Raw genomic sequence first — 144,179 nt, 5'->3', positions numbered from 1 at the left:
ACAGAAATAAGGCTAGCAAAGAGAACCAGGAAGTACAGATTTAACACTGTGAGATGAATTAAGAGAACACTTAGCAGTTTCTCAGAAAGCTTCTTTCCAGATTTCATCTGAGGATATTTCCTTTTTCACGATAGCCCTCTATGGGCTTCCAAATATCACTTTGCCAATTCCACAAGAACTGTCTTAGCGAAAGGCTTCTTGAGGGGAAAGCTGTAACTCTGTGAGATGATTTCAAAGAACACAAATAAGTTTCTCAGAAAGCTTCTTTCTCTTTGTTATTGGAGGATATTTCCTTTGGCCCTATAGTCTTCCAAGGGATCCGAAATATCTGTTCTCAGATTCCACAGAATTAAGGCTAGCAAAGAGATCCACGAAATACAGATGTAACTCTGTGAGGTGAATTAGCAGAAAACTAAGCAGTTTCTCAGAAAGCTTCTTTCCGGATTTCATCTGAGTATATCTCCTTTTTCACCCTAGCCCTCTATGGGCTTCCAAATATCACTTTGCCAATTCCACAAGAACTGTCTTGGCGAAAGAGTTCTTGAGGGGAAAGCTGTAACTGTGTGAGATGATTTCACAGAACACAAAGAAGTTTCTCAGAAAGCTTCTTTCTCTTTGTTATCGGAGGATATTTCCTTTGGCCCAATAGTCTTCCAAGGGATCCGAAATATCTGTTCTCAGATTCCACAGAAATAAGGCTAGCAAAGAGATCCACGAAATACAGATGTAACTCTGTGAGATGAATTAACAGAACACTAAGCAGTTTCTCAGAAAGCTTGTTTCCAGACTTCATCGGAGGATATTTCCTTTTTCACGATAGCCCTCTATGGGCTTCCAAATATCACTTTGCCAATTCCACAAGAACTGTCTTAGCGAAAGGCTTATTGAGGGGAAAGCTGTAACTCTGTGAGATGATTTCAAAGAACACAAAGAAGTTTCTCAGAAAGCTTCTTTCTCTTTTTTATCGGAGGATATTTCCTTTTGACCTATAGTCTTCCAAGGGATCCGAAATATCTGTTGTCAGATTCCACAGAAATAAGGCTAGCAAAGAGATCGACGAAATACAGATGTAACTCTGTGAGATGAATTAACAGAACACTAAGCAGTTTCTCAGAAAGCTTCTTTCCAGATTTCATCTGAGGATATTTCCTTTTTCACCATAGCCCTCTATGGGCTTCCAAATATCACTTTGCCAATTCCACAAGAACTGTCTTAGCGAAAGGCTTCTTGAGGGGAAAGCTGTAACTCTGTGAGATGATTTCAAAGAACACAAAGAAGTTTCTCAGAAACCTTCTTTCTCTTTGTTATTGGAGGATATTTCCTTTGGACCTATAGTCTTCCAAGGGATCCGAAATATCTGTTATCAGATTCCACAGAAATAAGGCTAGCAAAGAGATCCACGAAATACAGATTTAACTCTGTGAGATGAACTAACAGAACACTAAGCAGTTTCTCAGAAAGCTTCTTTCCAGATTTCATCGGAGGATATTTCCTTTTTCACGATAGCCCTCTATGGGCTTCCAAATATCACTTTGCCAATTCCACAAGAACTGTCTTAGCGAAAGGCTTCTTGAGGGGAAAGCTGTAACTCTGTGAGATGATTTCACAGAACACAAAGAAGTTTCTCAGAAAGCTTCTTTCTCTCTGTTATCGGAGGATATTTCCTTTGGCCCTATAGTCTTCCAAGGGATGCGAAATATCTGTTTTCTGATTCCACAGAAATAAGGCTAGCAAGAGATCGACGAAATACAGATGTAACTCTGTGAGATGAATTAACAAAACACTAAGCAGTTTCTCAGAAAGCTTCTTTCCAGATTTCATCTGAGGATATTTCCTTTTTCACCATAGCCCTCTATGGGCTTCCAAATATCACTTTGCCAATTCCACAAGAACTGTCTTAGCGAAAGGCTTCTTGAGGGGAAAGCTGTAACTCTGTGAGATGATTTCAAAGAACACAAAGAAGTTTCTCAGAAACCTTCTTTCTCTTTGTTATTGGAGGATATTTCCTTTGGACCTATAGTCTTCCAAGGGATCCGAAATATCTGTTTTCAGATTCCACAGAAATAAGGCTAGCAAAGAGATCCACGAAATACAGATTTAACTCTGTGTGATGAATTAACAGAACAGTAAGCAGTTTCTCAGAAAGCTTCTTTCCAGATTTCATCTGAGGATATTTCCTTTTTCACCATAGCCCTCTATGGGCTTCCAAATATCACTTTGCCAATTCCACAAGAACTGTCTTGGCGAAAGTCTTCTTGAGGGGAAAGCTGTAACTCTGTGAGTTGATTTCACAGAACACAAAGAAGTTTCTCAGAAAGCTTCTTTCCCTTTGTTTTCGGAGGTTATTTCCTTTGGCCCTAGAGTCTTCCAAGGGATCCGAAATATCTGTTCTCAGATTCCACAGAAATAAGGCTAGCAAAGAGATCCACGAAATACAGATGTAACTCTGTGAGTGGAAGTCATACATCACAGAGCAGTTTCTCAGAAAGCTTCCTTTCAGATTTCTTCTGAGGATATTTCCTTTTTCACCATAGCCCTCTATGGGCTTCCAAATATCACTTTGCCAATTCCACAAGAACTGTCTTAGCGAAAGGCTTCTTGAGGGGAAAGCTGTAACTCTGTGAGATGATTTCAAAGAACACAAATAAGTTTCTCAGAAAGCTTCTTTCTCTTTTTTATTGGAGGATATTTCCTTTGGCCCTATAGTCTTCCAAGGGATCCGAAATATCTGTTCTAAGATTCCACAGAATTAAGGCTAGCAAAGAGATCCACGAAATACAGATGTAACTCTGTGAGGTGAATTAGCAGAAAACTAAGCAGTTTCTCAGAAAGCTTCTTTCCGGATTTCATCTGAGGATATTTCCGTTTACACCATAGCACTCTATGGGCTTCCAAATATCACTTTGCCATTTCCACAAGAACTGTCTTGGCGAAAGAGTTCTTGAGGGGAAAGCTGTAACTGTGTGAGATGATTTCACAGAACACAAAGAAGTTTCTCAGAAAGTTTCTTTCTCTTTGTTATCAGAGGATATTTCCTTTGGCCCTATAGTCTTCAAAGGCACCCGAAATATCTGTTCTCAGATTCCACAGAAATAAGGCTAGCAAAGACATCCACGAAATACAGATGTAACTCTGTGAGATGAATTAACAGAACACTAAGCAGTTTCTCAGAAAGCCTCTTTCCAGATTTCATCTGAGGATATTTCCTTTTTCACAATATCCCTCTATGGGCTTTCAAATATCACTCTGTCAATTCCAGAAGAACTGTCTTGGCGAAAGGCTTCTTGAAGGGAAAGCTGTAACTCTGTGAGATGGTTTCACAGAACACAAAGAAGTTTCTCAGAAAGCTTCTTTCTGTCTGTTATCGGAGGATATTTCCTTTGGCCCTATAGTCTTCCAAGGGATCTGAAATATCTGTTCTCAGATTCCACAGAAATAAGGCTAGCAAAGAGATCCACGAAATACAGATGTAACTCTGTGAGATGAATTAACAGAACACTAAGCAGTTTCTCAGAAACTTCTTTCCAGATTTCATCTGAGGATATTTCCTTTTTCACCATAGCCCTCTATGGGCTTCCAAATATCACTTTGCCAATTCCACAAGAACTGTCTTGGCGAAAGTCTTCTTGAGGGGAAAGCTGTAACTCTGTGAGATGATTTCAAAGAACACAAATAAGTTTCTCAGAAAGCTTCTTTCTCTTTGTTATTGGAGGATATTTCCTTTGGCCCTATAGTCTTCCAAGGGATCCGAAATATCTGTTCTCAGATCGCACAGAATTAAGGCTAGCAAAGAGATCCACGAAATACAGATGTAACTCTGTGAGGTGAATTAGCAGAAAACTAAGCAGTTTCTCAGAAAGCTTCTTTCCGGATTTCATCTGAGTATATTTCCTTTTTCACCCTAGCCCTCTATGGGCTTCCAAATATCACTTTGCCCATTCCACAAGAGCTGTCTTGGCGAAAGAGTTCTTGAGGGGAAAGCTGTAACTGTGTGAGATGATTTCACAGAACACAAAGAAGTTTCTCAGAAAGCTTCTTTCTCTTTGTTATCGGAGGATATTTCCTTTGGCCTAATAGTCTTCCAAGGGATCCGAAATATCTGTTCTCAGATTCCACAGAAATAAGGCTAGCAAAGAGATCGACGAAATACAGATGTAACTCTGTGAGATGAATTAACAGAACACTAAGCAGTTTCTCAGAAAGCTTCTTTCCAGATTTCATCGGAGGATATTTCCTTTTTCATGATAGCCCTCTATGGGCTTCCAAATATCACTTTGCCAATTCCACAAGAACTGTCTTAGCGAAAGGCTTATTGAGGGGAAAGCTGTAACTCTGGGAGATGATTTCAAAGAACACAAAGAAGTTTCTCAGAAAGCTTCTTTCTCTTTTTTATCGGAGGATATTTCCTTTGGACCTATAGTCTTCCAAGGGATCCGAAATATCTGTTCTCAGATTCCACAGAAATAAGGCTAGCAAAGAGATCGACGAAATACAGATGTAACTCTGTGAGATGAATTAACAGAACACTAAGCAGTTTCTCAGAAAGCTTCTTTCCAGATTTCATCTGAGGATATTTCCTTTTTCACCATAGCCCTCTATGGGCTTCCAAATATCACTTTGCCAATTCCACAAGAACTGTCTTAGCGAAAGGCTTCTCGAGGGGAAAGCTGTAACTCTGTGAGATGATTTCAAAGAACACAAAGAAGTTTCTCAGAAACCTTCTTTCTCTTTGTTATTGGAGGATATTTCCTTTGGACCTATAGTCTTCCAAGGGATCCGAAATATCTGTTATCAGATTCCACAGAAATAAGGCTAGCAAAGAGATCCACGAAATACAGATGTAACTCTGTGAGATGAATTAACAGAACACTAAGCAGTTTCTCAGAAAGCTTCTTTCCAGATTTCATCGGAGGATATTTCCTTTTTCACCATAGCCCTCTATGGGTTTCCAAATATCACTTTGCCAATTCCACAAGAACTGTCTTGGCGAAACTCTTCTTGAGGGGAAAGCTTTAACTCTGTGAGTTGATTTCACAGAACACAAAGAAGTTTCTCAGAAAGCTTCTTTCTCTTTGTTATCGGAGGATATTTTCTTTGGCCCTATAGTCTTCCAAGGGATCCGAAATATCTGTTCTGAGATTCCACAGAAATAAGGCTAGCAAAGAGACCCACGAAATACAGATGTAACTCTGTGAGATGAATTAACAGAACACTAAGCAGTTTCTCAAAAGCTTCTTTCCAGATTTCATCTGAGGATATTTCCTTTTTCACCATAGCCCTCTATGGGCTTCCAAATATCTATTGCCAATTCCACAAGAACTGTCTTAGCGAAAGGCTTCTTGAGGGGAAAGCTGTAACTCTGTGAATTGATTTCAAAGAACACAAAGAAGTTTCTCAGAAAGCTTCTTTCTCTTTGTTATCGGAGGATATTTCCTTTGGACCTATAGTCTTCCAAGGGATCCGAAATATCTGTTCTGATATTCCACAGAAATAAGGCTAGCAAAGAGATCGACGAAATACAGATGTAACTCTGTGAGATGAATTAACAGAACACTAAGCAGTTTCTCAGAAAGCTTCTTTCCAGATTTCATCTGAGGATATTTCCTTTTTCACCATAGCCCTCTATGGGCTTCCAAATATCACTTTGCCAATTCCACAAGAACTGTCTTAACGAAAGGCTTCTTGAGGGGAAAGCTGTAACTCTGTGAGATGATTTCACAGAACACAAAGAAGTTTCTCAGAAAGCTTCTTTCTCTTTGTTATCAGAGGATATTTCCTTTGGCCCTATAGTCTTCAAAGGGACCCGAAATATCTGTTCTCAGATTCCACAGAAATAAGGCTAGCAAAGAGATCGATGAAATACAGATGTAACTCTGTGAGATGAATTAACAGAACACTAAGCAGTTTCTCAGAAAGCTTCTTTCCAGATTTCATCTGAGGATATTTCCTTTTTCACCATAGCCCTCTATGGGCTTCCAATTATCACTTTGCCAATTCCACAAGAACTGTCTTAACGAAAGGCTCCTTGAGGGGAAGGCTGTAACTCTGTGAGATGATTTAACAGAACACAAAGAAGTTTCTCAGAAAGCTTCTTTCTCTTTGTTATCGGAGGATATTTCCTTTGGCCCTAAAGTCTTCCAAGAGATCTGAAATATCTGTTCTCAGATTCCACAGAAATAAGGCTAGCAAAGAGATCGACGAAATACAGATGTAACTCTGTGAGATGAATTAACAGAACACTAAGCAGTTTCTCAGAAAGCTTCTTTCCAGATTTCATCTGAGGATATTTCCCTTTTCACCATAGCCCTCTATGGGCCTCCAAATATCACTTTGCCAATTCCACAAGAACTGTCTTAGCGAAAGTCTTCTTGAGGGGAAAGCTGTAACTCTGTGAGATGATTTCAAAGAACACAAATAAGTTTCTCAGAAAGCTTCTTTCTCTTTGTTATTGGAGGATATTTCCTTTGGCCCTATAGTCTTCCAAGGGATCCGAAATATCTGTTCTCAGATTCCACAGAATTAAGGCTAGCAAAGAGATCCACGAAATACAGATGTAAATCTGTGAGGTGAATTAGCAGAAAACTACGCAGTTTCTCAGAAAGCTTCTTTCCGGATTTCATCTGAGGATATTTCCTTTAACACCATAGCCCTCTATGGGCTTCCAAATATCACTTTTCCAATTCCACAAGAACTGTCTTGGCGAAAGTCTTCTTGAGGGGAAAGCTGTAACTCTGTGAGTTGATTTCACAGAACACAAAGAAGTTTCTCAGAAAGCTTCTTTCCCTTTGTTTTCGGAGGTTATTTCCTTTGGCCCTAGAGACTTCCAAGGAATCCGAAATATCTGTTCTCAGATTCCACAGAAATAAGGCTAGCAAAGAGACCCACGAAATACAGATGTAACTCTGTGAGTGGAAGTCACACATCACAGAGCAGTTTCTCAGAAAGCTTCCTTTCAGATTTCATCTGAGGATATTTCCTTTTTCACCATAGCCGTCCATGGGCTTCCAAATATCACTTTGCCAATTCCACAAGAACTGTCTTAGCGAAAGGCTTCTTAAGGGGAAAGCTGTAATTCTGTGAGATGATTTCAAAGAACAAAAAGAAGTTTCTCAGAAAGCTTCTTTCTCTTTGTTATCGGAGGATATTTCCTTTGGCCCTATAGTCTTCCAAGGGATCCGAAATATATGTTCTCAGATTCCACAGAAATAAGGCTAGCAAAGAGATCGACGAAATACAGATGTAACTCTGTGAGATGAATTAACAGAACACTAAGCAGTTTCTCAGAAAGCTTGTTTCCAGATTTCATCGGAGGATATTTCCTTTTTCACGATAGCCCTCTATGGGCTTCCAAATATCACTTTGCCAATTCCACAAGAACTGTCTTAGCGAAAGGCTTATTGAGGGGAAAGCTGTAACTCTGTGAGATGATTTCAAAGAACACAAAGAAGTTTCTCAGAAAGCTTCTTTCTCTTTTTTATCGGAGGATATTTCCTTTTGACCTATAGTCTTCCAAGGGATCCGAAATATCTGTTGTCAGATTCCACAGAAATAAGGCTAGCAAAGAGATCGACGAAATACAGATGTAACTCTGTGAGATGAATTAACAGAACACTAAGCAGTTTCTCAGAAAGCTTCTTTCCAGATTTCATCTGAGGATATTTCCTTTTTCACCATAGCCCTCTATGGGCTTCCAAATATCACTTTGCCAATTCCACAAGAACTGTCTTAGCGAAAGGCTTCTTGAGGGGAAAGCTGTAACTCTGTGAGATGATTTCAAAGAACACAAAGAAGTTTCTCAGAAACCTTCTTTCTCTTTGTTATTGGAGGATATTTCCTTTGGACCTATAGTCTTCCAAGGGATCCGAAATATCTGTTATCAGATTCCACAGAAATAAGGCTAGCAAAGAGATCCACGAAATACAGATTTAACTCTGTGAGATGAACTAACAGAACACTAAGCAGTTTCTCAGAAAGCTTCTTTCCAGATTTCATCGGAGGATATTTCCTTTTTCACGATAGCCCTCTATGGGCTTCCAAATATCACTTTGCCAATTCCACAAGAACTGTCTTAGCGAAAGGCTTCTTGAGGGGAAAGCTGTAACTCTGTGAGATGATTTCACAGAACACAAAGAAGTTTCTCAGAAAGCTTCTTTCTCTCTGTTATCGGAGGATATTTCCTTTGGCCCTATAGTCTTCCAAGGGATGCGAAATATCTGTTCTCTGATTCCACAGAAATAAGGCTAGCAAGAGATCGACGAAATACAGATGTAACTCTGTGAGATGAATTAACAAAACACTAAGCAGTTTCTCAGAAAGCTTCTTTCCAGATTTCATCTGAGGATATTTCCTTTTTCACCATAGCCCTCTATGGGCTTCCAAATATCACTTTGCCAATTCCACAAGAACTGTCTTAGCGAAAGGCTTCTTGAGGGGAAAGCTGTAACTCTGTGAGATGATTTCAAAGAACACAAAGAAGTTTCTCAGAAACCTTCTTTCTCTTTGTTATTGGAGGATATTTCCTTTGGACCTATAGTCTTCCAAGGGATCCGAAATATCTGTTTTCAGATTCCACAGAAATAAGGCTAGCAAAGAGATCCACGAAATACAGATTTAACTCTGTGTGATGAATTAACAGAACAGTAAGCAGTTTCTCAGAAAGCTTCTTTCCAGATTTCATCTGAGGATATTTCCTTTTTCACCATAGCCCTCTATGGGCTTCCAAATATCACTTTGCCAATTCCACAAGAACTGTCTTGGCGAAAGTCTTCTTGAGGGGAAAGCTGTAACTCTGTGAGTTGATTTCACAGAACACAAAGAAGTTTCTCAGAAAGCTTCTTTCCCTTTGTTTTCGGAGGTTATTTCCTTTGGCCCTAGAGTCTTCCAAGGGATCCGAAATATCTGTTCTCAGATTCCACAGAAATAAGGCTAGCAAAGAGATCCACGAAATACAGATGTAACTCTGTGAGTGGAAGTCATACATCACAGAGCAGTTTCTCAGAAAGCTTCCTTTCAGATTTCTTCTGAGGATATTTCCTTTTTCACCATAGCCCTCTATGGGCTTCCAAATATCACTTTGCCAATTCCACAAGAACTGTCTTAGCGAAAGGCTTCTTGAGGGGAAAGCTGTAACTCTGTGAGATGATTTCAAAGAACACAAATAAGTTTCTCAGAAAGCTTCTTTCTCTTTTTTATTGGAGGATATTTCCTTTGGCCCTATAGTCTTCCAAGGGATCCGAAATATCTGTTCTAAGATTCCACAGAATTAAGGCTAGCAAAGAGATCCACGAAATACAGATGTAACTCTGTGAGGTGAATTAGCAGAAAACTAAGCAGTTTCTCAGAAAGCTTCTTTCCGGATTTCATCTGAGGATATTTCCGTTTACACCATAGCACTCTATGGGCTTCCAAATATCACTTTGCCATTTCCACAAGAACTGTCTTGGCGAAAGAGTTCTTGAGGGGAAAGCTGTAACTGTGTGAGATGATTTCACAGAACACAAAGAAGTTTCTCAGAAAGTTTCTTTCTCTTTGTTATCAGAGGATATTTCCTTTGGCCCTATAGTCTTCAAAGGCACCCGAAATATCTGTTCTCAGATTCCACAGAAATTAGGCTAGCAAAGACATCCACGAAATACAGATGTAACTCTGTGAGATGAATTAACAGAACACTAAGCAGTTTCTCAGAAAGCCTCTTTCCAGATTTCATCTGAGGATATTTCCTTTTTCACAATATCCCTCTATGGGCTTTCAAATATCACTCTGTCAATTCCAGAAGAACTGTCTTGGCGAAAGGCTTCTTGAAGGGAAAGCTGTAACTCTGTGAGATGGTTTCACAGAACACAAAGAAGTTTCTCAGAAAGCTTCTTTCTGTCTGTTATCGGAGGATATTTCCTTTGGCCCTATAGTCTTCCAAGGGATCTGAAATATCTGTTCTCAGATTCCACAGAAATAAGGCTAGCAAAGAGATCCACGAAATACAGATGTAACTCTGTGAGATGAATTAACAGAACACTAAGCAGTTTCTCAGAAACTTCTTTCCAGATTTCATCTGAGGATATTTCCTTTTTCACCATAGCCCTCTATGGGCTTCCAAATATCACTTTGCCAATTCCACAAGAACTGTCTTGGCGAAAGTCTTCTTGAGGGGAAAGCTGTAACTCTGTGAGATGATTTCAAAGAACACAAATAAGTTTCTCAGAAAGCTTCTTTCTCTTTGTTATTGGAGGATATTTCCTTTGGCCCTATAGTCTTCCAAGGGATCCGAAATATCTGTTCTCAGATCGCACAGAATTAAGGCTAGCAAAGAGATCCACGAAATACAGATGTAACTCTGTGAGGTGAATTAGCAGAAAACTAAGCAGTTTCTCAGAAAGCTTCTTTCCGGATTTCATCTGAGTATATTTCCTTTTTCACCCTAGCCCTCTATGGGCTTCCAAATATCACTTTGCCCATTCCACAAGAGCTGTCTTGGCGAAAGAGTTCTTGAGGGGAAAGCTGTAACTGTGTGAGATGATTTCACAGAACACAAAGAAGTTTCTCAGAAAGCTTCTTATTCTTTGTTATCGGAGGATATTTCCTTTGGCCCAATAGTCTTCCAAGGGATCCGAAATATCTGTTCTCAGATTCCACAGAAATAAGGCTAGCAAAGATATCCACGAAATACAGATGTAACTCTGTGAGATGAATTAACAGAACACTAAGCAGTTTCTCAGAAAGCTTCTTTCCAGATTTCATCGGAGGATATTTCCTTTTTCATGATAGCCCTCTATGGGCTTCCAAATATCACTTTGCCAATTCCACAAGAACTGTCTTAGCGAAAGGCTTATTGAGGGGAAAGCTGTAACTCTGGGAGATGATTTCAAAGAACACAAAGAAGTTTCTCAGAAAGCTTCTTTCTCTTTTTTATCGGAGGATATTTCCTTTGGACCTATAGTCTTCCAAGGGATCCGAAATATCTGTTCTCAGATTCCACAGAAATAAGGCTAGCAAAGAGATCGACGAAATACAGATGTAACTCTGTGAGATGAATTAACAGAACACTAAGCAGTTTCTCAGAAAGCTTCTTTCCAGATTTCATCTGAGGATATTTCCTTTTTCACCATAGCCCTCTATGGGCTTCCAAATATCACTTTGCCAATTCCACAAGAACTGTCTTAGCGAAAGGCTTCTTGAGGGGAAAGCTGTAACTCTGTGAGATGATTTCAAAGAACACAAAGAAGTTTCTCAGAAACCTTCTTTCTCTTTGTTATTGGAGCATATTTCCTTTGGACCTATAGTCTTCCAAGGGATCCGAAATATCTGTTATCAGATTCCACAGAAATAAGGCTAGCAAAGAGATCCACGAAATACAGATGTAACTCTGTGAGATGAATTAACCGAACACTAAGCAGTTTCTCAGAAAGCTTCTTTCCAGATTTCATCGGAGGATATTTCCTTTTTCACCATAGCCCTCTATGGGTTTCCAAATATCACTTTGCCAATTCCACAAGAACTGTCTTGGCGAAACTCTTCTTGAGGGGAAAGCTTTAACTCTGTGAGTTGATTTCACAGAACACAAAGAAGTTTCTCAGAAAGCTTCTTTCTCTTTGTTATCGGAGGATATTTTCTTTGGCCCTATAGTCTTCCAAGGGATCCGAAATATCTGTTCTGAGATTCCACAGAAATAAGGCTAGCAAAGAGACCCACGAAATACAGATGTAACTCTGTGAGATGAATTAACAGAACACTAAGCAGTTTCTCAAAAGCTTCTTTCCAGATTTCATCTGAGGATATTTCCTTTTTCACCATAGCCCTCTATGGGCTTCCAAATATCTATTGCCAATTCCACAAGAACTGTCTTAGCGAAAGGCTTCTTGAGGGGAAAGCTGTAACTCTGTGAATTGATTTCAAAGAACACAAAGAAGTTTCTCAGAAAGCTTCTTTCTCTTTGTTATCGGAGGATATTTCCTTTGGACCTATAGTCTTCCAAGGGATCCGAAATATCTGTTCTGATATTCCACAGAAATAAGGCTAGCAAAGAGATCGACGAAATACAGATGTAACTCTGTGAGATGAATTAACAGAACACTAAGCAGTTTCTCAGAAAGCTTCTTTCCAGATTTCATCTGAGGATATTTCCTTTTTCACCATAGCCCTCTATGGGCTTCCAAATATCACTTTGCCAATTCCACAAGAACTGTCTTAACGAAAGGCTTCTTGAGGGGAAAGCTGTAACTCTGTGAGATGATTTCACAGAACACAAAGAAGTTTCTCAGAAAGCTTCTTTCTCTTTGTTATCAGAGGATATTTCCTTTGGCCCTATAGTCTTCAAAGGGACCCGAAATATCTGTTCTCAGATTCCACAGAAATAAGGCTAGCAAAGAGATCGATGAAATACAGATGTAACTCTGTGAGATGAATTAACAGAACACTAAGCAGTTTCTCAGAAAGCTTCTTTCCAGATTTCATCTGAGGATATTTCCTTTTTCACCATAGCCCTCTATGGGCTTCCAATTATCACTTTGCCAATTCCACAAGAACTGTCTTAACGAAAGGCTCCTTGAGGGGAAGGCTGTAACTCTGTGAGATGATTTAACAGAACACAAAGAAGTTTCTCAGAAAGCTTCTTTCTCTTTGTTATCGGAGGATATTTCCTTTGGCCCTAAAGTCTTCCAAGAGATCTGAAATATCTGTTCTCAGATTCCACAGAAATAAGGCTAGCAAAGAGATCGACGAAATACAGATGTAACTCTGTGAGATGAATTAACAGAACACTAAGCAGTTTCTCAGAAAGCTTCTTTCCAGATTTCATCTGAGGATATTTCCCTTTTCACCATAGCCCTCTATGGGCCTCCAAATATCACTTTGCCAATTCCACAAGAACTGTCTTAGCGAAAGTCTTCTTGAGGGGAAAGCTGTAACTCTGTGAGATGATTTCAAAGAACACAAATAAGTTTCTCAGAAAGCTTCTTTCTCTTTGTTATTGGAGGATATTTCCTTTGGCCCTATAGTCTTCCAAGGGATCCGAAATATCTGTTCTCAGATTCCACAGAATTAAGGCTAGCAAAGAGATCCACGAAATACAGATGTAAATCTGTGAGGTGAATTAGCAGAAAACTACGCAGTTTCTCAGAAAGCTTCTTTCCGGATTTCATCTGAGGATATTTCCTTTTACACCATAGCCCTCTATGGGCTTCCAAATATCACTTTTCCAATTCCACAAGAACTGTCCTGGCGAAAGTCTTCTTGAGGGGAAAGCTGTAACTCTGTGAGTTGATTTCACAGAACACAAAGAAGTTTCTCAGAAAGCTTCTTTCCCTTTGTTTTCGGAGGTTATTTCCTTTGGCCCTAGAGACTTCCAAGGAATCCGAAATATCTGTTCTCAGATTCCACAGAAATAAGGCTAGCAAAGAGACCCACGAAATACAGATGTAACTCTGTGAGTGGAAGTCACACATCACAGAGCAGTTTCTCAGAAAGCTTCCTTTCAGATTTCATCTGAGGATATTTCCTTTTTCACCATAGCCGTCTATGGGCTTCCAAATATCACTTTGCCAATTCCACAAGAACTGTCTTAGCGAAAGGCTTCTTAAGGGGAAAGCTGTAATTCTGTGAGATGATTTCAAAGAACAAAAAGAAGTTTCTCAGAAAGCTTCTTTCTCTTTGTTATCGGAGGATATTTCCTTTGGCCCTATAGTCTTCCAAGGGATCCGAAATATATGTTCTCAGATTCCACAGAAATAAGGCTAGCAAAGAGATCGACGAAATACAGATGTAACTCTGTGAGATGAATTAACAGGACACTAAGCAGTTTCTCAGAAAGCTTCTTTCCAGATTTCATCGGAGGATATTTCCTTTTTCACCATAGCCCTCTAGGGGTTCCAAATATCACTTAGCCAATTCCACAAGAACTGTCTTGGCCAAAGGCTTCTTGAGGGGAAAGCTGTAACTCTGTGAGATGATTTCAAAGAACACAAAGAAGTTTCTCAGAAAGCTTCTTTCTCTTTGTTATCGGAGGATATTTCCTTTGGCCCTATAGTCTTCCAAGGGATCTGAAATATCTGTTCTCAGATTCCACAGAAATAAGGCTAGCAAAGAGATCCACGAAATACAGATGTAACTCTGTGAGATGAATTAACAGAACACTAAGCAGTTTCTCAGAAAGCTTCTTTCCAGATTTCATCTGAGGATATTTCCTTTTTCACCATAGCCCTCTATGGGCTTCCAAATATCACTTTGCCAATTCCACAAGAAATGTCTTAGCGAAAGTCTTCCTGAGGGGAAAGCTGTAATTCTGTGAGATGATTTCACAGAACACAAAGAAGTTTCTCAGAAAGCTTCCTTCTCTTTGTTATCGGAGGATATTTCCTTTGGCTCAATAGTCTTCCAAGGGATCCGAAATGTCTGTTCTCAGATTCCACAAAAATAAGGCTAGCAAAGATATCCACGAAATACAGATGTAACTCTGTGAGATGAATTAACAGAACACTAAGCAGTTTCTCAGAAAGCTTCTTTCCAGATTTCATCGGAGTATATTTCTTTTTTCACCATAGCCCTCTATGGGCTTCCAAATATCACATTGCCAATTCCACAAGAACTATCTTGGCGAAAGGCTTCTTGAGGGGAAAGCTGTAACTCTGTGAGATGATTTCACAGAACACAAAAAAGTTTCTCAGAAAGCTTCTTTCTCTCGGTTATCGGAGGATATTTCCTTTGGCCCTATAGTCTTCCAAGGGATGCGAAATTTCTGTTCTCAGATTCCACAGAAATAAGGCTAGCAAAGAGATCGACGAAATACAGATGTAACTCTGTGAGATGAATTAACAGAACACTAAGCAGTTTTTCAGAAAGCTTCTTTCCAGATTTCATCGGAGGATATTTCCTTTTTCACCATAGCCCTCTAGGGGTTCCAAATATCACTTAGCCAATTCCACAAGAACTGTCTTGGCGAAAGGCTTCTTGAGGGGAAAGCTGTAACTCTGTGAGATGATTTCAAAGAACACAAAGAAGTTTCTCAGAAACCTTCTTTCTCTTTGTTATCGGAGGATATTCCCTTTGGCCCTATAGTCTTCCAAGGGATCCGAAATATCTGTTCTCAGATTCCACAGAAATAAGGCTAGCAAAGAGATCGATGAAATACAGATGTAACTCTGTGAGATGAATTAACAGAACACTAAGCAGTTTCTCAGAAAGCTTCTTTCCAGATTTCATCTGAGGATATTTCCTTTTTCACCATAGCCCTCTATGGGCTTCCAATTATCACTTTGCCAATTCCACAAGAACTGTCTTAACGAAAGGCTCCTTAAGGGGAAAGCTGTAACTCTGTGAGATGATTTAACAGAACACAAAGAAGTTTCTCAGAAAGCTTCTTTCTCTTTGTTATCGGAGGATATTTCCTTTGGCCCTAAAGTCTTCCAAGAGATCTGAAATATCTGTTCTCAGATTCCACAGAAATAAGGCTAGCAAAGAGATCGACGAAATACAGATGTAACTCTGTGAGATGAATTAACAGAACACTAAGCAGTTTCTCAGAAAGCTTCTTTCCAGATTTCATCTGAGGATATTTCCCTTTTCACCATAGCCCTCTATGGGCCTCCAAATATCACTTTGCCAATTCCACAAGAACTGTCTTAGCGAAAGTCTTCTTGAGGGGAAAGCTGTAACTCTGTGAGATGATTTCAAAGAACACAAATAAGTTTCTCAGAAAGCTTCTTTCTCTTTGTTATTGAAGGATATTTCCTTTGGCCCTATAGTCTTCCAAGGGATCCGAAATATCTGTTCTCAGATTCCACAGAATTAAGGCTAGCAAAGAGATCCACGAAATACAGATGTAAATCTGTGAGGTGAATTAGCAGAAAACTACGCAGTTTCTCAGAAAGTTTCTTTCCGGATTTCATCTGAGGATATTTCCTTTTAAACCATAGCCCTCTATGGGCTTCCAAATATCACTTTTCCAATTCCACAAGAACTGTCTTGGCGAAAGTCTTCTTGAGGGGAAAGCTGTAACTCTGTGAGTTGATTTCACAGAACACAAAGAAGTTTCTCAGAAAGCTTCTTTCCCTTTGTTTTCGGAGGTTATTTCCTTTGGCCCTAGAGTCTTCCAAGGAATCCGAAATATCTGTTCTCAGATTCCACAGAAATAAGGCTAGCAAAGAGACCCACGAAATACAGATGTAACTCTGTGAGTGGAAGTCACACATCACAGAGCAGTTTCTCAGAAAGCTTCCTTTCAGATTTCATCTGAGGATATTTCCTTTTTCACCATAGCCGTCTATGGGCTTCCAAATATCACTTTGCCAATTCCACAAGAACTGTCTTAGCGAAAGGCTTCTTAAGGGGAAAGCTGTAATTCTGTGAGATGATTTCAAAGAACACAAAGAAGTTTCTCAGAAAGCTTCTTTCTCTTTGTTATCGGAGGATATTTCCTTTGGCCCTATAGTCTTCCAAGGGATCCGAAATATATGTTCTCAGATTCCACAGAAATAAGGCTAGCAAAGAGATCGACGAAATACAGATGTAACTCTGTGAGATGAATTAACAGAACACTAAGCAGTTTCTCAGAAAGCTTCTTTCCAGATTTCATCGGAGGATATTTCCTTTTTCACCATAGCCCTCTAGGGGTTCCAAATATCACTTAGCCAATTCCACAAGAACTGTCTTGGCCAAAGGCTTCTTGAGGGGAAAGCTGTAACTCTGTGAGATGATTTCAAAGAACACAAAGTAGTTTCTCAGAAAGCTTCTTTCTCTTTGTTATCGGAGGATATTTCCTTTGGCCCTATAGTCTTCCAAGGGATCTGAAATATCTGTTCTCAGATTCCACAGAAATAAGGCTAGCAAAGAGATCCACGAAATACAGATGTAACTCTGTGAGATGAATTAACAGAGCACTAAGCAGTTTCTCAGAAAGCTTCTTTCCAGATTTCATCTGAGGATATTTCCTTTTTCACCATAGCCCTCTGTGGGCTTCCAATTATCACTTTGCCAATTCCACAAGAACTGTCTTGGCGAAAGGCTTCTTGAGGGGAAAGCTGTAACTCTGTGAGATGATTTCAAAGAACACAAAGAAGTTTCTCAGAAAGCTTCTTTCTCTTTGTTATCAGAGGATATTTCCTTTGGCCCTATAGTCTTCCAAGGGATCCGAAATATCTGTTCTCAGATTCCACAGAAATAAGGCTAGCAAAGAGATCCACGAAATACAGATGTAACTCTGTGAGATGAATTAACAGAACACTAAGCAGTTTCTCAGAAAGCTTCTTTCCAGATTTCATCGGAGGATATTTCCTTTTTCACCATAGCCCTCTATGGGCTTCCAAATATCACTTTGCCAATTCCACAAGAACTGTCTTAGCGAAAGGCTTCTTGAGGGGAAAGCTGTACCTCTGTGAAATGATTTCAAAGAACACAAAGAAGTTTCTCAGAAAGCTTCTTTCTCTTTGTTATCGGAGGATATTTCCTTTGGCCCTATAGTCTTCCAAGGGATCCGAAATATCTGTTCTCAGATTCCACAGAAATAAGGCTAGCAAAGAGATCCACGAAATACAGATGTAACTCTGTGAGATGAATTAACAGAACACTAAGCAGTTTCTCAGAAAGCTTCTTTCCAGATTTCATCTGAGGATATTTCCTTTTTCACCATAGCCCTCTATGGGCTTCCAAATATCACTTTGCCAATTCCACAAGAAATGTCTTAGCGAAAGTCTTCCTGAGGGGAAAGCTGTAATTCTGTGAGATGATTTCACAGAACACAAAGAAGTTTCTCAGAAAGCTTCCTTCTCTTTGTTATCGGAGGATATTTCCTTTGGCTCAATAGTCTTCCAAGGGATCCGAAATGTCTGTTCTCAGATTCCACAAAAATAAGGCTAGCAAAGATATCCACGAAATACAGATGTAACTCTGTGAGATGAATTAACCGAACACTAAGCAGTTTCTCAGAAAGCTTCTTTCCAGATTTCATCGGAGGATATTTCTTTTTTCACCATAGCCCTCTATGGGCTTCCAAATATCACATTTCCAATTCCACAAGAACTATCTTGGCGAAAGGCTTCTTGAGGGGAAAGCTGTAACTCTGTGAGATGATTTCACAGAACACAAAGAAGTTTCTCAGAAAGCTTCTTTCTCTTTGTTATCGGAGGATATTTCCTTTGGCCCTATAGTCTTCCAAGGGATCCGAAATATATGTTCTCAGATTCCACAGAAATAAGGCTAGCAAAGAGATCGACGAAATACAGATGTAACTCTGTGAGATGAATTAACAGAACACTAAGCAGTTTCTCAGAAAGCTTCTTTCCAGATTTCATCGGAGGATATTTCCTTTTTCACCATAGCCCTCTAGGGGTTCCAAATATCACTTAGCCAATTCCACAAGAACTGTCTTGGCCAAAGGCTTCTTGAGGGGAAAGCTGTAACTCTGTGAGATGATTTCAAAGAACACAAAGTAGTTTCTCAGAAAGCTTCTTTCTCTTTGTTATCGGAGGATATTTCCTTTGGCCCTATAGTCTTCCAAGGGATCTGAAATATCTGTTCTCAGATTCCACAGAAATAAGGCTAGCAAAGAGATCCACGAAATACAGATGTAACTCTGTGAGATGAATTAACAGAGCACTAAGCAGTTTCTCAGAAAGCTTCTTTCCAGATTTCATCTGAGGATATTTCCTTTTTCACCATAGCCCTCTGTGGGCTTCCAATTATCACTTTGCCAATTCCACAAGAACTGTCTTGGCGAAAGGCTTCTTGAGGGGAAAGCTGTAACTCTGTGAGATGATTTCAAAGAACACAAAGAAGTTTCTCAGAAAGCTTCTTTCTCTTTGTTATCAGAGGATATTTCCTTTGGCCCTATAGTCTTCCAAGGGATCCGAAATATCTGTTCTCAGATTCCACAGAAATAAGGCTAGCAAAGAGATCCACGAAATACAGATGTAACTCTGTGAGATGAATTAACAGAACACTAAGCAGTTTCTCAGAAAGCTTCTTTCCAGATTTCATCGGAGGATATTTCCTTTTTCACCATAGCCCTCTATGGGCTTCCAAATATCACTTTGCCAATTCCACAAGAACTGTCTTAGCGAAAGGCTTCTTGAGGGGAAAGCTGTACCTCTGTGAAATGATTTCAAAGAACACAAAGAAGTTTATCAGAAAGCTTCTTTCTCTTTGTTATCGGAGGATATTTCCTTTGGCCCTATAGTCTTCCAAGGGATCCGAAATATCTGTTCTCAGATTCCACAGAAATAAGGCTAGCAAAGAGATCCACGAAATACAGATGTAACTCTGTGAGATGAATTAACAGAACACTAAGCAGTTTCTCAGAAAGCTTCTTTCCAGATTTCATCTGAGGATATTTCCTTTTTCACCATAGCCCTCTATGGGCTTCCAAATATCACTTTGCCAATTCCACAAGAAATGTCTTAGCGAAAGTCTTCCTGAGGGGAAAGCTGTAATTCTGTGAGATGATTTCACAGAACACAAAGAAGTTTCTCAGAAAGCTTCCTTCTCTTTGTTATCGGAGGATATTTCCTTTGGCTCAATAGTCTTCCAAGGGATCCGAAATGTCTGTTCTCAGATTCCACAAAAATAAGGCTAGCAAAGATATCCACGAAATACAGATGTAACTCTGTGAGATGAATTAACCGAACACTAAGCAGTTTCTCAGAAAGCTTCTTTCCAGATTTCATCGGAGGATATTTCTTTTTTCACCATAGCCCTCTATGGGCTTCCAAATATCACATTTCCAATTCCACAAGAACTATCTTGGCGAAAGGCTTCTTGAGGGGAAAGCTGTAACTCTGTGAGATGATTTCACAGAACACAAAGAAGTTTCTCAGAAAGCTTCTTTCTCTCTGTTATCGGAGGATATTTCCTTTGGCCCTATAGTCTTCCAAGGTTTGCGAAATTTCTGTTCTCAGATTCCACAGAAATAAGGCTAGCAAAGAGATCGACGAAATACAGATGTAACTCTGTGAGATGAATTAACAGAACACTAAGCAGTTTTTCAGAAAGCTTCTTTCCAGATTTCATCGGAGGATATTTCCTTTTTCACCATAGCCCTCTAGGGGTTCCAAATATCACTTAGCCAATTCCACAAGAACTGTCTTGGCGAAAGGCTTCTTGAGGGGAAAGCTGTAACTCTGTGAGATGATTTCAAAGAACACAAAGAAGTTTCTCAGAAACCTTCTTTCTCTTTGTTATCGGAGGATATTCCCTTTGGCCCTATAGTCTTCCAAGGGATCCGAAATATCTGTTCTCAGATTCCACAGAAATAAGGCTAGCAAAGAGATCGATGAAATACAGATGTAACTCTGTGAGATGAATTAACAGAACACTAAGCAGTTTCTCAGAAAGCTTCTTTCCAGATTTCATCTGAGGATATTTCCTTTTTCACCATAGCCCTCTATGGGCTTCCAATTATCACTTTGCCAATTCCACAAGAACTGTCTTAACGAAAGGCTCCTTGAGGGGAAAGCTGTAACTCTGTGAGATGATTTAACAGAACACAAAGAAGTTTCTCAGAAAGCTTCTTTCTCTTTGTTATCAGAGGATATTTCCTTTGGCCCTATAGTCTTCCAAGGGATCCGAAATATCTGTTCTCAGGTTCCACAGAAATGAGGCTAGCAAAGAGATCCACGAAATACAGATGTAACTCTGTGAGATGAATTAACAGAACACTAAGCAGTTTCTCAGAAAGCTTCTTTCCAGATTTCATCTGAGGATATTTCCTTTTTCACCATAGCCCTCTATGGGCTTCCAAATATCACTTTTCCAATTCTACAAGAACTGTCTTAGCGAAAGGCTTCTTGAGGGGAAAGCTGTAACTCTGTGAGATGATTTCAAAGAACACAAAGAAGTTTCTCAGCAAGCATCTTTCTCTTTGTTATCGGAGGATATTTCCTTTGGCCCTATAGTCTTCCAAGGGATCCGAAATATCTGTTCTCAGATTCCACAGAAATAAGGCTAGCAAAGAGATCCACGAAATACAGATGTAACTCTGTGAGATGAATTAACAGAACACTAAGCAGTTTCTCAGAAAGCTTCTTTCCAGATTTCATCTGAGGATATTTCCTTTTTCACCATAGCCCTCTATGGGCTTCCAAATATCACTTTGCCAATTCCACAAGAACTGTCTTGGCGAAAGGCTTCTTGAGGGGAAAGCTGTAACTCTGTGAGATGATTTCAAAGAACAGAAAGAAGTTTCTCAGAAAGTTTCTTTCTCTTTGTTATCGGAGGATATTTCCTTTGGCCCTTTAGTCTTCCAAGGGATCCGAAATATCGGTTCTCAGATTCCACAGAAATAAGGCTAGCAAAGAGATCGACGAAATACAGATGTAACTCTGTGAGATGAATTAACAGAACACTAAGCAGTTTTTCAGAAAGCTTCTTTCCAGATTTCATCGGAGGATATTTCCTTTTTCACCATAGCCCTCTAGGGGTTCCAAATATCACTTAGCCAATTCCACAAGAACTGTCTTGGCCAAAGGCTTCTTGAGGGGAAAGCTGTAACTCTGTGAGATGATTTCAAAGAACACAAAGAAGTTTCTCAGAAAGCTTCTTTCTCTTTGTTATCGGAGGATATTTCCTTTGGCCCTATAGTCTTCCAAGGGATCTGAAATATCTGTTCTCAGATTCCACAGAAATAAGGCTAGCAAAGAGATCCACGAAATACAGATGTAACTCTGTGAGATGAATTAACAGAACACTAAGCAGTTTCTCAGAAAGCTTCTTTCCAGATTTCATCTGAGGATATTTCCTTTTTCACCATAGCCCTCTATGGGCTTCCAATTATCACTTTGCCAATTCCACAAGAACTGTCTTGGCGAAAGGCTTCTTGAGGGGAAAGCTGTAACTCTGTGAAATGATTTAACAGAACACAAAGAAGTTTCTCAGAAAGCTTCTTTCTCTTTGTTATCAGAGGATATTTCCTTTGGCCCTATAGTCTTCCAAGGGATCCGAAATATCTGTTCTCAGATTCCACAGAAATAAGGCTAGCAAAGAGATCCACGAAATACAGATGTAACTCTGTGAGATGAATTAACAGAACACTAAGCAGTTTCTCAGAAAGCTTCTTTCCAGATTTCATCGGAGGATATTTCCTTTTTCACCATAGCCCTCTATGGGCTTCCAAATATCACTTTGCCAATTCCACAAGAACTGTCTTAGCGAAAGGCTTCTTGAGGGGAAAGCTGTACCTCTGTGAGATGATTTCAAAGAACACAAAGAAGTTTATCAGCAAGCTTCTTTCTCTTTGTTATCGGAGGATATTTCCTTTGGCCCTATAGTCTTCCAAGGGATCCGAAATATCTGTTCTCAGATTCCACAGAAATAAGGCTAGCAAAGAGTTCCACGAAATACAGATGTAACTCTGTGAGATGAATTAACAGAACACTAAGCAGTTTCTCAGAAAGCTTCTTTCCAGATTTCATCTGAGGATATTTCCTTTTTCACCATAGCCCTCTATGGGCTTCCAAATATCACTTTGCCAATTCCACAAGAAATGTCTTAGCGAAAGTCTTCCTGAGGGGAAAGCTGTAATTCTGTGAGATGATTTCACAGAACACAAAGAAGTTTCTCAGAAAGCTTCCTTCTCTTTGTTATCGGAGGATATTTCCTTTGGCTCAATAGTCTTCCAAGGGATCCGAAATGTCTGTTCTCAGATTCCACAAAAATAAGGCTAGCAAAGATATCCACGAAATACAGATGTAACTCTGTGAGATGAATTAACAGAACACTAAGCAGTTTCTCAGAAAGCTTCTTTCCAGATTTCATCGGAGGATATTTCTTTTTTCACCATAGCCCTCTATGGGCTTCCAAATATCACATTGCCAATTCCACAAGAACTATCTTGGCGAAAGGCTTCTTGAGGGGAAAGCTGTAACTCTGTGAGATGATTTCACAGAACACAGAGAAGTTTCTCAGAAAGCTTCTTTCTCTCTGTTATCGGAGGATATTTCCTTTGGCCCTATAGTCTTCCAAGGGATGCGAAATTTCTGTTCTCAGTTTCCACAGAAATAAGGCTAGCAAAGAGATCGACGAAATACAGATGTAACTCTGTGAGATGGATTAACAGAACACTAAGCAGTTTTTCAGAAAGCTTCTTTCCAGATTTCATCGGAGGATATTTCCTTTTTCACCATAGCCCTCTAGGGGTTCCAAATATCACTTAGCCAATTCCACAAGAACTGTCTTGGCGAAAGGCTTCTAGAGGGGAAAGCTGTAACTCTGTGAGATGATTTCAAAGAACACAAAGAAGTTTCTCAGAAACCTTCTTTCTCTTTGTTATCGGAGGATATTCCCTTTGGCCCTATAGTCTTCCAAGGGATCCGAAATATCTTTTCTCAGATTCCACAGAAATAAGGCTAGCAAAGAGATCGATGAAATACAGATGTAACTCTGTGAGATGAATTAACAGAACACTAAGCAGTTTCTCAGAAAGCTTCTTTCCAGATTTCATCTGAGGATATTTCCTTTTTCACCATAGCCCTCTATGGGCTTCCAATTATCACTTTGCCAATTCCACAAGAACTGTCTTAACGAAAGGCTCCTTGAGGGGAAAGCTGTAACTCTGTGAGATGATTTAACAGAACACAAAGAAGTTTCTCAGAAAGCTTCTTTCCAGATTTCATCTGAGGATATTTCCTTTTTCACCATAGCCCTCTATGGGCTTCCAAATATCACTTTGCCAATTCGACAAGAACTGTCTTGGCGAAAGGCTTCTTGAGGGGAAAGCTGTAACTCTGTGAGATGATTTCAAAGAACACAAAGAAGTTTCTCAGAAAGTTTCTTTCTCTTTGTTATCGGAGGATATTTCCTTTGCCCCTATAGTCTTCCAAGGGATCTGAAATATCGGTTCTCAGATTCCACAGAAATAAGGCTAGCAAAGAGATCGACGAAATACAGATGTAACTGTGTGAGATGAATTAACAGAAGACTAAGCAGTTTCTCAGAAAGCTTCTTTCCAGATTTCATACAAGGATATTTCCTTTTTCACCATAGCCCTCTATGGGCTTCCAAATATAACTTTGCCAATTCCACAAGAACTGTCTTAGCGAAAGGCTTCTTGAGGGGAAAGCTGTAACTCTGTGAGATGATTTCACAGAACACAAAGAAGTTTCTCAGAAAACTTCTTTCTCTTTGTTATCGGAGGATATTTCCTTTGGCCCTATAGTCTTCCAAGGGATCCGAAATATCTGTTCTCAGATTCCACAGAAATAAGGCTAGCAAAGAGATCCACGAAATACAGATGTAACTCTGTGAGATGAATTAACAGAACACTAAGCAGTTTCTCAGAAAGCTTCTTTCCAGATTTCATCTGAGGATATTTCCTTTTTCACCATAGCCCTCTATGGGCTTCCAAATATCACTTTGCCAATTCCACAAGAAATGTCTTAGCGAAAGTCTTCCTGAGGGGAAAGCTGTAATTCTGTGAGATGATTTCACAGAACACAAAGAAGTTTCTCAGAAAGCTTCCTTCTCTTTGTTATCGGAGGATATTTCCTTTGGCTCAATAGTCTTCCAAGGGATCCGAAATGTCTGTTCTCAGATTCCACAAAAATAAGGCTAGCAAAGATATCCACGAAATACAGATGTAACTCTGTGAGATGAATTAACAGAACACTAAGCAGTTTCTCAGAAAGCTTCTTTCCAGATTTCATCGGAGGATATTTCTTTTTTCACCATAGCCCTCTATGGGCTTCCAAATATCACATTGCCAATTCCACAAGAACTATCTTGGCGAAAGGCTTCTTGAGGGGAAAGCTGTAACTCTGTGAGATGATTTCACAGAACACAAAGAAGTTTCTCAGAAAGCTTCTTTCTCTCTGTTATCGGAGGATATTTCCTTTGGCCCTATAGTCTTCCAAGGGATGCGAAATTTCTGTTCTCAGTTTCCACAGAAATAAGGCTAGCAAAGAGATCGACGAAATACAGATGTAACTCTGTGAGATGAATTAACAGAACACTAAGCAGTTTTTCAGAAAGCTTCTTTCCAGATTTCATCGGAGGATATTTCCTTTTTCACCATAGCCCTCTAGGGGTTCCAAATATCACTTAGCCAATTCCACAAGAACTGTCTTGGCGAAAGGCTTCTTGAGGGGAAAGCTGTAACTCTGTGAGATGATTTCAAAGAACACAAAGAAGTTTCTCAGAAACCTTCTTTCTCTTTGTTATCGGAGGATATTCCCTTTGGCCCTATAGTCTTCCAAGGGATCCGAAATATCTGTTCTCAGATTCCACAGAAATAAGGCTAGCAAAGAGATCGATGAAATACAGATGTAACTCTGTGAGATGAATTAACAGAACACTAAGCAGTTTCTCAGAAAGCTTCTTTCCAGATTTCATCTGAGGATATTTCCTTTTTCACCATAGCCCTCTATGGGCTTCCAATTATCACTTTGCCAATTCCACAAGAACTGTCTTAACGAAAGGCTCCTTGAGGGGAAAGCTGTAACTCTGTGAGATGATTTAACAGAACACAAAGAAGTTTCTCAGAAAGCTTCTTTCCAGATTTCATCTGAGGATATTTCCTTTTTCACCATAGCCCTCTATGGGCTTCCAAATATCACTTTGCCAATTCGACAAGAACTGTCGTGGCGAAAGGCTTCTTGAGGGGAAAGCTGTAACTCTGTGAGATGATTTCAAAGAACACAAAGAAGTTTCTCAGAAAGTTTCTTTCTCTTTGTTATCGGAGGATATTTCCTTTGGCCCTATAGTCTTCCAAGGGATCTGAAATATCGGTTCTCAGATTCCACAGAAATAAGGCTAGCAAAGAGATCGACGAAATACAGATGTAACTGTGTGAGATGAATTAACAGAAGACTAAGCAGTTTCTCAGAAAGCTTCTTTCCAGATTTCATACAAGGATATTTCCTTTTTCACCATAGCCCTCTATGGGCTTCCAAATATAACTTTGCCAATTCCACAAGAACTGTCTTAGCGAAAGGCTTCTTGAGGGGAAAGCTGTAACTCTGTGAGATGATTTCACAGAACACAAAGAAGTTTCTCAGAAAACTTCTTTCTCTTTGTTATCGGAGGATATTTCCTTTGGCCCTATAGTCTTCCAAGGGATCCGAAATATCTGTTCTCAGATTCCACAGAAATAAGGCTAGCAAAGAGATCCACGAAATACAGATGTAACTCTGTGAGATGAATTAACAGAACACTAAGCAGTTTCTCAGAAAGCTTCTTTCCAGATTTCATCTGAGGATATTTCCTTTTTCACCATAGCCCTCTATGGGCTTCCAAATATCACTTTGCCAATTCCACAAGAAATGTCTTAGCGAAAGTCTTCCTGAGGGGAAAGCTGTAATTCTGTGAGATGATTTCACAGAACACAAAGAAGTTTCTCAGAAAGCTTCCTTCTCTTTGTTATCGGAGGATATTTCCTTTGGCTCAATAGTCTTCCAAGGGATCCGAAATGTCTGTTCTCAGATTCCACAAAAATAAGGCTAGCAAAGATATCCACGAAATACAGATGTAACTCTGTGAGATGAATTAACAGAACACTAAGCAGTTTCTCAGAAAGCTTCTTTCCAGATTTCATCGGAGGATATTTCTTTTTTCACCATAGCCCTCTATGGGCTTCCAAATATCACATTGCCAATTCCACAAGAACTATCTTGGCGAAAGGCTTCTTGAGGGGAAAGCTGTAACTCTGTGAGATGATTTCACAGAACACAAAGAAGTTTCTCAGAAAGCTTCTTTCTCTCTGTTATCGGAGGATATTTCCTTTGGCCCTATAGTCTTCCAAGGGATGCGAAATTTCTGTTCTCAGTTTCCACAGAAATAAGGCTAGCAAAGAGATCGACGAAATACAGATGTAACTCTGTGAGATGAATTAACAGAACACTAAGCAGTTTTTCAGAAAGCTTCTTTCCAGATTTCATCGGAGGATATTTCCTTTTTCACCATAGCCCTCTAGGGGTTCCAAATATCACTTAGCCAATTCCACAAGAACTGTCTTGGCGAAAGGCTTCTTGAGGGGAAAGCTGTAACTCTGTGAGATGATTTCAAAGAACACAAAGAAGTTTCTCAGAAACCTTCTTTCTCTTTGTTATCGGAGGATATTCCCTTTGGCCCTATAGTCTTCCAAGGGATCCGAAATATCTGTTCTCAGATTCCACAGAAATAAGGCTAGCAAAGAGATCGATGAAATACAGATGTAACTCTGTGAGATGAATTAACAGAACACTAAGCAGTTTCTCAGAAAGCTTCTTTCCAGATTTCATCTGAGGATATTTCCTTTTTCACCATAGCCCTCTATGGGCTTCCAATTATCACTTTGCCAATTCCACAAGAACTGTCTTAACGAAAGGCTCCTTGAGGGGAAAGCTGTAACTCTGTGAGATGATTTAACAGAACACAAAGAAGTTTCTCAGAAAGCTTCTTTCCAGATTTCATCTGAGGATATTTCCTTTTTCACCATAGCCCTCTATGGGCTTCCAAATATCACTTTGCCAATTCGACAAGAACTGTCTTGGCGAAAGGCTTCTTGAGGGGAAAGCTGTAACTCTGTGAGATGATTTCAAAGAACACAAAGAAGTTTCTCAGAAAGTTTCTTTCTCTTTGTTATCGGAGGATATTTCCTTTGGCCCTATAGTCTTCCAAGGGATCTGAAATATCGGTTCTCAGATTCCACAGAAATAAGGCTAGCAAAGAGATCGACGAAATACAGATGTAACTGTGTGAGATGAATTAACAGAAGACTAAGCAGTTTCTCAGAAAGCTTCTTTCCAGATTTCATACAAGGATATTTCCTTTTTCACCATAGCCCTCTATGTGCTTCCAAATATAACTTTGCCAATTCCACAAGAACTGTCTTAGCGAAAGGCTTCTTGAGGGGAAAGCTGTAACTCTGTGAGATGATTTCACAGAACACAAAGAAGTTTCTCAGAAAACTTCTTTCTCTTTGTTATCGGAGGATATTTCCTTTGGCCCTATAGTCTTCCAAGGGATCCGAAATATCTGTTCTCAGATTCCACAGAAATAAGGCTAGCAAAGAGATCCACGAAATACAGATGTAACTCTGTTAGATGAATTAACAGAACACTAAGCAGTGTCTCAGAAAGCTTCTTTCCAGATTTCATCTGAGGATATTTCCTTTTTCACCATAGCCCTCTATGGCCTTCCAAATATCACTCTGCCAATTCCAGAAGAACTGTCTTGGCGAAAGGCTTCTTGAGGGGAAAGCTGTAACTCTGTGAGATGATTTCACAGAACACAAAGAAGTTTCTCAGGAAGCTTCTTTCTCTCTGTTATCGGAGGATATTTCCTTTGGCCCTACAGTCTTCCAAGGGATGCGAAATATCTGTTCTCAGATTCCACAGAAATAAGGCTAGCAAAGAGATCGACGAAATACAGATGTAACTCTGTGAGATGAATTAACAGAACACTAAGCAATTTCTCAGAAAGCTTCTTTCCAGATTTCATCTGAGGATATTTTCTTTTTCACCATAGCCCTCTATATGCTTCCAAATATCACTTTGCCAATTCCACAAGAACTGTCTTAGCGAAAGTCTTCCTGAGGGGAAAGCTAAACTCTGTGAGATGATTTCACAGAACACAAAGAAGTTTCTCAGAAAGCTTCTTTCTCTTTGTTATCGGAGGATATTTCCTTTGGCCCAAGAGTCTTCCAAGGGATCCGAAATATCTGTTCTCAGATTCCACAGAAATAAGGCTAGCAAAGATATCCACGAAATACAGATGTAACACTGTGAGATGAATTAACAGAACACTAAGCAGTTTCTCAGAAAGCTTCTTTCCAGATTTCATCGGAGGATATTTCTTTTTTCACCATAGGCCTCTATGGGCTTCCAAATATCACATTGGCAATTCCACAAGAACTATCTTGGCGAAAGGCTTCTTGAGGTAAAAGCTGTAACTCTGTGAGATGATTTCACAGAACACAAAGAAGTTTCTCAGAAAGCTTCTTTCTCTTTGTTATCGGAGGATATTTCCTTTGGCCCTACAGTCTTCCAAGGGATCCGAAATATCTCTTCTCAGATTCCACAGAAATAAGGCTAGCAAGGAGATCCACGAAATACAGATGTAACTCTGTGAGATGAATTAACAGAACACTAAGCAGTTTCTCAGAAAGCTTCTTTCCAGATTTCATCGGAGGATATTTCCTTTTTCACGATAGCCCTCTATGGGCTTCCAAATATCACTTTGCCAATTCCACAAGAACTGTCTTAGCGAAAGTCTTCTTGAGGGGAAAGCTGTAACTCTGTGAGATGATTTCACAGAACACAAAGAAGTTTCTCAGAAAGCTTCTTTCTCTCTCTTATCGGAGGATATTTCCTTTGGCCCTATAGTCTTCCAAGGGATCTGAAATATCTGTTCTCAGATTCCACAGAAATAAGGCTAGCAAAGAGATCGACGAAATACAGATGTAACTCTGTGAGATGAATTAACAGAACACTAAGCAGTTTCTCAGAAAGCTTCTTTCCAGATTTCATCTGAGGATATTTCCTTTTTCACCATAGAACTCTATGGGCTTCCAATTATCACTTTGCCAATTCCACAAGAACTGTCTTGGCGAAAGGCTTCTTGAGGGGAAAGCTGTAACTCTGTGAGATGATTTCAAAGAACACAAAGAAGTTTCTCAGAAACCTTCTTTCTCTTTGTTATTGGAGGATATTTCCTTTGGACCTATAGTCTTCCAAGGGATCCGAAATATCTGTTATCAGATTCCACAGAAATAAGGCTAGCAAAGAGAACCACGAAATATAGATTTAACACTGTGATATGAATTAACAGAACACTTAGCAGTTTCTCAGAAAGCTTCTTTCCAGATTTCATCTGAGGATATTTCCTTTTTCACGATAGCCCTCCATGGGCTTCCAAATATCACTTTGCCAATTCCACAAGAACTGTCTTAGCGAAAGGCTTCTTGAGGGGAAAGCTGTAACTCTGTGAGATGATTTCAAAGAACACAAATAAGTTTCTCAGAAAGCTTCTTTCTCTTTGTTATTGGAGGATATTTCCTTTGGCCCTATAGTCTTCCAAGGGATCCGAAATATCTGTTCTCAGATTCCACAGAATTAAGGCTAGCAAAGAGATCCACGAAATACAGATGTAACTCTGTGAGGTGAATTAGCAGAAAACTAAGCAGTTTCTCAGAAAGCTTCTTTCCAGATTTCATCTGAGTATATCTCCTTTTTCACCCTAGCCCTCTATGGGCTTCCAATATCACTTTGCCAATTCCACAAGAACTGTCTTGGCGAAAGAGTTCTTGAGGGGAAAGCTGTAACTGTGTGAGATGATTTCACAGAACACAAAGAAGTTTCTCAGAAAGCTTCTTTCTCTTTGTTATCGGAGGATATTTCCTTTGGCCCAATAGTCTTCCAAGGGATCCGAAATATCTGTTCTCAGATTCCACAGAAATAAGGCTAGCAAAGATATCCACGAAATACAGATGTAACTCTGTGAGATGAATTAACAGAACACTAAGCAGTTTCTCAGAAAGCTTGTTTCCAGATTTCATCGGAGGATATTTCCTTTTTCACGATAGCCCTCTATGGGCTTCCAAATATCACTTTCCCAATTCCACAAGAACTGTCTTAGCGAAAGGCTTATTGAGGGGAAAGCTGTAACTCTGTGAGATGATTTCAAAGAACACAAAGAAGTTTCTCAGAAAGCTTCTTTCTCTTTTTTATCGGAGGATATTTCCTTTTGACCTATAGTCTTCCAAGGGATCCGAAATATCTGTTCTCAGATTCCACAGAAATAAGGCTAGCAAAGAGATCGACGAAATACAGATGTAACTCTGTGAGATGAATTAACGGAACACTAAGCAGTTTCTCAGAAAGCTTCTTTCCAGATTTCATCTGAGGATATTTCCTTTTTCACCATAGCCCTCTATGGGCTTCCAAATATCACTTTGCCAATTCCACAAGAACTGTCTTAGCGAAAGACTTCTTGAGGGGAAAGCTGTAACTCTGTGAGATGATTTCAAAGAACACAAAGTAGTTTCTCAGAAACCTTCTTTCTCTTTGTTATTGGAGGATATTTCCTTTGGACCTATAGTCTTCTAAGGGATCCGAAATATCTGTTATCAGACTCCACAGAAATAAGGCTAGCAAAGAGATCCACGAAATACAGATTTAACTCTGTGAGATGAATTAACAGAACACTAAGCAGTTTCTCAGAAAGCTTCTTTCCAGATTTCATCGGAGGATATTTCCTTTTTCACGATAGCCCTCTAAGGGCTTCCAAATATCACTTTGCCAATTCCACAAGAACTGTCTTAGCGAAAGGCTTCTTGAGGGGAAAGCTGTAACTCTGTGAGATGATTTCACAGAACACAAAGAAGTTTCTCAGAAAGCTTCTTTCCCTCTGTTGTCGGAGGATATTTCCTTTGGCCCTATAGTCTTCCAAGGGATGCGAAATATCTGTTCTCTGATTCCACAGAAATAAGGCTAGCAAGAGATCGACGAAATACAGATGTAACTCTGTGAGATGAATTAACAAAACACTAAGCAGTTTCTCAGAAAGCTTCTTTCCAGATTTCATCTGAGGATATTTCCTTTTTCACCATAGCCCTCTATGGGCTTCCAAATATCACTTTGCCAATTCCACAAGAACTGTCTTAGCGAAAGGCTTCTTGAGGGGAAAGCTGTAACTCTGTGAGATGATTTCAAAGAACACAAAGAAGTTTCTCAGAAACCTTCTTTCTATTTGTTATTGGAGGATATTTCCTTTGGACCTATAGTCTTCCAAGGGATCCGAAATATCTGTTTTCAGATTCCACAGAAATAAGGCTAGCAAAGAGATCCACGAAATACAGATTTAACTCTGTGAGATGAATTAACAGAACACTAAGCAGTTTCTCAGAAAGCTTCTTTCCAGATTTCATCTGAGGATATTTCCTTTTTCACCATAGCCCTCTATGGGCTTCCAAATATCACTTTGCCAATTCCACAAGAACTGTCTTGGCGAAAGTCTTCTTGAGGGGAAAGCTGTAACTCTGTGAGTTGTATTCACAGAACACAAAGAAGTTTCTCAGAAAGCTTCTTTCCCTTTGTTTTCGGAGGTTATTTCCTTGGCCCTAGAGCCTTCCAAGGGATCCGAAATATCTGTTCTCAGATTCCACAGAAATAAGGCTAGCAAAGAGAACCACGAAATACAGATGTAACTCTGTGAGTGGAAGTCACACATCACAGAGCAGTTTCTCAGAAAGCTTCCTTTCAGATTTCATCTGAGGATATTTCCTTTTTCACCATAGCTCTCTATGGGCTTCCAAATATCACTTTGCCAATTCCACAAGAACTGTATTAGCGAAAGGCTTCTTGAGGGGAAAGCTGTAACTCTGTGAGATGATTTCAAAGAACACAAATAAGTTTCTCAGAAAGCTTCTTTCTCTTTGTTATCGGAGGATATTTCCTTTGGCCCAATAGTCTTCCAAGGGATCCGAAATATCTGTTCTCAGATTCCACAGAAATAAGGCTAGCAAAGATATCCACGAAATACAGATGTAACTCTGTGAGATGAATTAACAGAACACTAAGCAGTTTCTCAGAAAGCTTGTTTCCAGATTTCATCGGAGGATATTTCCTTTTTCACGATAGCCCTCTATGGGCTTCCAAATATCACTTTCCCAATTCCACAAGAACTGTCTTAGCGAAAGGCTTATTGAGGGGAAAGCTGTAACTCTGTGAGATGATTTCAAAGAACACAAAGAAGTTTCTCAGAAAGCTTCTTTCTCTTTTTTATCGGAGGATATTTCCTTTTGACCTATAGTCTTCCAAGGGATCCGAAATATCTGTTCTCAGATTCCACAGAAATAAGGCTAGCAAAGAGATCGACGAAATACAGATGTAACTCTGTGAGATGAATTAACGGAACACTAAGCAGTTTCTCAGAAAGCTTCTTTCCAGATTTCATCTGAGGATATTTCCTTTTTCACCATAGCCCTCTATGGGCTTCCAAATATCACTTTGCCAATTCCACAAGAACTGTCTTAGCGAAAGACTTCTTGAGGGGAAAGCTGTAACTCTGTGAGATGATTTCAAAGAACACAAAGTAGTTTCTCAGAAACCTTCTTTCTCTTTGTTATTGGAGGATATTTCCTTTGGACCTATAGTCTTCTAAGGGATCCGAAATATCTGTTATCAGACTCCACAGAAATAAGGCTAGCAAAGAGATCCACGAAATACAGATTTAACTCTGTGAGATGAATTAACAGAACACTAAGCAGTTTCTCAGAAAGCTTCTTTCCAGATTTCATCGGAGGATATTTCCTTTTTCACGATAGCCCTCTAAGGGCTTCCAAATATCACTTTGCCAATTCCACAAGAACTGTCTTAGCGAAAGGCTTCTTGAGGGGAAAGCTGTAACTCTGTGAGATGATTTCACAGAACACAAAGAAGTTTCTCAGAAAGCTTCTTTCCCTCTGTTGTCGGAGGATATTTCCTTTGGCCCTATAGTCTTCCAAGGGATGCGAAATATCTGTTCTCTGATTCCACAGAAATAAGGCTAGCAAGAGATCGACGAAATACAGATGTAACTCTGTGAGATGAATTAACAAAACACTAAGCAGTTTCTCAGAAAGCTTCTTTCCAGATTTCATCTGAGGATATTTCCTTTTTCACCATAGCCCTCTATGGGCTTCCAAATATCACTTTGCCAATTCCACAAGAACTGTCTTAGCGAAAGGCTTCTTGAGGGGAAAGCTGTAACTCTGTGAGATGATTTCAAAGAACACAAAGAAGTTTCTCAGAAACCTTCTTTCTATTTGTTATTGGAGGATATTTCCTTTGGACCTATAGTCTTCCAAGGGATCCGAAATATCTGTTTTCAGATTCCACAGAAATAAGGCTAGCAAAGAGATCCACGAAATACAGATTTAACTCTGTGAGATGAATTAACAGAACACTAAGCAGTTTCTCAGAAAGCTTCTTTCCAGATTTCATCTGAGGATATTTCCTTTTTCACCATAGCCCTCTATGGGCTTCCAAATATCACTTTGCCAATTCCACAAGAACTGTCTTGGCGAAAGTCTTCTTGAGGGGAAAGCTGTAACTCTGTGAGTTGTATTCACAGAACACAAAGAAGTTTCTCAGAAAGCTTCTTTCCCTTTGTTTTCGGAGGTTATTTCCTTGGCCCTAGAGCCTTCCAAGGGATCCGAAATATCTGTTCTCAGATTCCACAGAAATAAGGCTAGCAAAGAGAACCACGAAATACAGATGTAACTCTGTGAGTGGAAGTCACACATCACAGAGCAGTTTCTCAGAAAGCTTCCTTTCAGATTTCATCTGAGGATATTTCCTTTTTCACCATAGCTCTCTATGGGCTTCCAAATATCACTTTGCCAATTCCACAAGAACTGTATTAGCGAAAGGCTTCTTGAGGGGAAAGCTGTAACTCTGTGAGATGATTTCAAAGAACACAAATAAGTTTCTCAGAAAGCTTCTTTCTCTTTTTTATTGGAGGATATTTCCTTTGGCCCTATAGTCTTCCAAGGGATCCGAAATATCAGTTCTCAGATTCCACAGAATTAAGGCTAGCAAAGAGATCCACGAAATACAGATGTAACTCTGTGAGGTGAATTAGCAGAAAACTAAGCAGTTTCTCAGAAAGCTTCTTTCCGGATTTCATCTGAGGATATTTCCTTTTACACCATAGCACTCTATGGGCTTCCAAATATCACTTTGCCATTCCACAAGAACTGTCTTGGCGAAAGAGTTCTTGAGGGGAAAGCTGTAACTGTGTGAGATGATTTCACAGAACACAAAGAAGTTTCTCAGAAAGCTTCTTTCTCTTTGTTATTGGAGGATATTTCCTTTGGACCTATAGTCTTCCAAGGGATCCGAAATATCTGTTATCAGACTCCACAGAAATAAGGCTAGCAAAGAGATCCACGAAATACAGATTTAACTCTGTGAGATGAATTAACAGAACACTAAGCAGTTTCTCAGAAAGCTTCTTTCCAGATTTCATCGGAGGATATTTCCTTTTTCACGATAGCCCTCTAAGGGCTTCCAAATATCACTTTGCCAATTCCACAAGAACTGTCTTAGCGAAAGGCTTCTTGAGGGGAAAGCTTTAACTCTGTGAGATGATTTCACAGAACACAAAGAAGTTTCTCAGAAAGCTTCTTTCCCTCTGTTGTCGGAGGATATTTCCTTTGGCCCTATAGTCTTCCAAGGGATGCGAAATATCTGTTCTCTGATTCCACAGAAATAAGGCTAGCAAGAGATCGACGAAATACAGATGTAACTCTGTGAGATGAATTAACAAAACACTAAGCAGTTTCTCAGAAAGCTTCTTTCCAGATTTCATCTGAGGATATTTCCTTTTTCACCATAGCCCTCTATGGGCTTCCAAATATCACTTTGCCAATTCCACAAGAACTGTCTTAGCGAAAGGCTTCTTGAGGGGAAAGCTGTAACTCTGTGAGATGATTTCAAAGAACACAAAGAAGTTTCTCAGAAACCTTCTTTCTATTTGTTATTGGAGGATATTTCCTTTGGACCTATAGTCTTCCAAGGGATCCGAAATATCTGTTTTCAGATTCCACAGAAATAAGGCTAGCAAAGAGATACACGAAATACAGATTTAACTCTGTGAGATGAATTAACAGAACACTAAGCAGTTTCTCAGAAAGCTTCTTTCCAGATTTCATCTGAGGATATTTCCTTTTTCACCATAGCCCTCTATGGGCTTCCAAATATCACTTTGCCAATTCCACAAGAACTGTCTTGGCGAAAGTCTTCTTGAGGGGAAAGCTGTAACTCTGTGAGTTGTATTCACAGAACACAAAGAAGTTTCTCAGAAAGCTTCTTTCCCTTTGTTTTCGGAGGTTATTTCCTTGGCCCTAGAGCCTTCCAAGGGATCCGAAATATCTGTTCTCAGATTCCACAGAAATAAGGCTAGCAAAGAGAACCACGAAATACAGATGTAACTCTGTGAGTGGAAGTCACACATCACAGAGCAGTTTCTCAGAAAGCTTCCTTTCAGATTTCATCTGAGGATATTTCCTTTTTCACCATAGCTCTCTATGGGCTTCCAAATATCACTTTGCCAATTCCACAAGAACTGTATTAGCGAAAGGCTTCTTGAGGGGAAAGCTGTAACTCTGTGAGATGATTTCAAAGAACACAAATAAGTTTCTCAGAAAGCTTCTTTCTCTTTTTTATTGGAGGATATTTCCTTTGGCCCTATAGTCTTCCAAGGGATCCGAAATATCAGTTCTCAGATTCCACAGAATTAAGGCTAGCAAAGAGATCCACGAAATACAGATGTAACTCTGTGAGGTGAATTAGCAGAAAACTAAGCAGTTTCTCAGAAAGCTTCTTTCCGGATTTCATCTGAGGATATTTCCTTTTACACCATAGCACTCTATGGGCTTCCAAATATCACTTTGCCATTCCACAAGAACTGTCTTGGCGAAAGAGTTCTTGAGGGGAAAGCTGTAACTGTGTGAGATGATTTCACAGAACACAAAGAAGTTTCTCAGAAAGCTTCTTTCTCTTTGTTATTGGAGGATATTTCCTTTGGACCTATAGTCTTCCAAGGGATCCGAAATATCTGTTATCAGACTCCACAGAAATAAGGCTAGCAAAGAGATCCACGAAATACAGATTTAACTCTGTGAGATGAATTAACAGAACACTAAGCAGTTTCTCAGAAAGCTTCTTTCCAGATTTCATCGGAGGATATTTCCTTTTTCACGATAGCCCTCTAAGGGCTTCCAAATATCACTTTGCCAATTCCACAAGAACTGTCTTAGCGAAAGGCTTCTTGAGGGGAAAGCTTTAACTCTGTGAGATGATTTCACAGAACACAAAGAAGTTTCTCAGAAAGCTTCTTTCCCTCTGTTGTCGGAGGATATTTCCTTTGGCCCTATAGTCTTCCAAGGGATGCGAAATATCTGTTCTCTGATTCCACAGAAATAAGGCTAGCAAGAGATCGACGAAATACAGATGTAACTCTGTGAGATGAATTAACAAAACACTAAGCAGTTTCTCAGAAAGCTTCTTTCCAGATTTCATCTGAGGATATTTCCTTTTTCACCATAGCCCTCTATGGGCTTCCAAATATCACTTTGCCAATTCCACAAGAACTGTCTTAGCGAAAGGCTTCTTGAGGGGAAAGCTGTAACTCTGTGAGATGATTTCAAAGAACACAAAGAAGTTTCTCAGAAACCTTCTTTCTATTTGTTATTGGAGGATATTTCCTTTGGACCTATAGTCTTCCAAGGGATCCGAAATATCTGTTTTCAGATTCCACAGAAATAAGGCTAGCAAAGAGATCCACGAAATACAGATTTAACTCTGTGAGATGAATTAACAGAACACTAAGCAGTTTCTCAGAAAGCTTCTTTCCAGATTTCATCTGAGGATATTTCCTTTTTCACCATAGCCCTCTATGGGCTTCCAAATATCACTTTGCCAATTCCACAAGAACTGTCTTGGCGAAAGTCTTCTTGAGGGGAAAGCTGTAACTCTGTGAGTTGTATTCACAGAACACAAAGAAGTTTCTCAGAAAGCTTCTTTCCCTTTGTTTTCGGAGGTTATTTCCTTGGCCCTAGAGTCTTCCAAGGGATCCGAAATATCTGTTCTCAGATTCCACAGAAATAAGGCTAGCAAAGAGAACCACGAAATACAGATGTAACTCTGTGAGTGGAAGTCACACATCACAGAGCAGTTTCTGAGAAAGCTTCCTTTCAGATTTCATCTGAGGATATTTCCTTTTTCACCATAGCTCTCTATGGGCTTCCAAATATCACTTTGCCAATTCCACAAGAACTGTATTAGCGAAAGGCTTCTTGAGGGGAAAGCTGTAACTCTGTGAGATGATTTCAAAGAACACAAATAAGTTTCTCAGAAAGCTTCTTTCTCTTTTTTATTGGAGGATATTTCCTTTGGCCCTATAGTCTTCCAAGGGATCCGAAATATCAGTTCTCAGATTCCACAGAATTAAGGCTAGCAAAGAGATCCACGAAATACAGATGTAACTCTGTGAGGTGAATTAGCAGAAAACTAAGCAGTTTCTCAGAAAGCTTCTTTCCGGATTTCATCTGAGGATATTTCCTTTTACACCATAGCACTCTATGGGCTTCCAAATATCACTTTGCCATTCCACAAGAACTGTCTTGGCGAAAGAGTTCTTGAGGGGAAAGCTGTAACTGTGTGAGATGATTTCACAGAACACAAAGAAGTTTCTCAGAAAGCTTCTTTCTCTTTGTTATCAGAGGATATTTCCTTTGGCCCTATAGTCTTCAAAGGCACCCGAAATATCTGTTCTCAGATTCCACAGAAATAAGGCTAGCAAAGACATCCACGAAATACAGATGTAACTCTGTGAGATGAATTAACAGAACACTAAGCAGTTTCTCAGAAAGCCTGTTTCCAGATTTCATCTGAGGATATTTCCTTTTTCACCATAGCCCTCTATGGGCTTCCAAATATCACTTTACCAATTCCACAAGAACTGTTTTAGCGAAAAGCTTCTTGAGGGAAAAGCTGTATCTCAGTGAGATGATTTCACAGAACACAAAGAAGTTTCTCAGAAAGCTTCTTTCTCTTTGTTATCGGAGGATATTTCCTTTGGCCCTATAGTCTTCCAAGGAATCCGAAATATCTGTTCTCAGATTCCACAGAAATAAGGCTAGCAAAGAGATCCACGAAATACAGATGTAACTCTGTGAGATGAATTAACAGAACACAAAGCAGTTTCTCAGAAAGCTTCTTTCCAGATTTCATCTGAGGATATTTCCTTTATCACCATAGCCCTCTATGGGCTTCCAAATATCACTCTGTCAATTCCAAAAGAACTGTCTTGGCGAAAGGCTTCTTGAAGGGAAAGCTGTAACTCTGTGAGATGGTTTCACAGAACACAAAGAAGTTTCTCAGAAAGCTTCTTTCTCTCTGTTATCGGAGAATATTTCCTTTGGCCCTATAGTCTTCCAAGGGATCCGAAATATCTGTTCTCAGATTCCACAGAAATAAGGCTAGCAAAGAGATCCACGAAATACAGATGTAACTCTGTGAGATGAATTAACAGAACACTAAGCAGTTTCTCAGAAACTTCTTTCCAGATTTCATCTGAGGATAATTCCTTTTTCACCATAGCCCTCTATGGGCTTCCAAATATCACTTTGCCAATTCCACAAGAACTGTCTTGGCGAAAGTCTTCTTGAGGGGAAAGCTGTAACTCTGTGAGATGATTTCAAAGAACACAAAGAAGTTTCTCAGAAACCTTCTTTCTCTTTGTTATTGGAGGATATTTCCTTTGGCCCTATAGTCTTCCAAGGGATCCGAAATATCTGTTATCAGATTCCACAGAAATAAGGCTAGCAAAGAGATCCACGAAATACAGATTTTACTCTGTGAGATGAATTAACAGAACACTAAGCAGTTTCTCAGAAAGCTTCTTTCCAGATTTCATCTGAGGATATTTCCTCTTTCACCATAGCCCTCTACGGGCTTCCAAATATCACTTTGCCAATTCCACAAGAACTGTCTTGGCGAAAGTCTTCTTGAGGGGAAAGCTGTAACTCTGTGAGTTGATTTCACAGAACACAAAGAAGTTTCTCAGAAAGCTTCTTTCTCTTTGTTATCGGAGGATATTTCCTTTGGCCCTATAGTCTTCCAAGGGATCCGAAATATCTGTTCTCAGATTCCACAGAAATAACGCTAGCAAAGAGATCCACGAAATACAGATGTAACTCTGTGAGATGAATTAACAGAACACTAAGCAGTTTCTCAGAAAGCTTCTTTCCAGATTTCATCTGAGTATATTTCCTTTTTCACCCTAGCCCTCTATGGGCTTCCAAATATCACTTTGCCCATTCCACAAGAGCTGTCTTGGCGAAAGAGTTCTTGAGGGGAAAGCTGTAACTGTGTGAGATGATTTCACAGAACACAAAGAAGTTTCTCAGAAAGCTTCTTTCTCTTTGTTATCGGAGGATATTTCCTTTGGCCCTATAGTCTTCCAAGGGATCCGAAATATCTGTTCTCAGATTCCACAGAAATAAGGCTAGCAAAGATATCCACGAAATACAGATGTAACTCGGTGAGATGAATTAACAGAACACTAAGCAGTTTCTCAGAAAGCTTGTTTCCAGATTTCATCGGAGGATATTTCCTTTTTCATGATAGCCCTCTATGGGCTACCAAATATCACTTTGCCAATTCCACAAGAACTGTCTTAGCGAAAGGCTTATTGAGGGGAAAGCTGTAACTCTGTGAGATGATTTCAAAGAACACAAAGAAGTTTCTCAGAAAGCTTCTTTCTCTTTTTTATCGGAGGATATTTCCTTTGGACCTATAGTCTTCCAAGGAATCCGAAATATCTGTTCTGAGATTCCACAGAAATAAGGCTAGCAAAGAGATCGACGAAATACAGATGTAACTCTGTGAGATGAATTAACAGAACACTAAGCAGTTTCTCAGAAAGCTTGTTTCCAGATTTCATCTGAGGATATTTCCTTTTTCACCATAGGCCTCTATGGGCTTCCAAATATCACTTTGCCAATTCCACAAGAACTGTCTTAGCGAAAGGCTTCTTGAGGGGAAAGCTGTAACTCTGTGAGATGATTTCAAAGAACACAAAGAAGTTTCTCAGAAAGCTTCTTTCTCTTTCTTATCGGAGGATATTTCCTTTGGCCCTATAGTCTTCCAAGGGATCCGAAATATCTGTTCTGAGATTCCACAGAAATAAGGCTAGCAAAGAGATCCACGAAATACAGATGTAACTCTGTGAGATGAATTAACAGAACACTAAGCAGTGTCTCAGAAAGCTTCTTTCCAGATTTCATCTGAGGATATTTCCTTTTTCACCATAGCCCTCTATGGGATTCCAAATATCACTCTGTCAATTCCAGAAGAACTGTCTTGGCGAAAGGCTTCTTGAAGGGAAAGCTGTAACTCTGTGAGATGGTTTCACAGAACACAAAGAAGTTTCTCAGAAAGCTTCTTTCTCTCTGTTATCGGAGGATATTTCCTTTGGCCCTATAGTCTTCCAAGGGATCCGAAATATCTGTTCTCAGATTCCACAGAAATAAGGCTAGCAAAGAGATCCACGAAATACAGATGTAACTCTGTGAGATGAATTAACAGAACACTAAGCAGTTTCTCAGAAACTTCTTTCCAGATTTCATCTGAGGATATTTCCTTTTTCACCATAGGCCTCTATGGGCTTCCAAATATCACTTTGCCATTTCCACAAGAACTGTCTTAGCGAAAGGCTTCTTGAGGGGAAAGCTGTAACTCTGTGAGATGATTTCACAGAACACAAAGAAGTTTCTCAGAAAGCTTCTTTCTCTCTCTTATCGGAGGACATTTCCTTTGGCCCTATAGTCTTCCAAGGGATGCGAAATATCTTTTCTCAGATTCCACAGAAATAAGGCTAGCAAAGAGATCGACGAAATACAGATGTAACTCTGTGCGATGAATTAACAGAACACTAAGCAGTTTCTCAGAAAGCTTCTTTCCAGATTTCATTTGAGGATATTTCCTTTTTCACCATAGCCCTCTATGGGCTTCCAATTATCACTTTGCCAATTCCACAAGAACTGTCTTGGCGACAGGCTTCTTGAGGGGAAAGCTGTAACTCTGTGAGATGATTTGAAAGAACACAATGAAGTTTCTCAGAAACCTTCTTTCTCTTTGTTATTGGAGGATATTTCCTTTGGCCCTATAGTCTTCCAAGGGATCCGAAATATCTGTTCTCAGATTCCACAGAATTAAGGCTAGCAAAGAGATCCACGAAATACAGATGTAACTCTGTGAGGTGAATTAGCAGAAAACTAAGCAGTTTCTCAGAAAGCTTCTTTCCGGATTTCATCTGAGGATATTTCCTTTTACACCATAGCACTCTATGGGCTTCCAAATATCACTTTGCCATTTCCACAAGAACTGTCTTGGCGAAAGAGTTCTTGAGGGGAAAGCTGTAACTGTGTGAGATGATTTCACAGAACACAAAGAAGTTTCTCAGAAAGCTTCTTTCTCTTTGTTATCAGAGGATATTTCCTTTGGCCCTTTAGTCTTCAAAGGCACCCGAAATATCTGTTCTCAGATTCCACAGAAATAAGGCTAGCAAAGACATCCACGAAATACAGATGTAACTCTGTGAGATGAATTAACAGAACACTAAGCAGTTTCTCAGAAAGCCTGTTTCCAGATTTCATCTGAGGATATTTCCTTTTTCACCATAGCCCTCTATGGGCTTCCAAATATCACTTTACCAATTCCACAAGAACTGTTTTAGCGAAAAGCTTCTTGAGGGGAAAGCTGTATCTCAGTGAGATGATTTCACAGAACACAAAGAAGTTTCTCAGAAAGCTTCTTTCTCTTTGTTATCGGAGGATATTTCCTTTGGCCCTATAGTCTTCCAAGGAATCCGAAATATCTGTTCTCAGATTCCACAGAAATAAGGCTAGCAAAGAGATCCACGAAATACAGATGTAACTCTGTGAGATGAATTAACAGAACACAAAGCAGTTTCTCAGAAAGCTTCTTTCCAGATTTCATCTGAGGATATTTCCTTTTTCACCGTAGCCCTCTATGGGCTTCCAAATATCACTTTTCCAATTCCACAAGAACTGTCTTAGCGAAAGGCTTCTTGAGGGGAAAGCTGTAACTCTGTGAGATGATTTCAAAGAACACAAAGAAGTTTCTCAGAAAGCTTCTTTCTCTTTCTTATCGGAGGATATTTCCTTTGGCCCTATAGTCTTCCAAGGGATCCGAAATATCTGTTCTGAGATTCCACAGAAATAAGGCTAGCAAAGAGATCCACGAAATACAGATGTAACTCTGTGAGATGAATTAACAGAACACTAAGCAGTGTCTCAGAAAGCTTCTTTCCAGATTTCATCTGAGGATATTTCCTTTATCACCATAGCCCTCTATGGGCTTCCAAATATCACTCTGTCAATTCCAGAAGAACTGTCTTGGCGAAAGGCTTCTTGAAGGGAAAGCTGTAACTCTGTGAGATGGTTTCACGGAACACAAAGAAGTTTCTCAGAAAGCTTCTTTCTCTCTGTTATCGGAGGATATTTCCTTTGGCCCTATAGTCTTCCAAGGGATCCGAAATATCTGTTCTCAGATTCCACAGAAATAAGGCTAGCAAAGAGATCCACGAAATACAGATGTAACTCTGTGAGATGAATTAACATAACACTAAGCAGTTTCTCAGAAACTTCTTTCCAGATTTCATCTGAGGATAATTCCTTTTTCACCATAGCCCTCTAGGGGTTCCAAATATCACTCTGCCAATTCCACAAGAACTGTCTTGGCGAAAGTCTTCTTGAGGGGAAAGCTGTAACTCTGTGAGATGATTTCAAAGAACACAAAGAAGTTTCTCAGAAAGCTTCTTTCTCTTTGTTATTGGAGGATATTTCCTTTGGCCCTATAGTCTTCCAAGGGATCCGAAATATCTGTTATCAGATTCCACAGAAATAAGGCTAGCAAAGAGATCCACGAAATACAGATTTTACTCTGTGAGATGAATTAACAGAACACTAAGCAGTTTCTCAGAAAGCTTCTTTCCAGATTTCATCTGAGGATATTTCCTCTTTCACCATAGCCCTCTACGGGCTTCCAAATATCACTTTGCCAATTCCACAAGAACTGTCTTGGCGAAAGTCTTCTTGAGGGGAAAGCTGTAACTCTGTGAGTTGATTTCACAGAACACAAAGAAGTTTCTCAGAAAGCTTCTTTCTCTTTGTTATCGGAGGATATTTCCTTTGGCCCTATAGTCTTCCAAGGGATCCGAAATATCTGTTCTCAGATTCCACAGAAATAACGCTAGCAAAGAGATCCACGAAATACAGATGTAACTCTGTGAGATGAATTAACAGAACACTAAGCAGTTTCTCAGAAAGCTTCTTTCCAGATTTCATCTGAGTATATTTCCTTTTTCACCCTAGCCCTCTATGGGCTTCCAAATATCACTTTCCCATTCCACAAGAGCTGTCTTGGCGAAAGAGTTCTTGAGGGGAAAGCTGTAACTGTGTGAGATGATTTCACAGAACACAAAGAAGTTTCTCAGAAAGCTTCTTTCTCTTTGTTATCGGAGGATATTTCCTTTGGCCCTATAGTCTTCCAAGGGATCCGAAATATCTGTTCTCAGATTCCACAGAAATAAGGCTAGCAAAGATATCCACGAAATACAGATGTAACTCGGTGAGATGAATTAACAGAACACTAAGCAATTTCTCAGAAAGCTTGTTTCCAGATTTCATCGGAGGATATTTCCTTTTTCATGATAGCCCTCTATGGGCTACCAAATATCACTTTGCCAATTCCACAAGAACTGTCTTAGCGAAAGGCTTATTGAGGGGAAAGCTGTAACTCTGTGAGATGATTTCAAAGAACACAAAGAAGTTTCTCAGAAAGCTTCTTTCTCTTTTTTATCGGAGGATATTTCCTTTGGACCTATAGTCTTCCAAGGAATCCGAAATATCTGTTCTCAGATTCCACAGAAATAAGGCTAGCAAAGAGATCGACGAAATACAGATGTAACTCTGTGAGATGAATTAACAGAACACTAAGCAGTTTCTCAGAAAGCTTCCTTCCAGATTTCATCTGAGGATATTTCCTTTTTCACCGTAGCCCTCTACGGGCTTCCAAATATCACTTTGCCAATTCCACAAGAACTGTCTTAGCGAAAAGCTTCTTGAGGGGAAAGCTGTAACTCTGTGAGATGATTTCAAAGAACACAAAGAAGTTTCTCAGAAAGCTTCTTTCTCTTTCTTATCGGAGGATATTTCCTTTGGCCCTATAGTCTTCCAAGGGATCCGAAATATCTGTTCTGAGATTCCACAGAAATAAGGCTAGCAAAGAGATCCACGAAATACAGATGTAACCCTGTGAGATGAATTAACAGAACACTAAGCAGTGTCTCAGAAAGCTTCTTTCCAGATTTCATCTGAGGATATTTCCTTTATCACCATAGCCCTCTATGGGCTTCCAAATATCACTCTGTCAATTCCAGAAGAACTGTCTTGGCGAAAGGCTTCTTGAAGGGAAAGCTGTAACTCTGTGAGATGGTTTCACAGAACACAAAGAAGTTTCTCAGAAAGCTTCTTTCTCTCTGTTATCGGAGGATATTTCCTTTGGCCCTATAGTCTTCCAAGGGATCCGAAATATCTGTTCTCAGATTCCACAGAAATAAGGCTAGCAAAGAGATCCACGAAATACAGATGTAACTCTGTGAGATGAATTAACATAACACTAAGCAGTTTCTCAGAAACTTCTTTCCAGATTTCATCTGAGGATAATTCCTTTTTCACCATAGCCCTCTAGGGGTTCCAAATATCACTCTGCCAATTCCACAAGAACTGTCTTGGCGAAAGTCTTCTTGAGGGGAAAGCTGTAACTCTGTGAGATGATTTCACAGAACACAAAGAAGTTTCTCAGAAAGCTTCTTTCTCTTTGTTATTGGAGGATATTTCCTTTGGCCCTATAGTCTTCCAAGGGATCCGAAATATCTGTTATCAGATTCCACAGAAATAAGGCTAGCAAAGAGATCCACGAAATACAGATTTTACTCTGTGAGATGAATTAACAGAACACTAAGCAGTTTCTCAGAAAGCTTCTTTCCAGATTTCATCTGAGGATATTTCCTCTTTCACCATAGCCCTCTACGGGCTTCCAAATATCACTTTGCCAATTCCACAAGAACTGTCTTGGCGAAAGTCTTCTTGAGGGGAAAGCTGTAACTCTGTGAGTTGATTTCACAGAACACAAAGAAGTTCCTCAGAAAGCTTCTTTCTCTTTGTTATCGGAGGATATTTCCTTTGGCCCTATAGTCTTCCAAGGGATCCGAAATATCTGTTCTCAGATTCCACAGAAATAACGCTAGCAAAGAGATCCACGAAATACAGATGTAACTCTGTGAGATGAATTAACAGAACACTAAGCAGTTTCTCAGAAAGCTTCTTTCCAGATTTCATCTGAGTATATTTCCTTTTTCACCCTAGCCCTCTATGGGCTTCCAAATATCACTTTGCCCATTCCACAAGAGCTGTCTTGGCGAAAGAGTTCTTGAGGGGAAAGCTGTAACTGTGTGAGATGATTTCACAGAACACAAAGAAGTTTCTCAGAAAGCTTCTTTCTCTTTGTTATCGGAGGATATTTCCTTTGGCCCTATAGTCTTCCAAGGGATCCGAAATATCTGTTCTCAGATTCCACAGAAATAAGGCTAGCAAAGATATCCACGAAATACAGATGTAACTCGGTGAGATGAATTAACAGAACACTAAGCAATTTCTCAGAAAGCTTGTTTCCAGATTTCATCGGAGGATATTTCCTTTTTCATGATAGCCCTCTATGGGCTACCAAATATCACTTTGCCAATTCCACAAGAACTGTCTTAGCGAAAGGCTTATTGAGGGGAAAGCTGTAACTCTGTGAGATGATTTCAAAGAACACAAAGAAGTTTCTCAGAAAGCTTCTTTCTCTTTTTTATCGGAGGATATTTCCTTTGGACCTATATTCTTCCAAGGAATCCGAAATATCTGTTCTCAGATTCCACAGAAATAAGGCTAGCAAAGAGATCGACGAAATACAGATGTAACTCTGTGAGATGAATTAACAGAACACTAAGCAGTTTCTCAGAAAGCTTCCTTCCAGATTTCATCTGAGGATATTTCCTTTTTCACCGTAGCCCTCTACGGGCTTCCAAATATCACTTTGCCAATTCCACAAGAACTGTCTTAGCGAAAAGCTTCTTGAGGGGAAAGCTGTAACTCTGTGAGATGATTTCAAAGAACACAAAGAAGTTTCTCAGAAAGCTTCTTTCTCTTTCTTATCGGAGGATATTTCCTTTGGCCCTATAGTCTTCCAAGGGATCCGAAATATCTGTTCTGAGATTCCACAGAAATAAGGCTAGCAAAGAGATCCACGAAATACAGATGTAACCCTGTGAGATGAATTAACAGAACACTAAGCAGTGTCTCAGAAAGCTTCTTTCCAGATTTCATCTGAGGATATTTCCTTTTTCACCATAGCCCTCTATGGGTTTCCAAATATCACTCTGTCAATTCCAGAAGAACTGTCTTGGCGAAAGGCTTCTTGAAGGGAAAGCTGTAACTCTGTGAGATGGTTTCACAGAACACAAAGAAGTTTCTCAGAAAGCTTCTTTCTCTCTGTTATCGGAGGATATTTCCTTTGGCCCTATAGTCTTCCAAGGGATCCGAAATATCTGTTCTCAGATTCCACAGAAATAAGGCTAGCAAAGAGATCCACGAAATACAGATGTAACTCTGTGAGATGAATTAACAGAACACTAAGCAGTTTCTCAGAAACTTCTTTCCAGATTTCATCTGAGGATATTTCCTTTTTCACCATAGGCCTCTATGGGCTTCCAAATATCACTTTGCCATTTCCACAAGAACTGTCTTAGCGAAAGTCTTCTTGAGGGGAAAGCTGTAACTCTGTGAGATGATTTCAAACAACACAAATAAGTTTCTCAGAAAGCTTCTTTCTCTTTGTTATTGGAGGATATTTCCTTTGGCCCTATAGTCTTCCAAGGGATCCGAAATATCTGTTCTCAGATTCCACAGAATTAAGGCTAGCAAAGAGATCCACGAAATACAGATGTAACTCTGTGAGGTGAATTAGCAGAAAACTAAGCAGTTTCTCAGAAAGCTTCTTTCCGGATTTCATCTGAGGATATTTCCTTTTACACCATAGCACTCTATGGGCTTCCAAATATCACTTTGCCATTTCCACAAGAACTGTCTTGGCGAAAGAGTTCTTGAGGGGAAAGCTGTAACTGTGTGAGATGATTTCACAGAACACAAAGAAGTTTCTCAGAAAGCTTCTTTCTCTTTGTTATCAGAGGATATTTCCTTTGGCCCTTTAGTCTTCAAAGGCACCCGAAATATCTGTTCTCAGATTCCACAGAAATAAGGCTAGCAAAGACAACCACGAAATACAGATGTAACTCTGTGAGATGAATTAACAGAACACTAAGCAGTTTCTCAGAAAGCCTGTTTCCAGATTTCATGTGAGGATATTTCCTTTTTCACCGTAGCCCTCTATGGGCTTCCAAATATCACTTTACCAATTCCACAAGAACTGTTTTAGCGAAAAGCTTCTTGAGGGGAAAGCTGTATCTCAGTGAGATGATTTCACAGAACACAAAGAAGTTTCTCAGAAAGCTTCTTTCTCTTTGTTATCGGAGGATATTTCCTTTGGCCCTATAGTCTTCCAAGGAATCCGAAATATCTGTTCTCAGATTCCACAGAAATAAGGCTAGCAAAGAGATCCACGAAATACAGATGTAACTCTGTGAGATGAATTAACAGAACACAAAGCAGTTTCTCAGAAAGCTTCTTTCCAGATTTCATCTGAGGATATTTCCTTTTTCACCGTAGCCCTCTATGGGCTTCCAAATATCACTTTTCCTATTCCACAAGAACTGTCTTAGCGAAAGGCTTCTTGAGGGGAAAGCTGTAACTCTGTGAGATGATTTCAAAGAACACAAAGAAGTTTCTCAGAAAGCTTCTTTCTCTTTCTTATCGGAGGATATTTCCTTTGGCCCTATAGTCTTCCAAGGGATCCGAAATATCTGTTCTGAGATTCCACAGAAATAAGGCTAGCAAAGAGATCCACGAAATACAGATGTAACTCTGTGAGATGAATTAACAGATCACTAAGCAGTGTCTCAGAAAGCTTCTTTCCCGATTTCATCTGAGGATATTTCCTTTATCACCATAGCCCTCTATGGGCTTCCAAATATCACTCTGTCAATTCCAGAAGAACTGTCTTGGCGAAAGGCTTCTTGAAGGGAAAGCTGTAACTCTGTGAGATGGTTTCACAGAACACAAAGAGGTTTCTCAGAAAGCTTCTTTCTCTCTGTTATCGGAGGATATTTCCTTTGGCCCTATAGTCTTCCAAGGGATCCGAAATATCTGTTCTCAGATTCCACAGAAATAAGGCTAGCAAAGAGATCCACGAAATACAGATGTAACTCTGTGAGATGAATTAACAGAACACTAAGCAGTTTCTCAGAAACTTCTTTCCAGATTTCATCTGAGGATAATTCCTTTTTCACCATAGCCCTCTAGGGGTTCCAAATATCACTCTGCCAATTCCACAAGAACTGTCTTGGCGAAAGTCTTCTTGAGGGGAAAGCTGTAACTCTGTGAGATGATTTCAAAGAACACAAAGAAGTTTCTCAGAAAGCTTCTTTCTCTTTGTTATTGGAGGATATTTCCTTTGGCCCTATAGTCTTCCAAGGGATCCGAAATATCTGTTATCAGATTCCACAGAAATAAGGCTAGCAAAGAGATCCACGAAATACAGATTTTACTCTGTGAGATGAATTAACAGAACACTAAGCAGTTTCTCAGAAAGCTTCTTTCCAGATTTCATCTGAGGATATTTCCTCTTTCACCATAGCCCTCTACGGGCTTCCAAATATCACTTTGCCAATTCCACAAGAACTGTCTTGGCGAAAGTCTTCTTGAGGGGAAAGCTGTAACTCTGTGAGTTGATTTCACAGAACACAAAGAAGTTTCTCAGAAAGCTTCTTTCTCTTTGTTATCGGAGGATATTTCCTTTGGCCCTATAGTCTTCCAAGGGATCCGAAATATCTGTTCTCAGATTCCACAGAAATAACGCTAGCAAAGAGATCCACGAAATACAGATGTAACTCTGTGAGATGAATTAACAGAACACTAAGCAGTTTCTCAGAAAGCTTCTTTCCAGATTTCATCTGAGTATATTTCCTTTTTCACCCTAGCCCTCTATGGGCTTCCAAATATCACATTGCCCATTCCACAAGAGCTGTCTTGGCGAAAGAGTTCTTGAGGGGAAAGCTGTAACTGTGTGAGATGATTTCACAGAACACAAAGAAGTTTCTCAGAAAGCTTCTTTCTCTTTGTTATCGGAGGATATTTCCTTTGGCCCTATAGTCTTCCAAGGGATCCGAAATATCTGTTCTCAGATTCCACAGAAATAAGGCTAGCAAAGATATCCACGAAATACAGATGTAACTCGGTGAGATGAATTAACAGAACACTAAGCAATTTCTCAGAAAGCTTGTTTCCAGATTTCATCGGAGGATATTTCCTTTTTCATGATAGCCCTCTATGGGCTACCAAATATCACTTTGCCAATTCCACAAGAACTGTCTTAGCGAAAGGCTTATTGAGGGGAAAGCTGTAACTCTGTGAGATGATTTCAAAGAACACAAAGAAGTTTCTCAGAAAGCTTCTTTCTCTTTTTTATCGGAGGATATTTCCTTTGGACCTATAGTCTTCCAAGGAATCCGAAATATCTGTTCTCAGATTCCACAGAAATAAGGCTAGCAAAGAGATCGACGAAATACAGATGTAACTCTGTGAGATGAATTAACAGAACACTAAGCAGTTTCTCAGAAAGCTTCTTTCCAGATTTCATCTGAGGATATTTCCTTTTTCACCGTAGCCCTCTATGGGCTTCCAAATATCACTTTGCCAATTCCACAAGAACTGTCTTAGCGAAAGGCTTCTTGAGGGGAAAGCTGTAACTCTGTGAGATGATTTCAAAGAACACAAAGAAGTTTCTCAGAAAGCTTCTTTCTCTTTCTTATCGGAGGATATTTCCTTTGGCCCTATAGTCTTCCAAGGGATCCGAAATATCTGTTCTGAGATTCCACAGAAATAAGGCTAGCAAAGAGATCCACGAAATACAGATGTAACTCTGTGAGATGAATTAACAGAACACTAAGCAGTGTCTCAGAAAGCTTCTTTCCAGATTTCATCTGAGGATATTTCCTTTTTCACCATAGCCCTCTATGGGTTTCCAAATATCACTCTGTCAATTCCAGAAGAACTGTCTTGGCGAAAGGCTTCTTGAAGGGAAAGCTGTAACTCTGTGAGATGGTTTCACAGAACACAAAGAAGTTTCTCAGAAAGCTTCTTTCTCTCTGTTATCGGAGGATATTTCCTTTGGCCCTATAGTCTTCCAAGGGATCCGAAATATCTGTTCTCAGATTCCACAGAAATAAGGCTAGCAAAGAGATCCACGAAATACAGATGTAACTCTGTGAGATGAATTAACAGAACACTAAGCAGTTTCTCAGAAACTTCTTTCCAGATTTCATCTGAGGATATTTCCTTTTTCACCATAGCCCTCTATGGGCTTCCAAATATCACTTTGCCAATTCCACAAGAACTGTCTTGGCGAAAGTCTTCTTGAGGGGAAAGCTGTAACTCTGTGAGATGATTTCAAAGAACACAAAGAAGTTTCTCAGAAACCTTCTTTCTCTTTGTTATTGGAGGATATTTCCTTTGGACCTATAGTCTTCCAAGGGATCCGAAATATCTGTTATCAGATTCCACAGAAATAACGCTAGCAAAGAGATCCACGAAATACAGATTTTACTCTGTGAGATGAATTAACAGAACACTAAGCAGTTTCTCAGAAAGCTTCTTTCCAGATTTCATCTGAGGATATTTCCTCTTTCACCATAGCCCTCTACGGGCTTCCAAATATCACTTTGCCAATTCCACAAGAACTGTCTTGGCGAAAGTCTTCTTGAGGGGAAAGCTGTAACTCTGTGAGATGATTTCTCAGAACACAAAGAAGTTTCTCAGAAAGCTTCTTTCTCTTTGTTATCGGAGGATATTTCCTTTGGCCCTATAGTCTTCCAAGGGATCCGAAATATCTGTTCTCAGATTCCACAGAAATAACGCTAGCAAAGATATCCACGAAATACAGATGTAACTCTGTGAGATGAATTAACAGAACACTAAGCAGTTTCTCAGAAAGCTTCTTTCCAGATTTCATCTGAGGATATTTCCTTTTTCACCATAGCCTTCTATGGGCTTCCAAATATCACTTTGCCAATTCCACAAGAACTGTCTTAGCGAAAGGCTTCTTGAGGGGAAAGCTGTAACTCTGTGAGATGATTTCAAAGAACACAAATAAGTTTCTCAGAAAGCTTCTTTCTCTTTGTTATTGGAGGATATTTCCTTTGGCCCTATAGTCTTCCAAGGGATCCGAAATATCTGTTCTCAGATTCCACAGAATTAAGGCTAGCAAAGAGATCCACGAAATAAAGATGTAACTCTGTGAGGTGAATTAGCAGAAAACTAAGCAGTTTCTCAGAAATCTTCTTTCCGGATTTCATCTGAGTATATTTCCTTTTTCACCCTAGCCCTCTATGGGCTTCCAAATATCACTTTGCCCATTCCACAAGAGCTGTCTTGGCGAAAGAATTCTTGAGGGGAAAGCTGTAACTGTGTGAGATGATTTCACAGAACACAAAGAAGTTTCTCAGAAAGCTTCTTTCTCTTTGTTATCGGAGGATATTTCCTTTGGCCCAATAGTCTTCCAAGGGATCCGAAATATCTGTTCTCAGATTCCACAGAAATAAGGCTAGCAAAGATATCCACGAAATACAGATGTAACTCTGTGAGATGAATTAACAGAACACTAAGCAGTTTCTCAGAAAGCTTGTTTCCAGATTTCATCGGAGGATATTTCCTTTTTCATGATAGCCCTCTATGGGCTACCAAATATCACTTTGCCAATTCCACAAGAACTGTCTTAGCGAAAGGCTTATTGACGGGAAAGCTGTAACTCTGTGAGATGATTTCAAAGAACACAAAGAAGTTTCTCAGAAAGCTTCTTTCTCTTTTTTATCGGAGGATATTTCCTTTGGACCTGTAGTCTTCCAAGGAATCCGAAATATCTGTTCTCAGATTCCACAGAAATAAGGCTAGCAAAGAGATCGACGAAATACAGATGTAACTCTGTGAGATGAATTAACAGAACATTAAGCAGTTTCTCAGAAAGCTTCTTTCCAGATTTCATCTGAGGATATTTCCTTTTTCACCATAGCCCTCTATGGGCTTCCAAATATCACTTTGCCAATTCCACAAGAACTGTCTTAGCGAAAGGCTTCTTGAGGGGAAAGCTGTAACTCTGTGAGATGATTTCAAAGAACACAAAGAAGTTTCTCAGAAAGCTTCTTTCTCTTTGTTATCGGAGGATATTTCCTTTGGCCCTATAGTCTTCCAAGGGATCCGAAATATCTGTTCTCAGATTCCACAGAAATAAGGCTAGCAAAGAGATCCACGAAATACAGATGTAACTCTGTGAGATGAATTAACAGAACACTAAGCAGTTTCTCAAAAGCTTCTTTCCAGATTTCATCTGAGGATATTTCCTTTTTCACCATAGCCCTCTATGGGCTTCCAAATATCTATTGCCAATTCCACAAGAACTGTCTTAGCGAAAGGCTTCTTGAGGGGAAAGCTGTAACTCTGTGAATTGATTTCAAAGAACACAAAGAAGTTTCTCAGAAAGCTTCTTTCTCTTTGTTATCGGAGGATATTTCCTTTGGACCTATAGTCTTCCAAGGGATCCGAAATATCTGTTCTGATATTCCACAGAAATAAGGCTAGGAAAGAGATCCACGAAATACAGATGTAACTCTGTGAGATGAATTAACAGAACACTAAGCAGTTTCTCAGAAAGCTTCTTTCCAGATTTCATCTGAGGATATTTCCTTTTTCACCATAGCCCTCTATGGGCTTCCAAATATCACATTGCCAATTCCACAAGAACTGTCTTGGCGAAAGAGTTCTTGAGGGGAAAGCTGTAACTGTGTGAGATGATTTCACAGAACACAAAGAAGTTTCTCACAAAGCTTCTTTCTCTTTGTTATCAGAGGATATTTCCTTTGGCCCTATAGTCTTCAAAGGGACCCGAAATATCTGTTCTCAGATTCCACAGAAATAAGGCTAGCAAAGAGATCGACGAAATACAGATGTAACTCTGTGAGATGAATTAACAGAACACTAAGCAGTTTCTCAGAAAGCCTCTTTCCAGATTTCATCTGAGGATATTTCCTTTTTCACCGTAGCCCTCTATGGGCTTCCAAATATCACTTTGGCAATTCCACAAGAACTGTTTTAGCGAAAGGCTTCTTGAGGGGAACGCTGTAACTCTGTGAGATGATTTCACAGAACACAAAGAAGTTTCTCAGAAAGCTTCTTTCTCTTTGTTATCGGAGGATATTTCCTTTGGCCCTAAAGTCTTCCAAGAGATCTGAAATATCTGTTCTCAGATTCCACAGAAATAAGGCTAGCAAAGAGATCGACGAAATACAGATGTAACTCTGTGAGATGAATTAACAGAACACTAAGCAGTTTCTCAGAAAGCTTCTTTCCAGATTTCATCTGTGGATATTTCCCTTTTCACCATAGCCCTCTATGGGCCTCCAAATATCACTTTGCCAATTTCACAAGAACTGTCTTAGCGAAAGTCTTCTTGAGGGGAAAGCTGTAACTCTGTGAGATGATTTCAAAGAACACAAATAAGTTTCTCAGAAAGCTTCTTTCTCTTTGTTATTGGAGGATATTTCCTGTGGCTCTATAGTCTTCCAAGGGATCCGAAATATCTGTTCTCAGATTCCACAGAATTAAGGCTAGCAAAAAGATCCACGAAATACAGATGTAAATCTGTGAGGTGAATTAGCAGAAAACTACGCAGTTTCTCAGAAAGCTTCTTTCCGGATTTCATCTGAGGATATTTCCTTTTACACCATAGCCCTCTATGGGCTTCCAAATATCACTTTGCCAATTCCACAAGAACTGTCTTGGCGAAAGTCTTCTTGAGGGGAAAGCTGTAACTCTGTGAGATGATTTCACAGAACACAAAGAAGTTTCTCAGAAAGCTTCTTTCCCTTTGTTTTCGGAGGTTATTTCCTTTGGCCCTATAGTCTTCCAAGGGATCCGAAATATCTGTTCTCAGATTCCACAGAAATAAGGCTAGCAAAGAGATCCAGAAATACAGATGTAACTCTGTGAGTGGAAGTCACACATCACAGAGCAGTTTCTCAGAAAGCTTCCTTTCAGATTTCATCTGAGGATATTTCCTTTTTCACCATAGCCCTCTATGGGCTTCCAAATATCACTTTGCCAATTCCACAAGAACTGTCTTAGCGAAAGGCTTCTTGAGGGGAAAGCTGTAACTCTGTGAGATGATTTCAAAGAACACAAATAAGTTTCTCAGAAAGCTTCTTTCTCTTTGTTATTGGAGGATATTTCCTTTGGCCCTATAGTCTTCCAAGGGATCCGAAATATCTGTTCTCAGATTCCACAGAATTAAGGCTAGCAAAGAGATCCACGAAATACAGATGTAACTCTGTGAGGTGAATTAGCAGAAAACTAAGCAGTTTCTCAGAAAGCTTCTTTCCGGATTTCATCTGAGGATATTTCCTTTTACACCATAGCACTCTATGGGCTTCCAAATATCACTTTGCCATTTCCACAAGAACTGTCTTGGCGAAAGAGTTCTTGAGGGGAAAGCTGTATCTCAGTGAGATGATTTCACAGAACACAAAGAAGTTTCTCAGAAAGCTTCTTTCTCTTTGTTATCGGAGGATATTTCCTTTGGCCCTATAGTCTTCCAAGGAATCCGAAATATCTGTTCTCAGATTCCACAGAAATAAGGCTAGCAAAGAGATCCACGAAATACAGATGTAACTCTGTGAGATGAATTAACAGAACACAAAGCAGTTTCTCAGAAAGCTTCTTTCCAGATTTCATCTGAGGATATTTCCTTTTTCACCGTAGCCCTCTATGGGCTTCCAAATATCACTTTTCCAATTCCACAAGAACTGTCTTAGCGAAAGGCTTCTTGAGGGGAAAGCTGTAACTCTGTGAGATGATTTCAAAGAACACAAAGAAGTTTCTCAGAAAGCTTCTTTCTCTTTCTTATCGGAGGATATTTCCTTTGGCCCTATAGTCTTCCAAGGGATCCGAAATATCTGTTCTGAGATTCCACAGAAATAAGGCTAGCAAAGAGATCCACGAAATACAGATGTAACTCTGGGAGATGAATTAACAGAACACTAAGCAGTGTCTCAGAAAGCTTCTTTCCAGATTTCATCTGAGGATATTTCCTTTATCACCATAGCCCTCTATGGGCTTCCAAATATCACTCTGTCAATTCCAGAAGAACTGTCTTGGTGAAAGGCTTCTTGAAGGGAAAGCTGTAACTCTGTGAGATGGTTTCACAGAACACAAAGAAGTTTCTCAGAAAGCTTCTTTCTCTCTGTTATCGGAGGATATTTCCTTTGGCCCTATAGTCTTCCAAGGGATCCGAAATATCTGTTCTCAGATTCCACAGAAATAAGGCTAGCAAAGAGATCCACGAAATACAGATGTAACACTGTGAGATGAATTAACAGAACACTAAGCAGTTTCTCAGAAACTTCTTTCCAGATTTCATCTGAGGATAATTCCTTTTTCACCATAGCCCTCTAGGGGTTCCAAATATCACTCTGCCAATTCCACAAGAACTGTCTTGGCCAAAGTCTTCTTGAGGGGAAAGCTGTAACTCTGTGAGATGATTTCAAAGAACACAAAGAAGTTTCTCAGAAAGCTTCTTTCTCTTTGTTATTGGAGGATATTTCCTTTGGCCCTATAGTCTTCCAAGGGATCCGAAATATCTGTTATCAGATTCCACAGAAATAAGGCTAGCAAAGAGATCCACGAAATACAGATTTTACTCTGTGAGATGAATTAACAGAACACTAAGCAGTTTCTCAGAAAGCTTCTTTCCAGATTTCATCTGAGGATATTTCCTCTTTCACCATAGCCCTCTACGGGCTTCCAAATATCACTTTGCCAATTCCACAAGAACTGTCTTGGCGAAAGTCTTCTTGAGGGGAAAGCTGTAACTCTGTGAGATGATTTCACAGAACACAAAGAAGTTTCTCAGAAAGCTTCTTTCTCTTTGTTATCGGAGGATATTTCCTTTGGCCCTATAGTCTTCCAAGGGATCCGAAATATCTGTTCTCAGATTCCACAGAAATAACGCTAGCAAAGAGATCCACGAAATACAGATGTAACTCTGTGAGATGAATTAACAGAACACTAAGCAGTTTCTCAGAAAGCTTCTTTCCAGATTTCATCTGAGTATATTTCCTTTTTCACCCTAGCCCTCTATGGGCTTCCAAATATCACTTTGCCCATTCCACAAGAGCTGTCTTGGCGAAAGAGTTCTTGAGGGGAAAGCTGTAACTGTGTGAGATGATTTCACAGAACACAAAGAAGTTTCTCAGAAAGCTTCTTTCTCTTTGTTATCGGAGGATATTTCCTTTGCCCCTATAGTCTTCCAAGGGATCCGAAATATCTGTTCTCAGATTCCACAGAAATAAGGCTAGCAAAGATATCCACGAAATACAGATGTAACTCGGTGAGATGAATTAACAGAACACTAAGCAATTTCTCAGAAAGCTTGTTTCCAGATTTCATCGGAGGATATTTCCTTTTTCATGATAGCCCTCTATGGGCTACCAAATATCACTTTGCCAATTCCACAAGAACTGTCTTAGCGAAAGGCTTATTGAGGGGAAAGCTGTAACTCTGTGAGATGATTTCAAAGAACACAAAGAAGTTTCTCAGAAAGCTTCTTTCTCTTTTTTATCGGAGGATATTTCCTTTGGACCTATAGTCTTCCAAGGAATCCGAAATATCTGTTCTCAGATTCCACAGAAATAAGGCTAGCAAAGAGATCGACGAAATACAGATGTAACTCTGTGAGATGAATTAACAGAACACTAAGCAGTTTCTCAGAAAGCTTCTTTCCAGATTTCATCTGAGGATATTTCCTTTTTCACCGTAGCCCTCTATGGGCTTCCAAATATCACTTTGCCAATTCCACAAGAACTGTCTTAGCGAAAAGCTTCTTGAGGGGAAAGCTGTAACTCTGTGAGATGATTTCAAAGAACACAAAGAAGTTTCTCAGAAAGCTTCTTTCTCTTTCTTATCGGAGGATATTTCCTTTGGCCCTATAGTCTTCCAAGGGATCCGAAATATCTGTTCTGAGATTCCACAGAAATAAGGCTAGCAAAGAGATCCACGAAATACAGATGTAACCCTGTGAGATGAATTAACAGAACACTAAGCAGTGTCTCAGAAAGCTTCTTTCCAGATTTCATCTGAGGATATTTCCTTTTTCACCATAGCCCTCTATGGGTTTCCAAATATCACTCTGTCAATTCCAGAAGAACTGTCTTGGCGAAAGGCTTCTTGAAGGGAAAGCTGTAACTCTGTGAGATGGTTTCACAGAACACAAAGAAGTTTCTCAGAAAGCTTCTTTCTCTCTGTTATCGGAGGATATTTCCTTTGGCCCTATAGTCTTCCAAGGGATCCGAAATATCTGTTCTCAGATTCCACAGAAATAAGGCTAGCAAAGAGATCCACGAAATACAGATGTAACTCTGTGAGATGAATTAACAGAACACTAAGCAGTTTCTCAGAAACTTCTTTCCAGATTTCATCTGAGGATATTTCCTTTTTCACCATAGCCCTCTATGGGCTTCCAAATATCACTTTGCCAATTCCACAAGAACTGTCTTGGCGAAAGTCTTCTTGAGGGGAAAGCTGTAACTCTGTGAGATGATTTCAAAGAACACAAAGAAGTTTCTCAGAAACCTTCTTTCTCTTTGTTATTGGAGGATATTTCCTTTGGACCTATAGTCTTCCAAGGGATCCGAAATATCTGTTATCAGATTCCACAGAAATAACGCTAGCAAAGAGATCCACGAAATACAGATTTTACTCTGTGAGATGAATTAACAGAACACTAAGCAGTTTCTCAGAAAGCTTCTTTCCAGATTTCATCTGAGGATATTTCCTCTTTCACCATAGCCCTCTACGGGCTTCCAAATATCACTTTGCCAATTCCACAAGAACTGTCTTGGCGAAAGTCTTCTTGAGGTGAAAGCTGTAACTCTGTGAGATGATTTCACAGAACACAAAGAAGTTTCTCAGAAAGCTTCTTTCTCTTTGTTATCGGAGGATATTTCCTTTGGCCCTATAGTCTTCCAAGGGATCCGAAATATCTGTTCTCAGATTCCACAGAAATAACGCTAGCAAAGATATCCACGAAATACAGATGTAACTCTGTGAGATGAATTAACAGAACACTAAGCAGTTTCTCAGAAAGCTTCTTTCCAGATTTCATCTGAGGATATTTCCTTTTTCACAATAGCCTTCTATGGGCTTCCAAATATCACTTTGCCAATTCCACAAGAACTGTCTTAGCGAAAGGCTTCTTGAGGGGAAAGCTGTAACTCTGTGAGATGATTTCAAAGAACACAAATAAGTTTCTCAGAAAGCTTCTTTCTCTTTGTTATTGGAGGATATTTCCTTTGGCCCTATAGTCTTCCAAGGGATCCGAAATATCTGTTCTCAGATTCCACAGAATTAAGGCTAGCAAAGAGATCCACGAAATAAAGATGTAACTCTGTGAGGTGAATTAGCAGAAAACTAAGCAGTTTCTCAGAAATCTTCTTTCCGGATTTCATCTGAGTATATTTCCTTTTTCACCCTAGCCCTCTATGGGCTTCCAAATATCACTTTGCCCATTCCACAAGAGCTGTCTTGGCGAAAGAATTCTTGAGGGGAAAGCTGTAACTGTGTGAGATGATTTCACAGAACACAAAGAAGTTTCTCAGAAAGCTTCTTTCTCTTTGTTATCGGAGGATATTTCCTTTGGCCCAATAGTCTTCCAAGGGATCCGAAATATCTGTTCTCAGATTCCACAGAAATAAGGCTAGCAAAGATATCCACGAAATACAGATGTAACTCTGTGAGATGAATTAACAGAACACTAAGCAGTTTCTCAGAAAGCTTGTTTCCAGATTTCATCGGAGGATATTTCCTTTTTCATGATAGCCCTCTATGGGCTACCAAATATCACTTTGCCAATTCCACAAGAACTGTCTTAGCGAAAGGCTTATTGACGGGAAAGCTGTAACTCTGTGAGATGATTTCAAAGAACACAAAGAAGTTTCTCAGAAAGCTTCTTTCTCTTTTTTATCGGAGGATATTTCCTTTGGACCTGTAGTCTTCCAAGGAATCCGAAATATCTGTTCTCAGATTCCACAGAAATAAGGCTAGCAAAGAGATCGACGAAATACAGATGTAACTCTGTGAGATGAATTAACAGAACATTAAGCAGTTTCTCAGAAAGCTTCTTTCCAGATTTCATCTGAGGATATTTCCTTTTTCACCATAGCCCTCTATGGGCTTCCAAATATCACTTTGCCAATTCCACAAGAACTGTCTTAGCGAAAGGCTTCTTGAGGGGAAAGCTGTAACTCTGTGAGATGATTTCAAAGAACACAAAGAAGTTTCTCAGAAAGCTTCTTTCTCTTTGTTATCGGAGGATATTTCCTTTGGCCCTATAGTCTTCCAAGGGATCCGAAATATCTGTTCTCAGATTCCACAGAAATAAGGCTAGCAAAGAGATCCACGAAATACAGATGTAACTCTGTGAGATGAATTAACAGAACACTAAGCAGTTTCTCAGAAAGCTTCTTTCCAGATTTCATCTGAGGATATTTCCTTTTTCACCATAGCCCTCTATGGGCTTCCAAATATCACATTGCCAATTCCACAAGAACTGTCTTGGCGAAAGAGTTCTTGAGGGGAAAGCTGTAACTGTGTGAGATGATTTCACAGAACACAAAGAAGTTTCTCAGAAAGCTTCTTTCTCTTTGTTATCAAGGATATTTCCTTTGGCCCTATAGTCTTCAAAGGGACCCGAAATATCTGTTCTCAGATTCCACAGAAATAAGGCTAGCAAAGAGATCGACGAAATACAGATGTAACTCTGTGAGATGAATTAACAGAACACTAAGCAGTTTCTCAGAAAGCCTCTTTCCAGATTTCATCTGAGGATATTTCCTTTTTCACCGTAGCCCTCTATGGGCTTCCAAATATCACTTTGGCAATTCCACAAGAACTGTTTTAGCGAAAGGCTTCTTGAGGGGAACGCTGTAACTCTGTGAGATGATTTCACAGAACACAAAGAAGTTTCTCAGAAAGCTTCTTTCTCTTTGTTATCGGAGGATATTTCCTTTGGCCCTAAAGTCTTCCAAGAGATCTGAAATATCTGTTCTCAGATTCCACAGAAATAAGGCTAGCAAAGAGATCGACGAAATACAGATGTAACTCTGTGAGATGAATTAACAGAACACTAAGCAGTTTCTCAGAAAGCTTCTTTCCAGATTTCATCTGTGGATATTTCCCTTTTCACCATAGCCCTCTATGGGCCTCCAAATATCACTTTGCCAATTTCACAAGAACTGTCTTAGCGAAAGTCTTCTTGAGGGGAAAGCTGTAACTCTGTGAGATGATTTCAAAGAACACAAATAAGTTTCTCAGAAAGCTTCTTTCTCTTTGTTATTGGAGGATATTTCCTGTGGCTCTATAGTCTTCCAAGGGATCCGAAATATCTGTTCTCAGATTCCACAGAATTAAGGCTAGCAAAAAGATCCACGAAATACAGATGTAAATCTGTGAGGTGAATTAGCAGAAAACTACGCAGTTTCTCAGAAAGCTTCTTTCCGGATTTCATCTGAGGATATTTCCTTTTACACCATAGCCCTCTATGGGCTTCCAAATATCACTTTGCCAATTCCACAAGAACTGTCTTGGCGAAAGTCTTCTTGAGGGGAAAGCTGTAACTCTGTGAGATGATTTCACAGAACACAAAGAAGTTTCTCAGAAAGCTTCTTTCCCTTTGTTTTCGGAGGTTATTTCCTTTGGCCCTATAGTCTTCCAAGGGATCCGAAATATCTGTTCTCAGATTCCACAGAAATAAGGCTAGCAAAGAGATCCACGAAATACAGATGTAACTCTGTGAGTGGAAGTCACACATCACAGAGCAGTTTCTCAGAAAGCTTCCTTTCAGATTTCATCTGAGGATATTTCCTTTTTCACCATAGCCCTCTATGGGCTTCCAAATATCACTTTGCCAATTCCACAAGAACTGTCTTAGCGAAAGGCTTCTTGAGGGGAAAGCTGTAACTCTGTGAGATGATTTCAAAGAACACAAATAAGTTTCTCAGAAAGCTTCTTTCTCTTTGTTATTGGAGGATATTTCCTTTGGACCTATAGTCTTCCAAGGGATCCGAAATATCTGTTATCAGATTCCACAGAAATAAGGCTAGCAAAGAGAACCACGAAATACAGATTTAACACTGTGAGATGAGTTAACAGAACACTTAGCAGTTTCTCAGAAAGCTTCTTTCCAGATTTCATCTGAGGATATTTCCTTTTTCACGATAGCCCTCTATGGGCTTCCAAATATCACTTTGCCAATTCCACAAGAACTGTCTTAGCGAAAGGCTTCTTGAGGGGAAAGCTGTAACTCTGTGAGATGATTTCAAACAACACAAATAAGTTTCTCAGAAAGCTTCTTTCTCTTTGTTATTGGAGGATATTTCCTTTGGCCCTATAGTCTTCCAAGGGATCCGAAATATCTGTTCTCAGATTCCACAGAATTAAGGCTAGCAAAGAGATCCACGAAATACAGATGTAACTCTGTGAGGTGAATTAGCAGAAAACTAAGCAGTTTCTCAGAAAGCTTCTTTCCGGATTTCATCTGAGGATATTTCCTTTTACACCATAGCACTCTATGGGCTTCCAAATATCACTTTGCCATTTCCACAAGAACTGTCTTGGCGAAAGAGTTCTTGAGGGGAAAGCTGTAACTGTGTGAGATGATTTCACAGAACACAAAGAAGTTTCTCAGAAAGCTTCTTTCTCTTTGTTATCAGAGGATATTTCCTTTGGCCCTTTAGTCTTCAAAGGCACCCGAAATATCTGTTCTCAGATTCCACAGAAATAAGGCTAGCAAAGACAACCACGAAATACAGATGTAACTCTGTGAGATGAATTAACAGAACACTAAGCAGTTTCTCAGAAAGCCTGTTTCCAGATTTCATCTGAGGATATTTCCTTTTTCACCATAGCCCTCTATGGGCTTCCAAATATCACTTTACCAATTCCACAAGAACTGTTTTAGCGAAAAGCTTCTTGAGGGGAAAGCTGTATCTCAGTGAGATGATTTCACAGAACACAAAGAAGTTTCTCAGAAAGATTCTTTCTCTTTGTTATCGGAGGATATTTCCTTTGGCCCTATAGTCTTCCAAGGAATCCGAAATATCTGTTCTCAGATTCCACAGAAATAAGGCTAGCAAAGAGATCCACGAAATACAGATGTAACTCTGTGAGATGAATTAACAGAACACAAAGCAGTTTCTCAGAAAGCTTCTTTCCAGATTTCATCTGAGGATATTTCCTTTTTCACCGTAGCCCTCTATGGGCTTCCAAATATCACTTTTCCAATTCCACAAGAACTGTCTTAGCGAAAGGCTTCTTGAGGGGAAAGCTGTAACTCTGTGAGATGATTTCAAAGAACACAAAGAAGTTTCTCAGAAAGCTTCTTTCTCTTTCTTATCGGAGGATATTTCCTTTGGCCCTATAGTCTTCCAAGGGATCCGAAATATCTGTTCTGAGATTCCACAGAAATAAGGCTAGCAAAGAGATCCCCGAAATACAGATGTAACTCTGTGAGATGAATTAACAGAACACTAAGCAGTGTCTCAGAAAGCTTCTTTCCAGATTTCATCTGAGGATATTTCCTTTATCACCATAGCCCTCTATGGGCTTCCAAATATCACTCTGTCAATTCCAGAAGAACTGTCTTGGCGAAAGGCTTCTTGAAGGGAAAGCTGTAACTCTGTGAGATGGTTTCACAGAACACAAAGAAGTTTCTCAGAAAGCTTCTTTCTCTCTGTTATCGGAGGATATTTCCTTTGGCCCTATAGTCTTCCAAGGGATCCGAAATATCTGTTCTCAGATTCCACAGAAATAAGGCTAGCAAAGAGATCCACGAAATACAGATGTAACTCTGTGAGATGAATTAACAGAACACTAAGCAGTTTCTCAGAAACTTCTTTCCAGATTTCATCTGAGGATAATTCCTTTTTCACCATAGCCCTCTAGGGGTTCCAAATATCACTCTGCCAATTCCACAAGAACTGTCTTGGCGAAAGTCTTCTTGAGGGGAAAGCTGTAACTCTGTGAGATGATTTCAAAGAACACAAAGAAGTTTCTCAGAAAGCTTCTTTCTCTTTGTTATTGGAGGATATTTCCTTTGGCCCTATAGTCTTCCAAGGGATCCGAAATATCTGTTATCAGATTCCACAGAAATAAGGCTAGCAAAGAGATCCACGAAATACAGATTTTACTCTGTGAGATGAATTAACAGAACACTAAGCAGTTTCTCAGAAAGCTTCTTTCCAGATTTCATCTGAGGATATTTCCTCTTTCACCATAGCCCTCTACGGGCTTCCAAATATCACTTTGCCAATTCCACAAGAACTGTCTTGGCGAAAGTCTTCTTGAGGGGAAAGCTGTAACTCTGTGAGTTGATTTCACAGAACACAAAGAAGTTTCTCAGAAAGCTTCTTTCTCTTTGTTATCGGAGGATATTTCCTTTGACCCTATAGTCTTCCAAGGGATCCGAAATATCTGTTCTCAGATTCCACAGAAATAACGCTAGCAAAGAGATCCACGAAATACAGATGTAACTCTGTGAGATGAATTAACAGAACACTAAGCAGTTTCTCAGAAAGCTTCTTTCCAGATTTCATCTGAGTATATTTCCTTTTTCACCCTAGCCCTCTATGGGCTTCCAAATATCACTTTGCCCATTCCACAAGAGCTGTCTTGGCGAAAGAGTTCTTGAGGGGAAAGCTGTAACTGTGTGAGATGATTTCACAGAACACAAAGAAGTTTCTCAGAAAGCTTCTTTCTCTTTGTTATCGGAGGATATTTCCTTTGCCCCTATAGTCTTCCAAGGGATCCGAAATATCTGTTCTCAGATTCCACAGAAATAAGGCTAGCAAAGATATCCACGAAATACAGATGTAACTCGGTGAGATGAATTAACAGAACACTAAGCAATTTCTCAGAAAGCTTGTTTCCAGATTTCATCGGAGGATATTTCCTTTTTCATGATAGCCCTCTATGGGCTACCAAATATCACTTTGCCAATTCCACAAGAACTGTCTTAGCGAAAGGCTTATTGAGGGGAAAGCTGTAACTCTGTGAGATGATTTCAAAGAACACAAAGAAGTTTCTCAGAAAGCTTCTTTCTCTTTTTTATCGGAGGATATTTCCTTTGGACCTATAGTCTTCCAAGGAATCCGAAATATCTGTTCTCAGATTCCACAGAAATAAGGCTAGCAAAGACATCGACGAAATACAGATGTAACTCTGTGAGATGAATTAACAGAACACTAAGCAGTTTCTCAGAAAGCTTCTTTCCAGATTTCATCTGAGGATATTTCCTTTTTCACCGTAGCCCTCTATGGGCTTCCAAATATCACTTTGCCAATTCCACAAGAACTGTCTTAGCGAAAGGCTTCTTGAGGGGAAAGCTGTAACTCTGTGAGATGATTTCAAAGAACACAAAGAAGTTTCTCAGAAAGCTTCTTTCTCTTTCTTATCGGAGGATATTTCCTTTGGCCCTATAGTCTTCCAAGGGATCCGAAATATCTGTTCTGAGATTCCACAGAAATAAGGCTAGCAAAGAGATCCACGAAATACAGATGTAACTCTGTGAGATGAATTAACAGAACACTAAGCAGTGTCTCAGAAAGCTTCTTTCCAGATTTCATCTGAGGATATTTCCTTTTTCACCATAGCCCTCTATGGGTTTCCAAATATCACTCTGTCAATTCCAGAAGAACTGTCTTGGCGAAAGGCTTCTTGAAGGGAAAGCTGTAACTCTGTGAGATGGTTTCACAGAACACAAAGAAGTTTCTCAGAAAGCTTCTTTCTCTCTGTTATCGGAGGATATTTCCTTTGGCCCTATAGTCTTCCAAGGGATCCGAAATATCTGTTCTCAGATTCCACAGAAATAAGGCTAGCAAAGAGATCCACGAAATACAGATGTAACTCTGTGAGATGAATTAACAGAACACTAAGCAGTTTCTCAGAAACTTCTTTCCAGATTTCATCTGAGGATATTTCCTTTTTCACCATAGCCCTCTATGGGCTTCCAAATATCACTTTGCCAATTCCACAAGAACTGTCTTGGCGAAAGTCTTCTTGAGGGGAAAGCTGTAACTCTGTGAGATGATTTCAAAGAACACAAAGAAGTTTCTCAGAAACCTTCTTTCTCTTTGTTATTGGAGGATATTTCCTTTGGACCTATAGTCTTCCAAGGGATCCGAAATATCTGTTATCAGATTCCACAGAAATAACGCTAGCAAAGAGATCCACGAAATACAGATTTTACTTTGTGAGATGAATTAACAGAACACTAAGCAGTTTCTCAGAAAGCTTCTTTCCAGATTTCATCTGAGGATATTTCCTCTTTCACCATAGCCCTCTACGGGCTTCCAAATATCACTTTGCCAATTCCACAAGAACTGTCTTGGCGAAAGTCTTCTTGAGGGGAAAGCTGTAACTCTGTGAGATGATTTCACAGAACACAAAGAAGTTTCTCAGAAAGCTTCTTTCTCTTTGTTATCGGAGGATATTTCCTTTGGCCCTATAGTCTTCCAAGGGATCCGAAATATCTGTTCTCAGATTCCACAGAAATAACGCTAGCAAAGATATCCACGAAATACAGATGTAACTCTGTGAGATGAATTAACAGAACACTAAGCAGTTTCTCAGAAAGCTTCTTTCCAGATTTCATCTGAGGATACTTCCTTTTTCACCATAGCCTTCTATGGGCTTCCAAATATCACTTTGCCAATTCCACAAGAACTGTCTTAGCGAAAGGCTTCTTGAGGGGAAAGCTGTAACTCTGTGAGATGATTTCAAAGAACACAAATAAGTTTCTCAGAAAGCTTCTTTCTCTTTGTTATTGGAGGATATTTCCTTTGGCCCTATAGTCTTCCAAGGGATCCGAAATATCTGTTCTCAGATTCCACAGAATTAAGGCTAGCAAAGAGATCCACGAAATAAAGATGTAACTCTGTGAGGTGAATTAGCAGAAAACTAAGCAGTTTCTCAGAAATCTTCTTTCCGGATTTCATCTGAGTATATTTCCTTTTTCACCCTAGCCCTCTATGGGCTTCCAAATATCACTTTGCCCATTCCACAAGAGCTGTCTTGGCGAAAGAATTCTTGAGGGGAAAGCTGTAACTGTGTGAGATGATTTCACAGAACACAAAGAAGTTTCTCAGAAAGCTTCTTTCTCTTTGTTATCGGAGGATATTTCCTTTGGCCCAATAGTCTTCCAAGGGATCCGAAATATCTGTTCTCAGATTCCACAGAAATAAGGCTAGCAAAGATATCCACGAAATACAGATGTAACTCTGTGAGATGAATTAACAGAACACTAAGCAGTTTCTCAGAAAGCTTGTTTCCAGATTTCATCGGAGGATATTTCCTTTTTCATGATAGCCCTCTATGGGCTACCAAATATCACTTTGCCAATTCCACAAGAACTGTCTTAGCGAAAGGCTTATTGACGGGAAAGCTGTAACTCTGTGAGATGATTTCAAAGAACACAAAGAAGTTTCTCAGAAAGCTTCTTTCTCTTTTTTATCGGAGGATATTTCCTTTGGACCTGTAGTCTTCCAAGGAATCCGAAATATCTGTTCTCAGATTCCACAGAAATAAGGCTAGCAAAGAGATCGACGAAATACAGATGTAACTCTGTGAGATGAATTAACAGAACATTAAGCAGTTTCTCAGAAAGCTTCTTTCCAGATTTCATCTGAGGATATTTCCTTTTACACCATAGCCCTCTATGGGCTTCCAAATATCACTTTGCCAATTCCACAAGAACTGTCTTAGCGAAAGGCTTCTTGAGGGGAAAGCTGTAACTCTGTGAGATGATTTCAAAGAACACAAAGAAGTTTCTCAGAAAGCTTCTTTCTCTTTGTTATCGGAGGATATTTCCTTTGGCCCTATAGTCTTCCAAGGGATCCGAAATATCTGTTCTCAGATTCCACAGAAATAAGGCTAGCAAAGAGATCCACGAAATACAGATGTAACTCTGTGAGATGAATTAACAGAACACTAAGCAGTTTCTCAAAAGCTTCTTTCCAGATTTCATCTGAGGATATTTCCTTTTTCACCATAGCCCTCTATGGGCTTCCAAATATCTATTGCCAATTCCACAAGAACTGTCTTAGCGAAAGGCTTCTTGAGGGGAAAGCTGTAACTCTGTGAATTGATTTCAAAGAACACAAAGAAGTTTCTCAGAAAGCTTCTTTCTCTTTGTTATCGGAGGATATTTCCTTTGGACCTATAGTCTTCCAAGGGATCCGAAATATCTGTTCTGATATTCCACAGAAATAAGGCTAGGAAAGAGATCCACGAAATACAGATGTAACTCTGTGAGATGAATTAACAGAACACTAAGCAGTTTCTCAGAAAGCTTCTTTCCAGATTTCATCTGAGGATATTTCCTTTTTCACCATAGCCCTCTATGGGCTTCCAAATATCACATTGCCAATTCCACAAGAACTGTCTTGGCGAAAGAGTTCTTGAGGGGAAAGCTGTAACTGTGTGAGATGATTTCACAGAACACAAAGAAGTTTCTCAGAAAGCTTCTTTCCCTTTGTTATCAGAGGATATTTCCTTTGGCCCTATAGTCTTCAAAGGGACCCGAAATATCTGTTCTCAGATTCCACAGAAATAAGGCTAGCAAAGAGATCGACGAAATACAGATGTAACTCTGTGAGATGAATTAACAGAACACTAAGCAGTTTCTCAGAAAGCCTCTTTCCAGATTTCATCTGAGGATATTTCCTTTTTCACCGTAGCCCTCTATGGGCTTCCAAATATCACTTTGGCAATTCCACAAGAACTGTTTTAGCGAAAGGCTTCTTGAGGGGAACGCTGTAACTCTGTGAGATGATTTCACAGAACACAAAGAAGTTTCTCAGAAAGCTTCTTTCTCTTTGTTATCGGAGGATATTTCCTTTGGCCCTAAAGTCTTCCAAGAGATCTGAAATATCTGTTCTCAGATTCCACAGAAATAAGGCTAGCAAAGAGATCGACGAAATACAGATGTAACACTGTGAGATGAATTAACAGAACACTAAGCAGTTTCTCAGAAAGCTTCTTTCCAGATTTCATCTGTGGATATTTCCCTTTTCACCATAGCCCTCTATGGGCCTCCAAATATCACTTTGCCAATTTCACAAGAACTGTCTTAGCGAAAGTCTTCTTGAGGGGAAAGCTGTAACTCTGTGAGATGATTTCAAAGAACACAAATAAGTTTCTCAGAAAGCTTCTTTCTCTTTGTTATTGGAGGATATTTCCTGTGGCTCTACAGTCTTCCAAGGGATCCGAAATATCTGTTCTCAGATTCCACAGAATTAAGGCTAGCAAAAAGATCCACGAAATACAGATGTAAATCTGTGAGGTGAATTAGCAGAAAACTACGCAGTTTCTCAGAAAGCTTCTTTCCGGATTTCATCTGAGGATATTTCCTTTTACACCATAGCCCTCTATGGGCTTCCAAATATCACTTTGCCAATTCCACAAGAACTGTCTTGGCGAAAGTCTTCTTGAGGGGAAAGCTGTAACTCTGTGAGATGATTTCACAGAACACAAAGAAGTTTCTCAGAAAGCTTCTTTCCCTTTGTTTTCGGAGGTTATTTCCTTTGGCCCTAGAGTCTTCCAAGGGATCCGAAATATCTGTTCTCAGATTCCACAGAAATAAGGCTAGCAAAGAGATCCACGAAATACAGATGTAACTCTGTGAGTGGAAGTCACACATCACAGAGCAGTTTCTCAGAAAGCTTCCTTTCAGATTTCATCTGAGGATATTTCCTTTTTCACCATAGCCCTCTATGGGCTTCCAAATATCACTTTGCGAATTCCACAAGAACTGTCTTGGCGAAAGTCTTCTTGAGGGGAAAGCTGTAACTCTGTGAGTTGATTTCACAGAACACAAAGAAGTTTCTCAGAAAGCTTCTTTCTCTTTGTTATCGGAGGATATTTCCTTTGGCCCTATAGTCTTCCAAGGGATCCGAAATATCTGTTCTCAGATTCCACAGAAATAACGCTAGCAAAGAGATCCACGAAATAGAGATGTAACTCTGTGAGATGAATTAACAGAACACTAAGCAGTTTCTCAGAAAGCTTCTTTCCAGATTTCATCTGAGGATATTTCCTTTTTCACCATAGCCCTCTAAGGGCTTCCAAATATCACTTTGCCAATTCCACAAGAACTGTCTTAACGAAAGGCTTCTTGAGGGGAAAGCTGTAACTCTGTGAGATGATTTCAAAGAACACAAAGAAGTTTCTCAGAAACCTTCTTTCTCTTTGTTATTGGAGGATATTTCCTTTGGACCTATAGTCTTCCAAGGGATCCGAAATATCTGTTATCAGATTCCACAGAAATAACGCTAGCAAAGAGATCCACGAAATACAGATTTTACTTTGTGAGATGAATTAACAGAACACTAAGCAGTTTCTCAGAAAGCTTCTTTCCAGATTTCATCTGAGGATATTTCCTCTTTCACCATAGCCCTCTACGGGCTTCCAAATATCACTTTGCCAATTCCACAAGAACTGTCTTGGCGAAAGTCTTCTTGAGGGGAAAGCTGTAACTCTGTGAGATGATTTCACAGAACACAAAGAAGTTTCTCAGAAAGCTTCTTTCTCTTTGTTATCGGAGGATATTTCCTTTGGCCCTATAGTCTTCCAAGGGATCCGAAATATCTGTTCTCAGATTCCACAGAAATAACGCTAGCAAAGATATCCACGAAATACAGATGTAACTCTGTGAGATGAATTAACAGAACACTAAGCAGTTTCTCAGAAAGCTTCTTTCCAGATTTCATCTGAGGATACTTCCTTTTTCACCATAGCCTTCTATGGGCTTCCAAATATCACTTTGCCAATTCCACAAGAACTGTCTTAGCGAAAGGCTTCTTGAGGGGAAAGCTGTAACTCTGTGAGATGATTTCAAAGAACACAAATAAGTTTCTCAGAAAGCTTCTTTCTCTTTGTTATTGGAGGATATTTCCTTTGGCCCTATAGTCTTCCAAGGGATCCGAAATATCTGTTCTCAGATTCCACAGAATTAAGGCTAGCAAAGAGATCCACGAAATAAAGATGTAACTCTGTGAGGTGAATTAGCAGAAAACTAAGCAGTTTCTCAGAAATCTTCTTTCCGGATTTCATCTGAGTATATTTCCTTTTTCACCCTAGCCCTCTATGGGCTTCCAAATATCACTTTGCCCATTCCACAAGAGCTGTCTTGGCGAAAGAATTCTTGAGGGGAAAGCTGTAACTGTGTGAGATGATTTCACAGAACACAAAGAAGTTTCTCAGAAAGCTTCTTTCTCTTTGTTATCGGAGGATATTTCCTTTGGCCCAATAGTCTTCCAAGGGATCCGAAATATCTGTTCTCAGATTCCACAGAAATAAGGCTAGCAAAGATATCCACGAAATACAGATGTAACTCTGTGAGATGAATTAACAGAACACTAAGCAGTTTCTCAGAAAGCTTGTTTCCAGATTTCATCGGAGGATATTTCCTTTTTCATGATAGCCCTCTATGGGCTACCAAATATCACTTTGCCAATTACACAAGAACTGTCTTAGCGAAAGGCTTATTGACGGGAAAGCTGTAACTCTGTGAGATGATTTCAAAGAACACAAAGAAGTTTCTCAGAAAGCTTCTTTCTCTTTTTTATCGGAGGATATTTCCTTTGGACCTGTAGTCTTCCAAGGAATCCGAAATATCTGTTCTCAGATTCCACAGAAATAAGGCTAGCAAAGAGATCGACGAAATACAGATGTAACTCTGTGAGATGAATTAACAGAACATTAAGCAGTTTCTCAGAAAGCTTCTTTCCAGATTTCATCTGAGGATATTTCCTTTTACACCATAGCCCTCTATGGGCTTCCAAATATCACTTTGCCAATTCCACAAGAACTGTCTTAGCGAAAGGCTTCTTGAGGGGAAAGCTGTAACTCTGTGAGATGATTTCAAAGAACACAAAGTAGTTTCTCAGAAAGCTTCTTTCTCTTTGTTATCGGAGGATATTTCCTTTGGCCCTATAGTCTTCCAAGGGATCCGAAATATCTGTTCTCAGATTCCACAGAAATAAGGCTAGCAAAGAGATCCACGAAATACAGATGTAACTCTGTGAGATGAATTAACAGAACACTAAGCAGTTTCTCAAAAGCTTCTTTCCAGATTTCATCTGAGGATATTTCCTTTTTCACCATAGCCCTCTATGGGCTTCCAAATATCTATTGCCAATTCCACAAGAACTGTCTTAGCGAAAGGCTTCTTGAGGGGAAAGCTGTAACTCTGTGAATTGATTTCAAAGAACACAAAGAAGTTTCTCAGAAAGCTTCTTTCTCTTTGTTATCGGAGGATATTTCCTTTGGACCTATAGTCTTCCAAGGGATCCGAAATATCTGTTCTGATATTCCACAGAAATAAGGCTAGGAAAGAGATCCACGAAATACAGATGTAACTCTGTGAGATGAATTAACAGAACACTAAGCAGTTTCTCAGAAAGCTTCTTTCCAGATTTCATCTGAGGATATTTCCTTTTTCACCATAGCCCTCTATGGGCTTCCAAATATCACATTGCCAATTCCACAAGAACTGTCTTGGCGAAAGAGTTCTTGAGGGGAAAGCTGTAACTGTGTGAGATGATTTCACAGAACACAAAGAAGTTTCTCAGAAAGCTTCTTTCCCTTTGTTATCAGAGGATATTTCCTTTGGCCCTATAGTCTTCAAAGGGACCCGAAATATCTGTTCTCAGATTCCACAGAAATAAGGCTAGCAAAGAGATCGACGAAATACAGATGTAACTCTGTGAGATGAATTAACAGAACACTAAGCAGTTTCTCAGAAAGCCTCTTTCCAGATTTCATCTGAGGATATTTCCTTTTTCACCGTAGCCCTCTATGGGCTTCCAAATATCACTTTGGCAATTCCACAAGAACTGTTTTAGCGAAAGGCTTCTTGAGGGGAACGCTGTAACTCTGTGAGATGATTTCACAGAACACAAAGAAGTTTCTCAGAAAGCTTCTTTCTCTTTGTTATCGGAGGATATTTCCTTTGGCCCTAAAGTCTTCCAAGAGATCTGAAATATCTGTTCTCAGATTCCACAGAAATAAGGCTAGCAAAGAGATCGACGAAATACAGATGTAACACTGTGAGATGAATTAACAGAACACTAAGCAGTTTCTCAGAAAGCTTCTTTCCAGATTTCATCTGTGGATATTTCCCTTTTCACCATAGCCCTCTATGGGCCTCCAAATATCACTTTGCCAATTTCACAAGAACTGTCTTAGCGAAAGTCTTCTTGAGGGGAAAGCTGTAACTCTGTGAGATGATTTCAAAGAACACAAATAAGTTTCTCAGAAAGCTTCTTTCTCTTTGTTATTGGAGGATATTTCCTGTGGCTCTATAGTCTTCCAAGGGATCCGAAATATCTGTTCTCAGATTCCACAGAATTAAGGCTAGCAAAAAGATCCACGAAATACAGATGTAAATCTGTGAGGTGAATTAGCAGAAAACTACGCAGTTTCTCAGAAAGCTTCTTTCCGGATTTCATCTGAGGATATTTCCTTTTACACCATAGCCCTCTATGGGCTTCCAAATATCACTTTGCCAATTCCACAAGAACTGTCTTGGCGAAAGTCTTCTTGAGGGGAAAGCTGTAACTCTGTGAGATGATTTCACAGAACACAAAGAAGTTTCTCAGAAAGCTTCTTTCCCTTTGTTTTCGGAGGTTATTTCCTTTGGCCCTAGAGTCTTCCAAGGGATCCGAAATATCTGTTCTCAGATTCCACAGAAATAAGGCTAGCAAAGAGATCCACGAAATACAGATGTAACTCTGTGAGTGGAAGTCACACATCACAGAGCAGTTTCTCAGAAAGCTTCCTTTCAGATTTCATCTGAGGATATTTCCTTTTTCACCATAGCCCTCTATGGGCTTCCAAATATCACTTTGCCAATTCCACAAGAACTGTCTTGGCGAAAGTCTTCTTGAGGGGAAAGCTGTAACTCTGTGAGTTGATTTCACAGAACACAAAGAAGTTTCTCAGAAAGCTTCTTTCTCTTTGTTATCGGAGGATATTTCCTTTGGCCCTATAGTCTTCCAAGGGATCCGAAATATCTGTTCTCAGATTCCACAGAAATAACGCTAGCAAAGAGATCCACGAAATAGAGATGTAACTCTGTGAGATGAATTAACAGAACACTAAGCAGTTTCTCAGAAAGCTTCTTTCCAGATTTCATCTGAGGATATTTCCTTTTTCACCATAGCCCTCTAAGGGCTTCCAAATATCACTTTGCTAATTCCACAAGAACTGTCTTAACGAAAGGCTTCTTGAGGGGAAAGCTGTAACTCTGTGAGATGATTTCACAGAACACAAAGAAGTTTCTCAGAAAGCTTCTTTCTCTTTGTTATCGGAGGATATTTCCTTTGGCCCTAGAGTCTTCCAAGGGATCCGAAATATCTCTTCTCAGATTCCACAGAAGTAAGGCTAGCAAAGAGATCGACGAAATACAGATGTAACTCTGTGAGATGAATTAACAGAACACTAAGCAGTTTCTCAGAAAGCTTCTTTCCAGATTTCATCTGAGGATATTTCCTTTTTCACCATAGCCCTCTATGGGCTTCCAAATATCACTTTGCCAATTCCACAAGAACTGTCTTGGCGAAAGGCTTCTTGCGGGCAAAGCTGTAACTCTGTGAGATGATTTCAAAGAACACAAATGAGTTTCTCAGAAAGCTTCTTTCTCTTTTTTATTGGAGGATATTTCCTTTGGCCCTATAGTCTTCCAAGGGATCCGAAATATCTGTTCTCAGATTCCACAGAATTAAGGCTAGCAAAGAGATCCACGAAATACAGATGTAACACTGTGAGGTGAATTAGCAGAAAACTAAGCAGTTTCTCAGAAAGCTTCTTTCCGGATTTCATCTGAGGATATTTCCTTTTTCACCATAGCCCTCTATGGGCTTCCAAATATCACATTGCCAATTCCACAAGAACTGTCTTGGCGAAAGAGTTCTTGAGGGGAAAGCTGTAACTGTGTGAGATGATTTCACAGAACACAAAGAAGTTTCTCAGAAAGCTTCTTTCTCTTTGTTATCAGAGGATATTTCCTTTGGCCCTATAGTCTTCAAAGGGACCCGAAATATCTGTTCTCAGATTCCACAGAAATAAGGCTAGCAAAGACATCCACGAAATACAGATGTAACTCTGTGAGATGAATTAACAGAACACTATGCAGTTTCTCAGAAAGCCTCTTTCCAGATTTCATATGTGGATATTTCCTTTTTCACCGTAGCCCTCTATGGGCTTCCAAATATCACTTTGGCAATTCCACAAGAACTGTTTTAGCGAAAGGCTTCTTGAGGGGAACGCTGTAATTCTGTGAGATGATTTCACAGAACACAAAGAAGTTTCTCAGAAAGCTTCTTTCTCTTTGTTATCGGAGGATATTTCCTTTGGCCCTAAAGTCTTCCAAGAGATCTGAAATATCTGTTCTCAGATTCCACAGAAATAAGGCTAGCAAAGAGATCGACGAAATACAGATGTAACTCTGTGAGATGAATTAACAGAACACTAAGCAGTTTCTCAGAAAGCTTCTTTCCAGATTTCATCTGAGGATATTTCCTTTTTCACCATAGCCCTCTATGGGCTTCCAAATATCACTTTGCCAATTCCACAAGAACTGTCTTAGCGAAAGGCTTCTTGAGGGGAAAGATGTAACTCTGTGAGATGATTTCAAAGAACACAAATAAGTTTCTCAGAAAGCTTCTTTCTCTTTGTTATTGGAGGATATTTCCTTTGGCCCTATAGTCTTCCAAGGGATCCGAAATATCTGTTCTCAGATTCCACAGAATTAAGGCTAGCAAAAAGATCCACGAAATACAGATGTAAATCTGTGAGATGAATTAGCAGAAAACTACGCAGTTTCTCAGAAAGCTTCTTTCCGGATTTCTTCTGAGGATATTTCCTTTTACACCATAGCCCTCTATGAGCTTCCAAATATCACTTTGCCAATTCCACAAGAACAGTCTTGGCGAAAAGGTTCTTGAGGGGAAAGCTGTAACTGTGTGAGATAATTTCACAGAACACAAAGAAGTTTCTCAGAAAGCTTCTTTCTCTTTGTTATCAGAGGATATTTCCTTTGGCCCTATAGTCTTCAAAGGCACCCGAAATATCTGTTCTCAGATTCCACAGAAATAAGGCTAGCAAAGACATCCACGAAATACAGATGTAACTCTGTGAGATGAATTAACAGAACTCTAAGCAGTTTCTCAGAAAGCCTCTTTCCAGATTTCATCTGAGGATATTTCCTTTTTCACCATAGCCCTCTATGGGCTTCCAAATATCACTTTGCCAATTCCACAAGAACTGTTTTAGCGAAAAGCATCTTGAGGGGAAAGCTGTAACTCTGTGAGATGATTTCACAGAACACAAAGAAGTTTCTCAGAAAGCTTCTTTCTCTTTGTTATCGGAGGATATTTCCTTTGGCCTTATAGTCTTCCAAGGGATCCGAAATATCTGTTCTCAGATTCCACAGAAATAAGGCTAGCAAAGAGATCCACGAAATACAGATGTAACTCTGTGAGATGAATTAACAGAACACAAAGCAGTTTCTCAGAAAGCTTCTTTCCAGATTTCATCTGAGGATATTTCCTTTTTCACCATAGCCCTCTATGGGCTTCCAAATATCACTTTGCCAATTCCACAAGAACTGTCTTAGCGAAAGGCTTCTTGAGGGGAAAGCTGTAACTCTGTGAGATGATTTCAAAGAACACAAAGAAGTTTCTCAGAAAGCTTCTTTCTCTTTGTTATCAGAGGATATTTCCTTTGGCCCTATAGTCTTCCAAGGGATCCGAAATATCTGTTCTGAGATTCCACTGAAATAAGGGTAGCAAAGAGATCCACGAAATACAGATGTAACTCTGTGAGTTGAATTAACAGAACACTAAGAAGTTTCTCAGAAAGCTTCTTTCCAGATTTCATCTGAGGATATTTCCTTTTTCACCATAGCCCTCTATGGGCTTCCAAATATCACTTTGCCAATTCCACAAGAACTGTCTTGGCTAAAGGCTTCTTGAGGGGAAAGCTGTAACTCTGTGAGATGATTTCAAAGAACACAAAGAACTTTCTCAGAAAGCTTCTTTCTCTTTGTTATCGGAGGATATTTCCTTTGGCCCTATAGTCTTCCAAGGGATCCGAAATATCTGTTCTCAGATTCCACAGAAATAAGGCTAGCAAAGAGATCCACGAAATACACATGTAACTCTGTGAGATGAATTAACAGAACACTAAGCAGTTTCTCAGAAAGCTTCTTTCCAGATTTCATCTGAGGATATTTCCTTTTTCACCATAGCCCTCTATGGGCTTCCAAATATCACTCTGCCAATTCCAGAAGAACTGTCTTGGCGAAAGGCTTCTTGAGGGGAAAGCTGTAACTTTGTGAGATGATTTCACAGAACACTAACAAGTTTCTCAGAAAGCTTCTTTCTCTCTGTTATCGGAGGATATTTCCTTTGGCCCTACAGTCTTCCAAGGGATGCGAAATATCTGTTCTCAGATTCCACAGAAATAAGGCTAGCAAAGAGATCGACGAAATACAGATGTAACTCTGTGAGATGAATTAACAGAACACTAAACAGTTTCTCAGAAAGCTTCTTTCCAGATTTCATCTGAGGATATTTTCTTTTTCACCATAGCCCTCTAGGGGCTTCCAAATATCACTTTGCCAATTCCACAAGAACTGTCTTAGCGAAAGTCTTCTTGAGGGGAAAGCTGTAACTCTGTGAGATGATTTCACAGAACACAAAGAAGTTACTCAAGAAGCTTCTTTCTCTTTGTTATCGGAGGATATTTCCTTTGGCCCTATAGTCTTCCAAGGGATCCGAAATATCTGTTCTCAGATTCCACAGAAATAAGGCTAGCAAAGATATACACGAAATACAGATGTAACTCTGTGAGATGAATTAACAGAACACTAAGCAGTTTTTCAGAAAGCTTCTTTCCAGATTTCATCGGAGGATATTTCCTTTTTCATAATAGCCCTCTAAGGGCTTCCAAATATCACTTTGCCAATTCCACAAGAACTGTCTTAGCGAAAGGCTTCTTGAGGGGAAAGCTGTAACTCTGTGAGATGATTTCAAAGAACACAAAGAAGTTTCTCAGAAAGCTTCTTTCTCTTTTTTATCGGAGGATATTTCCTTTGGACCTATAGTCTTCCAAGGGATCCGAAATATCTGTTCTCAGATTCCACAGAAATAAGGCTAGCAAAGAGATCCACGAAATACAGATGTAACTCTGTGAGATGAATTAACAGAACACTAAGCAGTTGCTCAGAAAGCTTCTTTCCAGATTTCATCTGAGGATATTTCCTTTTTCACCGTAGCCCTCTATGGGCTTCCAAATATCACTTTGCCAATTCCACAAGAACTGTCTTAGCGAAAGGCTTCTTGAGGGGAAAGCTGTAACTCTGTGAGATGATTTCAAAGAACACAAAGAAGTTTCTCAGAAACCTTCTTTCTCTTTGTTATTGGAGGATAGTTCCTTTGGACCTATAGTCTTCCAAGGGATCCGAAATATCTGTTATCAGATTCCACAGAAATAAGGCTAGCAAAGAGATCCACGAAATACAGATGTAACTCTGTGAGATGAATTAACAGAACACTAAGCAGTTTCTCAGAAAGCTTCTTTCCAGATTTCATCGGAGGATATTTCCTTTTTCACCATAGCCCTCTATGGGCTTCCAAATATCACTTTGCCAATTCCACAAGAACTGTCTTGGCGAAAGTCTTCTTGAGGGGAAAGCTGTAACTCTGTGAGATGATTTCAAAGAACACAAAGAAGTTTCTCAGAAACCTTCTTTCTCTTTGTTATTGGAGGATATTTCCTTTGGACCTATAGTCTTCCAAGGGATCCGAAATATCTGTTCTCAGATTCCACAGAAATAAGGCTAGCAAAGAGATCCACGAAATACAGATGTAACTCTGTGAGATGAATTAAGAGAACACTAAGCAGTTTCTCAAAAGCTTCTTTCCAGATTTCATCTGAGGATATTTCCTTTTTCACCATAGCCCTCTATGGGCTTCCAAATATCTATTGCCAATTCCACAAGAACTGTCTTAGCGAAAGGCTTCTTGAGGGGAAAGCTGTAACTCTGTGAATTGATTTCAAAGAACACAAAGAAGTTTCTCAGAAAGCTTCTTTCTCTTTGTTATCGGAGGATATTTCCTTTGGACCTATAGTCTTCCAAGGGATCCGAAATATCTGTTCTGATATTCCACAGAAACAAGGCTAGCAAAGAGATCCACAGAAATACAGATGTAACTCTGTGAGATGAATTAACAGAACACTAAGCAGTTTCTCAGAAAGCTTCTTTCCAGATTTCATCTGAGGATATTTCCTTTTTCACCATAGCCCTCTATGGGCTTCCAAATATCACTTTGCCAATTCCACAAGAACTGTCTTAACGAAAGGCTTCTTGAGGGGAAAGCTGTAACTCTGTGAGATGATTTCACAGAACACAAAGAAGTTTCTCAGAAAGCTTCTTTCTCTTTGTTATCGGAGGATATTTCCTTTGGCCCTATAGTCTTCCAAGGGATCCGAAATATCCCTTGTCAGATTCCACAGAAATAACTCTAGCAAAGAGATCGACGAAATACAGATGTAACTCTGTGAGATGAATTAACAGAACACTAAGCAGTTTCTCAGAAAGCTTCTTTCCAGATTTCATCTGAGGATATTTCCTTTTTCACCATAGCCCTCTATGGGCTTCCAAATATCACTTTGCCAATTCCACAAGAACTGTCTTGGCGAAATGCTTCTTGCGGGGAAAGCTGTAACTCTGTGAGATGATTTCAAAGAACACAAATAAGTTTCTCAGAAAGCTTCTTTCTCTTTTTTATTGGAGGATATTTCCTTTGGCCCTATAGTCTTCCAAGGGATCCGAAATATCTGTTCTCAGATTCCACAGAATTAAGGCTAGCAAAGAGATCCACGAAATACAGATGTAACACTCTGAGGTGAATTAGCAGAAAACTAAGCAGTTTCTCAGAAAGCTTCTTTCCGGATTTCATCTGAGGATATTTCCTTTTTCACCATAGCCCTCTATGGGCTTCCAAATATCACATTGCCAATTCAACAAGAACTGTCTTGGCGAAAGAGTTCTTGAGGGGAAAGCTATAACTGTGTGAGATGATTTCACAGAACACAAAGAAGTTTCTCAGAAAGCTTCTTTCTCTTTGTTATCAGAGGATATTTCCTGTGGCCCTATAGTCTTCAAAGGGACCCGAAATATCTGTTCTCAGATTCCACAGAAATAAGGCTAGCAAAGAGATCGACGAAATACAGATGTAACTCTGTGAGATGAATTAACAGAACACTAAACAGTTTCTCAGAAAGCTTCTTTCCAGATTTCGTCTGAGGATATTTTCTTTTTCACCATAGCCCTCTATGGGCTTCCAAATATCACTTTGCCAATTCCACAAGAACTGTCTTAGCGAAAGTCTTCTTGAGGGGAAAGCTGTAACTCTGTGAGATGATTTCACAGAACACAAAGAAGTTACTCAAGAAGCTTCTTTCTCTTTGTTATCGGAGGATATTTCCTTTGGCCCTATAGTCTTCCAAGGGATCCGAAATATCTGTTCTCAGATTCCACAGAAATAAGGCTAGCAAAGATATACACGAAATACAGATGTAACTCTGTGAGATGAATTAACAGAACACTAAGCAGTTTTTCAGAAAGCTTCTTTCCAGATTTCATCGGAGGATATTTCCTTTTTCATAATAGCCCTCTATGGGCTTCCAAATATCACTTTGCCAATTCCACAAGAACTGTCTTAGCGAAAGGCTTCTTGAGGGGAAAGCTGTAACTCTGTGAGATGATTTCAAAGAACACAAAGAAGTTTCTCAGAAAGCTTCTTTCTCTTTTTTATCGGAGGATATTTCCTTTGGACCTATAGTCTTCCAAGGGATCCGAAATATCTGTTCTCAGATTCCACAGAAATAAGGCTAGCAAAGAGATCGACGAAATACAGATGTAACTCTGTGAGATGAATTAACAGAACACTAAGCAGTTTCTCAGAAAGCTTCTTTCCAGATTTCATCTGAGGATATTTCCTTTTTCACCATAGCCCTCTATGGGCTTCCAAATATCACTTTGCCAATTCCACAAGAACTGTCTTAGCGAAAGGCTTCTTGAGGGGAAAGCTGTAACTCTGTGAGATGATTTCAAAAAACACAAAGAAGTTTCTCAGAAACCTTCTTTCTCTTTGTTATTGGAGGATATTTCCTTTGGACCTATAGTCTTCCAAGGGATCCGAAATATCTGTTATCAGATTCCACAGAAATAAGGCTAGCAAAGAGATCCACGAAATACAGATGTAACTCTGTGAGATGAATTAACAGAACACTAAGCAGTTTCTCAGAAAGCTTCTTTCCAGATTTCATCGGAGGATATTTCCTTTTTCACCATAGCCCTCTATGGGCTTCCAAATATCACTTTGCCAATTCCACAAGAACTGTCTTAGCGAAAGGCTTCTTGAGGGGAAAGCTGTAACTCTGTGAATTGATTTCAAAGAACACAAAGAAGTTTCTCAGAAAGCTTCTTTCTCTTTGTTATCGGAGGATATTTACTTTGGACCTATAGTCTTCCAAGGGATCCGAAATATCTGTTCTGATATTCCACAGAAATAAGGCTAGCAAAGAGATCCACGAAATACAGATGTAACTCTGTGAGATGAATTAGCAGAACACTAAGCAGTTTCTCAGAAAGCTTCTTTCCAGATTTCATCTGAGGATATTTCCTTTTTCACCATAGCCCTCTATGGGCTTCCAAATATCACTTTGCCAATTCCACAAGAACTGTCTTAACGAAAGGCTTCTTGAGGGGAAAGCTGTAACTCTGTGAGATGATTTCACAGAACACAAAGAAGTTTCTCAGAAAGCTTCTTTCTCTTTTTTATTGGAGGATATTTCCTTTGGCCCTATAGTCTTCCAAGGGATCCGAAATATCTCTTCTCAGATTCCACAGAAATAAGTCTAGCAAAGAGATCGACGAAATACAGATGTAACTCTGTGAAATGAATTAACAGAACACTAAGCAGTTTCTCAGAAAGCTTCTTTCCAGATTTCATCTGAGGATATTTCCTTTTTCACCATAGCCCTCTATGGGCTTCCAAATATCACTTTGCCAATTCCACAAGAACTGTCTTAGCGAAAGGCTTCTTGCGGGGAAAGCTGTAACTCTGTGAGATGATTTCAAAGAACACAAATAAGTTTCTCAGAAAGCTTCTTTCTCTTTTTTATTGGAGGATATTTCCTTTGGCCCTATAGTCTTCCAAGGGATCCGAAATATCTGTTCTCAGATTCCACAGAATTAAGGCTAGCAAAGAGATCCACGAAATACAGATGTAACACTGTGAGGTGAATTAGCAGAAAACTAAGCAGTTTCTCAGAAAGCTTCTTTCCGGATTTCATCTGAGGATATTTCCTTTTTCACCATAGCCCTCTATGGGCTTCCAAATATCACATTGCCAATTCCACAAGAACTGTCTTGGCGAAAGAGTTCTTGAGGGGAAAGCTGTAACTGTGTGAGATGATTTCACAGAACACAAAGAAGTTTCTCAGAAAGCTTCTTTCTCTTTGTTATCAGAGGATATTTCCTGTGGCCCTATAGTCTTCAAAGGGACCCGAAATATCTGTTCTCAGATTCCACAGAAATAAGGCTAGCAAAGACATCCACGAAATACAGATGTAACTCTGTGAGATGAATTAACAGAACACTAAGCAGTTTCTCAGAAAGCCTCTTTCCAGATTTCATCTGAGGATATTTCCTTTTACACCGTAGCCCTCTATGGGCTTCCAAATATCACTTTGGCAATTCCACAAGAACTGTTTTAGCGAAAGGCTTCTTGAGGGGAACGCTGTATCTCTGTGAGATGATTTCACAGAACACAAAGAAGTTTCTCAGAAAGCTTCTTTATCTTTGTTATTGGAGTATATTTCCTTTGGCCCTAAAGTCTTCCAAGAGATCTGAAATATCTGTTCTCAGATTCCACAGAAATAAGGCTAGCAAAGAGATCGACGAAATACAAATGTAACTCTGTGAGATGAATTAACAGAACACTAAGCAGTTTCTCAGAAAGCTTCTTTCCAGATTTCATCTGAGGATATTTCCTTTTTCACCATAGCCCTCTATGGGCTTCCAAATATCACTTTGCCAATTACACAAGAGCTGTCTTGGCGAAAGAGTTCTTGAGGGGAAAGCTGTAACTGTGTGAGATGATTTCACAGAACACAAAGAAGTTTCTCAGAAAGCTTCTTTCTCTTTGTTATCGGAGGATATTTCCTTTGGCCCTATAGTCTTCCAAGGGATCCGAAATATTTGTTCTCAGATTCCACAGAAATAAGTCTAGCAAAGATATACACGAAATACAGATGTAACTCTGTGAGATGAATTAACAGAACACTAAGCAGTTTTTCAGAAAGCTTCTTTTCAGATTTCACCGGAGGATATTTCCTTTTTCATGATAGCCCTCTATGGGCTTCCAAATATCACATTGCCAATTCCACAAGAACTGTCTTGGCGAAAGAGTTCTTGAGGGGAAAGCTGTAACTGTGTGAGGTGATTTCACAGAACACAAAGAAGTTTCTCAGAAAGCTTCTTTCTCTTTGTTATCAGAGGATATTTCCTTTGGCCCTATAGTCTTCCATGGGATCCGAAATATGTGTTCTGAGATTCCACAGAAATAAGGCTAGCAAAGAGATCCACGAAATACAGATGTAACTCTGTGAGATGAATTAACAGAACACTAAGAAGTTTCTCAGAAAGCTTCTATCCAGATTTCATCTGAGGATATTTCCTTTTTCACCATAGCCCTCTATGGGCTTCCAAATATCACTTTGCCAATTCCACAAGAACTGTCTTGGCGAAAGGCTTCTTGAGGGGAAAGCTGTAACTCTGTGAGATGATATCACAGAACACAAAGAAGTTTCTCAGAAAGCTTCTTTCTCTTTGTTATCGGAGGATATTTCCTTTGGCCCTATAGTCTTCCAAGGGATCCGAAATATCTGTTCTCAGATTCCACAGAAATAAGGCTAGCAAAGAGATCCACGAAATACAGATGTAACTCTGTGAGTTGAATTAACAGAACACTAAGCAGTTTTTCAGAAAGCTTCTTTCCAGATTTCATCGGAGGATATTTCCTTTTTCATGATAGCCCTCTATGGGCTTCCAAATATCACTTTGCCAATTCCACAAGAACTGTCTTAGCGAAAGACTTCTTGAGGGGAAAGCTGTAACTCTGTGAGATGATTTCAAAGAACACAAAGAAGTTTCTCAGAAAGCTTCTTTCTCTTTGTTATCGGAGGATATTTTCTTTGGCCCTATAGTCTTCCAAGGGATCCGAAATATCTGTTCTCAGATTCCACAGAAATAAGTCTAGCAAAGAGATCGACGAAATACAGATGTAACTCTGTGAGATGAATTAACAGAACACTAAGCAGTTTCTCAGAAAGCTTCTTTCCAGATTTCATCTGAGGATATTTCCTTTTTCACCATAGCCCTCTATGGGCTTCCAAATATCACATTGCCAATTCCACAAGAACTGTCTTAACGAAAGGCTTCTTGAGGGGAAATCTGTAACTCTGTGAGATGATTTCAAAGAACACAAAGAAGTTTCTCAGAAAGTTTCTTTCTCTTTTTATCGGAGGATATTTCCTTTGGCCCTATAGTCTTCCAAGGGATCCGAAATATCTGTTCTCAGATTCCACAGAAATAAGGCTAGCAAAGAGATCCACGAAATACACATGTAACTCTGTGAGATGAATTAACAGAACACTAAGCAGTTTCTCAGAAAGCTTCTTTCCAGATTTCATCTGAGGATATTTCCTTTTTCACCATAGCCTTCTATGGGCTTCCAAATATCACTTTGCCAATTCCACAAGAACTGTCTTAGCGAAAGGGTCCTTGAGGGGAAAGCTGTAACTCTGTGAGATGATTTCACAGAACACAAAGAAGTTTCTCAGGAACCTTCTTTCTCTCTGTTATCGGAGGATATTTCCTTTGGCCCAATAGTCTTCAAAGGGATACGAAATATCTGTTCTCAGATTCCACAGAAATAAGGCTAGCAAAGAGATCGACGAAATACAGATGTAACACTGTGAGATGAATTAACAGAACACTAAGCAGTTTCTCAGAAAGCTTCTTTCCAGATTTCATCTGAGGATATTTCCTTTTTCACCGTAGCCCTCTATGAGCTTCCAAATATCACTTTGCCAATTCCACAAGAACTGTCTTAGCGAAAGGCTTCTTGACGGAAAGCTGTAACTCTGTGAGATGATTTCAAAGAACACAAATAAGTTTCTCAGAAAGCTTCTTTCTCTTTTTTATGGAGGATATTTCCTTTGGCCCTATAGTCTTCCAAGGGATCCGAAATATCTGTTCTCAGATTCCACAGAATTAAGGCTAGCAAAGAGATCCACGAAATACAGATGTAACTCTGTGAGGTGAATTAGCAGAAAACTAAGCAGTTTCTCAGAAAGCTTCTTTCCAGATTTCATCTGAGGATATTTCCTTTTTCACCATAGCCCTCTATGGGCTTCCAAATATCACTTTGCCAATTCCACAAGAACTGTCTTGGCGAAAGGCTTCTTGCGGGGAAAGCTGTAACTCTGTGAGATGATTTCAAAGAACACAAATAAGTTTCTCAGAAAGCTTCTTTCTCTTTTTTATTGGAGGATATTTCCTTTGGCCCTATAGTCTTCCAAGGGATCCGAAATATCTGTTCTCAGATTCCACAGAATTAAGGCTAGCAAAGAGATCCACGAAATACAGATGTAACACTGTGAGGTGAATTAGCAGAAAACTAAGCAGTTTCTCAGAAAGCTTCTTTCCGGATTTCATCTGAGGATATTTCCTTTTTCACCATAGCCCTCTATGGGCTTCCAAATATCACATTGCCAATTCCACAAGAACTGTCTTGGAGAAAGAGTTCTTGAGGGGAAAGCTGTAACTGTGTGAGATGATTTCACAGAACACAAAGAAGTTTCTCAGAAAGCTTCTTTCTCTTTGTTATCAGAGGATATTTCCTGTGGCCCTATAGTCTTCAAAGGGACCCGAAATATCTGTTCTCAGATTCCACAGAAATAAGGCTAGCAAAGACATCCACGAAATACAGATGTAACTCTGTGAGATGAATTAACAGAACACTAAGCAGTTTCTCGGAAAGCCTCTTTCCAGATTTCATCTGAGGATATTTCCTTTTTCACCGTAGCCCTCTATGGGCTTCCAAATATCACTTTGGCAATTCCACAAGATCTGTTTTAGCGAAAGGCTTCTTGTGGGGAACGCTGTATCTCTGTGAGATGATTTCACAGAACACAAAGAAGTTACTCAGAAAGCTTCTTTATCTTTGTTATCGGAGGATATTTCCTTTGGCCCTAAAGTCTTCCAAGAGATCTGAAATATCTGTTCTCAGATTCCACAGAAATAAGGCTAGCAAAGAGATCGACGAAATACAGATGTAACTCTGTGAGATGAATTAACAGAACACTAAGCAGTTTCTCAGAAACTTCTTTCCAGATTTCATCTGAGGATATTTCCTTTTTCACCATAGCCCTCTATGGGCTTCCAAATATCACTTTGCCAATTCCACAAGAACTGTCTTGGTGAAAGTCTTCTAGAGGGGAAAGCTGTAACTCTGTGAGATGATTTCAAAGAACACAAAGAAGTTTCTCAGAAACCTTCTTTCTCTTTGTTATTGGAGGATATTTCCGTTGGACCTATAGTCTTCCAAGGGATCCAAAATATCTGTTATCAGATTCCACAGAAATAAGGCTAGCAAAGAGATCCACGAAATACAGGTTTAACTCTGTGAGATGAATTAACAGAACACTAAGCAGTTTCTCAGAAAGCTTCTTTCCAGATTTCATCTGAGGATATTTCCTCTTTCACCATAGCCCTCTACGGGCTTCCAAATATCACTTTGTCAATTCCACAAGAACTGTCTTGGCGAAAGTCTTCTTGAGAGGAAAGCTGTAACTCTGTGAGATGATTTCACAGAACACAAAGAAGTTTCTCAGAAAGCTTCTTTCTCTTTGTTATTGGAGGATATTTCCTTTGGCCCTATAGTCTTCCAAGGGATCCGAAATATCTGTTCTCAGATTCCACAGAATTAAGGCTAGCAAAAAGATCCACGAAATACAGATGTAAATCTGTGAGATGAATTAGCAGAAAACTACGCAGTTTCTCAGAAAGCTTCTTTCCGGATTTCATCTGAGGATATTTCCTTTTACACCATAGCCCTCTATGAGCTTCCAAATATCACTTTGCCAATTCCACAAGAACAGTCTTGGCGAAAAGGTTCTTGAGGGGAAAGCTGTAACTGTGTGAGATGATTTCACAGAACACAAAGAAGTTTCTCAGAAAGCTTCTTTCTCTTTGTTATCAGAGGATATTTCCTTTGGCCCTATAGTCTTCAAAGGCACCCGAAATATCTGTTCTCAGATTCCACAGAAATAAGGCTAGCAAAGACATCCACGAAATACAGATGTAACTCTGTGAGATGAATTAACAGAACACTAAGCAGTTTCTCAGAAAGCCTCTTTCCAGATTTCATCTGAGGATATTTCCTTTTTCACCATAGCCCTCTATGGGCTTCCAAATATCACTTTGCCAATTCCACAAGAACTGTTTTAGCGAAAAGCATCTTGAGGGGAAAGCTGTAACTCTGTGAGATGATTTCACAGAACACAAAGAAGTTTCTCAGAAAGCTTCTTTCTCTTTGTTATCGGAGGATATTTCCTTTGGCCTTATAGTCTTCCAAGGGATCCGAAATATCTGTTCTCAGATTCCACAGAAATAAGGCCAGCAAAGAGATCCACGAAATACAGATGTAACTCTGTGAGATGAATTAACAGAACACAAAGCAGTTTCTCAGAAAGCTTCTTTCCAGATTTCATCTGAGGATATTTCCTTTTTCACCATAGCCCTCTATGGGCTTCCAAATATCACTTTGCCAATTTCACAAGAACTGTCTTAGCGAAAGGCTTCTTGAGGGGAAAGCTGTAACTCTGTGAGATGATTTCAAAGAACACAAAGAAGTTTCTCAGAAAGCTTCTTTCTCTTTGTTATCAGAGGATATTTCCTTTGGCCCTATAGTCTTCCAAGGGATCCGAAATATCTGTTCTGAGATTCCACTGAAATAAGGGTAGCAAAGAGATCCACGAAATACAGATGTAACTCTGTGAGTTGAATTAACAGAACACTAAGAAGTTTCTCAGAAAGCTTCTTTCCAGATTTCATCTGAGGATATTTCCTTTTTCACCATAGCCCTCTATGGGCTTCCAAATATCACTTTGCCAATTCCACAAGAACTGTCTTGGCTAAAGGCTTCTTGAGGGGAAAGCTGTAACTCTGTGAGATGATTTCAAAGAACACAAAGAACTTTCTCAGAAAGCTTCTTTCTCTTTGTTATCGGAGGATATTTCCTTTGGCCCTATAGTCTTCCAAGGGATCCGAAATATCTGTTCTCAGATTCCACAGAAATAAGGCTAGCAAAGAGATCCACGAAATACACATGTAACTCTGTGAGATGAATTAACAGAACACTAAGCAGTTTCTCAGAAACCTTCTTTCCAGATTTCATCTGAGGATATTTCCTTTTTCACCATAGCCCTCTATGGGCTTCCAAATATCACTCTGCCAATTCCAGAAGAACTGTCTTGGCGAAAGGCTTCTTGAGGGGAAAGCTGTAACTTTGTGAGATGATTTCACAGAACACTAACAAGTTTCTCAGAAAGCTTCTTTCTCTCTGTTATCGGAGGATATTTCCTTTGGCCCTACAGTCTTCCAAGGGATGCGAAATATCTGTTCTCAGATTCCACAGAAATAAGGCTAGCAAAGAGATCGACGAAATACAGATGTAAATCTGTGAGATGAATTAACAGAACACTAAACAGTTTCTCAGAAAGCTTCTTTCCAGATTTCATCTGAGGATATTTTCTTTTTCACCATAGCCCTCTAGGGGCTTCCAAATATCACTTTGCCAATTCCACAAGAACTGTCTTAGCGAAAGTCTTCTTGAGGGGAAAGCTGTAACTCTGTGAGATGATTTCACAGAACACAAAGAAGTTACTCAAGAAGCTTCTTTCTCTTTGTTATCGGAGGATATTTCCTTTGGCCCTATAGTCTTCCAAGGGATCCGAAATATCTGTTCTCAGATTCCACAGAAATAAGGCTAGCAAAGATATACACGAAATACAGATGTAACTCTGTGAGATGAATTAACAGAACACTAAGCAGTTTTTCAGAAAGCTTCTTTCCAGATTTCATCGGAGGATATTTCCTTTTTCATAATAGCCCTCTAAGGGCTTCCAAATATCACTTTGCCAATTCCACAAGAACTGTCTTAGCGAAAGGCTTCTTGAGGGGAAAGCTGTAACTCTGTGAGATGATTTCAAAGAACACAAAGAAGTTTCTCAGAAAGCTTCTTTCTCTTTTTTATCGGAGGATATTTCCTTTGGCCCTATAGTCTTCCAAGGGATCCGAAATATCTGTTCTCAGATTCCACAGAAATAAGGCTAGCAAAGAGATCCTCGAAATACAGATGTAACTCTGTGAGATGAATTAACAGAACACTAAGCAGTTGCTCAGAAAGCTTCTTTCCAGATTTCATCGGAGGATATTTCCTTTTTCACCGTAGCCCTCTATGGGCTTCCAAATATCACTTTGCCAATTCCACAAGAACTGTCTTAGCGAAAGGCTTCTTGAGGGGAAAGCTGTAACTCTGTGAGATGATTTCAAAGAACACAAAGAAGTTTCTCAGAAACCTTCTTTCTCTTTGTTATTGGAGGATAGTTCCTTTGGACCTATAGTCTTCCAAGGGATCCGAAATATCTGTTATCAGATTCCACAGAAATAAGGCTAGCAAAGAGATCCACGAAATACAGATGTAACTCTGTGAGATGAATTAACAGAACACTAAGCAGTTTCTCAGAAAGCTTCTTTCCAGATTTCATCGGAGGATATTTCCTTTTTCACCATAGCCCTCTATGGGCTTCCAAATATCACTTTGCCAATTCCACAAGAACTGTCTTGGCGAAAGTCTTCTTGAGGGGAAAGCTGTAACTCTGTGAGATGATTTCAAAGAACACAAAGAAGTTTCTCAGAAACCTTCTTTCTCTTTGTTATTGGAGGATATTTCCTTTGGACCTATAGTCTTCCAAGGGATCCGAAATATCTGTTCTCAGATTCCACAGAAATAAGGCTAGCAAAGAGATCCACGAAATACAGATGTAACTCTGTGAGATGAATTAAGAGAACACTAAGCAGTTTCTCAAAAGCTTCTTTCCAGATTTCATCTGAGGATATTTCCTTTTTCACCATAGCCCTCTATGGGCTTCCAAATATCTATTGCCAATTCCACAAGAACTGTCTTAGCGAAAGGCTTCTTGAGGGGAAAGCTGTAACTCTGTGAATTGATTTCAAAGAACACAAAGAAGTTTCTCAGAAAGCTTCTTTCTCTTTGTTATCGGAGGATATTTCCTTTGGACCTATAGTCTTCCAAGGGATCCGAAATATCTGTTCTGATATTCCACAGAAACAAGGCTAGCAAAGAGATCCACGAAATACAGATGTAACTCTGTGAGATGAATTAACAGAACACTAAGCAGTTTTTCAGAAAGCTTCTTTCCAGATTTCATCTGAGGATATTTCCTTTTTCACCATAGCCCTCTATGGGCTTCCAAATATCACTTTGCCAATTCCACAAGAACTGTCTTAACGAAAGGCTTCTTGAGGGGAAAGCTGTAACTCTGTGAGATGATTTCACAGAACACAAAGAAGTTTCTCAGAAAGCTTCTTTCTCTTTGTTATCGGAGGATATTTCCTTTGGCCCTATAGTCTTCCAAGGGATCCGAAATATCCCTTGTCAGATTCCACAGAAATAACTCTAGCAAAGAGATCGACGAAATACAGATGTAACTCTGTGAGATGAATTAACAGAACACTAAGCAGTTTCTCAGAAAGCTTCTTTCCAGATTTCATCTAGGATATTTCCTTTTTCACCATAGCCCTCTATGGGCTTCCAAATATCACTTTGCCAATTCCACAAGAACTGTCTTGGCGAAATGCTTCTTGCGGGGAAAGCTGTAACTCTGTGAGATGATTTCAAAGAACACAAATAAGTTTCTCAGAAAGCTTCTTTCTCTTTTTTATTGGAGGATATTTCCTTTGGCCCTATAGTCTTCCAAGGGATCCGAAATATCTGTTCTCAGATTCCACAGAATTAAGGCTAGCAAAGAGATCCACGAAATACAGATGTAACACTCTGAGGTGAATTAGCAGAAAACTAAGCAGTTTCTCAGAAAGCTTCTTTCCGGATTTCATCTGAGGATATTTCCTTTTTCACCATAGCCCTCTATGGGCTTCCAAATATCACATTGCCAATTCCACAAGAACTGTCTTGGCGAAAGAGTTCTTGAGGGGAAAGCTATAACTGTGTGAGATGATTTCACAGAACACAAAGGAGTTTCTCAGAAAGCTTCTTTCTCTTTGTTATCAGAGGATATTTCCTGTGGCCCTATAGTCTTCAAAGGGACCCGAAATATCTGTTCTCAGATTCCACAGAAATAAGGCTAGCAAAGAGATCGACGAAATACAGATGTAACTCTGTGAGATGAATTAACAGAACACTAAACAGTTTCTCAGAAAGCTTCTTTCCAGATTTCGTCTGAGGATATTTTCTTTTTCACCATAGCCCTCTAGGGGCTTCCAAATATCACTTTGCCAATTCCACAAGAACTGTCTTAGCGAAAGTCTTCTTGAGGGGAAAGCTGTAACTCTGTGAGATGATTTCACAGAACACAAAGAAGTTACTCAAGAAGCTTCTTTCTCTTTGTTATCGGAGGATATTTCCTTTGGCCCTATAGTCTTCCAAGGGATCCGAAATATCTGTTCTCAGATTCCACAGAAATAAGGCTAGCAAAGATATACACGAAATACAGATGTAACTCTGTGAGATGAATTAACAGAACACTAAGCAGTTTTTCAGAAAGCTTCTTTCCAGATTTCATCGGAGGATATTTCCTTTTTCATAATAGCCCTCTATGGGCTTCCAAATATCACTTTGCCAATTCCACAAGAACTGTCTTAGCGAAAGGCTTCTTGAGGGGAAAGCTGTAACTCTGTGAGATGATTTCAAAGAACACAAAGAAGTTTCTCAGAAAGCTTCTTTCTCTTTTTTATCGGAGGATATTTCCTTTGGACCTATAGTCTTCCAAGGGATCCGAAATATCTGTTCTCAGATTCCACAGAAATAAGGCTAGCAAAGAGATCGACGAAATACAGATGTAACTCTGTGAGATGAATTAACAGAACACTAAGCAGTTTCTCAGAAAGCTTCTTTCCAGATTTCATCTGAGGATATTTCCTTTTTCACCATAGCCCTCTATGGGCTTCCAAATATCACTTTGCCAATTCCACAAGAACTGTCTTAGCGAAAGGCTTCTTGAGGGGAAAGCTGTAACTCTGTGAGATGATTTCAAAGAACACAAAGAAGTTTCTCAGAAACCTTCTTTCTCTTTGTTATTGGAGGATATTTCCTTTGGCCCTATCGTCTTCCAAGGGATCCGAAATATCTGTTATCAGATTCCACAGAAATAAGGCTAGCAAAGAGATCCACGAAATACAGATGTAACTCTGTGAGATGAATTAACAGAACACTAAGCAGTTTCTCAGAAAGCTTCTTTCCAGATTTCATCTGAGGATATTTTCTTTTTCACCATAGCCCTCTATGGGCTTCCAAATATCACTTTGCCAATTCCACAAGAACTGTCTTAGCGAAAGGCTTCTTGAGGGGAAAGCTGTAACTCTGTGAATTGATTTCAAAGAACACAAAGAAGTTTCTCAGAAAGCTTCTTTCTCTTTGTTATCGGAGGATATTTACTTTGGACCTATAGTCTTCCAAGGGATCCGAAATATCTGTTCTGATATTCCACAGAAATAAGGCTAGCAAAGAGATCCACGAAATACAGATGTAACTCTGTGAGATGAATTAGCAGAACACTAAGCAGTTTCTCAGAAAGCTTCTTTCCAGATTTCATCTGAGGATATTTCCTTTTTCACCATAGCCCTCTATGGGCTTCCAAATATCACTTTGCCAATTCCACAAGAACTGTTTTAGCGAAAGGCTTCTTGAGGGGAACGCTGTATCTCTGTGAGATGATTTCACAGAACACAAAGAAGTTTCTCAGAAAGCTTCTTTATCTTTGTTATTGGAGTATATTTCCTTTGGCCCTAAAGTCTTCCAAGAGATCTGAAATATCTGTTCTCAGATTCCACAGAAATAAGGCTAGCAAAGAGATCGACGAAATACAAATGTAACTCTGTGAGATGAATTAACAGAACACTAAGCAGTTTCTCAGAAAGCTTCTTTCCAGATTTCATCTGAGGATATTTCCTTTTTCACCATAGCCCTCTATGGGCTTCCAAATATCACTTTGCCAATTCCACAAGAGCTGTCTTGGCGAAAGAGTTCTTGAGGGGAAAGCTGTAACTGTGTGAGATGATTTCACAGAACACAAAGAAGTTTCTCAGAAAGCTTCTTTCTCTTTGTTATCGGAGGATATTTCCTTTGGCCCTATAGTCTTCCAAGGGATCCGAAATATCTGTTCTCAGATTCCACAGAAATAAGGCTAGCAAAGAGATCCACGAAATACACATGTAACTCTGTGAGATGAATTAACAGAACACTAAGCAGCTTTTCAGAAAGCTTCTTTCCAGACTTCATCGGAAGATATTTCCTTTTTCATGATAGCCCTCTATGGGCTTCCAAATATCACTTTGCCAATTCCACAAGAACTGTCTTAGCGAAAGGCTTCTTGAGGGGAAAGCTGTAACTCTGTGAGATGATTTCACAGAACACAAAGAACTTTCTCAGAAAGCTTCTTTCTCTTTGTTATCGGAGGATATTTCCTTTGGCCCTATAATCTTCCAAGGGATCCGAAATATCTGTTCTCAGATTCCACAGAAATAAGGCTAGCAAAGAGATCCACGAAATACACATGTAACTCTGTGAGATGAATTAACAGAACACTAAGCAGTTTCTCAGAAAGCTTCTTTCCAGATTTCATCTGAGGATATTTCCTTTTTCACCATAGCCCTCTATGGGCTTCCAAATATCACTCTGCCAATTCCAGAAGAACTGTCTTGGCGAAAAGCTTCTTGAGGGGAAAGCTGTAACTATGTGAGATGATTTCACAGAACACTAAGACGTTTCTCAGAAAGCTTCTTTCTCTCTGTTATCGGAGGATATTTCCTTTGGCCCTACAGTCTTCCAAGGGATGCGAAATATCTGTTCTCAGATTCCACAGATATAAGGCTAGCAAAGAGATCGACGAAATACAGATGTAACTCTGTGAGATGAATTAACAGAACACTAAACAGTTTCTCAGAAAGCTTCTTTCCAGATTTCATCTGAGGATATTTTCTTTTTCACCATAGCCCTCTATGGGCTTCCAAATATCACTTTGCCAATTCCACAAGAACTGTCTTAGCGAAAGTCTTCTTGAGGGGAAAGCTGTAACTCTGTGAGATGATTTCACAGAACACAAAGAAGTTACTCAGAAAGCTTCTTTCTCTTTGTTATCGGAGGATATTTCCTTTGGCCCTATAATCTTCCAAGGGATCCGAAATATTTGTTCTCAGATTCCACAGAAATAAGTCTAGCAAAGATATACACGAAATACAGATGTAACTCTGTGAGATGAATTAACAGAACACTAAGCAGTTTTTCAGAAAGCTTCTTTTCAGATTTCACCGGAGGATATTTCCTTTTTCATGATAGCCCTCTATGGGCTTCCAAATATCACATTGCCAATTCCACAAGAACTGTCTTGGCGAAAGAGTTCTTGAGGGGAAAGCTGTAACTGTGTGAGGTGATTTCACAGAACACAAAGAAGTTTCTCAGAAAGCTTCTTTCTCTTTGTTATCAGAGGATATTTCCTTTGGCCCTATAGTCTTCCATGGGATCCGAAATATGTGTTCTGAGATTCCACAGAAATAAGGCTAGCAAAGAGATCCACGAAATACAGATGTAACTCTGTGAGATGAATTAACAGAACACTAAGAAGTTTCTCAGAAAGCTTCTTTCCAGATTTCATCTGAGGATATTTCCTTTTTCACCATAGCCCTCTATGGGCTTCCAAATATCACTTTGCCAATTCCACAAGAACTGTCTTGGCGAAAGGCTTCTTGAGGGGAAAGCTGTAACTCTGTGAGATGATATCACAGAACACAAAGAAGTTTCTCAGAAAGCTTCTTTCTCTTTGTTATCGGAGGATATTTCCTTTGGCCCTATAGTCTTCCAAGGGATCCGAAATATCTGTTCTCAGATTCCACAGAAATAAGTCTAGCAAAGAGATCGACGAAATACAGATGTAACTCTGTGAGATGAATTAACAGAACACTAAGCAGTTTCTCAGAAAGCTTCTTTCCAGATTTCATCTGAGGATATTTCCTTTTTCACCATAGCCCTCTATGGGCTTCCAAATATCACATTGCCAATTCCACAAGAACTGTCTTAACGAAAGGCTTCTTGAGGGGAAATCTGTAACTCTGTGAGATGATTTCAAAGAACACAAAGAAGTTTCTCAGAAAGTTTCTTTCTCTTTTTATCGGAGGATATTTCCTTTGGCCCTATAGTCTTCCAAGGGATCCGAAATATCTGTTCTCAGATTCCACAGAAATAAGGCTAGCAAAGAGATCCACGAAATACACATGTAACTCTGTGAGATGAATTAACAGAACACTAAGCAGTTTCTCAGAAAGCTTCTTTCCAGATTTCATCTGAGGATATTTCCTTTTTCACCATAGCCTTCTATGGGCTTCCAAATATCACTTTGTCAATTCCACAAGAACTGTCTTATCGAAAGGGTCCTTGAGGGGAAAGCTGTAACTCTGTGAGATGATTTCAAAGAACACAAAGAAGTTTCTCAGAAAGCTTCTTTCTCTTTGTTATCGGAGGATATTTCCTTTGGCCCTATAGTCTTCCAAGGGATCCGAAATATCTGTTCTCAGATTCCACAGAAATAAGGCTAGCAAAGAGATCCACGAAATACAGATGTAACTCCGTGAGATGAATTAACAGAACACTAAGCAGTTTCTCAGAAAGCTTCTTTCCAGATTTCATCTGAGGATATTTCCTTTTTCACCATAGCCCTATATGGGTTCCAAATATCACTCTGCCAATTCCAGAAGAACTGTCTTGGCGAAAGGCTTCTTGATGGGAAAGCTCTAACTCTGTGAGACGATTTCACAGAACACAAAGAAGTTTCTCAGGAACCTTCTTTCTCTCTGTTATCGGAGGATATTTCCTTTGGCCCAATAGTCTTCAAAGGGATACGAAATATCTGTTCTCAGATTCCACAGAAATAAGGCTAGCAAAGAGATCGACGAAATACAGATGTAACACTGTGAGATGAATTAACAGAACACTAAGCAGTTTCTCAGAAAGCTTCTTTCCAGATTTCATCTGAGGATATTTCCTTTTTCACCGTAGCCCTCTATGGGATTCCAAATATCACTTTGCCAATTCCACAAGAACTGTCTTAGCGAAAGGCTTCTTGACGGAAAGCTGTAACTCTGTGAGATGATTTCAAAGAACACAAATAAGTTTCTCAGAAAGCTTCTTTCTCTTTTTTATGGAGGATATTTCCTTTGGCCCTATAGTCTTCCAAGGGATCCGAAATATCTGTTCTCAGATTCCACAGAATTAAGGCTAGCAAAGAGATCCACGAAATACAGATGTAACTCTGTGAGGTGAATTAGCAGAAAACTAAGCAGTTTCTCAGAAAGCTTCTTTCCAGATTTCATCTGAGGATATTTCCTTTTTCACCATAGCCCTCTATGGGCTTCCAAATATCACTTTGCCAATTCCACAAGAACTGTCTTGGCGAAAGGCTTCTTGCGGGGAAAGCTGTAACTCTGTGAGATGATTTCAAAGAACACAAATAAGTTTCTCAGAAAGTTCTTTCTCTTTTTTATTGGAGGATATTTCCTTTGGCCCTATAGTCTTCCAAGGGATCCGAAATATCTGTTCTCAGATTCCACAGAATTAAGGCTAGCAAAGAGATCCACGAAATACAGATGTAACACTGTGAGGTGAATTAGCAGAAAACTAAGCAGTTTCTCAGAAAGCTTCTTTCCGGATTTCATCTGAGGATATTTCCTTTTTCACCATAGCCCTCTATGGGCTTCCAAATATCACATTGCCAATTCCACAAGAACTGTCTTGGAGAAAGAGTTCTTGAGGGGAAAGCTGTAACTGTGTGAGATGATTTCACAGAACACAAAGAAGTTTCTCAGAAAGCTTCTTTCTCTTTGTTATCAGAGGATATTTCCTGTGGCCCTATAGTCTTCAAAGGGACCCGAAATATCTGTTCTCAGATTCCACAGAAATAAGGCTAGCAAAGACATCCACGAAATACAGATGTAACTCTGTGAGATGAATTAACAGAACACTAAGCAGTTTCTCAGAAAGCCTCTTTCCAGATTTCATCTGAGGATATTTCCTTTTTCACCGTAGCCCTCTATGGGCTTCCAAATATCACTTTGGCAATTCCACAAGAACTGTTTTAGCGAAAGGCTTCTTGTGGGGAACGCTGTATCTCTGTGAGATGATTTCACAGAACACAAAGAAGTTACTCAGAAAGCTTCTTTATCTTTGTTATCGGAGGATATTTCCTTTGGCCCTAAAGTCTTCCAAGAGATCTGAAATATCTGTTCTCAGATTCCACAGAAATAAGGCTAGCAAAGAGATCCACGAAATACAGATGTAACTCTGTGAGATGAATTAACAGAACACTAAGCAGTTTCTCAGAAAGCTTCTTTCCAGATTTCATCGGAGGATATTTCCTTTTTCACCATAGCCCTCTATGGGCTTCCAAATATCACTTTGCCAATTCCACAAGAACTGTCTTAGCGAAAGGCTTCTTGAGGGGAAAGCTGTAACTCTGTGAATTGATTTCAAAGAACACAAAGAAGTTTCTCAGAAAGCTTCTTTCTCTTTGTTATCGGAGGATATTTACTTTGGACCTATAGTCTTCCAAGGGATCCGAAATATCTGTTCTGATATTCCACAGAAATAAGGCTAGCAAAGAGATCCACGAAATACAGATGTAACTCTGTGAGATGAATTAGCAGAACACTAAGCAGTTTCTCAGAAAGCTTCTTTCCAGATTTCATCTGAGGATATTTCCTTTTTCACCATAGCCCTCTATGGGCTTCCAAATATCACTTTGCCAATTCCACAAGAACTGTCTTAACGAAAGGCTTCTTGAGGGGAAAGCTGTAACTCTGTGAGATGATTTCACAGAACACAAAGAAGTTTCTCAGAAAGCTTCTTTCTCTTTTTTATTGGAGGATATTTCCTTTGGCCCTATAGTCTTCCAAGGGATCCGAAATATCTCTTCTCAGATTCCACAGAAATAAGTCTAGCAAAGAGATCGACGAAATACAGATGTAACTCTGTGAAATGAATTAACAGAACACTAAGCAGTTTCTCAGAAAGCTTCTTTCCAGATTTCATCTGAGGATATTTCCTTTTTCACCATAGCCCTCTATGGGCTTCCAAATATCACTTTGCCAATTCCACAAGAACTGTCTTAGCGAAAGGCTTCTTGCGGGGAAAGCTGTAACTCTGTGAGATGATTTCAAAGAACACAAATAAGTTTCTCAGAAAGCTTCTTTCTCTTTTTTATTGGAGGATATTTCCTTTGGCCCTATAGTCTTCCAAGGGATCCGAAATATCTGTTCTCAGATTCCACAGAATTAAGGCTAGCAAAGAGATCCACGAAATACAGATGTAACACTGTGAGGTGAATTAGCAGAAAACTAAGCAGTTTCTCAGAAAGCTTCTTTCCGGATTTCATCTGAGGATATTTCCTTTTTCACCATAGCCCTCTATGGGCTTCCAAATATCACATTGCCAATTCCACAAGAACTGTCTTGGCGAAAGAGTTCTTGAGGGGAAAGCTGTAACTGTGTGAGATGATTTCACAGAACACAAAGAAGTTTCTCAGAAAGCTTCTTTCTCTTTGTTATCAGAGGATATTTCCTGTGGCCCTATAGTCTTCAAAGGGACCCGAAATATCTGTTCTCAGATTCCACAGAAATAAGGCTAGCAAAGACATCCACGAAATACAGATGTAACTCTGTGAGATGAATTAACAGAACACTAAGCAGTTTCTCAGAAAGCCTCTTTCCAGATTTCATCTGAGGATATTTCCTTTTACACCGTAGCCCTCTATGGGCTTCCAAATATCACTTTGGCAATTCCACAAGAACTGTTTTAGCGAAAGGCTTCTTGAGGGGAACGCTGTATCTCTGTGAGATGATTTCACAGAACACAAAGAAGTTTCTCAGAAAGCTTCTTTATCTTTGTTATTGGAGTATATTTCCTTTGGCCCTAAAGTCTTCCAAGAGATCTGAAATATCTGTTCTCAGATTCCACAGAAATAAGGCTAGCAAAGAGATCGACGAAATACAAATGTAACTCTGTGAGATGAATTAACAGAACACTAAGCAGTTTCTCAGAAAGCTTCTTTCCAGATTTCATCTGAGGATATTTCCTTTTTCACCATAGCCCTCTATGGGCTTCCAAATATCACTTTGCCAATTACACAAGAGCTGTCTTGGCGAAAGAGTTCTTGAGGGGAAAGCTGTAACTGTGTGAGATGATTTCACAGAACACAAAGAAGTTTCTCAGAAAGCTTCTTTCTCTTTGTTATCGGAGGATATTTCCTTTGGCCCTATAGTCTTCCAAGGGATCCGAAATATCTGTTCTCAGATTCCACAGAAATAAGGCTAGCAAAGAGATCCACGAAATACACATGTAACTCTGTGAGATGAATTAACAGAACACTAAGCAGTTTCTCAGAAAGCTTCTTTCCAGATTTCATCTGAGGATATTTCCTTTTTCACCATAGCCCTCTATGGGCTTCCAAATATCACTCTGCCAATTGCAGAAGAACTGTCTTGGCGAAAGGCTTCTTGAGGGGAAAGCTGTAACTATGTGAGATGATTTCACAGAACACTAAGAAGTTTCTCAGAAAGCTTCTTTCTCTCTGTTATCGGAGGATATTTCCTTTGGCCCTACAGTCTTCCAAGGGATGCGAAATATCTGTTCTCAGATTCCACAGAAATAAGGCTAGCAAGGAGGTGGACGAAATACAGATGTAACTCTGTGAGATGAATTAACAGAACACTAAGAAGTTTCTCAGAAAGCTTCTTTCCACATTTCATCTGAGGATATTTTCTTTTTCACCATAGCCCTCTATGGGCTTCCAAATATCACTTTGCCAATTCCACAAGAACTGTCTTAGCGAAAGTTTTCTTGAGGGGAAAGCTGTAACTCTGTGAGATGATTTCACAGAACACAAAGAAGTTACTCAGAAAGCTTCTTTCTCTTTGTTATCGGAGGATGTTTCCTTTGGCCCTATAGTCTTCCAAGGGATCCGAAATATCTGTTCTCAGATTCCAGAGAAATAAGGCTAGCAAAGATATACACGAAATAGAGATGTAACTCTGTGAGATGAATTAACAGAACACTAAGCAGTTTTTCAGAAAGCTTCTTTCCAGACTTCATCGGAAGATATTTCCTTTTTCATGATAGCCCTCTATGGGCTTCCAAATATCACTTTGCCAATTCCACAAGAACTGTCTTAGCGAAAGGCTTCTTGAGGGGAAAGCTGTAACTCTGTGAGATGATTTCACAGAACACAAAGAACTTTCTCAGAAAGCTTCTTTCTCTTTGTTATCGGAGGATATTTCCTTTGGCCCTATAATCTTCCAAGGGATCCGAAATATCTGTTCTCAGATTCCACAGAAATAAGGCTAGCAAAGAGATCCACGAAATACACATGTAACTCTGTGAGATGAATTAACAGAACACTAAGCAGTTTCTCAGAAAGCTTCTTTCCAGATTTCATCTGAGGATATTTCCTTTTTCACCATAGCCCTCTATGCGCTTCCAAATATCACTCTGCCAATTCCAGAAGAACTGTCTTGGCGAAAAGCTTCTTGAGGGGAAAGCTGTAACTATGTGAGATGATTTCACAGAACACTAAGACGTTTCTCAGAAAGCTTCTTTCTCTCTGTTATCGGAGGATATTTCCTTTGGCCCTACAGTCTTCCAAGGGATGCGAAATATCTGTTCTCAGATTCCACAGAAATAAGGCTAGCAAAGAGATCGACGAAATACAGATGTAACTCTGTGAGATGAATTAACAGAACACTAAACAGTTTCTCAGAAAGCTTCTTTCCAGATTTCATCTGAGGATATTTTCTTTTTCACCATAGCCCTCTATGGGCTTCCAAATATCACTTTGCCAATTCCACAAGAACTGTCTTAGCGAAAGTCTTCTTGAGGGGAAAGCTGTAACTCTGTGAGATGATTTCACAGAACACAAAGAAGTTACTCAGAAAGCTTCTTTCTCTTTGTTATCGGAGGATATTTCCTTTGGCCCTATAGTCTTCCAAGGGATCCGAAATATTTGTTCTCAGATTCCACAGAAATAAGTCTAGCAAAGATATACACGAAATACAGATGTAACTCTGTGAGATGAATTAACAGAACACTAAGCAGTTTTTCAGAAAGCTTCTTTTCAGATTTCACCGGAGGATATTTCCTTTTTCATGATAGCCCTCTATGGGCTTCCAAATATCACATTGCCAATTCCACAAGAACTGTCTTGGCGAAAGAGTTCTTGAGGGGAAAGCTGTAACTGTGTGAGGTGATTTCACAGAACACAAAGAAGTTTCTCAGAAAGCTTCTTTCTCTTTGTTATCAGAGGATATTTCCTTTGGCCCTATAGTCTTCCATGGGATCCGAAATATGTGTTCTGAGATTCCACAGAAATAAGGCTAGCAAAGAGATCCACGAAATACAGATGTAACTCTGTGAGATGAATTAACAGAACACTAAGAAGTTTCTCAGAAAGCTTCTATCCAGATTTCATCTGAGGATATTTCCTTTTTCACCATAGCCCTCTATGGGCTTCCAAATATCACTTTGCCAATTCCACAAGAACTGTCTTGGCGAAAGGCTTCTTGAGGGGAAAGCTGTAACTCTGTGAGATGATATCACAGAACACAAAGAAGTTTCTCAGAAAGCTTCTTTCTCTTTGTTATCGGAGGATATTTCCTTTGGCCCTATAGTCTTCCAAGGGATCCGAAATATCTGTTCTCAGATTCCACAGAAATAAGGCTAGCAAAGAGATCCACGAAATACAGATGTAACTCTGTGAGTTGAATTAACAGAACACTAAGCAGTTTTTCAGAAAGCTTCTTTCCAGATTTCATCGGAGGATATTTCCTTTTTCATGATAGCCCTCTATGGGCTTCCAAATATCACTTTGCCAATTCCACAAGAACTGTCTTAGCGAAAGACTTCTTGAGGGGAAAGCTGTAACTCTGTGAGATGATTTCAAAGAACACAAAGAAGTTTCTCAGAAAGCTTCTTTCTCTTTGTTATCGGAGGATATTTTCTTTGGCCCTATAGTCTTCCAAGGGATCCGAAATATCTGTTCTCAGATTCCACAGAAATAAGTCTAGCAAAGAGATCGACGAAATACAGATGTAACTCTGTGAGATGAATTAACAGAACACTAAGCAGTTTCTCAGAAAGCTTCTTTCCAGATTTCATCTGAGGATATTTCCTTTTTCACCATAGCCCTCTATGGGCTTCCAAATATCACATTGCCAATTCCACAAGAACTGTCTTAACGAAAGGCTTCTTGAGGGGAAATCTGTAACTCTGTGAGATGATTTCAAAGAACACAAAGAAGTTTCTCAGAAAGTTTCTTTCTCTTTTTATCGGAGGATATTTCCTTTGGCCCTATAGTCTTCCAAGGGATCCGAAATATCTGTTCTCAGATTCCACAGAAATAAGGCTAGCAAAGAGATCCACGAAATACACATGTAACTCTGTGAGATGAATTAACAGAACACTAAGCAGTTTCTCAGAAAGCTTCTTTCCAGATTTCATCTGAGGATATTTCCTTTTTCACCATAGCCTTCTATGGGCTTCCAAATATCACTTTGCCAATTCCACAAGAACTGTCTTAGCGAAAGGGTCCTTGAGGGGAAAGCTGTAACTCTGTGAGATGATTTCACAGAACACAAAGAAGTTTCTCAGGAACCTTCTTTCTCTCTGTTATCGGAGGATATTTCCTTTGGCCCAATAGTCTTCAAAGGGATACGAAATATCTGTTCTCAGATTCCACAGAAATAAGGCTAGCAAAGAGATCGACGAAATACAGATGTAACACTGTGAGATGAATTAACAGAACACTAAGCAGTTTCTCAGAAAGCTTCTTTCCAGATTTCATCTGAGGATATTTCCTTTTTCACCGTAGCCCTCTATGAGCTTCCAAATATCACTTTGCCAATTCCACAAGAACTGTCTTAGCGAAAGGCTTCTTGACGGAAAGCTGTAACTCTGTGAGATGATTTCAAAGAACACAAATAAGTTTCTCAGAAAGCTTCTTTCTCTTTTTTATGGAGGATATTTCCTTTGGCCCTATAGTCTTCCAAGGGATCCGAAATATCTGTTCTCAGATTCCACAGAATTAAGGCTAGCAAAGAGATCCACGAAATACAGATGTAACTCTGTGAGATGAATTAACAGAACACTAAGCAGTTTCTCGGAAAGCCTCTTTCCAGATTTCATCTGAGGATATTTCCTTTTTCACCGTAGCCCTCTATGGGCTTCCAAATATCACTTTGGCAATTCCACAAGATCTGTTTTAGCGAAAGGCTTCTTGTGGGGAACGCTGTATCTCTGTGAGATGATTTCACAGAACACAAAGAAGTTACTCAGAAAGCTTCTTTATCTTTGTTATCGGAGGATATTTCCTTTGGCCCTAAAGTCTTCCAAGAGATCTGAAATATCTGTTCTCAGATTCCACAGAAATAAGGCTAGCAAAGAGATCGACGAAATACAGATGTAACTCTGTGAGATGAATTAACAGAACACTAAGCAGTTTCTCAGAAACTTCTTTCCAGATTTCATCTGAGGATATTTCCTTTTTCACCATAGCCCTCTATGGGCTTCCAAATATCACTTTGCCAATTCCACAAGAACTGTCTTGGTGAAAGTCTTCTAGAGGGGAAAGCTGTAACTCTGTGAGATGATTTCAAAGAACACAAAGAAGTTTCTCAGAAACCTTCTTTCTCTTTGTTATTGGAGGATATTTCCGTTGGACCTATAGTCTTCCAAGGGATCCAAAATATCTGTTATCAGATTCCACAGAAATAAGGCTAGCAAAGAGATCCACGAAATACAGGTTTAACTCTGTGAGATGAATTAACAGAACACTAAGCAGTTTCTCAGAAAGCTTCTTTCCAGATTTCATCTGAGGATATTTCCTCTTTCACCATAGCCCTCTACGGGCTTCCAAATATCACTTTGTCAATTCCACAAGAACTGTCTTGGCGAAAGTCTTCTTGAGAGGAAAGCTGTAACTCTGTGAGATGATTTCACAGAACACAAAGAAGTTTCTCAGAAAGCTTCTTTCTCTTTGTTATTGGAGGATATTTCCTTTGGCCCTATAGTCTTCCAAGGGATCCGAAATATCTGTTCTCAGATTCCACAGAATTAAGGCTAGCAAAAAGATCCACGAAATACAGATGTAAATCTGTGAGATGAATTAGCAGAAAACTACGCAGTTTCTCAGAAAGCTTCTTTCCGGATTTCATCTGAGGATATTTCCTTTTACACCATAGCCCTCTATGAGCTTCCAAATATCACTTTGCCAATTCCACAAGAACAGTCTTGGCGAAAAGGTTCTTGAGGGGAAAGCTGTAACTGTGTGAGATGATTTCACAGAACACAAAGAAGTTTCTCAGAAGGCTTCTTTCTCTTTGTTATCAGAGGATATTTCCTTTGGCCCTATAGTCTTCAAAGGCACCCGAAATATCTGTTCTCAGATTCCACAGAAATAAGGCTAGCAAAGACATCCACGAAATACAGATGTAACTCTGTGAGATGAATTAACAGAACACTAAGCAGTTTCTCAGAAAGCCTCTTTCCAGATTTCATCTGAGGATATTTCCTTTTTCACCATAGCCCTCTATGGGCTTCCAAATATCACTTTGCCAATTCCACAAGAACTGTTTTAGCGAAAAGCATCTTGAGGGGAAAGCTGTAACTCTGTGAGATGATTTCACAGAACACAAAGAAGTTTCTCAGAAAGCTTCTTTCTCTTTGTTATCGGAGGATATTTCCTTTGGCCTTATAGTCTTCCAAGGGATCCGAAATATCTGTTCTCAGATTCCACAGAAATAAGGCTAGCAAAGAGATCCACGAAATACAGATGTAACTCTGTGAGATGAATTAACAGAACACAAAGCAGTTTCTCAGAAAGCTTCTTTCCAGATTTCATCTGAGGATATTTCCTTTTTCACCATAGCCCTCTATGGGCTTCCAAATATCACTTTGCCAATTTCACAAGAACTGTCTTAGCGAAAGGCTTCTTGAGGGGAAAGCTGTAACTCTGTGAGATGATTTCAAAGAACACAAAGAAGTTTCTCAGAAAGCTTCTTTCTCTTTGTTATCAGAGGATATTTCCTTTGGCCCTATAGTCTTCCAAGGGATCCGAAATATCTGTTCTGAGATTCCACTGAAATAAGGGTAGCAAAGAGATCCACGAAATACAGATGTAACTCTGTGAGTTGAATTAACAGAACACTAAGAAGTTTCTCAGAAACCTTCTTTCCAGATTTCATCTGAGGATATTTCCTTTTTCACCATAGCCCTCTATGGGCTTCCAAATATCACTTTGCCAATTCCACAAGAACTGTCTTGGCTAAAGGCTTCTTGAGGGGAAAGCTGTAACTCTGTGAGATGATTTCAAAGAACACAAAGAACTTTCTCAGAAAGCTTCTTTCTCTTTGTTATCGGAGGATATTTCCTTTGGCCCTATAGTCTTCCAAGGGATCCGAAATATCTGTTCTCAGATTCCACAGAAATAAGGCTAGCAAAGAGATCCACGAAATACACATGTAACTCTGTGAGATGAATTAACAGAACACTAAGCAGTTTCTCAGAAACCTTCTTTCCAGATTTCATCTGAGGATATTTCCTTTTTCACCATAGCCCTCTATGGGCTTCCAAATATCACTCTGCCAATTCCAGAAGAACTGTCTTGGCGAAAGGCTTCTTGAGGGGAAAGCTGTAACTTTGTGAGATGATTTCACAGAACACTAACAAGTTTCTCAGAAAGCTTCTTTCTCTCTGTTATCGGAGGATATTTCCTTTGGCCCTACAGTCTTCCAAGGGATGCGAAATATCTGTTCTCAGATTCCACAGAAATAAGGCTAGCAAAGAGATCGACGAAATACAGATGTAAATCTGTGAGATGAATTAACAGAACACTAAACAGTTTCTCAGAAAGCTTCTTTCCAGATTTCATCTGAGGATATTTTCTTTTTCACCATAGCCCTCTAGGGGCTTCCAAATATCACTTTGCCAATTCCACAAGAACTGTCTTAGCGAAAGTCTTCTTGAGGGGAAAGCTGTAACTCTGTGAGATGATTTCACAGAACACAAAGAAGTTACTCAAGAAGCTTCTTTCTCTTTGTTATCGGAGGATATTTCCTTTGGCCCTATAGTCTTCCAAGGGATCCGAAATATCTGTTCTCAGATTCCACAGAAATAAGGCTAGCAAAGATATACACGAAATACAGATGTAACTCTGTGAGATGAATTAACAGAACACTAAGCAGTTTTTCAGAAAGCTTCTTTCCAGATTTCATCGGAGGATATTTCCTTTTTCATAATAGCCCTCTAAGGGCTTCCAAATATCACTTTGCCAATTCCACAAGAACTGTCTTAGCGAAAGGCTTCTTGAGGGGAAAGCTGTAACTCTGTGAGATGATTTCAAAGAACACAAAGAAGTTTCTCAGAAAGCTTCTTTCTCTTTTTTATCGGAGGATATTTCCTTTGGACCTATAGTCTTCCAAGGGATCCGAAATATCTGTTCTCAGATTCCACAGAAATAAGGCTAGCAAAGAGATCCACGAAATACAGATGTAACTCTGTGAGATGAATTAACAGAACACTAAGCAGTTGCTCAGAAAGCTTCTTTCCAGATTTCATCGGAGGATATTTCCTTTTTCACCGTAGCCCTCTATGGGCTTCCAAATATCACTTTGCCAATTCCACAAGAACTGTCTTAGCGAAAGGCTTCTTGAGGGGAAAGCTGTAACTCTGTGAGATGATTTCAAAGAACACAAAGAAGTTTCTCAGAAACCTTCTTTCTCTTTGTTATTGGAGGATAGTTCCTTTGGACCTATAGTCTTCCAAGGGATCCGAAATATCTGTTATCAGATTCCACAGAAATAAGGCTAGCAAAGAGATCCACGAAATACAGATGTAACTCTGTGAGATGAATTAACAGAACACTAAGCAGTTTCTCAGAAAGCTTCTTTCCAGATTTCATCGGAGGATATTTCCTTTTTCACCATAGCCCTCTATGGGCTTCCAAATATCACTTTGCCAATTCCACAAGAACTGTCTTGGCGAAAGTCTTCTTGAGGGGAAAGCTGTAACTCTGTGAGATGATTTCAAAGAACACAAAGAAGTTTCTCAGAAACCTTCTTTCTCTTTGTTATTGGAGGATATTTCCTTTGGACCTATAGTCTTCCAAGGGATCCGAAATATCTGTTCTCAGATTCCACAGAAATAAGGCTAGCAAAGAGATCCACGAAATACAGATGTAACTCTGTGAGATGAATTAAGAGAACACTAAGCAGTTTCTCAAAAGCTTCTTTCCAGATTTCATCTGAGGATATTTCCTTTTTCACCATAGCCCTCTATGGGCTTCCAAATATCTATTGCCAATTCCACAAGAACTGTCTTAGCGAAAGGCTTCTTGAGGGGAAAGCTGTAACTCTGTGAATTGATTTCAAAGAACACAAAGAAGTTTCTCAGAAAGCTTCTTTCTCTTTGTTATCGGAGGATATTTCCTTTGGACCTATAGTCTTCCAAGGGATCCGAAATATCTGTTCTGATATTCCACAGAAACAAGGCTAGCAAAGAGATCCACGAAATACAGATGTAACTCTGTGAGATGAATTAACAGAACACTAAGCAGTTTTTCAGAAAGCTTCTTTCCAGATTTCATCTGAGGATATTTCCTTTTTCACCATAGCCCTCTATGGGCTTCCAAATATCACTTTGCCAATTCCACAAGAACTGTCTTAACGAAAGGCTTCTTGAGGGGAAAGCTGTAACTCTGTGAGATGATTTCACAGAACACAAAGAAGTTTCTCAGAAAGCTTCTTTCTCTTTGTTATCGGAGGATATTTCCTTTGGCCCTATAGTCTTCCAAGGGATCCGAAATATCTGTTCTCAGATTCCACAGAAATAAGGCTAGCAAAGAGATCCACGAAATACACATGTAACTCTGTGAGATGAATTAACAGAACACTAAGCAGTTTCTCAGAAACCTTCTTTCCAGATTTCATCTGAGGATATTTCCTTTTTCACCATAGCCCTCTATGGGCTTCCAAATATCACTCTGCCAATTCCAGAAGAACTGTCTTGGCGAAAGGCTTCTTGAGGGGAAAGCTGTAACTTTGTGAGATGATTTCACAGAACACTAACAAGTTTCTCAGAAAGCTTCTTTCTCTCTGTTATCGGAGGATATTTCCTTTGGCCCTACAGTCTTCCAAGGGATGCGAAATATCTGTTCTCAGATTCCACAGAAATAAGGCTAGCAAAGAGATCGACGAAATACAGATGTAAATCTGTGAGATGAATTAACAGAACACTAAACAGTTTCTCAGAAAGCTTCTTTCCAGATTTCATCTGAGGATATTTTCTTTTTCACCATAGCCCTCTAGGGGCTTCCAAATATCACTTTGCCAATTCCACAAGAACTGTCTTAGCGAAAGTCTTCTTGAGGGGAAAGCTGTAACTCTGTGAGATGATTTCACAGAACACAAAGAAGTTACTCAAGAAGCTTCTTTCTCTTTGTTATCGGAGGATATTTCCTTTGGCCCTATAGTCTTCCAAGGGATCCGAAATATCTGTTCTCAGATTCCACAGAAATAAGGCTAGCAAAGATATACACGAAATACAGATGTAACTCTGTGAGATGAATTAACAGAACACTAAGCAGTTTTTCAGAAAGCTTCTTTCCAGATTTCATCGGAGGATATTTCCTTTTTCATAATAGCCCTCTAAGGGCTTCCAAATATCACTTTGCCAATTCCACAAGAACTGTCTTAGCGAAAGGCTTCTTGAGGGGAAAGCTGTAACTCTGTGAGATGATTTCAAAGAACACAAAGAAGTTTCTCAGAAAGCTTCTTTCTCTTTTTTATCGGAGGATATTTCCTTTGGACCTATAGTCTTCCAAGGGATCCGAAATATCTGTTCTCAGATTCCACAGAAATAAGGCTAGCAAAGAGATCCACGAAATACAGATGTAACTCTGTGAGATGAATTAACAGAACACTAAGCAGTTGCTCAGAAAGCTTCTTTCCAGATTTCATCGGAGGATATTTCCTTTTTCACCGTAGCCCTCTATGGGCTTCCAAATATCACTTTGCCAATTCCACAAGAACTGTCTTAGCGAAAGGCTTCTTGAGGGGAAAGCTGTAACTCTGTGAGATGATTTCAAAGAACACAAAGAAGTTTCTCAGAAACCTTCTTTCTCTTTGTTATTGGAGGATAGTTCCTTTGGACCTATAGTCTTCCAAGGGATCCGAAATATCTGTTATCAGATTCCACAGAAATAAGGCTAGCAAAGAGATCCACGAAATACAGATGTAACTCTGTGAGATGAATTAACAGAACACTAAGCAGTTTCTCAGAAAGCTTCTTTCCAGATTTCATCGGAGGATATTTCCTTTTTCACCATAGCCCTCTATGGGCTTCCAAATATCACTTTGCCAATTCCACAAGAACTGTCTTGGCGAAAGTCTTCTTGAGGGGAAAGCTGTAACTCTGTGAGATGATTTCAAAGAACACAAAGAAGTTTCTCAGAAACCTTCTTTCTCTTTGTTATTGGAGGATATTTCCTTTGGACCTATAGTCTTCCAAGGGATCCGAAATATCTGTTCTCAGATTCCACAGAAATAAGGCTAGCAAAGAGATCCACGAAATACAGATGTAACTCTGTGAGATGAATTAAGAGAACACTAAGCAGTTTCTCAAAAGCTTCTTTCCAGATTTCATCTGAGGATATTTCCTTTTTCACCATAGCCCTCTATGGGCTTCCAAATATCTATTGCCAATTCCACAAGAACTGTCTTAGCGAAAGGCTTCTTGAGGGGAAAGCTGTAACTCTGTGAATTGATTTCAAAGAACACAAAGAAGTTTCTCAGAAAGCTTCTTTCTCTTTGTTATCGGAGGATATTTCCTTTGGACCTATAGTCTTCCAAGGGATCCGAAATATCTGTTCTGATATTCCACAGAAACAAGGCTAGCAAAGAGATCCACGAAATACAGATGTAACTCTGTGAGATGAATTAACAGAACACTAAGCAGTTTTTCAGAAAGCTTCTTTCCAGATTTCATCTGAGGATATTTCCTTTTTCACCATAGCCCTCTATGGGCTTCCAAATATCACTTTGCCAATTCCACAAGAACTGTCTTAACGAAAGGCTTCTTGAGGGGAAAGCTGTAACTCTGTGAGATGATTTCACAGAACACAAAGAAGTTTCTCAGAAAGCTTCTTTCTCTTTGTTATCGGAGGATATTTCCTTTGGCCCTATAGTCTTCCAAGGGATCCGAAATATCCCTTGTCAGATTCCACAGAAATAACTCTAGCAAAGAGATCGACGAAATACAGATGTAACTCTCTGAGATGAATTAACAGAACACTAAGCAGTTTCTCAGAAAGCTTCTTTCCAGATTTCATCTAGGATATTTCCTTTTTCACCATAGCCCTCTATGGGCTTCCAAATATCACTTTGCCAATTCCACAAGAACTGTCTTGGCGAAATGCTTCTTGCGGGGAAAGCTGTAACTCTGTGAGATGATTTCAAAGAACACAAATAAGTTTCTCAGAAAGCTTCTTTCTCTTTTTTATTGGAGGATATTTCCTTTGGCCCTATAGTCTTCCAAGGGATCCGAAATATCTGTTCTCAGATTCCACAGAATTAAGGCTAGCAAAGAGATCCACGAAATACAGATGTAACACTCTGAGGTGAATTAGCAGAAAACTAAGCAGTTTCTCAGAAAGCTTCTTTCCGGATTTCATCTGAGGATATTTCCTTTTTCACCATAGCCCTCTATGGGCTTCCAAATATCACATTGCCAATTCCACAAGAACTGTCTTGGCGAAAGAGTTCTTGAGGGGAAAGCTATAACTGTGTGAGATGATTTCACAGAACACAAAGGAGTTTCTCAGAAAGCTTCTTTCTCTTTGTTATCAGAGGATATTTCCTGTGGCCCTATAGTCTTCAAAGGGACCCGAAATATCTGTTCTCAGATTCCACAGAAATAAGGCTAGCAAAGAGATCGACGAAATACAGATGTAACTCTGTGAGATGAAATAACAGAACACTAAACAGTTTCTCAGAAAGCTTCTTTCCAGATTTCGTCTGAGGATATTTTCTTTTTCACCATAGCCCTCTAGGGGCTTCCAAATATCACTTTGCCAATTCCACAAGAACTGTCTTAGCGAAAGTCTTCTTGAGGGGAAAGCTGTAACTCTGTGAGATGATTTCACAGAACACAAAGAAGTTACTCAAGAAGCTTCTTTCTCTTTGTTATCGGAGGATATTTCCTTTGGCCCTATAGTCTTCCAAGGGATCCGAAATATCTGTTCTCAGATTCCACAGAAATAAGGCTAGCAAAGATATACACGAAATACAGATGTAACTCTGTGAGATGAATTAACAGAACACTAAGCAGTTTTTCAGAAAGCTTCTTTCCAGATTTCATCGGAGGATATTTCCTTTTTCATAATAGCCCTCTATGGGCTTCCAAATATCACTTTGCCAATTCCACAAGAACTGTCTTAGCGAAAGGCTTCTTGAGGGGAAAGCTGTAACTCTGTGAGATGATTTCAAAGAACACAAAGAAGTTTCTCAGAAAGCTTCTTTCTCTTTTTTATCGGAGGATATTTCCTTTGGACCTATAGTCTTCCAAGGGATCCGAAATATCTGTTCTCAGATTCCACAGAAATAAGGCTAGCAAAGAGATCGACGAAATACAGATGTAACTCTGTGAGATGAATTAACAGAACACTAAGCAGTTTCTCAGAAAGCTTCTTTCCAGATTTCATCTGAGGATATTTCCTTTTTCACCATAGCCCTCTATGGGCTTCCAAATATCACTTTGCCAATTCCACAAGAACTGTCTTAGCGAAAGGCTTCTTGAGGGGAAAGCTGTAACTCTGTGAGATGATTTCAAAGAACACAAAGAAGTTTCTCAGAAACCTTCTTTCTCTTTGTTATTGGAGGATATTTCCTTTGGCCCTATCGTCTTCCAAGGGATCCGAAATATCTGTTATCAGATTCCACAGAAATAAGGCTAGCAAAGAGATCCACGAAATACAGATGTAACTCTGTGAGATGAATTAACAGAACACTAAGCAGTTTCTCAGAAAGCTTCTTTCCAGATTTCATCTGAGGATATTTTCTTTTTCACCATAGCCCTCTATGGGCTTCCAAATATCACTTTGCCAATTCCACAAGAACTGTCTTAGCGAAAGGCTTCTTGAGGGGAAAGCTGTAACTCTGTGAATTGATTTCAAAGAACACAAAGAAGTTTCTCAGAAAGCTTCTTTCTCTTTGTTATCGGAGGATATTTACTTTGGACCTATAGTCTTCCAAGGGATCCGAAATATCTGTTCTGATATTCCACAGAAATAAGGCTAGCAAAGAGATCCACGAAATACAGATGTAACTCTGTGAGATGAATTAGCAGAACACTAAGCAGTTTCTCAGAAAGCTTCTTTCCAGATTTCATCTGAGGATATTTCCTTTTTCACCATAGCCCTCTATGGGCTTCCAAATATCACTTTGCCAATTCCACAAGAACTGTCTTAGCGAAAGGCTTCTTGCGGGGAAAGCTGTAACTCTGTGAGATGATTTCAAAGAACACAAATAAGTTTCTCAGAAAGCTTCTTTCTCTTTTTTATTGGAGGATATTTCCTTTGGCCCTATAGTCTTCCAAGGGATCCGAAATATCTGTTCTCAGATTCCACAGAATTAAGGCTAGCAAAGAGATCCACGAAATACAGATGTAACACTGTGAGGTGAATTAGCAGAAAACTAAGCAGTTTCTCAGAAAGCTTCTTTCCGGATTTCATCTGAGGATATTTCCTTTTTCACCATAGCCCTCTATGGGCTTCCAAATATCACATTGCCAATTCCACAAGAACTGTCTTGGCGAAAGAGTTCTTGAGGGGAAAGCTGTAACTGTGTGAGATGATTTCACAGAACACAAAGAAGTTTCTCAGAAAGCTTCTTTCTCTTTGTTATCAGAGGATATTTCCTGTGGCCCTATAGTCTTCAAAGGGACCCGAAATATCTGTTCTCAGATTCCACAGAAATAAGGCTAGCGAAGACATCCACGAAATACAGATGTAACTCTGTGAGATGAATTAACAGAACACTAAGCAGTTTCTCAGAAAGCCTCTTTCCAGATTTCATCTGAGGATATTTCCTTTTACACCGTAGCCCTCTATGGGCTTCCAAATATCACTTTGGCAATTCCACAAGAACTGTTTTAGCGAAAGGCTTCTTGAGGGGAACGCTGTATCTCTGTGAGATGATTTCACAGAACACAAAGAAGTTTCTCAGAAAGCTTCTTTATCTTTGTTATTGGAGTATATTTCCTTTGGCCCTAAAGTCTTCCAAGAGATCTGTAATATCTGTTCTCAGATTCCACAGAAATAAGGCTAGCAAAGAGATCGACGAAATACAAATGTAACTCTGTGAGATGAATTAACAGAACACTAAGCAGTTTCTCAGAAAGCTTCTTTCCAGATTTCATCTGAGGATATTTCCTTTTTCACCATAGCCCTCTATGGGCTTCCAAATATCACTTTGCCAATTCCACAAGAGCTGTCTTGGCGAAAGAGTTCTTGAGGGGAAAGCTGTAACTGTGTGAGATGATTTCACAGAACACAAAGAAGTTTCTCAGAAAACTTCTTTCTCTTTGTTATCGGAGGATATTTCCTTTGGCCCTATAGTCTTCCAAGGGATCCGAAATATCTGTTCTCAGATTCCACAGAAATAAGGCTAGCAAAGAGATCCACGAAATACACATGTAACTCTGTGAGATGAATTAACAGAACACTAAGCAGTTTTTCAGAAAGCTTCTTTCCAGACTTCATCGGAAGATATTTCCTTTTTCATGATAGCCCTCTATGGGCTTCCAAATATCACTTTGCCAATTCCACAAGAACTGTCTTAGCGAAAGGCTTCTTGAGGGGAAAGCTGTAACTCTGTGAGATGATTTCACAGAACACAAAGAACTTTCTCAGAAAGCTTCTTTCTCTTTGTTATCGGAGGATATTTCCTTTGGCCCTATAATCTTCCAAGGGATCCGAAATATCTGTTCTCAGATTCCACAGAAATAAGGCTAGCAAAGAGATCCACGAAATACACATGTAACTCTGTGAGATGAATTAACAGAACACTAAGCAGTTTCTCAGAAAGCTTCTTTCCAGATTTCATCTGAGGATATTTCCTTTTTCACCATAGCCCTCTATGGGCTTCCAAATATCACTCTGCCAATTCCAGAAGAACTGTCTTGGCGAAAAGCTTCTTGAGGGGAAAGCTGTAACTATGTGAGATGATTTCACAGAACACTAAGACGTTTCTCAGAAAGCTTCTTTCTCTCTGTTATCGGAGGATATTTCCTTTGGCCCTACAGTCTTCCAAGGGATGCGAAATATCTGTTCTCAGATTCCACAGAAATAAGGCTAGCAAAGAGATCGACGAAATACAGATGTAACTCTGTGAGATGAATTAACAGAACACTAAACAGTTTCTCAGAAAGCTTCTTTCCAGATTTCATCTGAGGATATTTTCTTTTTCACCATAGCCCTCTATGGGCTTCCAAATATCACTTTGCCAATTCCACAAGAACTGTCTTAGCGAAAGTCTTCTTGAGGGGAAAGCTGTAACTCTGTGAGATGATTTCACAGAACACAAAGAAGTTACTCAGAAAGCTTCTTTCTCTTTGTTATCGGAGGATATTTCCTTTGGCCCTATAATCTTCCAAGGGATCCGAAATATTTGTTCTCAGATTCCACAGAAATAAGTCTAGCAAAGATATACACGAAATACAGATGTAACTCTGTGAGATGAATTAACAGAACACTAAGCAGTTTTTCAGAAAGCTTCTTTTCAGATTTCACCGGAGGATATTTCCTTTTTCATGATAGCCCTCTATGGGCTTCCAAATATCACATTGCCAATTCCACAAGAACTGTCTTGGCGAAAGAGTTCTTGAGGGGAAAGCTGTAACTGTGTGAGGTGATTTCACAGAACACAAAGAAGTTTCTCAGAAAGCTTCTTTCTCTTTGTTATCAGAGGATATTTCCTTTGGCCCTATAGTCTTCCATGGGATCCGAAATATGTGTTCTGAGATTCCACAGAAATAAGGCTAGCAAAGAGATCCACGAAATACAGATGTAACTCTGTGAGATGAATTAACAGAACACTAAGAAGTTTCTCAGAAAGCTTCTTTCCAGATTTCATCTGAGGATATTTCCTTTTTCACCATAGCCCTCTATGGGCTTCCAAATATCACTTTGCCAATTCCACAAGAACTGTCTTGGCGAAAGGCTTCTTGAGGGGAAAGCTGTAACTCTGTGAGATGATATCACAGAACACAAAGAAGTTTCTCAGAAAGCTTCTTTCTCTTTGTTATCGGAGGATATTTCCTTTGGCCCTATAGTCTTCCAAGGGATCCGAAATATCTGTTCTCAGATTCCACAGAAATAAGTCTAGCAAAGAGATCGACGAAATACAGATGTAACTCTGTGAGATGAATTAACAGAACACTAAGCAGTTTCTCAGAAAGCTTCTTTCCAGATTTCATCTGAGGATATTTCCTTTTTCACCATAGCCCTCTATGGGCTTCCAAATATCACATTGCCAATTCCACAAGAACTGTCTTAACGAAAGGCTTCTTGAGGGGAAATCTGTAACTCTGTGAGATGATTTCAAAGAACACAAAGAAGTTTCTCAGAAAGTTTCTTTCTCTTTTTATCGGAGGATATTTCCTTTGGCCCTATAGTCTTCCAAGGGATCCGAAATATCTGTTCTCAGATTCCACAGAAATAAGGCTAGCAAAGAGATCCACGAAATACACATGTAACTCTGTGAGATGAATTAACAGAACACTAAGCAGTTTCTCAGAAAGCTTCTTTCCAGATTTCATCTGAGGATATTTCCTTTTTCACCATAGCCTTCTATGGGCTTCCAAATATCACTTTGCCAATTCCACAAGAACTGTCTTAGCGAAAGGGTCCTTGAGGGGAAAGCTGTAACTCTGTGAGATGATTTCAAAGAACACAAAGAAGTTTCTCAGAAAGCTTCTTTCTCTTTGTTATCGGAGGATATTTCCTTTGGCCCTATAGTCTTCCAAGGGATCCGAAATATCTGTTCTCAGATTCCACAGAAATAAGGCTAGCAAAGAGATCCACGAAATACAGATGTAACTCCGTGAGATGAATTAACAGAACACTAAGCAGTTTCTCAGAAAGCTTCTTTCCAGATTTCATCTGAGGATATTTCCTTTTTCACCATAGCCCTATATGGGTTCCAAATATCACTCTGCCAATTCCAGAAGAACTGTCTTGGCGAAAGGCTTCTTGATGGGAAAGCTCTAACTCTGTGAGACGATTTCACAGAACACAAAGAAGTTTCTCAGGAACCTTCTTTCTCTCTGTTATCGGAGGATATTTCCTTTGGCCCAATAGTCTTCAAAGGGATACGAAATATCTGTTCTCAGATTCCACAGAAATAAGGCTAGCAAAGAGATCGACGAAATACAGATGTAACACTGTGAGATGAATTAACAGAACACTAAGCAGTTTCTCAGAAAGCTTCTTTCCAGATTTCATCTGAGGATATTTCCTTTTTCACCGTAGCCCTCTATGGGCTTCCAAATATCACTTTGCCAATTCCACAAGAACTGTCTTAGCGAAAGGCTTCTTGACGGAAAGCTGTAACTCTGTGAGATGATTTCAAAGAACACAAATAAGTTTCTCAGAAAGCTTCTTTCTCTTTTTTATGGAGGATATTTCCTTTGGCCCTATAGTCTTCCAAGGGATCCGAAATATCTGTTCTCAGATTCCACAGAATTAAGGCTAGCAAAGAGATCCACGAAATACAGATGTAACTCTGTGAGGTGAATTAGCAGAAAACTAAGCAGTTTCTCAGAAAGCTTCTTTCCAGATTTCATCTGAGGATATTTCCTTTTTCACCATAGCCCTCTATGGGCTTCCAAATATCACTTTGCCAATTCCACAAGAACTGTCTTGGCGAAAGGCTTCTTGCGGGGAAAGCTGTAACTCTGTGAGATGATTTCAAAGAACACAAATAAGTTTCTCAGAAAGTTCTTTCTCTTTTTTATTGGAGGATATTTCCTTTGGCCCTATAGTCTTCCAAGGGATCCGAAATATCTGTTCTCAGATTCCACAGAATTAAGGCTAGCAAAGAGATCCACGAAATACAGATGTAACACTGTGAGGTGAATTAGCAGAAAACTAAGCAGTTTCTCAGAAAGCTTCTTTCCGGATTTCATCTGAGGATATTTCCTTTTTCACCATAGCCCTCTATGGGCTTCCAAATATCACATTGCCAATTATACAAGAACTGTCTTGGAGAAAGAGTTCTTGAGGGGAAAGCTGTAACTGTGTGAGATGATTTCACAGAACACAAAGAAGTTTCTCAGAAAGCTTCTTTCTCTTTGTTATCAGAGGATATTTCCTGTGGCCCTATAGTCTTCAAAGGGACCCGAAATATCTGTTCTCAGATTCCACAGAAATAAGGCTAGCAAAGACATCCACGAAATACAGATGTAACTCTGTGAGATGAATTAACAGAACACTAAGCAGTTTCTCAGAAAGCCTCTTTCCAGATTTCATCTGAGGATATTTCCTTTTTCACCGTAGCCCTCTATGGGCTTCCAAATATCACTTTGGCAATTCCACAAGAACTGTTTTAGCGAAAGGCTTCTTGTGGGGAACGCTGTATCTCTGTGAGATGATTTCACAGAACACAAAGAAGTTACTCAGAAAGCTTCTTTATCTTTGTTATCGGAGGATATTTCCTTTGGCCCTAAAGTCTTCCAAGAGATCTGAAATATCTGTTCTCAGATTCCACAGAAATAAGGCTAGCAAAGAGATCGACGAAATACAGATGTAACTCTGTGAGATGAATTAACAGAACACTAAGCAGTTTCTCAGAAACTTCTTTCCAGATTTCATCTGAGGATATTTCCTTTTTCACCATAGCCCTCTATGGGCTTCCAAATATCACTTTGCCAATTCCACAAGAACTGTCTTGGTGAAAGTCTTCTAGAGGGGAAAGCTGTAACTCTGTGAGATGATTTCAAAGAACACAAAGAAGTTTCTCAGAAACCTTCTTTCTCTTTGTTATTGGAGGATATTTCCGTTGGACCTATAGTCTTCCAAGGGATCCAAAATATCTGTTCTCAGATTCCACAGAAATAAGGCTAGCAAAGAGATCGACGAAATACAGGTTTAACTCTGTGAGATGAATTAACAGAACACTAAGCAGTTTCTCAGAAAGCTTCTTTCCAGATTTCATCTGAGGATATTTCCTCTTTCACCATAGCCCTCTACGGGCTTCCAAATATCACTTTGTCAATTCCACAAGAACTGTCTTGGCGAAAGTCTTCTTGAGAGGAAAGCTGTAACTCTGTGAGATGATTTCACAGAACACAAAGAAGTTTCTCAGAAAGCTTCTTTCTCTTTGTTATCGGAGGATATTTGCTTTGGCCCTATAGTCTTCCAAGGGATCCGAAATATCTGTTCTCAGATTCCACAGAAATAACGCTAGCAAAGATATCCACGAAATACAGATGTAACTCTGTGAGATGAATTAACAGAACACTAAGCAGTTTCTCAGAAAGCTTCTTTCCAGATTTCATCTGAGGATATTTCCTTTTTCACCATAGCCCTCTATGGGCTTCCAAATATCACTTTGCCAATTCCACAAGAACTGTCTTAGCGAAAGGCTTCTTGAGGGGAAAGCTGTAACTCTGTGAGATGATTTCAAAGAACACAAATAAGTTTCTCAGAAAGCTCCTTTCTCTTTGTTATTGGAGGATATTTCCTTTGGCCCTATAGTCTTCCAAGGGATCCGAAAAATCTGTTCTCAGATTCCACAGAATTAAGGCTAGCAAAGAGATCCACGAAATACAGATGTAACTCTGTGAGGTGAATTAGCAGAAAACTAAGCAGTTTCTCAGAAAGCTTCTTTCCGTATTTCATCTGAGTATATTTCCTTTTTCACCCTAGCCCTCTATGGGCTTCCAAATATCACTTTGCCCATTCCACAAGAGCTGTCTTGGCGAAAGAGTTCTTGAGGGGAAAGCTGTAACTGTGTGAGATGATTTCACAGAACACAAAGAAGTATCTCAGAAAGCTTCTTTCTCTTTGTTATCGGAGGATATTTCCTTTGGCCCTATAGTCTTCCAAGGGATCCGAAATATCTGTTCTCAGATTCCACAGAAATAAGGCTAGCAAAGATATCCACGAAATACAGATGTAACTCTGTGAGATGAATTAACAGAACACTAAGCAGTTTCTCAGAAAGCTTGTTTCCAGATTTCATCGGAGGATATTTCCTTTTTCATGATGGCCCTCTATGGGCTTCCAAATATCACTTTGCCAATTCCACAAGAACTGTTTTAGCGAAAAGCTTCTTGAGGGGAAAGCTGTAACTCTGTGAGATGATTTCACAGAACACAAAGAAGTTTCTCAGAAAGCTTCTTTCTCTTTGTTATCGGAGGATATTTCCTTTGGCCCTATCGTCTTCCAAGGGATCCGAAATATCTGTTCTCAGATTCCACAGAAATAAGGCTAGCAAAGAGATCCACGAAATACAGATGTAACTCTGTGAGATGAATTAAGAGAACACAAAGCAGTTTCTCAGAAAGCTTCTTTCCAGATTTCATCTGAGGATATTTCCTTTTTCACCATAGCCCTCTATGGGCTTCCAAATATCACATTGCCAATTCCACAAGAACTGTCTTGGCGAAAGAGTTCTTGAGGGGAAAGCTGTAACTGTGTGAGATGATTTCACAGAACACAAAGAAGTTTCTCAGAAAGCTTCTTTCTCTTTGTTATCAGAGGATATTTCCTTTGGCCCTATAGTCTTCCAAGGGATCCGAAATATCTGTTCTGAGATTCCACAGAAATAAGGCTAGCAAAGAGATCCACGAAATACAGATGTAACTCTGTGAGATGAATTAACAGAACACTAAGAAGTTTCTCACAAAGCTTCTTTCCAGATTTCATCCTAGGATATTTCCTTTTTCACCATAGCCCTCTATGGGCTTCCAAATATCACTTTGCCAATTCCACAAGAACTGTCTTGGCGAAAGGCTTTTTGAGGGGAAAGCTGTAACTCTGTGAGATGATTTCACAGAACACAAAGAAGTTTCTCAGAAAGCTTCTTTCTCTTTGTTATCGGAGGATATTTCCTTTGGCCCTATAGTCTTCCAAGGGATCCGAAATATCTGTTCTCAGATTCCACAGAAATAAGGCTAGCAAAGAGATCCACGAAATACACATGTAACTCTGTGAGATGAATTAACAGAACACTAAGCAGTTTCTCAGAAAGCTTCTTTCCAGATTTCATCTGAGGATATTTCCTTTTTCACCATAGCCCTCTATGGGCTTCCAAATATCACTCTGCCAATTGCAGAAGAACTGTCTTGGCGAAAGGCTTCTTGAGGGGAAAGCTGTAACTATGTGAGATGATTTCACAGAACACTAAGAAGTTTCTCAGAAAGCTTCTTTCTCTCTGTTATCGGAGGATATTTCCTTTGGCCCTACAGTCTTCCAAGGGATGCGAAATATCTGTTCTCAGATTCCACAGAAATAAGGCTAGCAAGGAGGTGGACGAAACACAGATGTAACTCTGTGAGATGAATTAACAGAACACTAAACAGTTTCTCAGAAAGCTTCTTTCCAGATTTCATCTGAGGATATTTTCTTTTTCACCATAGCCCTCTATGGGCTTCCAAATATCACTTTGCCAATTCCACAAGAACTGTTTTAGCGAAAGGCTTCTTGAGGGTAAAGCTGTAACTCTGTGAGATGTTTTCACAGAACACAAAGAAGTTTCTCAGAAAGCTTCTTTCTCTTTGTTATCGGATGATATTTCCTTTGACCCTATAGTCTTCCAAGAGATCCGAAATATCTGTTCTCAGATTCCACAGAAATAAGGCTATCAAACAGATCCACGAAATATAGATGTAACTCTGTGAGGTGAATTAGCAAAAAACTAAGCAGTTTCTCAGAAAGCTTCTTTCCGTATTTCATCTGAGGATATTTCCTTTTTCACCATAGCCCTCTATGGGCTTCCAAATATCACATTGCCAATTCCACAAGAACTGTCTTGGCGAAAGAGTTCTTGAGGGGAAAGCTGTAACTGTGTGAGGTGATTTCACAGAACACAAAGAAGTTTCTCAGAAAGCTTCTTTCTCTTTGTTATCAGAGGATATTTCCTTTGGCCCTATAGTCTTCCATGGGATCCGAAATATGTGTTCTGAGATTCCACAGAAATAAGGCTAGCAAAGAGATCCACGAAATACAGATGTAACTCTGTGAGATGAATTAACAGAACACTAAGAAGTTTCTCAGAAAGCTTCTTTCCAGATTTCATCTGAGGATATTTCCTTTTTCACCATAGCCCTCTATGGGCTTCCAAATATCACTTTGCCAATTCCACAAGAACTGTCTTGGCGAAAGGCTTCTTGAGGGGAAAGCTGTAACTCTGTGAGATGATATCACAGAACACAAAGAACTTTCTCAGAAAGCTTCTTTCTCTTTGTTATCGGAGGATATTTCCTTTGGCCCTATAGTCTTCCAAGGGATCCGAAATATCTGTTCTCAGATTCCACAGAAATAAGGCTAGCAAAGAGATCCACGAAATACAGATGTAACTCTGTGAGATGAATTAACAGAACACTAAGCAGTTTTTCAGAAAGCTTCTTTCCAGATTTCATCGGAGGATATTTCCTTTTTCATGATAGCCCTATATGGGCTTCCAAATATCACTTTGCCAATTCCACAAGAACTGTCTTAGCGAAAGGCTTCTTGAGGGGAAAGCTGTAACTCTGTGAGATGATTTCAAAGAACACAAAGAAGTTTCTCAGAAAGCTTCTTTCTCTTTGTTATCGGAGGATATTTTCTTTGGCCCTATAGTCTTCCAAGGGATCCGAAATATCTGTTCTCAGATTCCACAGAAATAAGTCTAGCAAAGAGATCGACGAAATACAGATGTAACTCTGTGAGATGAATTAACAGAACACTAAGCAGTTTCTCAGAAAGCTTCTTTCCAGATTTCATCTGAGGATATTTCCTTTTTCACCATAGCCCTCTATGGGCTTCCAAATATCACATTGCCAATTCCACAAGAACTGTCTTAACGAAAGGCTTCTTGAGGGGAAATCTGTAACTCTGTGAGATGATTTCAAAGAACACAAAGAAGTTTCTCAGAAAGTTTCTTTCTCTTTTTATCGGAGGATATTTCCTTTGGCCCTATAGTCTTCCAAGGGATCCGAAATATCTGTTCTCAGATTCCACAGAAATAAGGCTAGCAAAGAGATCCACGAAATACACATGTAACTCTGTGAGATGAATTAACAGAACACTAAGCAGTTTCTCAGAAAGCTTCTTTCCAGATTTCATCTGAGGATATTTCCTTTTTCACCATAGCCTTCTATGGGCTTCCAAATATCACTTTGCCAATTCCACAAGAACTGTCTTAGCGAAAGGGTCCTTGAGGGGAAAGCTGTAACTCTGTGAGATGATTTCAAAGAACGCAAAGAAGTTTCTCAGAAAGCTTCTTTCTCTTTGTTATCGGAGGATATTTCCTTTGGCCCTATAGTCTTCCAAGGGATCCGAAATATCTGTTCTCAGATTCCACAGAAATAAGGCTAGCAAAGAGATCCACGAAATACAGATGTAACTCCGTGAGATGAATTATCAGAACACTAAGCAGTTTCTCAGAAAGCTTCTTTCCAGATTTCATCTGAGGATATTTCCTTTTTCACCATAGCCCTATATGGGTTCCAAATATCACTCTGCCAATTCCAGAAGAACTGTCTTGGCGAAAGGCTTCTTGATGGGAAAGCTCTAACTCTGTGAGATGATTTCACAGAACACAAAGAAGTTTCTCAGGAACCTTCTTTCTCTCTGTTATCGGAGGATATTTCCTTTGGCCCAATAGTCTTCCAAGGGATACGAAATATCTGTTCTCAGATTCCACAGAAATAAGGCTAGCAAAGAGATCGACGAAATACAGATGTAACTCTGTGACATGAATTAACAGAACACTAAGCAGTTTCTCAGAAAGCTTCTTTCCAGATTTCATCTGAGGATATTTCCTTTTTCACCGTAGCCCTCTATGGGCTTCCAAATATCACTTTGCCAATTCCACAAGAACTGTCTTAGCGAAAGGCTTCTTGAGGGGAAAGCTGTAACTCTGTGAAATGATTTCAAAGAACACAAATAAGTTTCTCAGAAAGCTTCTTTCTCTTTTTTATGGAGGATATTTCCTTTGGCCCTATAGTCTTCCAAGGGATCCGAAATATCTGTTCTCAGATTCCACAGAATTAAGGCTAGCAAAGAGATCCACGAAATACAGATGTAACTCTGTGAGGTGAATTAGCAGAAAACTAAGCAGTTTCTCAGAAAGCTTCTTTCCAGATTTCATCTGAGGATATTTCCTTTTTCACCATAGCCCTCTATGGGCTTCCAAATATCACTTTGCCAATTCCACAAGAACTGTCTTGGCGAAAGGCTTCTTGCGGGGAAAGCTGTAACTCTGTGAGATGATTTCAAAGAACAGAAATAAGTTTCTCAGAAAGCTTCTTTCTCTTTTTTATTGGAGGATATTTCCTTTGGCCCTATAGTCTTCCAAGGGATCCGAAATATCTGTTCTCAGATTCCACAGAATTAAGGCTAGCAAAGAGATCCACGAAATACAGATGTAACACTGTGAGGTGAATTAGCAGAAAACTAAGCAGTTTCTCAGAAAGCTTCTTTCCGGATTTCATCTGAGGATATTTCCTTTTTCACCATAGCCCTCTATGGGCTTCCAAATATCACATTGCCAATTCCACAAGAACTGTCTTGGCGAAAGAGTTCTTTAGGGGAAAGCTGTAACTGTGTGAGATGATTTCACAGAACACAAAGAAGTTTCTCAGAAAGCTTCTTTCTCTTTGTTATCAGAGGATATTTCCTGTGGCCCTATAGTCTTCAAAGGGACCCGAAATATCTGTTCTCAGATTCCACAGAAATAAGGCTAGCAAAGACATCCACGAAATACAGATGTAACTCTGTGAGATGAATTAACAGAACACTAAGCAGTTTCTCAGAAAGCCTCTTTCCAGATTTCATCTGAGGATATTTCCTTTTTCACCGTAGCCCTCTATGGGCTTCCAAATATCACTTTGGCAATTCCACAAGAACTGTTTTAGCGAAAGGCTTCTTGAGGGGAACGCTGTATCTCTGTGAGATGATTTCACAGAACACAAAGAAGTTTCTCAAAAAGCTTCTTTATCTTTGTTATCGGAGGATATTTCCTTTGGCCCTAAAGTCTTCCAAGAGATCTGAAATATCTGTTCTCAGATTCCACAGAAATAAGGCTAGCAAAGAGATCGACGAAATACAGATGTAACTCTGTGAGATGAATTAACAGAACACTAAGCAGTTTCTCAGAAACTTCTTTCCAGATTTCATCTGAGGATATTTCCTTTTTCACCATAGCCCTCTATGGGCTTCCAAATATCACTTTGCCAATTCCACAAGAACTGTCTTGGTGAAAGTCTTCTAGAGGGGAAAGCTGTAACTCTGTGAGATGATTTCAAAGAACACAAAGAAGTTTCTCAGAAACCTTCTTTCTCTTTGTTATTGGAGGATATTTCCGTTGGCCCTATAGTCTTCCAAGGGATCCAAAATATCTGTTATCAGATTCCACAGAAATAAGGCTAGCAAAGAGATCCACGAAATACAGATTTAACTCTGTGAGATGAATTAACAGAACACTAAGCAGTTTCTCAGAAAGCTTCTTTCCAGATTTCATCTGAGGATATTTCCTCTTTCACCATAGCCCTCTATGGGCTTCCAAATATCACTTTGTCAATTCCACAAGAACTGTCTTGGCGAAAGTCTTCTTGAGGGGAAAGCTGTAACTCTGTGAGATGATTTCACAGAACACAAAGAAGTTTCTCAGAAAGCTTCTTTCTCTTTGTTATCGGAGGATATTTCCTTTGGCCCTATAGTCTTCCAAGGGATCCGAAATATCTGTTCTCAGATTCCACAGAAATAACGCTAGCAAAGATATCCACGAAATACAGATGTAACTCTGTGAGATGAATTAACAGAACACTAAGCAGTTTCTCAGAAAGCTTCTTTCCAGATTTCATCTGAGGATATTTCCTTTTTCACCATAGCCCTCTATGGGCTTCCAAATATCACTTTGCCAATTCCACAAGAACTGTCTTAGCGAAAGGCTTCTTGAGGGGAAAGCTGTAACTCTGTGAGATGATTTCAAAGAACACAAATAAGTTTCTCAGAAAGCTTCTTTCTCTTTGTTATTGGAGGATATTTCCTTTGGCCCTATAGTCTTCCAAGGGATCCGAAAAATCTGTTCTCAGATTCCACAGAATTAAGGCTAGCAAAGAGATCCACGAAATACAGATGTAACTCTGTGAGGTGAATTAGCAGAAAACTAAGCAGTTTCTCAGAAAGCTTCTTTCCGTATTTCATCTGAGTATATTTCCTTTTTCACCCTAGCCCTCTATGGGCTTCCAAATATCACTTTGCCCATTCCACAAGAGCTGTCTTGGCGAAAGAGTTCTTGAGGGGAAAGCTGTAACTGTGTGAGATGATTTCACAGAACACAAAGAGGTTTCTCAGAAAGCTTCTTTCTCTTTGTTATCGTAGGATATTTCCTTTGGCCCTATAGTCTTCCAAGGGATCCGAAATATCTGTTCTCAGATTCCACAGAAATAAGGCTAGCAAAGATATCCACGAAATACAGATGTAACTCTGTGAGATGAATTAACAGAACACTAAGCAGTTTCTCAGAAAGCTTGTTTCCAGATTTCATCGGAGGATATTTCCTTTTTCATGATGGCCCTCTATGGGCTTCCAAATATCACTTTCCCAATTCCACAAGAACTGTTTTAGCGAAAAGCTTCTTGAGGGGAAAGCTGTAACTCTGTGAGATGATTTCACAGAACACAAAGAAGTTTCTCAGAAAGCTTCTTTCTCTTTGTTATCGGAGGATATTTCCTTTGGCCCTATCGTCTTCCAAGGGATCCGAAATATCTGTTCTCAGATTCCACAGAAATAAGGCTAGCAAAGAGATCCACGAAATACAGATGTAACTCTGTGAGATGAATTAAGAGAACACAAAGCAGTTTCTCAGAAAGCTTCTTTCCAGATTTCATCTGAGGATATTTCCTTTTTCACCATAGCCCTCTATGGGCTTCCAAATATCACATTGCCAATTCCACAAGAACTGTCTTGGCGAAAGAGTTCTTGAGGGGAAAGCTGTAACTGTGTGAGATGATTTCACAGAACACAAAGAAGTTTCTCAGAAAGCTTCTTTCTCTTTGTTATCAGAGGATATTTCCTTTGGCCCTATAGTCTTCCAAGGGATCCGAAATATCTGTTCTGAGATTCCACAGAAATAAGGCTAGCAAAGAGATCCACGAAATACAGATGTAACTCTGTGAGATGAATTAACAGAACACTAAGAAGTTTCTCACAAAGCTTCTTTCCAGATTTCATCCTAGGATACTTCCTTTTTCACCATAGCCCTCTATGGGCTTCCAAATATCACTTTGCCAATTCCACAAGAACTGTCTTGGCGAAAGGCTTTTTGAGGGGAAAGCTGTAACTCTGTGAGATGATTTCACAGAACACAAAGAAGTTTCTCAGAAAGCTTCTTTCTCTTTGTTATCGGAGGATATTTCCTTTGGCCCTATAGTCTTCCAAGGGATCCGAAATATCTGTTCTCAGATTCCACAGAAATAAGGCTAGCAAAGAGATCCACGAAATACACATGTAACTCTGTGAGATGAATTAACAGAACACTAAGCAGTTTCTCAGAAATCTTCTTTCCAGATTTCATCTGAGGATATTTCCTTTTTCACCATAGCCCTCTATGGGCTTCCAAATATCACTCTGCCAATTGCAGAAGAACTGTCTTGGCGAAAGGCTTCTTGAGGGGAAAGCTGTAACTATGTGAGATGATTTCACAGAACACTAAGAAGTTTCTCAGAAAGCTTCTTTCTCTCTGTTATCGGAGGATATTTCCTTTGGCGCTACAGTCTTCCAAGGGATGCGAAATATCTGTTCTCAGATTCCACAGAAATAAGGCTAGCAAGGAGGTGGACGAAATACCGATGTAACTCTGTGAGATGAATTAACAGAACACTAAACAGTTTCTCAGAAAGCTTCTTTCCAGATTTCATCTGAGGATATTTTCTTTTTCACCATAGCCCTCTATGGGCTTCCAAATATCACTTTGCCAATTCCACAAGAACTGTCTTAGCGAAAGTTTTCTTGAGGGGAAAGCTGTAACTCTGTGAGATGATTTCACAGAACACAAAGAAGTTACTCAGAAAGCTTCTTTCTCTTTGTTATCGGAGGATATTTCCTTTGGCCCTATAGTCTTCCAAGGGATCCGAAATATCTGTTCTCAGATTCCAGAGAAATAAGGCTAGCAAAGATATACACGAAATAGAGATGTAACTCTGTGAGATGAATTAACAGAACACTAAGCAGTTTTTCAGAAAGCTTCTTTCCAGACTTCATCGGAAGATATTTCCTTTTTCATGATAGCCCTCTATGGGCTTCCAAATATCACTTTGCCAATTCCACAAGAACTGTCTTAGCGAAAGGCTTCTTGAGGGGAAAGCTGTAACTCTGTGAGATGATTTCAAAGAACACAAAGAAGTTTCTCAGAAAGCTTCTTTCTCTTTGTTATCGGAGGATATTTTCTTTGGCCCTATAGTCTTCCAAGGGATCCGAAATATCTGTTCTCAGATTCCACAGAAATAAGGCTAGCAAAGAGATCGACGAAATACAGACGTAACTCGGTGAGATGAATTAACAGAACACTAAGCAGTTTCTCAGAAAGCTTCTTTCCAGATTTCATCTGAGGATATTTCCTTTTTCACCATAGCCCTCTATGGGCTTCCAAATATCACATTGCCAATTCCACAAGACCTGTCTTAACGAAAGGCTTCTTGAGGGGAAATCTGTAACTCTGTGAGATGATTTCAAATAACACAAAGAGGTTTCTCAGAAAGTTTCTTTCTCTTTGTTATCGTAGGATATTTCCTTTGGCCGTATAGTCTTCCAAGGGATCCGAAATATCTGTTCTCAGATTCCACAGAAATAAGGCTAGCAAAGATATCCACGAAATACAGATGTAACTCTATGAGATGAATTAACAGAACACTAAGCAGTTTCTCAGAAAGTTTCTCTCCGGATTTCATCTGAGGATATTTCCTTTTTCACAATAGCCCTCTATGGGCTTCCAAATATCACTTTGCCAATTCCACAAGAACTGTCATGGCGAAAGGCTTCTTGAGGGGAAAGCTGTAACTCTGTGAGATGATTTCACAGAACACAAAGAAGTTTCTCAAAAAGCTTCTTTCTCTTTGTTATCGTAGGATATTTCCTTTGGCCGTATAGTCTTCCAAGGGATCCGAAATATCTGTTCTCAGATTCCAAAGAAATAAGGCTAGCAAAGAGATCGACGAAATACAGATGTAACTCTGTGAGATGAATTAACAGAACACTAAGCAGTTTCTCAGAAAGCTTCTTTCCAGATTTCATCTGAGGATATTTCCTTTTTCACCGTAGCCCTCTATGGGCTTCCAAATATCACTTTGCCAATTCCACAAGAACTGTCTTAGCGAAAGGCTTCTTGAGGGGAAAGCTGTAACTCTGTGAGATGATTTCAAAGAACACAAATAAGTTTCTCAGAAAGCTTCTTTCTCTTTTTTATGGAGGATATTTCCTTTGGCCCTATAGTCTTCCAAGGGATCCGAAATATCTGTTCTCAGATTCCACAGAATTAAGGCTAGCAAAGAGATCCACGAAATACAGATGTAACTCTGTGAGGTGAATTAGCAGAAAACTAAGCAGTTTCTCAGAAAGCTTCTTTCCGGATTTCATCTGAGGATATTTCCTTTTTCACCATAGCCCTCTATGGGCTTCCAAATATCACATTGCCAATTCCACAAGAACTGTCTTTGCGAAAGAGTTCTTGAGGGGAAAGCTGTAACTGTGTGAGATGATTTCACAGAACACAAAGAAGTTTCTCAGAAAGCTTCTTTCTCTTTGTTATCAGAGGATATTTCCTTTGGCCCTATAGTCTTCAAAGGGACCCGAAATATCTGTTCTCAGATTCCACAGAAATAAGGCTAGCAAAGACATCCACGAAATACAGATGTAACTCTGTGAGATGAATTAACAGAACACTAAGCAGTTTCTCAGAAAGCTTCTTTCCAGATTTCATCGGAGGATATTTCCTTTTTCACCATAGCCCTCTATGGGCTTCCAAATATCACTTTGCCAATTCCACAAGAACTGTCTTAGCGAAAGGCTTCTTGAGGGGAAAGCTGTAACTCTGTGAGATGATTTCACAGAACACAAAGAAGTTTCTCACAAAGCTTATTTCTCTTTGTTATCGGAGGATATTTCCTTTAGCCCTATAGCCTTCCAAGGGATCCGAAATATCTGTTCTCAGATTCCACAGAAATAAGGCTAGCAAAGACATCCACGAAATACAGATGTAACTCTATGAGATGAATTAACAGAACACTAAGCAGTTTCTCAGAAAGTTTCTCTCCGGATTTCATCTGAGGATATTTCCTTTTTCACAATAGCCCTCTATGGGCTTCCAAATATCACTTTGCCAATTCCACAAGAACTGTCTTGGCGAAAGGCTTCTTGAGGGGAAAGCTGTAACTCTGTGAGATGATTTCACAGAACACAAAGAAGTTTCTCAAAAAGCTTCTTTCTCTTTGTTATCGTAGGATATTTCCTTTGGCCGTATAGTCTTCCAAGGGATCCGAAATATCTGTTCTCAGATTCCTCAGAAATAAGGCTAGCAAAGAGATCCACGAAATACAGATGTAACTCTGTGAGATGAATTAACAGAACACTAAGCAGTTTCTCAGAAAGCTTCTTTCCAGATTTCATCTGAGGATATTTCCTTTTTCACCATAGCCCTCTATGGGCTTCCAAATATCACACTGCCAATTCCACAAGAACTGTCTTAACGAAAGGCTTCTTGAGGGGAAATCTGTAACTCTGTGAGATGATTTCAAAGAACACAAAGAAGATTCTCATAAAGTTTCTTTCTCTTTTTATCGGAGGATATTTCCTTTGGCCCTATAGTCTTCCAAGGGATCCGAAATATCTGTTCTCAGATTCCACAGAAATAAGGCTAGCAAAGAGATCCACGAAATACACATGTAACTCTGTGAGACGAATTAACAGAACACTAAGCAGTTTCTCAGAAAGCTTCTTTCCAGATTTCATCTGAGGATATTTCCTTTTTCACCACAGCCCTCTATGGACTTCCAAATATCACTTTGCCAATTCCACAAGAACTGTCTTAGCGAAAGGCTTCTTGAGGTGAAAGCTGTAACTCTGTGAGATGATTTCACAGAACAAAAAGAAGTTTCTCAGAAAGGTTCTTTCTCTTTGTTATCGGAGGATATTTCCTTTGGCCCTATAGTCTTCCAAGGGATCCGAAATATCTGTTCTCAGATTCCACAGAAATAAGGCTAGCAAAGAGATCGACGAAATACAGATGTAACTCTGTGAGATGAATTAAGAGAACACTAAGCAGTTTCTCAGAAAGCTTCTTTCCAGATTTCATCGGAGGATATTTCCTTTTTCACCATAGCCCTCTAGGGGCTTCCAAATATCACTTTGCCAATTCCACAAGAACTGTCTTAGCGAAAGGCTTCTTGAGGGGAAAGCTGTAACTCTGTGAGATGATTTCACAGAACACAAAGAAGTTTCTCACAAAGCTTATTTCTCTTTGTTATCGGAGGATATTTCCTTTAGCCCTATAGCCTTCCAAGGGATCCGAAATATCTGTTCTCAGATTCCACAGAAATAAGGCTAGCAAAGAGATCCACGAAATACAGATGTAACTCTGTGAGATGAATTAACAGAACACTAAGCAGTTTCTCAGAAAGCTTCTTTCCAGATTTCATCTGAGGATATTTCCTTTTTCACCATAGCCCTCTATGGGCTTCCAAATATCACTTTGCCAATTCCACAAGAACTGTCTTAGCGAAAGGGTTCTTGAGGGGAAAGCTGTAACTCTGTGAGATGATTTCAAAGAACACAAAGAAGTTTCTCAGACAGCTTCTTTCTCTTTGTTATTGGAGGATATTTCCTTTGGCCCTATAGTCTTCCAAGGGATCCGAAATATCTCTTCTCAGATTCCACAGAAATAAGGCTTGCAAAGAGTTCGACAAAATACAGATGTAACTCTGTGAGATGAATTAACAGAACACTAAGCAGTTTCTCAGAAAGCTTCTTTCCAGATTTCATCTGAGGATATTTCCTTTTTCACCATAGCCCTCTATGGGCTTCCAAATATCACTTTGCCAATTCCACAAGAACTGTCTTAGCGAAAGGTTTCTTGAGGTGAAAGCTGTAACTCTGTGAGATGATTTCACAGAACACAAAGAAGTTTCTCACAAAGCTTATTTCTCTTTGTTATCGGAGGATATTTCCTTTAGCCCTATAGCCTTCCAAGGGATCCGAAATATCTGTTCTCAGATTCCACAGAAATCAGGCTAGCAAAGACATCCACGAAATACAGATGTAACTCTATGAGATGAATTAGCAGAACACTAAGCAGTTTCTCAGAAAGTTTCTCTCCGGATTTCATCTGAGGATATTTCCTTTTTCACAATAGCCCTCTATGGGCTTCCAAATATCACTTTGCCAATTCCACAAGAACTGTCTTGGCGAAAGGCTTCTTGAGGGGAAAGCTGTAACTCTGTGAGATGATTTCACAGAACACAAAGAAGTTTCTCAAAAAGCTTCTTTCTCTTTGTTATCGTAGGATATTTCCTTTGGCCGTATAGTCTTCCAAGGGATCCGAAATATCTGTTCTCAGATTCCTCAGAAATAAGGCTAGCAAAGAGATCCACGAAATACAGATGTAACTCTGTGAGATGAATTAACAGAACACTAAGCAGTTTCTCAGAAAGCTTCTTTCCAGATTTCATCTGAGGATATTTCCTTTTTCACCATAGCCCTCTATGGGCTTCCAAATATCACACTGCCAATTCCACAAGAACTGTCTTAACGAAAGGCTTCTTGAGGGGAAATCTGTAACTATGTGAGATGATTTCACAGAACAAAAAGAAGTTTCTCAGAAAGCTTCTTTCTCTTTGTTATCGGTGGATATTTCCTTTGGCCCTATAGTCTTCCAAGGGATCCAAAATATCTATTCTCAGATTCCACAGAAATAAGGCTAGCAAAGGGATCCACGAAATACACATGTAACTCTGTGAGATGAATTAACAGAACACTAAGGAGTTTCTCAGAAAGCTTCTTTCCAGATTTCATCTGAGGATATTTCCTTTTTCACCATAGCCCTCTATGGGCTTCCAAATATCACTTTGCCAATTCCACAAGAACTGTCTTAGCGAAAGGGTTCTTGAGGGGAAAGCTGTAACTCTGTGAGATGATTTCAAAGAACACAAAGAAGTTTCTCAGAAAGCTTCTTTCTCTTTGTTATCGGAGGATATTTCCTTTGGCCCTATAGTCTTCCAAGGGATCCGAAATATCTCTTCTCAGATTCCACAAAAATAAGGCTAGCAAAGAGATCGACAAAATACAGATGTAACTCTGTGAGATGAATTAACAGAACACTAAGCAGTTTCTCAGAAAGCTTCTTTCCAGATTTCATCTGAGGATATTTCCTTTTTCACCATAGCCCTCTATGGGCTTCCAAATATCACTTTGCCAATTCCACAAGAACTGTCTTAGCGAAAGGCTTCTTGAGGGGAAAGCTGTAACTCTGTGAGATGATTTCACAGAACACAAAAAAGTTTCTCACAAAGCTTATTTCTCTTTGTTATCGGAGGATATTTCCTTTAGCCCTGTAGCCTTCCAAGGGATCCGAAATATCTGTTCTCAGATTCCACAGAAATAAGGCTAGCAAAGACATCCACGAAATACAGATGTAACTCTATGAGATGAATTAACAGAACACTAAGCAGTTTCTCAGAAAGTTTCTCTCCGGATTTCATCTGAGGATATTTCCTTTTTCACAATAGCCCTCTATGGGCTTCCAAATATCACTTTGCCAATTCCACAAGAACTGTCTTGGCGAAAGGCTTCTTGAGGGGAAAGCTGTAACTCTGTGAGATGATTTCACAGAACACAAAGAAGTTTCTCAAAAAGCTTCTTTCTCTTTGTTATCGTAGGATATTTCCTTTGGCCGTATAGTCTTCCAAGGGATCCAAAATATCTGTTCTCAGATTCCTCAGAAATAAGGCTAGCAAAGAGATCCACGAAATACAGATGTAACTCTGTGAGATGAATTAACAGAACACTAAGCAGTTTCTCAGAAAGCTTCTTTCCAGATTTCATCTGAGGATATTTCCTTTTTCACCATAGCCCTCTATGGGCTTCCAAATATCACACTGCCAATTCCACAAGAACTGTCTTAACGAAAGGCTTCTTGAGGGGAAATCTGTAATTCTGTGAGATGATTTCAAAGAACACAAAGAAGTTTCTCATAAAGTTTCTTTCTCCTTTTATCGGAGGATATTTCCTTTGGCCCTATAGTCTTCCAAGGGATCCGAAATATCTGTTCTCAGATTCCACAGAAATAAGGCTAGCAAAGAGATCCACGAAATACACATGTAACTCTGTGAGATGAATTAACAGAACACTAAGCAGTTTCTCAGAAAGCTTCTTTCCAGATTTCATCTGAGGATATTTCCTTTTTCACCACAGCCCTCTATGGACTTCCAAATATCACTTTGCCAATTCCACAAGAACTGTCTTAGCGAAAGGCTTCTTGAGGGGAAAGCTGTAACTCTGTGAGATGATTTCACAGAACAAAAAGAAGTTTCTCAGAAAGGTTCTTTCTCTTTGTTATCGGAGGATATTTCCTTTGGCCCTATAGTCTTCCAAGGGATCCGAAATATCTGTTCTCAGATTCCACAGAAATAAGGCTAGCAAAGAGATCGACGAAATACAGATGTAACTCTTTGAGATGAATTAACAGAACACTAAGCAGTTTCTCAGAAAGCTTCTTTCCAGATTTCATCGGAGGATATTTCCTTTTTCACCATAGCCCTCTATGGGCTTCCAAATATCACTTTGCCAATTCCACAAGAACTGTCTTAGCGAAAGGATTCTTGAGGGGAAAGCTGTAACTCTGTGAGATGATTTCACAGAACACAAAGAAGTTTCTCACAAAGCTTATTTCTCTTTGTTATCGGAGGATATTTCCTTTAGCCCTATAGCCTACCAAGGGATCCGAAATATCTGTTCTCAGATTCCACAGAAATAAGGCTAGCAAAGAGATCCACGAAATACATATGTAACTCTGTGAGATGAATTAACAGAACACTAAGCAGTTTCTCAGAAAGCTTCTTTCCAGATTTCATCTGAGGATATTTCCTTTTTCACCATAGCCCTCTATGGGCTTCCAAATATCACTTTGCCAATTCCACAAGAACTGTCTTAGCGAAAGGGTTCTTGAGGGGAAAGCTGTAACTCTGTGAGATGATTTCAAAGAACACAAAGAAGTTTCTCAGAAAGCTTCTTTCTCTTTGTTATCGGAGGATATTTCCTTTGGCCCTATAGTCTTCCAAGGGATCCGAAATATCTCTTCTCAGATTCCACAGAAATAAGGCTAGCAAAGAGTTCGAGAAAATACAGATGTAACTCTGTGAGATGAATTAACAGAACACTAAGCAGTTTCTCAGAAAGCTTCTTTCCAGATTTCATCTGAGGATATTTCCTTTTTCACCATAGCCCTCTATGGGCTTCCAAATATCACTTTGCCAATTCCACAAGTACTATCTTAGCGAAAGGCTTCTTGAGGGGAAAGCTGTAACTCTGTGAGATGATTTCACAGAACACAAAGAAGTTTCTCACAAAGCTTATTTCTCTTTGTTATCGGAGGATATTTCCTTTAGCCCTATAGCCTTCCAAGGGATCCAAAATATCTGTTCTCAGATTCCACAGAAATAAGGCTAGCAAAGACATCCACGAAATACAGATGTAACTCTATGAGATGAATTAACAGAACACTAAGCAGTTTCTCAGAAAGTTTCTCTCCGGATTTCATCTGAGGATATTTCCTTTTTCACAATAGCCTTCTATGGGCTTCCAAATATCACTTTGCCAATTCCACAAGAATTGTTTTGGCGAAAGGCTTCTTGAGGGGAAAGCTGTAACTCTGTGAGATGATTTCACAGAACACAAAGAAGTTTCTCAAAAAGCTTCTTTCTCTTTGTTATCGTAGGATATTTCCTTTGGCCGTATAGTCTTCCAAGGGATCCGAAATATCTGTTCTCAGATTCCTCAGAAATAAGGCTAGCAAAGAGATCCATGAAATACAGATGTAACTCTGTGAGATGAATTAACAGAACACTAAGCAGTTTCTCAGAAAGCTTCTTTCCAGATTTCATCTGAGGATATTTCCTTTTTCACCATAGCCCTCTATGGGCTTCCAAATATCACACTGCCAATTCCACAAGAACTGTCTTAACGAAAGGCTTCTTGAGGGGAAATCTGTAACTCTGTGAGATGATTTCAAAGAACACAAAGAAGTTTCTCATAAAGTTTCTTTCTCCTTTTATCGGAGGATATTTCCTTTGGCCCTATAGTCTTCCAAGGGATCTGAAATATCTGTTCTCAGATTCCACAGAAATAAGGCTAGCAAAGAGATCCACGAAATACACATGTAACTCAGTGAGATGAATTAACAGAACACTAAGCAGTTTCTCAGAAAGCTTCTTTCCAGATTTCATCTGAGGATATTTCCTTTTTCACCACAGCCCTCTATGGACTTCCAAATATCACTTTGCCAATTCCACAAGAACTGTCTTAGCGAAAGGCTTCTTGAGGGGAAAGCTGTAACTCTGTGAGATGATTTCACAGAACAAAAAGAAGTTTCTCAGAAAGGTTCTTTCTCTTTGTTATCGGAGGATATTTCCTTTGGCCCTATAGTCTTCCAAGGGATCCGAAATATCTGTTCTCAGATTCCACAGAAATAAGGCTAGCAAAGAGATCGACGAAATACAGATGTAACTCTGTGAGATGAATTAACAGAACACTAAGCAGTTTCTCAGAAAGCTTCTTTCCAGATTTCATCTGAGGATATTTCCTTTTTCACCATAGCCCTCTATGGGCTTCCAATTATCACTTTGCCAATTCCACAAGAACTGTCTTAGCGAAAGGGTTCTTGAGGGGAAAGCTGTAACTCTGTGAGATGATTTCAAAGAACACAAGGAAGTTTCTCAGAAAGCTTCTTTCTCTTTGTTATCGGAGGATATTTCCTTTGGCCCTATAGTCTTCCAAGGGATCGGAAATATCTGTTCTCAGATTCCACAGAAATAAGGCTAGCAAAGAGATCCACGAAATACAGATGTAACTCTGTGAGATGAATTAACAGAACACTAAGCAGTTTCTCAGAAAGCTTCTTTCCAGATTTCATCTGAGGATATTTCCTTTTTCACCATAGCCCTCTATGGGCTTCCAAATATCACATTGCCAATTCCACAAGACCTGTCTTAACGAAAGGCTTCTTGAGGGGAAATCTGTAACTCTGTGAGATGATTTCAAAGAACACAAAGAAGTTTCTCAGAAAGTTTCTTTCTCTTTTTATCGTAGGATATTTCCTTTGGCCCTATAGTCTTCCAAGGGATCCGAAATATCTGTTCTCAGATTCCACAGAAATAAGGCTAGCAAAGAGATCCACGAAATACACATGTAACTCTGTGAGATGAATTAACAGAACACTAAGCAGTTTCTCAGAAAGCTTCTTTCCAGATTTCATCTGAGGATATTTCCTTTTTCACCACAGCCCTCTGTGGGCTTCCAAATATCACTTTGCCAATTCCACAAGAACAGTCTTAGCGAAAGGCTTCTAGAGGTGAAAGCTGTAACTATGTGAGATGATTTCACAGAACAAAAAGAAGTTTCTCAGAAAGCTTCTTTCTCTTTGTTATCGGTGGATATTTCCTTTGGCCCTATAGTCTTCCAAGGGATCCAAAATATCTATTCTCAGATTCCACAGAAATAAGGCTAGCAAAGAGATCCACGAAATACACATGTAACTCTGTGAGATGAATTAACAGAACACTAAGGAGTTTCTCAGAAAGCTTCTTTCCAGATTTCATCTGAGGATATTTCCTTTTTCACCATAGCCCTCTATGGGCTTCCAAATATCACTTTGCCAATTCCACAAGAACTGTCTTAGCGAAAGGGTTCTTGAGGGGAAAGCTGTAACTCTGTGAGATGATTTCAAAGAACACAAAGAAGTTTCTCAGAAAGCTTCTTTCTCTTTGTTATCGGAGGATATTTCCTTTGGCCCTATAGTCTTCCAAGGGATCCGAAATATCTCTTCTCAGATTCCACAAAAATAAGGCTAGCAAAGAGATCGACAAAATACAGATGTAACTCTGTGAGATGAATTAACAGAACACTAAGCAGTTTCTCAGAAAGCTTCTTTCCAGATTTCATCTGAGGATATTTCCTTTTTCACCATAGCCCTCTATGGGCTTCCAAATATCACTTTGCCAATTCCACAAGAACTGTCTTAGCGAAAGGCTTCTTGAGGGGAAAGCTGTAACTCTGTGAGATGATTTCACAGAACACAAAGAAGTTTCTCACAAAGCTTATTTCTCTTTGTTATCGGAGGATATTTCCTTTAGCCCTGTAGCCTTCCAAGGGATCCGAAATATCTGTTCTCAGATTCCACAGAAATAAGGCTAGCGAAGACATCCACGAAATACAGATGTAACTCTATGAGATGAATTAACAGAACACTAAGCAGTTTCTCAGAAAGTTTCTCTCCGGATTTCATCTGAGGATATTTCCTTTTTCACAATAGCCCTCTATGGGCTTCCAAATATCACTTTGCCAATTCCACAAGAACTGTCTTGGCGAAAGGCTTCTTGAGGGGAAAGCTGTAACTCTGTGAGATGATTTCACAGAACACAAAGAAGTTTCTCAAAAAGCTTCTTTCTCTTTGTTATCGTAGGATATTTCCTTTGGCCGTATAGTCTTCCAAGGGATCCGAAATATCTGTTCTCAGATTCCTCAGAAATAAGGCTAGCAAAGAGATCCACGAAATACAGATGTAACTCTGTGAGATGAATTAACAGAACACTAAGCAGTTTCTCAGAAAGCTTCTTTCCAGATTTCATCTGAGGATATTTCCTTTTTCACCATAGCCCTCTATGGGCTTCCAAATATCACACTGCCAATTCCACAAGAACTGTCTTAACGAAAGGCTTCTTGAGGGGAAATCTGTAACTCTGTGAGATGATTTCAAAGAACACAAAGAAGTTTCTCATAAAGTTTCTTTCTCTTTTTATCGGAGGATATTTCCTTTGGCCCTATAGTCTTCCAAGGGATCCGAAATATCTGTTCTCAGATTCCACAGAAATAAGGCTAGCAAAGAGATCCACGAAATACACATGTAACTCTGTGAGATGAATTAACAGAACACTAAGCAGTTTCTCAGAAAGCTTCTTTCCAGATTTCATCTGAGGATATTTCCTTTTTCACCACAGCCCTCTATGGACTTCCAAATATCACTTTGCCAATTCCACAAGAACTATCTTAGCGAAAGGCTTCTTGAGGGGAAAGCTGTAACTCTGTGAGATGATTTCACAGAACAAAAAGCAGTTTCTCAGAAAGGTTCTTTCTCTTTGTTATCGGAGGATATTTCCTTTGGCCCTATAGTCTTCCAAGGGATCCGAAATATCTGTTCTCAGATTCCACAGAAATAAGGCTAGCAAAGAGATCCACGAAATACAGATGTAACTCTGTGAGATGAATTAACAGAACACTAAGCAGTTTCTCAGAAAGCTTCTTTCCAGATTTCATCGGAGGATATTTCCTTTTTCACCATAGCCCTCTATGGGCTTCCAAATATCACTTTGCCAATTCCACAAGAACTGTCTTAGCGAAAGGCTTCTTGAGGGGAAAGCTGTAACTCTGTGAGATGATTTCACAGAACACAAAGAAGTTTCTCACAAAGCTTATTTCTCTTTGTTATCGGAGGATATTTCCTTTAGCCCTATAGCCTTCCAAGGGATCCGAAATATCTGTTCTCAGATTCCACAGAAATAAGGCTAGCAAAGAGATCCACGAAATACAGATGTAACTCTGTGAGATGAATTAACAGAACACTAAGCAGTTTCTCAGAAAGCTTCTTTCCAGATTTCATCTGAGGATATTTCCTTTTTCACCATAGCCCTCTATGGGCTTCCAAATATCACTTTGCCAATTCCACAAGAACTGTCTTAGCGAAAGGGTTCTTGAGGGGAATGCTGTAACTCTGTGAGATGATTTCAAAGAACACAAAGAAGTTTCTCAGAAAGCTTCTTTCTCTTTGTTATCGGAGGATATTTCCTTTGGCCCTATAGTCTTCCAAGGGATCCGAAATATCTCTTCTCAGATTCCACAGAAATAAGGCTAGCAAAGAGTTCGACAAAATAGAGATGTAACTCTGTGAGATGAATTAACAGAACACTAAGCAGTTTCTCAGAAAGCTTCTTTCCAGATTTCATCGGAGGATATTTCCTTTTTCACCATAGCCCTCTATGGGCTTCCAAATATCACTTTGCCAATTCCACAAGAACTGTCTTAGCGAAAGGCTTCTTGAGGTGAAAGCTGTAACTCTGTGAGATGATTTCACAGAACACAAAGAAGTTTCTCACAAAGCTTCTTTCTCTTTGTTATCGGAGGATATTTCCTTTAGCCCTATAGCCTTCCAAGGGATCCGAAATATCTGTTCTCAGATTCCACAGAAATAAGGCTAGCAAAGACATCCACGAAATACAGATGTAACTCTATGAGATGAATTAAGAGAACACTAAGCAGTTTCTCAGAAAGTTTCTCTCCGGATTTCATCTGAGGATATTTCCTTTTTCACAATAGCCCTCTATGGGCTTCCAAATATCACTTTGCGAATTCCACAAGAACTGTCTTGGCGAAAGCCTTCTTGAGGAGAAAGCTGTAACTCTGTGGGATGATTTCACAGAACACAAAGAAGTTTCTCAAAAAGCTTCTTTCTCTTTGTTATCGTAGGATATTTCCTTTGGCCCTATAGTCTTCCAAGGGATCCGAAATATCTGTTCTCAGATTCCTCAGAAATAAGGCTAGCAAAGAGATCCACGAAATACAGATGTAACTCTGTGAGATGAATTAACAGAACACTAAGCAGTTTCTCAGAAAGCTTCTTTCCAGATTTCATCTGAGGATATTTACTTTTTCACCATAGCCCTCTATGGGCTTCCAAATATCACACTGCCAATTCCACAAGAACTGTCTTAACGAAAGGCTTCTTGAGGGGAAATCTGTAACTCTGTGAGATGATTTCAAAGAACACAAAGAAGTTTCTCATAAAGTTTCTTTCTCCTTTTATCTGAGGATATTTCCTTTGGCCCTATAGTCTTCCAAGGGATCCGAAATATCTCTTCTCAGATTCCACAGATATAAGGCTAGCAAATATTTCCACGAAATACAGATGTAACTCGGTGAGATGAATTAACAGAACACTAAGCAGTTTCTGAGAAAGCTTCTTTCCAGATTTCATCGGATGATATTTCCTTTTTCAACATAGCCCCCTATGGGCTTCCAAATATTACTTTGCCAATTCCACAAGAACTGTCTTAGCGAAAGGCTTCTTGAGGGGAAAGCTGTAACTCTGTGAGATGATTTCAAAGGACACAAAGAAGTTTCTCAGAAAGCTTCTTTCTCTTTGTTATCGGAGGATATTTCCTTTGGCCCTATAGTCTTCCAAGGGATCGAAATATCTGTTCTCAGATTCCACAGAAATAAGGCTAGCAAAGACATCCACGAAATACAGATGTAACTCTGTGAGATGAATTAACAGAACACTAAGCAGTTTCTCAGAAAGCTTCTTTCCAGATTTCATCTGAGGATATTTCCTTTTTCACCATAGCCCTCTATGGGCTTCCAATTATCACTTTGCCAATTCCACAAGAACTGTCTTAGCGAAAGGCTTCTTGAGGGGAAAGCTGTAACACTGTGAGATGATTTCAAAGAACACAAAGAAGTTTCTCAGAAAGCTTCTTTCTCTTTGTTATCGGAGGATATTTCCTTTGGCCCTATAGTCTTCCAAGGGATCGGAAATATCTGTTCTCAGATTCCACAGAAATAAGGCTAGCAAAGAGATCCACGACATACAGATGTAACTCTGTGAGATGAATTAACAGAACACTAAGCAGTTTCTCAGAAAGCTTCTTTCCAGATTTCATCTGAGGATATTTCCTTTTTCACCCTAGCCCTCTATGGGCTTCCAAATATCACTTTTCCAATTCCACAAGAACTGTCTTGGTGAAAGGCTTCTTGAGGGGAAAGCTGTAACTGTGTGAGATGATTTCACAGAACACAAAGAAGTTTCTGAGAAAGCTTATTTCTCTTTGTTATCGGAGGATATTTCCTTTAGCCCTATAGCCTTCCAAGGGATCCGAAATATCTGTTCTCAGATTCCACAGAAATAACGCTAGCAAAGAAATCCACGAAATACAGATGTAATTCTATAAGATGAATTAACAGAACACTAAGCAGTTTCTCAGAAAGCTTCTTTCCGGATTTCATCTGAGGATATTTCCTTTTTCACAATAGCCCTCTATGGGCTTCCAAATATCACTTTGCCAATTACACACGTACTGTCTTGGCGAAAGGCTTCTTGAGGGGAAAGCTGTAACTCTGTGAGATGATTTCACAGAACACAAAGAAGTTTCTCAAAAAGCTTCTTTCTCTTTGTTATCGTAGGATATTTCCTTTGGCCCTATAGTCTTCCAAGGGATCCGAAATATCTGTTCTCAGATTCCACAGAAATAAGGCTAGCAAAGAGATCCACAAAATACAGATGTAACTCTGTGAGATGAATTAACAGAACACTAAGCAGTTTCTCAGAAAGCTTCTTTCCAGATTTCATCTGAGGATATTTCCTTTTTCACCATAGCCCTCTATGGGCTTCCAAATATCACATTGCCAATTCCACAAGAACTGTCTTAACGAAAGGCTTCTTGAGGGGAAATCTGTAACTCTGTGAGATGATTTCAAAGAACACAAAGAAGTTTCTCAGAAAGTTTCTTTCTCTTTTTATCGGAGGATATTTCCTTTGGCCCTATAGTCTTCCAAGGGTTCCGAAATATCTGTTCTCAGATTCCACAGAAATAAGGCTAGCAAAGAGATCCACGAAATACACATGTAACTCTGTGAGATGAATTAACAGAACACTAAGCAGTTTCTCAGAAAGCTTCTTTCCAGATTTCATCTGAGGATATTTCCTTTTTCACCACAGCCCTCTATGGACTTCCAAATATCACTTTGCCAATTCCACAAGAACTGTCTTAGCGAAAGGATTCTTGAGGGGAAAGCTGTAACTCTGTGAGATGATTTCACAGAACAAAAAGAAGTTTCTCAGAAAGCTTCTTTCTCTTTGTTATCGGAGGATATTTCCTTTGGCCGTATAGTCTTCCAAGGGATCCGAAATATCTCTTCTCAGATTCCACAGATATAAGGCTAGCAAAGAGATCCACGAAATACAGATGTAACTCGGTGAGATGAATTAACAGAACACTAAGCAGTTTCTCAGAAAGCTTCTTTCCAGATTTCATCGGAGGATATTTCCTTTTTCACCATAGCCCTCTATGGGCTTCCAAATATCACTTTGCCAATTCCACAAGAACTGTCTTAGAGAAAGGCTTCTTGAGGGGAAAGCTGTAACTCTGTGAGATGATTTCAAAGAACACAAAGAAGTTTCTCAGAAAGCTTCTTTCTCTTTGTTATCGGAGGATATTTACTTTGGCCCTATAGTCTTCCAAGGGATCCGGAATATCTGTTCTCAGATTCCACAGAAAAAAGACGAGCAAAGAGATCCACGAAATACAGATGTAACTCTGTGAGATGAATTAACAGAACACTAAGCAGTTTCTCAGAAAGCTTCTTTCCAGATTTCATCTGAGGATATTTCCTATTTCACCATAGCCCTCTATGGGCTTCCAAATATCACTTTGCCAATTTCACAAAAACTGTTTTAGGAAAAGGCTTCTTGAGGGGAACGCTGTAACTCTGTGAGATGATTTCAAAGAACACAAAGAAGTTTCTCAGAAAGCTTCTTTCTCTTACTTATCGGAGGATATTTCCTTTGGCCCTAAAGTCTTCCAAGGGATCCCGAATATCTGTTCTCAGATTCCACAGAAATAAGGCTAGCAAAGAGATCCACGAAATACAGATGTAACCCTGTGAGATGAATTAACAGAACACTAAGCAGTTTCTCAGAAAGATTCTTTCCAGATTTCATCTGAGGATATTTCCTTTTTCACCATAGCCCTCTATGGCCTTCAAAAATCACTCTGCCAATTCCAGAAGAACTGTCTTGGCGAAAGGCTTCTTGAGGGGAAAGCTGTAACTCTGTGAGATGATTTCACAGAACACAAAGAAGTTTCTCAGAAAGCTTCTTTCTCTCTGTTATCGGAGGATATTTCCTTTGACCCTATAGTCTTCCAAGGGATCCGAAATATCTGTTCTCAGATTCCACAGAAATAAGGCTAGCAAAGAGATCCACGAAATACAGATGTAACTCTGTGAGATGAATTAACAGAACACTAAGCAGTGTCTCAGAAAGCTTCTTTCCAGATTTCATCTGAGGATATTTCCTTTTTCACCATAGCCCTCTATGGGCTTCCAAATATCACTCTGCCAATTCCAGAAGAACTGTCTTGGCGACAGGCTTCTTGAAGGGAAAGCTGTAACTCTGTGAGATGATTTCAGAGAACACAAAGAAGTTTCTCAGAAAGCTTCTTTCTCTCTGTTATCGGAGGATGTTTCCTTTGGCCCTATAGTCTTCCAAGGGATCCGAAATATCTGTTCTCAGATTCCACAGAAATAAGGCTAGCAAAGAGATGCACGAAATACAGATGTA

The sequence above is a fragment of the Macaca nemestrina genome, chromosome 2 (genome assembly GCF_043159975.1).
Source record: "Macaca nemestrina isolate mMacNem1 chromosome 2, mMacNem.hap1, whole genome shotgun sequence".
In the NCBI taxonomy this organism is placed as follows: domain Eukaryota; kingdom Metazoa; phylum Chordata; class Mammalia; order Primates; family Cercopithecidae; genus Macaca; species Macaca nemestrina.
The sequence above is the reverse complement of the archived record's forward strand: the minus strand, read 5'-3'. Positions refer to the sequence as shown.